The 144,179-nt window shown below is 42.8% G+C and overlaps 1 protein-coding gene across 7 annotated transcripts; it reads right to left on the reverse strand.

The window, feature by feature from the left end:
- Nucleotides 1-8,559: 8,559 nt before the first annotated feature.
- On the reverse strand, nt 8,560-74,278 carry TRMT9B (tRNA methyltransferase 9B (putative)). 7 transcript variants are annotated; one of them, XM_045997508.1, is made up of 6 exons: nt 73,456-74,094; nt 43,421-43,618; nt 30,467-30,621; nt 23,767-23,940; nt 16,930-17,990; nt 8,560-10,933 (listed from the first exon to the last, which is right to left on the reverse strand). In XM_045997508.1, the coding sequence occupies exons 3-5, from the start codon at nt 30,618-30,620 to the stop codon at nt 16,960-16,962; spliced, it is 1,359 nt and encodes a 452-aa protein (XP_045853464.1). In that variant the 5' UTR covers nt 30,621; nt 43,421-43,618; nt 73,456-74,094; the 3' UTR covers nt 8,560-10,933; nt 16,930-16,959. The 7 variants fall into 7 exon arrangements, with proteins under 7 accessions (XP_045853464.1, XP_045853465.1, XP_045853461.1 ...); XM_045997509.1 differs by lacking the exon at nt 8,560-10,933 and having other exon boundaries at nt 15,361-17,168; nt 17,259-17,990; XM_045997505.1 differs by lacking the exons at nt 8,560-10,933; nt 73,456-74,094 and adding an exon at nt 74,148-74,278 and having other exon boundaries at nt 15,361-17,990.
- Nucleotides 74,279-144,179: the final 69,901 nt, after the last annotated feature.

Raw genomic sequence — 144,179 nt, forward strand, 5'->3', positions numbered from 1 at the left:
CGTCCTGACTGCAACCTCATGAGAGACCCAGAACTACTCAGCTAAGTCACTCTCAGAACCTAGTCCTCAGAAAACGAAAATCATTGTTGCCTTAAGTTACTAAGTTTGGGGGTAATTTGTTGGCAAGAGGTAATTAACATATCAGTGGTGAAAATTACCTGGTAATAGATTCATATTTGGATTAGAAAGAAAGTCTTGAATAAATCTAAGCGAGTTTTCTTCCTACTCAGGTCATGGAAATTCCAAATGCTCTGCAATTATTCTTGCTCCTGTCCTTCCAATATATGCTCAAAAGTTCTTTTGTCTCTGTTATCTAATTTCTACCCAGACTTTTTTTGGTAGCTTTCAAAGAACTAGGAGAGAGAGAGACCCTATAAACATCGGTTGGATAGAAACAATATTACACAAAGGCAGCTGAGCTGCTTTGTATATACTGTATTTCATTATACACAGATACAGTTGAGGTCAAGTACAAATAATCTCTAAGAACATACAGAAGATACAAAAAAAAAAAAAGTCTTTAACTTTAGTTTCAAGTTAAATATTGCACCCTTGAAATTCAGCCCAGCTGTCTGGATTTGAAACTGGCTCTGTTACCCTATTCACTTCCATTGTCCTCAGCTCCTCCAGGGACAAGGACATGGAGGGCTGACTGGGAGCCCAGGAGGCCTGAGTGTGGGACTGGTTCTTTCCTGTTGGTGGAAGACCTCTCCTATCATGCTTATTCTCTCTTCCAACCCCTCCCTGGCTCTTCCTTCCCTTCGCCCTTTTCCCCTTTCTTCTTGCCTGCAGAGCAGGTTTTCCACCCATCGGTTCAATTGTTTTGATGCTCTTTATGTGAGTCTATAGTGTGTGTGTGTGTGTGTGTGTGTGTGTGTGTGTGTGCGTGCGCGTGCACACGCACCCTGGAAGGGGTCAGTGAAAAGGTAGTAAGGTGGTATCTGCCACACAAAGAAATAATTTCAGTATTCTGTGGTGAGCATGTTGCTTGTCAACTGTCTAAAAGGCCACTAGAAAACTTGATTTTAGAAAGCAGTTTAGGGACACCTGGGTGGCTTGGTCGGTTAAACCTCTGCCTTCGGCTCAGGTCATGATCCCAGGGTTCTGGGATAGAGTCCAGTATTGGGCTCCCTGCTCAGGGGGGAGCCTGCTTCTCCCTCTGCCTGCTGCTCTCCCTGCTTGTGCTTGCCCTCTCTCTCTCTGACAAATAAGAAGGAAGGAAGGAAGGGGCGCCTGGGTGGCTCAGCGGGTTAAAGCCTCTGCATTCGGCTCAGGTCATGATCCCAGGGTCCTGGGATCGAGCCCCGCATTGGGCTCTCTGCTTGGCTGGGAGCCTGCTTCCTCCTCTCTCTCTCTCTGCCTGCCTCTCTGCCTACTTGTAATCTCTATGTGTCAAAAAAATAAATCTTTAAAAAAAAAAAAAAAGAAGGAAGGGAGGGAGGGAGGGAAGAAGGAAGGGAAAGAGAAGAAAAGAGAAAACAAAAGAAAGCCAAGTTTGTTAGATCTCCTGCAAGGAGGGCAAACATCGCCCTGATTATCTCAGTCATGTCTCAGAAAAGGAAGTTCGAGCTGGTATTCATCTGGCTTCCGGGCCTTGGCTGGGTGGTTTTCCCGTGAGACTTGCAAGGTGGAATTGCTCGGGCTTGGGCAGAGTTCTGCGTTCGTAGTTTTCTCTGGATGAGGGGCACAGGCAAGTAAGGGGTTCGAGGCTACCCCTGATGCACAAGCTATGAATCTTGTAAGTAAACTGTTTAGTGGGTTCACAGCGTTTTCTTTTTGGAACATGTATTTCCCGAAGTGACTAGCTAGGTGGTTTTTGTTTGATCCTGACTTTGGGTAACACAGGTGCAGGGGGTGGTTGGTGTCAGCTCTTGGGGACTTTGAAAGTGGCAGCACGAAGGAGGGACGAGTTCGTGCCTTCCAGGGGACAGGGGAAGAGGGTGAGGCTGGGAAAGTCTGGGCCAAGAGGAGCGACTCAAGCTAGGGATCCTAGGGGCGGAAGTGGGAGTGTGGGTGCTCCGGGATGTGAGCCAGGAAAGCATCTTGAGTGTTGCTCAGACTTTAACATTTGTATAAACCAGCCAGGATCTTGCTGCAATGTGGGTTCTGCTTCTGTGGCTCTGGGTTCCCAGAAGAGGCTGACACGGCCCATCAGCCACACTTTGAGGAGTTAGGTCCTAGCCTCACAGAAGGGTGTAGAAAACCCGCAGGGCATGAAGTGGTGAGTTGCATTCAGGGAACACCAGCAGGGTGTTAGTTGGGTGGGGGGGAGAAGGTGGTGAGGGCTGAGGCAGGAGAGAGCACCCTGACAGGCCTGTGTGCTGGGAGAGAAACAGGGGGCTCTGTAAGCTGGGCTGCCCAGCCCCACTGTGCACCGGCCTGGGCCTGTGTTAGTGGCTCTGGGTGGGTCTTGTTAACTAGTGTGTTCAGAAAGCTCCAGACGTGTTTCTCCCCTGCCACCAGCCCACTTCTAGTCCCTGGGCTTGGAGGAATGGCATGGGACCGCTGATGCCAGCCAGCTGGGGCACAGAGGAACCCCCGTGGGCACAGTGTGGGGGCAGGGGTGGGGTGAGCACAGTGAAAATCTATGGAGACATTTCCCAGGTTTGCCTAAGCCCGACCCTGATCTGGCCCTGACCGTGTCCTAACACCACCTGGCAATGCCTACTCAGATATGTTATCAGGAAAATGCCTTTGTGCAAATAAGAAATTTGGAACTTGACCTGTTGATGGTACCGTTGCTTGCTTCCTAGATTTCTTCTAATTTTGTTTGTTTGTTTTCCTACCCAATAGAGAACTATATTTTTGGCTTTATAATTAGAAAGGAAGAGGACAAATGTGGTAATTTCATTACTCCCCAGTTATCTCGTTGACCTGTAAGTCCCCTACAACAGATGTCTGTACCACACATTTGTTAGTATATTGCATTTTCCCCTGTGCTGGTGGCCTTCCTTGATAGCTCTTTCCTTTCCTGACTCTTTGAAACTCAGAACTCCAGTTATATGTTACTTGATTTGCCTGGGACTGTTATCATTCACCTGATTTTACAGCTCAAGAAAGCGTACAGATCAGAAAATGGATGCTTAGGAGAGGTCGAGCCATTTGGTCAAGGCAGTCAGCCCTACCAGCAAGAGAGCACCTAGGAATGGGGAGTAACAAAGCAGGGAAGCCACTGGCTCCTGTCATCTCCTCCTGGCCCAAGCTTACCATGTTCTCTGTGGTGTCCACATGGTCACTGAGGACTTTCTTCTCAGGCAGGCAGCCATGGGCATCCACATTCAGCTGTTGAGAAACAGGTCCCTCCAAAACCTAAAATCCAACGTGGTCCGTTCTTGGTTTTTCAACTCTAAAATTCCTGTCTAGGTGCAGGGCAACATTTTTTTCTCAACCCCACGCTAGATCCCCCAGTCTGGGAAGAAAGGCGTAGGTCATTAAAGGCTGCCAAGATTCCCCCTGGGCTTACCCCCAAGCCTCGTCACCCCCAGGCTGAGCACGTGGTCTCCGTGTGGGTGAACACTGGATATTGCTGATCCAAGAACCAACTGCAAGCCATCAAATATTTTTTGAGTGTTTGCCTTATGCTGAAGACTATTGTCGGTGGGGAGAGAGAGCCGTGGACAAGATGACAAAACAAAATGCCTGTTCTCTTGGAGCTCTACATCTTGGGGATGGATGGAGCCAATAACATACACAAGTAAAATGTAATCGTTGAAGATGATAAGGGCCATGGAGAAAAATGAAACATGGAAAGGGGAATAGGGAATGTGTATGTGGGTGTGTTTGGGAAGGAATGTGGTGTGCAAATTTAGATAGGTTGATCAAAGGATAATTTTGATCACATACATCTGAACAAAGGCTGGAAGGCAGTGAGGGGAACATTGCCTATACTTCAGGGAAGAGCATTCCCAGTAGAGGGAACAGTAAGTGCAAAATACCGGAGCTGCCTGAGTTGAAATATTGGAGGAATGGGAAGGAAATAGTAAGTCTAGAACTGAAGGAATAAAGAAAGATAAGTAAGGGCCAAGGTGAGAAGGTAATTGGGCCAGTGCTATAGGTCCTGGAAGGTCACCATCAATTTTCTTCTTATGACTCCCAGGCCAGAGCAGCCATGCTCTCCACCATTCTGGGACTACTCCACCATGTGGCTCTCCCCATTTGCACAGGCCCTTTCAATGGCTCAGGCCAGGCACGTGCCACGGGAGTGGATGTGGAAGTTAGGGGTTTGGATGGGGAGGCCGACCCCTCACTGGGGGGTGGGGTGGGGCATAGGCTTCAAGAAAAGTCCGGGAGACTTCCAACTCAGTCCCCCCCATTCAAACTTGTTTTCTTCTCCTGCCTTTATCTTTACTAAATTTCACATGTCATATTTTCAATTTGTTCAAACCAGTCACATTTCAACAGTTGATAGCCTAGGGTATTCCAATGTAGCATTAATAGCTGAAGACCGACCGTGATTTCAGTCTTTTAATACTTCTAAGCATATTTAATATTTCCAAAAGATCTCCCTTCTTTTTTCCTCCGCAGGTAAATGCTATCTACTTTCAGTCAAGTACACATCTCTTTGGTTGTCTCCCAACTGCTTCCGCATCTGGAATGGTGTGTGTGTTGGAAGATGTAACAATTTGCGTCGAAAGCCTTCTGTTTGGTTGTCTCTGCAGGTGCAGATTGGTCTGAATGATTCCCTGGTTAGCAACTTGTTAGTTACCAGGTGTTTAAAAGATCCGCTATGGTCCACTCCTGGTTCTGTGGAGACTGGAGGGACCTGCCCGGCAGGTGGCTTCCTTCTCCAGGAGGGGGCGACAAAGTGCCGTGCTGACCGAGGAGGCCTTCCTCGCAGGGTCTGTCCAAGGCCTCACAGCCGCCGGGCAGCCAGGAGGAAGCTTGGGAGCCATGTTCCCCTTTCCTTCTCCAGGCTCCCTAGTCAGATTCTAGTTCATTCTGTCTTAGTTCTGCATGTAGCTTTTCATTTCTCAGTCTCCTGTCCCAGCTCCTTGCTGTGTCTCCTCTACCTTCCCCAGACTCCTCCCCATCTCAGGCCCCTTCCCCACACACACACTTGCTGGTTTCCAGAGTCATGTTTCTGAAGCACCCGTTCACAAATCTGCAAAGGCTCTGTATCGTAGCATTCCAGGTTCAAGTTTAAACCCCTCAGCATGGCAGTCGGGCTCTTAGAACTCAAACCACCACCTGCTTCTGCAGTTTTCTCTGCCTCTTATCCGCCTCACAAAAGTGCCCCTCCCACATGGAGTGTGTAGAACAGGGGTGTTTGCACGCCCCCCAGCAGTGTGATTTTGGCAAGGAACCTGACCTCTTTGGGCCCTACTTTCTACACCTATCCATGGGGCTCAGTAATGCCTTCCCCTCGGGTTGGTGTAACAAGTAAAGGGCACTGTAAGTGTAAAGTTCTTTGCATGCAGTGCCCACAAGACAAAAGTTGTTATTGGCCACCGTCTGTTTACTCTGAGTTTCCCTCCCTCTTAACCATTGTCTGAATTCCCTGACCTCTAAAGTCCTGCTTGCCTTCTACCAACCCTCCTCTCCCTCAGGCCCCCCAGGGTCTCTGTAACTTCCTTTGAGCGCCCATCAAGCCCAGAGCCAGGCACAATAACTCCTCTCAAGCACTTCCTACCTGGCCAGCACGCTGCTAGGCACTGAAGGGTCCTGTAGGGAGAGGGGCAAAGCAGCTTCGGCCCTTGTGATATACGTACTCTGGTAGACAAAGGAAATGCTAAGGAAATAAATGTGTGCGATGAATTTCAAAAGGAAGACTACACATGGCTCTGGGACCATAACTTCTATATGGCCTGGGCTAGGACAGGGGCACCTAAGGCCCACCTGAGAGATATGCATTTAAACTTAGCTAGAAGCATGATTAAATTGGGCCAAATGGAAAGTGGAAGGATATTCCAGAAGGAGAGAACTGTGCACATCTATTCTGCCCACTTTTAAGTCTATGGGACCAGGGACTGTATCTTATTCCCATAAAATCTCTAACAGTACCTAGAAAACCCCTTGCCCAGAGGAATTGTTCGAAAGTTATTTACCACAAAATACAAAGGAATGAGGAGTTTTAAAATCACCATCTTTTTTTTTTTTTAAGATTTTATTTATTTATTTGACAGAGAGAGAGAAAGATCACAAGTAGGCAGAGCAGCAGGCAGAGAGAGAGGGGGAAGCAGGCTCCCCGCTGAACAGAGAGCCCCACGCGGGGCTCGATCCCAGAACCCCAAGATCATGACCTGAGCCGAAGGCAGAGGCTTACCCTACTGAGCCACCCAGGCGCCCCCAAATCACCATCTTTAGAATGATGGAAAAATAAGCTTTTCTGTTCCCATGACTTCAGTGCCTTTCTTGGCCTGGTTCTTTTGAATTAGTTACCAGTATTCCAGTAATTAAAAAAAGACAAAAAAAAAAAAAAAAGAGATACAGATTGCCTTCTTTTGAGAGCTGACAGCAGGCAGAGTTTCCTCATGATGGCTGCGCATCATGCCCAGCAGCAAGAGAGCACCCTGTGTTCAAGTGTGCAAGCCATTTCTGCTCACACACGGAACTCCTCCCTTCTGTAGGGTCAGAACACCTTAACAATCAACTTCAAGACAAGAGCCTTCTTGTTTCGTCAAAATCTGGGGGTCCAACTATGTTTCTTTGGATGAGAAATTTTCAGTGGCCCCTGATGCAGATGACCCCAGCAGCTCAACCCCTTACCCGTGTCCGGGATGGGCACGCCGGTCCCATGTACCGCACAGGAACAAGGCCCGGGGAAGACACCCACTGTACAAAACGAAAGTGGCAGCCCTTCCTGCTTTGTGCCAAGCCTGGGCATCAGGATCTTTGCCAAGCTCCCCAAACCTGGGGCGAGTGCTCAGGCTTGTGGTACACATGTGGCTATCCCCAGTCATGTTCCTTCCCCTCCCAGGGGAAGTGGTGGGGGTCCAGCTCACTGCCCCCACTGGCTCCACTGTGAGTGGGACTGCTCCAGCCTTCCTCCCAATGCAGCATCTCCACTGATAAACCCTTGGTTGGGGGTGGGGGGGGGTGGTTCCGGCCTCTCAAAGGCATGGATGAGCTTGACTTCATGGCCTTGCTTTCCTCTGGAGCAAGAGTGCTCTGACTGCCCTAATTTTTCAGGGTTGGCTTGTGGGAAGGAGGGATTTCCCTTTGTATATCAAAATAGCATGCCCTTAATTTTACACTTAACCAAATACTGTCCCCCCTCCCTTTTTAAAGAGATTCTATTCATTCATTTGAGAGAAAGGGAGAGAGAGACAGAGCATAGGCAGGGGGAGAGGTAGAGGGAGAAGAAGCAGACTTGCAGACTTCCGCCTGAGCAGAGAGCCCAACGTGGGGCTCGATCCCAAGACCCTGAGGTCACGGTCTAAGCCAAAGGTAGATGCCCAACCATTTAAGCCACCCAGGTGCCTCAGTCCCTTTCTTTTCAAGAGAAAGAAAAAGCTAGTAACTGTTGGTTACATATTGGTCACTGGTGATTTCATTTCAACCCTTGATCGGTTAACGCTGAGAACCAGGCGCACATCATTGGTTTCATCTGTACTCAAATGCCACGCTCCCCTTCTGCGTGGTTTCGTTACCCACGGTCAGCCTCGGGCGGAAACAGGTGCTGCTGCTTGTGATCCTGACGCGGTGTCGCAAAACCCACGTCCTTAGCGTCACTTCAGTTCACCGCCGTGGCCTCTTACCAACTCCCGTCGCCGCGAGAAGGGTGAGTACACTATTCCGATAAATAGAGTTTGAGAGAGAGCGAGAGAGACCACTTTCACTTTTATTACAGTGTATTGTTACGGTTCTGTTTGTTGTTGGTGATGGCTCATCTCTGACTGTGTCTGATGTATAAACTGAGCCTCTCACGGGTATGAGTGTGTGGGGAAAAACATAGTATACGGAGGGTTCAGTACTATCCACGGTTTCAAGGCATCCCCTGACGGTCTCAGTACATATTCCTGGCAGAAAAGGAGGAACTATAGTAGAAAATATCTCATGAGTAAATGAACTCTCATTCTTTACACCTGGGAGTCTTAGAGGACCGTGAGAGAAGGGACTTAGACCTACAGCATCCAAGAGGAGAGGTTATGTTGGCAGAAGGCAAAATCAAGTTGAGACATGTCCCTCCATAGCCAGCTGGTCCCAGGAACTGAATTCCTTCAGCCAGAGCTGGACCCTTCCTCCCCAGAATGCTGAAGGCGAGGTGGGAGAGCTCCTTTTCACCCCGTTTGTAGCAGGCCCTTTAAAATGGCAAATGTGACTTTGTTTCTGGAGCTCAGGCTGACACGGAGGACAAAGACACCAGGCAGAAATGTGGCTAGGGCTGGAAAGGTCTTAGTTAACTCCCCGACCCTGCCTTTTTTTTTTTTTTTTTAATTGGAGGGACATAAGGGGAAAAAATTGTGGATGACTCCGGAAGGTGTTCTTTTTTTCTTTTTCTTTTTTTTAAAAGATTTATTTATTTGAGAGAGTCCCAAAGTGAGGCTCATTCTCACAACCCCGAGATCATGACCTGAGCAGAAATCAAGAGTAGGACACTTAACCCACTGAGCCATCCAGGCGCCCCAGGAAGGTCTTAGTTGCTGAAGATGAATATGGCGAGTAGTGCCGTAAAATACCCTGAATGGAAGGAGCTGTAGATGGTGACCAGGAACAGCAGCCTGGGGCGGTGAGTTCAGGCGGTCCTGATAACAGATCCGGGCTGGGGGCTGCAGTAAGGTGGGGATCTGGAAGGAAGAAAACTAACCCAAGGTGTGCAAACAGTGTGGCGTCTTGGGGGAGATGCAGGTCTGCTTCTTGGCTCAGGCAAATCCCTCCTTCTCGGAGTCAGTGACAAGGAAGGTCCCTGGCAGGTCAAATACCTGGCGGTCTTCCACTGTCTGGGGTGCAGCCCCGTGGGGACTATTTTCTATGTCTTGTCCCTGGGGAGTGAGTGTGCAGTAAAGAGCAGGTACACGAACTTCATGATTTCCTTCCGATCGAACCATTGAGAAGTCTGTAAAATCGGCCAGCAAATCTGTTAAGGATCTAGCTCTTCGTAGGAAGCTATGTTTAGACATTTCCAAAAAGGGCAGACGAGCACAAAGATGGAAGGAGTGATGGTTTCTAAGGACAAATAACTAGCAATATTCTGAAACGGGAGATTTCTGCCAAAGAGTACAAGGTGTGTGGGACCAAGGTTTCCTTGATTTTGGCCAAAAGATTGGCACGGAGCTGATTTTGTTTTTAGTACTTTTCATGTTTGCCTCCTGAGCAGCCACCACAAGGACCCTCAGGGAGATGTGCTAGCTGCTTCCATCACGGACACTGGGAGGTGGTCAGGCTGGTGCCGGGATGGGGCACCAGCTGCTGCCCAAACGCACTCCCGCTGAGCTGCATTTGGGCCACTGGAGCCCTGGGCACACAGCCTCCCCCTTCACACCCCTCCCCCTTCACACCCCCCTCTGCTAAGGAGCTGACAATCGGCTGATACAATGGGTCCCAAAAGGTGCTTGCGTTCCAAGAACATGAAAAATGGTGTTTCAATAGTGGTACCGTATTTCCACACACACTTTTGGATAGTCTAATACATTTTTATTCACCTTAAAAGATTTTTTTTTAGTCAATAATATTCTTTTACTAAGCCTTTAAAGACAACTTATTATTAAATGGTAAGTTTGGTTTCCTTTAGACAAAGATGATAAAATTCAGATTTGCCAGGTTCATTTGAAGTATCAGGAGAGGCGGCTGTCTGAATTGATGTAGGTTTATCTGTCCTGTCACACTCAGTGGAGATAAAAGACAAAATGTTGTTCACCCAGTAACATTTTTTAAAAAGTACGCTTACACACAATTTAAACAAACTACCCAAGATATATGATGGGCATAGGAATTACACCATTTTAAATAATTCCGATTACGAAAAGACCCTCAACATTATTGGTTAATGCAAATAAAAGATCTTCAAATTATTACAACAGTCAAGATATTTTACATCAATTTGTGCTTTTAAGACTATTGCTGCTCCCTCTGGGGAAGGTGGAAGTAACTGTATATACTGTAGAAAAAAGTTTTCGCTCTTTTGATACCAATAGACATGTCAACCTCAGACGAAGCACAACCATATTTAACAACTATTTTTTAATTTCCCTGAAACAAAAAAAATCTATTAATGAAATATATTTCTACGGTAATTGGTAATTTAATGTTTTGACAAGTACATTTAGAGGGCTACTTTTTCTTGATCACTCATGACAAATACATGATGTTTAGAAATATATATATATATATATTTACAGAATACATATTTAAGAGAACACCTAAGGGAAATGGGGCAGTTTTCACACACATATTTAAAGTTTCTCAGAAATTCCACCAGGGTCCACATTTGTGACCCTTCCCAGTTGCCAGTGCTTCCCTAATGAAGTCCCTCCACATACATTAACAGAAAATCCGATGGAAGTGGTATGATTCACTCATCACAGAAATGCCTGTCAGTCAACCAAATTCCCTGCAAAGTGAGTATAAATATTAAATATAAATATGAATATAACTTACACAGGGAGTTCAGCCCTCAGTTACACTGGCTAAGGATGCATGGTAGTGACCCACGGTCTTCTCCCTGAGGAGATAATATCCAGAGAAAAACAAATGTTCTGTGTAGAGAAAATATGTTGTTTTGTATGGATTAATTGGTAATTAATTGGGTTGAGGTAAGCTGTATGTTTCCCAGCTGTAGTTGAAGAGACAAAATATATGTACTTATTTGCCAAAGGAGGGGTCCAGTGTGGCCGTCAGTTCTCCCAGGTGGCCCAACAGATGGGTCAGATGGATGGCGCGCTAAGGCTACTCCCCTCCAGAGAGGACGTCCCTGGAGCCTCATCACCTCAGGAAGGCCTTCATGGGAGTGGGACAGAATGTGACAGGATTCTTGTTCCTACGGCTGCATCCCATCCTGTGGGACCCGTGCGGAAGCAAAAATAGGACAAATCACAGTTAGTATTTTCTCTGTGATTGGCTCTTAGGTTTCTGTGTGTTTTCCGTGCCCCGCGGAATGCTTTCTATTTGCATTACAACCCCAGTTCTTGGTTGGCGAGCGTTCTTCTGAAATATTCCTGCTCCTGTTTTGAGGACAATTAATATGGAGGTGATGCGATTAAACCAATCATCATAATTTGGGGTCGGGGCCGGGAAAAGAGGAGGGGGAGCAGTCTTGGTTGAGGTTCTAGGGAAGTGTGTGTAACGCGCTTCACTCCCATGGGTTTTCCATCTGCTGGATGGGGGTGTGGTAACACTTACCTCATTTGCCCTTTGAATTGGCGGAGCGCAGCCTGCACCACACGTTTTTCTTGGGAGAAGGATTACAGTTATGGCATTCGAAGTCCAAGTTTATATCTAGGGGATGTGATAATTGCTTGTCACTGTGCAATTTCTAATCAAAAGCGTTGTTTAACACAGCAGATTGCAGGGGCGCCTGGGTGGCTCAGTGGGTTGGGCCGCTGCCTTTGGCTCGGGTCATGATCTCAGGGTCCTGGGATCGAGTCCCGCATCGGGCTCTCTGCTCGGCGGGGAGCCTGCTTCCCTCTCTCTCTCTCTGCCTGCCTCTCTGTCTGCCTGTGATCTCTCTCTGTCAGGTAAATGAATAAAATCTTTAAAAAAAAAAAAAAACACAGCAGATTGCAGAACAGGAAAAAAAAACATTGGGTGCAGTCGCAGGAGGTGAGCCTGAAAAATGATTGCCAATTTGTGAAGAGCCTGAGTGCCACCCAAGGGGGTCTACCTTCCATTCCGTCGGATGCTTTATTTTCTTAAATATGCTCATCAGAAGGCTTGTGCTAGAGGATGCTGTGTGTCGAGGGCAAGCTCCGTTGCGTTAAGTCAAACCTACTTTAGGGTAGACCTTCCATAGGCTAATATGCATGGGGGTTCTCTATTACTGGGTGTTTTCTGTATTACTTCAAGTACAATGAGGTGGTAGGTATACAACGAAAAAGAAACTGTTCTGCCTTGGCTCCTTCGGGTCACTTAATTTTCATATTCTGCGTATACGCGACACACCTGATGTTTATGGCCTCATATCCTGTGTATCTAGGATCGAAACATAGAGCAGGGTTCCATCACCAAATAAAATGAGTAGCCCTCAATTTTCTCACCCTTAAGAAGGGAACACAATAAATCAGTATTTCAGGGTTGAAGAGTTGGGAAGAGATGTGATCACGGAGCATTTTGTGACAAAGACTATTTTTCTTATTAAAGTCAAATTGAAACAGGGTTACAAGTGAGAAAAAATAGGTGTAAAAGATGTCAAGGATTACTATCCAGTTATTGTGTAACTGTGACATCTTTGCTTAACTTTGCTGACATTTGTTTGTAGAGGGAATGATCCCACTTACCTTGAAAGGCTCGTGTCATCTGCCCGGCACTGTGACTGGGGATCATACAGTATTCCGGTTGAGAACAGAGGTGGGAGCCGCCTGCCTCCAGCCTGCCTGCTCTTGAATCTCAACCCTGCCCCTTCCCACATGGGGGATACATGCTCTGTGTGTGATATTGGGCAATTTAATTCATTTCTTCCTGTCTCAATTTCCCTAGAAGACAGTAAGTATATTTATCTCCCAGAGGGCTGTGATGAGCATTACAGCTAGAATAATTCATGTTAGATATCAAGGGAAGTTAGCTGCTCTTATTAATTCATATTTTCTACATAATAGCAGGGAAGAGCTCAGGCCTGCCCTATTTTCCCCCAGCCCTAGGCTGCAGCCCCTTGGCTAGTGGTTAGACCCTGTTTCCTCCTCCCCTCCCCAACTGAGCTCTGTTTTAAGGAGTACCTTCCCCGACCAGGTGACCAAATTCCATAACTCTTGGGTTAGCCCCTCTGTCCTCCTCCAAACCCATTTAGTTTTATAAAAAATTCAGCAGTGCTTATTTTTTGTGTGGCTATGAATATACAATTACATTTATGTTCCTGGACGATCTGGATTTGGATTGCTTTCTCTCTGGATTACCTCCAATATTTGCCCATTCAGCTGGGGGTCAGTTAAAACATTGAGGAATTCCTGACCTCTAGAATTTGGAAGAATGTAGAACGGTAAACTGGAAGCAAGAATCCTACAGCATCCTGTATCAGGCAGTGTGGTAAGAGAGGAGGACCAGAGCGATGTGATAATCTGAGAGAGTTTGTTACTAACAACTAACAAACATGGTTTGTTAGTAACATGACACACTGGTGTCACTCCGTCACCTTAGTGACAATTTAAAAAATCATAGTTTAAATAGATCATGCGCATGGCTGCCACTGTGTTGTTATTTTGATTGTGTCCTTTCCCATGTGTTAATGAAGTTTACCCCAAATCATTGGACTGTGCGTCATCCTTAAATAGGCCAGTGAGACATCAGTAAGCCAGTAAGGGCTTTTTTTTTTTTTTTTTTTTTTTTTTTTTTTGTGTGTGTGTGTGATTTATTTTTTTTTCCCTTTTTATTAATTTTTTCAGCGTAACAGTATTCATTCTTTTTGCACAACACCCAGTGCTCCATGCAAAACGTGCCCTCCCCATCACCCACCACCTGTTCCCCCAACCTCCCACCCCTGACCCTTCAAAACCCTCAGGTTGTTTTTCAGAGTCCATAGTCTCTTATGGTTCGCCTCCCCTCCCCAATGTCCATAGCCCGCTCGGCTTTTTTTTTTTAAGATTGATTTATTTGGGAAGAGATAGAGTGAGTGCATGAGTGGGGCAGAAGGAGGGGAGAGAGAGAATCCTTAAGCAGACTTCCCACTGAGTGTGGATCCCGAGGCAGAGCTCAATCTCAGGACCCTGAGATCATGACCTGAGCTGAAATCAAGAGTCAGCCCCTTAACTGACTGAGCCACCCAGGAGCCCCAGCCAGCAAAGGCTTTCAAGAAAGACCTTTCCGGTAATCTCCCAAACACTTCCTGCTTCTTCAGACAGTGGGACTCTGCAGGGATTCCAGCAAGGAACAGAGAAGGAACAGGGAAGACACTCTTTGATCCAGTACTCATAATGGAGTCTAAGTTTTCATATTACTTCAGATCAGCAAAATCTATAGCTAAGCAAGTTAAGGCAGACTGAGTAATCAAAAGTAAGCTGTGTGTGCTTAAAATCGCTTATGATTTGTATCTCCTTTTGAAGACAGTCCTCAACATCGGCAAGGTTTTTAAAAGATTAAGATATTTACATCTGCTTGGCTCTTCGATGACATACACATATATAATCTCCAGAGGTGGAAGTTGGAGTTAAGAGTGCTTTCCCTGTGAATATACCAAAGAGAGGGTATCAACCATGGAGTGTTCAATATTCAGACACAGAAAAATGGCTGGATGCAGAGAATTATTGTGCTCAACAGATGAAGAGCAAAAGGTTGCTATTTTTGGTGGCTTCTTATTTACAGCCCTTCAAAATTATGTGCCAATCTTTCTCAAGAACCATTCTAAGAATCATCTTATATAAAGTAGGATGTGTACGTAGGAGGTCGCTCACACAGGTGAGAGCACGCCTGTTTCGATGCAGCCTAATAGGTGGGGTTCCGTGTAACTGGTATTCTCCCCCCAGAAAGAGATGACTTCAAGCATATTTCTAGCAGCAAGGTTGGCATTAAACATACACGTGACAACAAACTTCAAGGGGAGGAAAAACCCACTCGGAATAAAAAGGCCTTCAAGACTTAACTGTAAGAACTTCTCCAACTCAGAGAATATTTTCTTTCTACTAAGAAAACCACTTATACTCTTGTTTAATGTCCTAATTTTAAAAATAGAACCCTATGATCCAACGATTGCCCAACTAGGTATTTACCCAAAGGCTACAAAACTACAGATTCAAAGGGGTACATTCACCCCAATATTTACAGCAACATTATCAACAATAGCCAAACTATGGAGAGCGCCCAAGTGCCCATCGACCAATAAATGGGTAACAAAGATGTGGTATTTAAAGGAGAGATATATAAATAAAATATATAAAAATACAATACACACACAATGCAATATTACTCAGCCATCAAAAAGAACAAAATCTTGCCATTTGCAATGATGTGGATGAAACTAAAGTGTATTATGCTAAGTGAAATAAGTCAGACAAAGACAAATACCATATGATCTCAGTCATGTGGGATTTAAGAAAATAAACAGATGAGCATATGGGAAGTGGGGAAAAAGGAGAGGAAAACAAAATGTAAGAGCTCTTAATGATAGAGAATAAACTGAGGGTTGATAGAGGGACGTGGGTTGGGGAGATGGGCGTGGGGGTTAAGGAGGGCCTGTGTTGTGATTAGTTCTGGGTGTTGTAACCTAGGTGATGAATCACTGCATTCTCCAGAAACGAATACTTTACTGTATGTTAACTACCTAAAATTTAAAATAAGAAATGGAAGACACTACATTAATCTTTAATTTATATTCCATTTCTGGGTCTGTTTTCATTGTCCCTCTAACGCAAACTGTGCACCAAACACCATAAATCCCATATCTCACATATTGTCCATCAGATAATCTCACCCACCCAAAAGATGATGATGGATCTCATTTGGAAGCCAAAAGAGAAATACACATCATTCATTTCCAGATAAGCATTAAAAATAATCCTTTAGGCTTCTCTGAACATAGCAGCATTATCTTAAGATAGAACACAATCATGGAAGGGAAAAAGAATGCAAAACAAATGAAATTTTATACAAAACAAGAATTGGATTTTTGTCTAGGATTACAGTGGTCCATAAATTAAAAAGACTTCCGTCCAGTGTCGATTCCTAATTATATCTGTCTCCTGACCCATGATGTAGATTTAAACAGACCCGTGGCTACTCGAAACAGATGCACTGACCGTATGACACTCAGTCTGTTCGTTTGGCTTCAAAGTGGCAGAAATTCAACCTTGAATAGGACTTAATTCTACCTAAATCCCTAACATAACTCATAAAATGCCGCTTCCAATAAGATGAATATCCAGATTTTTTTTTTTTTTTGAACAACCCAACAATAGATCCTCTATCAAGGACAGATATCTTGCCCCTTAACAGTGTATTTATAATGAGAACCAAAAGCAAATGGTGCTTCAACCAGATTCTCAGGTCCTAGAAGCCACTTCAGTTCATAAGAAAAGCATCACTCTAGATGAAAACTCCTCAGTAGGTAGTCTTGGTCTTATCTTAACCGGACATTCCTGCTTTGAATGAGGTCATGAAAATACCACCCGGGTACTTGCCGCGTGCCTAGTACCCACATCCACCACTCTCTACACAGTCCTACTGCTTTTAGAAACCTTCCATGCAACATTGAAAACCTTGTTATTTATGTATTTGGAAGCAAGTCTGCTTATCATTTAGAAAAGTCCTTGTATCACCTCTTGTCTCTGTCCACCATCTCTCACTTTTTGGAGGACTTGAAGTAAGAGCAAGGCCTCGGCAACAAATTAATATATCACGTGATTCAGTTTACATCTGCACAGTGGAACAGTTTACCTGTTATCTTGCATTTGGATCTAAAGTGTAATCTGAGAAGCAGAACTCACCCACCCCCTTCATTATAAAACTGAAAATGGAATCTTGTATGGAATTGTCAAATCACTACGTTGTACATTTCACGTTGACTCAACTTCAATAGTAATAAAAAGTCAACAACCAGAATCTGTTAAAATCAGCATCTAATACTGACAAATGATATACATGTATCCTCATAAAAATTTCACCTTGCAGGGAAAAGGAGATCCCATCTGTACTGAAGTTCATTTCCTATTGCTCCTTTAGTTCTCTTATGTTAATAATTTATGAATACCCTTTGTCAAGTGCTTTCCGTGCCAGGCTTTGTGTTCATCCAAAGACTTACTAGATGACTGATTCATCATCTCTACAAACCAAAGCATAAATGGACTAAAAATAACAAAATTGGACACATTCAGGTAACCATGTACCAAACCCAGTGAAAAGAACATGGTTCACCTTTTGGAGGAATTGTCTAAAATGAGCCAGTCAGTCACAGTTGTCCTTCTTCTTGGCAATGACACACCAGTTGCCATGATCATTCCCCGAGCTCAGAACATGCAGCTCCGCCACGTGCTCCTTCAGCAGGCCGTAGAGCTCACCTTCTCGAAACACGTGGTAGTACCGCATAAAGGCTCTAGAATCCAAAACGCCGGGCTGTTGTTCTTCAACAGGAATCGTCTCCTCCGAGTTGGAATCTGTGGAGTCAAGTGCAGAAATCCTTCTCAGGATTTTACTAGCAGAAGGGTGACCTTCCTCCACATCATCCTCATTCACACAGTTCTCACTAGTATTGGCGCCTTCCAGAAAATTCCCATCTCCATTTCTCCTAACTTCTCCTTGTTGGTCCCCACGTAGATGTTTCCTTGCGGCTGGTGCTCTCGGCCACTCCAGTTGTTTCTGAGACACCTCCACAAACACGTCTTCATCTAAACTTTGCTCTCGTGTTGAAAGTGGTTCTTGGTGACCTAAGTCTAAGCTGGAGTGTCTGGAAGGCTGGATGGATATCGTGCTATTGGCCCAACCTTCTGCATTTTTCAAGGGTCTCACTCTTTCAATTTGCTTCCTCAGAGTTGATTCATCCAAAGACCTAGAGAAAAACCAGGAGCGAAAAGATTTTCCTAATGTGTTATAGAAGCCATTTTCTTCCTCCCCTTCCTTAGAAAGATCTGCACAACACGTTCCAGCCATCAGTGGCTCGTAGTCCATGCTGTGGGACCGCTGTGCGTGACCCTGCTCTTTAAAACAAACAGAACAGCTACAGACCGAGCACGGAGGATGGCAGGGATGGCTTCTCTCCGGATGTGCACATGGCTTTCTCCCCTGCTGGCTGGGGTCTGAGAGAAGCCGCGAGCATAAGGCCCTGTTCCACGGAACGAGCACATCTTGCTTCTCAAAGTGCCTGTTCTTTTGTTCCATGGCCCACACGTAAATCATCAGCTGGCCTCCAGGAACTAAAACCCTGGCCATTTCTTTTATTGCTCTGATTCTTCTTTGTTTTGTAGAAAAATGATGTATGACTGAAAAAGAAGAAACTAGATCTCAGTGTGTATACACATAAGTAAACCAACGCATTTGGACAGTAGTATTTTCTGTATGATCATGATGCAATTTCAACATGCAGGAAAACCTCATTTCCTACGTGGCAGGACAGATGGTAGAACAGCACAGCCTTGGTTTCGGGGAGACGTGATTTTTGTCTCTGGCTCCTGTACTTTTCAGACAATCTGGGGGCAATTATTTAACTTCTATGGATTTCAGGTTTCTTTGCCTATAACAAGACATTTAAATAATATGTCTGTTCCAAATCCTACTAGTTCCAAAATCCTACGAAATTTGTTAACTAGAAGGATAATTGGTGTGAATTAATGAAATTTTCATGGGAGCGCTACATTAGGTAAGTATTCCCTAGCGAAAGAACTATGAAATAATTATTTGCTTTCATGAGCGATCAGTACTTCTAAAGCACCAAAAGATTAATACCACTAATCAATGTTAATAAAATTAATAAAGCAAATAGAAGTGGAGAAGAATGTTAAAGGTTATTGTTCTATTTAGATATTGCAAAGATAAGCCAGCCAAGCCCAAATCCAAATAAATGCTTATAATTTTAAAAAATTGATATAAATTGGTTGTATATGTATTTAACAAAAATCAACACCTATGTCATTGTTTTACTTCCAATCCTTGCAAAGTTAAAGTAATATTCAAACAGGACTGCCTTTATCCAGCTTTAAGTGTGTTATTAGGCATTTTTTTAAAAGATTTTTATAATTTGACAGACAGAGATCACAAGTAGGCAGAGAGGCAGGCAGAGAGAGAGAGGGAAGCAGACTCCCTGCTGAGCAGAGAGCCCAATGTGGGGCTCGATCCCAGGACCCTGAGATTATGACTTGAGCTGAAGGCAGCGGCTTAACCCACTGAGCCACCCAGGTGCCCCTAGGCATATTTTAATCAAATAATATGTGGAAAGCACCAGTCTGTTAGTTCCAAGAGGAGTTTGATCACGGTACCATGTCAAGAGAAACAATCAGATCATTTTCCACATGAAGGGGAATGTCTCAGGTAGGAAGTTGGTTCTAAGGGGAGTCTGGACACTACTACACAGGTATGAGTAGTGAGTGAGAGGAGAGATGGAGTTGGGAGGCCAGGACAGCTCCTAAAACCCTCAGCATAATCCAGGCGCTAGTGGTGGTTTTAAATCTCTAGTTTACCTGCCACAGAGAGAGAGCAAATATCTATCCCCTACTCCCGTCCCCACAGAGCCGTTCATAATGGATCATTTGAAAGCTTACATTTCTAGAGACAGAGTCTTGGTCACTAAACTAAAAGGAGGCACAGAGGTCAGGGGGACAAAGACTTAAGATGATGCTAATGTTCCTATCTAGGACTATTCATGGTTGTTCATATCTCCCATGACTTGCGCCTAATTCACTGGAGAACTTCTGTGGGTGTATCTTCTAAATATGGTCAGTCCTTGTGATCTGTGAAGTCAATATTTGCAAATTTTGCTACTTGCCAAAATATACTTGTCGTCCCCCAAACAGCACTCTCAGTGTTTTTGTGTCATTTGCTGACATGCCCATGGTGGCAAAAAACTCCAGCGTGTACCTTCCCAGCTGAGATCAAACCAGGTGACCCCTGCTTCCCTGTTCCGGTTTGCCTCCTGTCAACGAGTGTCTATTCGTGGTCTATTTAGTGCCACGTTTTTTGCATTTTGTGCTTTTCGTGTGTGATTTCATTGCCTAAAATGATCCCTGAGCATAGTGCATGAGAAGGCGGGGATATGTCTCAGAGAGAAAATAGAGGGGTTATAGAAGCTTTGTTTGGGCTGTTGGCATGAGCTCAAATTAAATGAGTTTTCTTTAGGGGTACCCGGGTGGCTCAGTCGGTTGAGCATCTGACTCCTGATTTCTGCTCCGGTCATGATCTCGGGGCTGTGGGATGGAGCCCTGCCTCAAGGCTCTACGCTGGCATGGAGTTTGCCTGGGATTCTCCCTCTCCCTCTGCACCCCCCACCCCCTACTCACTCTCTGAGAAAAAAAAAATACATAGAAATTAAAAAATAATAAATTTAAAAAATAAGTTGTCTTTAAACAGAGACACATGTAAAACAAGGCTGTTTATTAATCCGTGGACTAAAGTGCTGCCACCAGAGGCTCATGGGAACCTCGTCCGGTAGTTGCCCTGGGAGCCAGGGCTCCATATTCACTATGAAGTGTTCACAGAGACTTAACAGAATATAATTACTATGAATAACGAGAGTTGACAAGTTCCTTTTGGGGGCCCAAAAAGAAAAAAAGCATCTTTAAAACTGGACTACATTAATATAATAATCTCTTTAAGCAGATTCAGACAGACGTCTTCAACATTTCAGGATTCTGGGCTTCAAAAGAAGTCTTTTCAAAGGAGGAAAGACTGTGTATTTTTTAAACATTTGTTCTGTGATGATTCATTTTTTAAAAATATTTTGTTCAAAGATTTATTTATTTGCCACAGAGTGAGAGAGAGCCGCAGGCAGAGGGAGAAGCAGGCTCCCCACTAAGCAGGGAGTTTGATGCAGGACTTGATCCCACGACCCTGGGATCATGACATGAACCGAAGGTAGTTGCTTAACCAACTGAACCACCCAGGCGTCCTATGATGACTCATTTTTAATAGCATAATATCACCCAGGAAATATCTCAATATTTTAGATTGTTAGTTTTTTAAAAGATTTTATTTATTTATTTATTTATTAGAGAGAGAGAGAGAGAGAGAGAGAAAGAGAGAATACTAGCAAGGGAAAGGAAGAAGGACAAGCAGACTCCCCACTGAGCAGGGAGCCTGCTATGAGGCTAGAGCCCAGGACCCCAAGGTCATGACCTGAGCCCAGGTAAGATGCTTAACCAACTGAGCCACCCAGGCACTCCTATATTGTTTTATGTTCATATTTAACATGTAATACTAAGTAACCGTTAGGCCAAATTTTTTGGGAAATTTTACAACTGAAGATTTCTTCATTATATTAAAAACGTATTATATATGCACATATGTATATTCTATTTTAAAACATTATAAACGTAGCCAAAATGGGATGTGAAGATACATTTACGTGAATTATCTCAGGAAACGATACTGAATCTTTAACAGATTAAAAAAAAAATCCCCTTTTGTTTTAAAAATTGTAATCACCACTTAAAGGCAAAAAGAGCACAATATAGGGATCCTACAGCAATGTGTTCCTCCTGCTGAGACCCTAGGAGATAGGCAGGTTGAATTCAATTACTGGATTCTAGAACTCAATGGGAAGTTACACAAGATCGTCTTTAAAGTCCTGTTGTATATTGATATTTTATGACATATTGTTATGTAGCTTTCCAGTGTACAGGTCTCATCTCTCTGTGGAGAAGCTTTCAGAATCGAGAGGTTTAGCACAAAGCAGGGCGTTCCAATCTCAGCACTCCTGACATTTCGGGCTACATAATTTCTTGTTGTAGGAGGCCACCCACTAGGTGGCAGCATGTTGTACAAACACACACATCCAACTGAACCAGCCGAAAATGTCTCCAGACGCGGACAGGTGTCCCCCGAAGGCTGGCGGGGGCAACATCACCCCAAGCTGAGAACCACTGACATAGAGTAAATGGCTGATTGGCCCTGTTTCAATATATCACTAAATTTTCATAGACTTGTCAAGCTGTTCTAAAAGTAAGTGGAAAGAGCGTTTCTTTTTGCAATCTGCCAATAAAACACAATGAACGTATCATTATGTATGATGCTTGCCTTTCAAATTATTATTGAGACATCGAAAAACAAAAAAATATATATTTCTTCATGTGAAGATTAGCAAAAAGTGCCAACATACAGAATTCTGAACAGGGAAGTAAAGATATATGGACGTAAGAGAGACAAACTATCAAAGTTTTTCATAATATGGTTCTAAATGTGAAACCCAGCTGAAAAGGACGCGTCACATCATAGTTACAGTTCCTAAAATACATGGTGTGTTTCCACCCAAGGAAGCATTTTTCTTCAGAAGATGGCAACCAAGTGTGCTGCATTTCTCTTGCGGACAAGGTGTGAGACTTCTCTTGAGAGCCGAGAAAGGCTTAACTGCGTGCGCACGGAGCGTTTCCCGGACGCAGGAAAGCTGGCCAGTGACCGCCACCCCCCCCGCCCGCACCTGTGCCTCAGTTGCCCAGTCTGGATGCGGGGAGCCTCGAAGACTCTCAAATTAAGGCCAACAAACAAAAAGAGTGGAGAATACACTTCTCTGACCTTCCACGATTTCTCGTTCCTTAGGTGAGATAACCAACAACCCCAAAACTTTCTTTCTACTCAAGATTCAAAACATTATAATGAGGGGCGCCTGGGTGGCTCAGTGGGTTGAGCCGCTGCCTTCGGCTCAGGTCATGATCTCAGGGTCCTGGGATCGAGTCCCGCATCGGGCTCTCTGCTCAGCAGGGAGCCTGCTTCCCTCTCTCTCTCTCTCTCTCTCTCTCTCTCTGTCTGCCTCTCTATCTACTTGTGGTCTCTCTCTGTCAAATAAATAAATAAAAAATTAAAAAAAAAAACCCAACCAAACAAACAAAAAAAAACATTATAATGAGTTGCTTGGTGTAACAGGAATCCTTTCTCTTCATGTTTAGGCCCCAAGTGGACTTCACAGTTTCAACAGCAAATAAGCAGGGCTGTCCTAGAGCGGGTTTCCATGGCAACCGTCTCCTGCCTGTCCTAAGGACATTCCGGGCTGTGGCGTCCAGGCCTGCCTTCCCATGCCAAGCTGAGATACAGTCCCCATCTAAGGTCGAACAGATGGAGTCCTCATTTCCTTCAGGAGAGAGCACAGTCTTACTCTGTATTTTCCTCTGACAATGAGTTTTTAATCTGGTCACTTTTATGTAGGCTCACCTTGCTTTGACGAAGTTTGTTAGAGTCAAACAGATTCATTTTTTAAGCAGATAGGAGCAAATGATTTGCTTGGCCAAAGATTGTCCTCGTTGCAAAAAAGAAAGTGCTGCACGTTTCCCCGGCGTATTTAAATATGACTCACGTACTAGGTTTCAGGATTACCTGCGCGGAGTAAAATGAGCCTTACCTGTGTATGTTTCAGGCACGGGGTTCTGTTGTTTCTTTTCATCTGTGACCTGTGTGTTTGTATGGCACTCTTGCTGGGAAAATAGGAACATATTCCCTGGACTTCTGAACAATCTGGCATTAAGAGAGCTGAGAGGCATTATAAGAACAATGCCGTCCGGGACCCGGTGGGGCTATCTTCCCTGGTGCCCTTGCCCCAGTGAGCGGTAGGTTGCTCCACACATCCTGCCAGGTGACCTTCAGCACATCAGTTCTGTAATGTTCTGCTAATAAGGGACACACTCGTGACCTGAAGTAGGTACTATGACTTCTAAAGTTCTACTTCATGTTGGAAAAGTCTGGCTTCATTTCAGTATACCAAAGTACAAAGTACAAAAAAAATACAAAGTACAAAGTATACAAAAGTACAAAGTACAAAATTTCAATGAGTAAAATTCCCCTGATTCTTCCTGACTCATAAGTATCAGAAATGGGAAGGAGTCATCGGAGAGAACACAACACCAGTGTGAAGTTTTGACTTATTAATACGATCCCGTGTACCACCATTAAGAACCTTTGAGATTAGTTCAATAATCCAGTTGAAATTTTTTTTAAAATCAGATCACATGAATCACATAGACATTGTAACAAAGAATGCATGTTGAGTTGTGAGAAGGGCCTCCACCACGTAAGGTCATTCTCAAGGTGAAGAGGGAATGTGTGCCCAGGCTGCCTTACCTCCTATGGAGATGATGGCATCCAAGCCCTGATCCCGGAAGGGCAGATGCAGGTTGTCACATACCATGACTTCACATCCTCTACTCCGGGCGATCTCCACCAACGGCCCACAGTAGTCACAGCCCAGGGCATACACCTGGCTGTTCACTTTAAGATACTTTCCAGTCCCACAACCTGTAAGAGAAAAACCTGCGTTATGTGCCATCCTTTCTGGAAAGTGGAACACTCTGTTTTTCTTACGACAAGCGAGAGAAATAACTTCGTATTCACGAACCAAGACCTACGAGAGCATGGCATGAAGGTACTCACAACAGTCAAAGAAAGATCTTCAGAGGGCACGTACAGATTTTCATTTGTAATAGAAGAGGGAGAGGAATCAGGAAAAAGAAAATGATATTTATCAAACATTTAATGAGGTCATTACAGTAGGGTTTAATGTGCTAGCACAACCAAAGACTGTTAGCTGGCTCATAGCAGGAGAAGAGAGTTGCTAAGACCCCAGGAGTGGGGCTCAGTCCTGTACAAAAGCTACCTTCACATACATATTTTGTTATGCAAAGGTCTGTACGTGATGGCGTTTATTTTCATATTATCTCTCTAGACATTTTTAAAAAGATTTTATTTATTTGACAAATTGAGAGAGAAAGAGCACAAGCAGAGGGAGCTGCAGGCAAAGGGAGAGGGAGAAGCAGGTTCCCCACTGAGAACCCCCCCAAGTGGGGTTCGATCCCAGGACCCTGGGATCACAACCTGAGCCAAAGCAGATGCTTAACTCACCGAGCCACCCAAGGTGCTCCTCTCCCCAGACACACTTACCACTTGCTTTCTGTGTAAAACAAACTACTGCCCAACTTTTTTTCATTGGCTATAAATAAAAGAATTTATACAATAAAACATGCTTTTCAAAAATGTTGAATTTGAATGGAAAGGGAATTTCAATATCTTTTCATCCAACCTAATGTCATTTCTAGGTTTTAAACGATCTCTATTGACTCCGTATGCAACTCTTAGAACAACTTTCTTCTTAGACCATTTTTAACATTCATTTTCTGGTGGCAGAGACCCAAAGAATTCAATAATTATCTAGACCAATCCGATCTGATACTACAATGAGGAGGAAGTACTAGGAGTGAGTAATCATCTTGAAACATAGCCTTCTAGGATTTGATACCTAGTATATTTGCACAGACCTAGCAGCTAATTCATTTTCCAGAAATATTTAAAGATATCATTAGAGCTGATATTCGTGCCTACTGGAATTAGCTCTAGATTTTTCTCCCTGAAAAAAAATCTACCACTGTTCAAGGATGTTTAGTTTACTGCTTCTGAAGTACATCACAATGCTCTAATAACTCCCTCTTAATAGGCCATTCAAAATTATATGAGACACTAAAAGCATAATTAAAGTTCACCAATGCAGTTGAGAGAGTGGTGAGCCTGTGAATAAAAAATAAGATTCCCAATGTGATTATTTCAGTGTAACAATTGGGGTCTTAGAAATAGTTTAGAGCTCATAGCCACTGTCCCAAGAATGCTTATGAGAAAAAGTAACCAATATTTGAGGGGAGTTATGGGGAAAATAGGAATCGCAAAGTATTTTAAAATGGTAGCCTGAGTATTTCAAAGATGATGGTCATAGTTGAAGAAAAATAGTCTTGCAAATCCATTTGCTTTTTCAATTTAATTGGCTCAGGGGATATGTTCAGAAAAATGGAAACTTACAGAGACACAAAGGAAGAACAGGTTCCTGAGAAACTGCTGGTTATGTGGGGCGGGAGTGGGGAGGATGGGTGAAACTGACGAAGGGGGTTAAGAGTCCACGTATAATGATGAGCACTGACCAGTGTATAGAACAGCTGAATCATTACATTGTGCACCTGAAACTGATATAACACTGTCCATTAATGATGCTGGAATTAAAAAACAAAACAAAATAAGTTTGTGGACCATTCAAGCTAGAGGGAGGTGTTCCGAGGGCATCAGGCAGTAAGTACTGAACCCACTTGGGCCTTTTCCAAATCTCAGCATCTCCTGAAAGGCTTCCGGATCCCATGGCATCCTTGATTTATCCCATATTTACTGGTTTATTTTTTAAGATTTTATTTGTCAGAGAGAGCACAACCAGGGGAGAAGCAGACCCCCTGCTGAGCAGGGAGCCCGATGCAGAACTCCATCCTAGGACCCTGGGTTAGCGACCTGAGCCAAAGGCAGACGCTTAACCAACTGAGCCACCCAGGCGCATGCCAGTTCCATATTCATTTCTGATGGCATTCAGCCTTAAGGATGGTGGCGGATCTCCCAAATATGATGCCAATATTTATTTTCCAGCTGCATACACTAGGATGCCAGAGTGGGGAAGGTTTTATCCTAATGAGATGGGGAATACTGCCAAGCCTAGAGACCCCATTATCTTAAATGTGCAAGAAGCACATCAGAACATTTCTGATACTGTGGCGAGCTCCGGTACACAACACTCAGGCTGCTTTACAAAATCTCATGAAAGGACAACCTTCCGTGGTATTGAAGCGAGCTAACAGAACGTGTTTGCAGGCTTACATTCCCTCTTTTTTTCCATTCTGCACTACACTCAGAGTAGGAAACAGATACTTGCCCCAGTTGCACAAAATGTTTTGGCACATGGTACGCAAGTGTTTGCTAGAAATAACTAATCTGAATGTTTCCTCTCAAGTTTGTAGGAACAACAACATTTTTTAAATTAAGAGGCTTTTGTTCGTTTTTTTCTAAGACTATCATCTGAAAGAGGATTCTCTTTTCCCATGGGAAAGAGAATATATATATATATATATATATATATATATATATATATATATATAGAATAGATAGAATATCTATAGAATATATATATATTCTATATTAACCCACTGAGCCGCCCAGTTTATACATTTTATACATTTTATACATTTCTTAAAACCAGAGAAGAAGGGATTTCTTTTATTCTGTAGGCATCTTCTGTTCCTGGCCACAAATCAGAGGGTCTACATTTTCATTGACCCAATGAAGGAATGGCATATAGAGAATGACTTAGTAAATCAAATCTGACCACAGAGACTGGGAATAAGAACATATAGTCAAAAGGTAAAGGGAATCTTAATTATTGAAAAGTTCATTTTTATTATGTACCCAAAAAGGCAATACCGTTCAATACTATTCAATACTATTGGGATAGACACTTGTCTCTGATGTCGGGTAAAAAAGTAACCTTCTCAAAAAGAATCAGGTTCTGGTCTTTTTCCTGCTTTCTAAACTAAATAAAACTCTCAGACCCCAGAACACCCTCCATGCCCCATCTAATGTCCTTAGTGACTAGCCCATTTTAGGTAATGGCATTGCTACGACTGCACCGATCCTAGCATTTCCTGAGAGACTGGATTTCTGCTGTCTTTGAGTCATCAAATTTCTTTTGCATCAGGAACCCTTCCCCCACATCTCAGAAAATCCGCTCAACTGGGGAATGGGGGGAGGAGGTTAATAAAATTTCAGTCAACTCTTAAGTTGCACCACCTAAATAGTGAAAACAGCCTAGAAAATTACTGTGTGGGCAACTGGAACCCGATTACCTCCAGATGTTTATTACTTATGCAAAGTTTTACTAGTTAAGCATCTGACTATTGGTTTTAGCTCAGGTCATGATCTCAGGGTCCTGGGATCAAGCCCCCCATTGGGGTCCATGCTGGGCTTGGAGTCTGCTTAGAATTCTCTCTCTGTCCCTCTCCCAGCTCTCAATCTCTTTCTCCCTAGAAAATGTCTCTCTCATTCTAAAGTAAATAAGATGTTTATTTTATTTTTTTAAAAGATTTTATTTATTTATTTGACAGAGAGAGATCACAAGTAGGCAGAGAGGCAGGCAGAGAAGAGAGAGAGAGGAAGCAGGCTCACTGCTGAGCAGAGAGCCTGACGTGGGGCTCGATTCCAGGACCCTGAGATCATGACCTGAGCCAAAGGCAGAGGCTTACCCCACTGAGCCACCCAGGCGCCCAAAAGCAAATAAGATCTTTAAAAAAGAAAAAAAAAAAAAGGACAGCCCCTATCATTGTGTAATCAAAGTAGTACCATTTGTTTACTGAGTAGTTGAAAACAAAAAAAAGTAAAAGCACAAAATTCGAAAGACACAAATGGGTAAAGAAATATTTACTACATATTATTATGGAGTTGCATGGGGGCATCTAAAGAATATTATTTGCACCATAATTTGCTGTAGCACAATAGAGCAGGCAATATAGGCCGGTTAACACGGTGCTATGATCAGAGGCTACTATGCAGGTTTTAATAGGAGGCAGCTCTAGAAGTACAAACATGGATTGATCTCCACAATATATGAGAGGAAACAAAAGCTACATGTGTAACAGTTTATATTACAGACCATCATCTGCGTAATCAAAACAGGAAAATTCACCCATAGGTACACATATGTAAACGCTTCTACTTAAATGTCTCAGGATCATACAAGAAGCTAATTGCTTCTACCATGGGTTCCTTGGTGCCGTAGGACTGGGATGGCGTAGTTTCCACTGAATACCCTTTGGTACCTTTGTTACTGAACCACATAAGGTCATCACCTAGCAAAGCAATCTTCAGCAATCAGTATGCCTCCTTTTTTGAATTGTTTGTTCTGTTCTTTTCTCTTTTTTTTGGGAAATTTTGGTCCTATTCTTTCATACTGACTTTGAAGAATGCTCTGTATATTAGGAAAGTTATCTAATTTTCTATCAGATAAGTTGTAGATAATTTTAATTTTTGTTTCATTTATATATTTGCCTAGATTTTTTGCCTTGTAGAAGTTACAACTTTTCATACGGTCAAAGATATCGATACAGTTGATCTTCTTTAATCACAGGTTCCATATTTGCATGTTCACCTACACGATAAAGTATGACCACCCCCACCCCCGCCCCCGACGTCAATGCTCAAATACTTGCACGGTGGTTCACCGACAAGCCTGCTCATACAGCAGGAACGAGTCTGGAAAAATCTGAGTTGCCTGAGGTGCCTGACCGGTGTCTTGTTTCGGTTCTCATCCTATCAACAAGTACCCTCTACGTAGTCTATTTAGTGCCACAGTTTTTGCATTTTTGTGCTATTAGTGATGTCATGGTTTTGGATGGTCCCTGGGTATAGGGCTCAAGGGCTGTGAGGGGTTCCTAAGCCCAGGATGGCTATGACAAGCCTAATGGACAAGATATGTGTGCTCAGGAAACTCTGTTCAGGCATGAGTTATGTGTGTTGGCCTTGAGTTCAGTGTTAAAGATCCATACTATATAGTCATGGTGTGTCTTTAAGTAGACAGAAGCATGAAAGCATGCTAGGTGTTGATCAGTTGACAAGAATGTTGTGACCAGAGACTCACAGGAACATGAGCTTGCATTTCCTCTAGGGACAGTAATTCAGAATTCACGAAGTTAATGTTCATGGCAATTTTATCAACTTAACCTAGGGACTGTGAATAATGACAACTTGAATAATGACAATTGTCTTTTATGATTTCTGACTTTCTTTGGTGTTACAGAGAGAAGGGTTTTTGCCTCTAAGGATACTTTAAAAAATAATCTAGTCAGTCATCTAGTCCTATAACGGTTTTGTTTTCTCATACTTAAATCTTTGCTTCATTTGGATTTTTGGGGGTAAGGCATGAGAAAGCATATAATTATACTGTTGTCCCAAAGCTACTTATGGAATGGCTCCTTTTCCTCCTAACTGATTTTAAGATTCTGGCACTTTGCTGACCTTGTGGGTGGTAAGAGCTCCAAATTCACTGTTCTTCTGAAACCACAGTTAATTTTTAAAAGTTGACATGATAGAGACAGTTTTCAAAGTCTATTTCTTCATGACCTGTTCCCCTTTCCCAGATCTCACCCCACTCATACCATCTTTAGTATGCTACAAGCCACGGACACACATCTGTTTCTCTTACTAATATTTAGAGTAAGTGTTTAGAGTAAATGTCAAATCAGATGGAATTGGTAATTGATAACTGCAGATTTAGGACTCTTCTGGGCACAGTCTGCACGCGGTCGCTAGAAAGCAGTTTTGGGTGGCTGTGCCTTGAGTGGGAATCCTAGCATTTCTTACACCTTACTCTTAGATCTACTGGATTGTGGTTTACCACTCCTTGATTCAGAAAGGTACTGAGCCAAAGTCCTCCAGGCAAATCTGTGATTATGAAGCTATGATCTAATTAAAGATAGGCTCTAATAAGGAAAGACCTACGGAAGCATTAGGGGAAAGGATCTTTGAGACTAACAAGAGGTTAGGGGACCTCTTGTGTCATCCCATAATTCTGGCTTTTCTGTAGAAGGCATGAGAGCCCCTTCAAGGTGAGCCACCAAATGTTTCCAAATTTTAAATGGTCAATTTCACCTGCAGTGAATGTTTCCAAATTTTAAATGGTCAATTTCACCTGCAGTCTTTTTAGTCATGATTTATTCATTCAATGCCAGGCCAGTTTTGTGGGATGATGTGCACAGAGGCTCTTGAAAAGGTCAACATTGTGTAAATGTAGATATCAGAAAGTTTCCTACTTCCTGACTTGATGAATTTCTGCTGTAAGGTTGAATAGTCGAGGTACTGGCAGGCCAAGCACACAATTTCAGGCTTCTGGTTAGACCAGAAATGTAAAACAACATCTGAAAAGGAAAGGTACAATAGAATATATTTCCACCCGCACAGCACAAGCCTGGGTTACCTATGTCAGCAATGAGGCTGCCGGGCTTCTGCTCCTGGAGGAACTGGCGGACACGAGGCCAGGCTTTGCTCTGCAGGTCACCGAAGTAAGGTGCGGTGCTCTCGTACACATCATGCACGTGCTGCTTCTCTAGCTGGGCAGCCTCATGATCCATCCTGGGAATGGGACCAGCCCAAGAAATGCAGGTCAGACTACACACCAGAGACAGCTGACAGTGTGCATTTCCTGAAGTTGGAAACCTACAAGTGTCAAGGTTGTACTGTCCTTATACTCTCTTGTACACTGCAGAGGACAAAACCTGCACTGTAACCCCACCATAATTGTCCAAAGACTAGCAAATGCACAGTTTTTATCTGCAGATCTTCGAAAAATAATGGTTTGTAAACGAGCCAGTCACCATTAAGTTTCTGCGCAAGATCAATTCGTCATTTTGGAAGCATAGATAAAAGGCTTACCAAATGGTTCACTCTGGTTAAAATCATTCTGTCTAATGCTAAATATGTTTTAAAATTTTATAACAGGTAGCTCATCACTCCAATCCAATCACAAAGCCCTATCGATTCTACCTTTTTAAATGTTTTTGGATTGCAACTATTTCTCTATTTCCGTACTGATTCTGCTTTAGAAAAGGTGCTCATCTCCTGCCTGAATTACTTCCACAGTATGTTAACAGGGTTTTTGTTTGCTTTATTCCCCTTCAATCCCTTTCCTTCACTTACACCACAACTGGTTTTCTGAAACAGAAATTGAATTGTGCTGCTTTTCATCTTCAGAGGCATTTTCTAGCTTGTCCAATCAAGTTCAGGTGTCTTAGAAGGGCAGACAAGGCTCTTTCTGATCTGGCCTTAACTTACGTCTTGAAGCCATTTTTCACCACCCTTCCCCCCATCAGATGGCTGTTCCACTCAGTGAACCCTGGTCTCTCCCATGTGACATGTTCTCTCCCTGATCCAGGGGCCTGAACACACACTGTGCTTTAGCTGGCTAACTTCTGTTCATTCTTGACATTGCCTCTTCCAGAAAGCCTTGTTTGACCTCTCATGCAGGATTAGGCCATCAGAAAGGAGTGGGAAAATGTAAAAGCATTCTTAGAGGCCTCTGCTGTTTGGGGTTTAATCTTTTAATTATTCTCTTGAGGCCTGTCAGTGAAGAGTATCCCAGGGAAGTGGCCAGGGGTCCAGGGTGTGGCTTTTTACCAATCAATATCAAAGGTTTTTTTTTAATTAAAAAAAAATTTCAGTGTTCCAGAATTCATTATTTATGCACCACACCCAGTGCTCCATTTTTAATTTTTTTTTAAAGATTTTATTTATTTATTTGACAGAGAGAGAGATCACAAGTAGGCAGAGAGGCAGGCAGAGAGAGAGAGGAGGAAGCAGGCTCCCCGCTGAGCAGAGAGCCCGATGCGGGACTCGATCCCAGGACCCTGAGATCATGACCTGAGCCGAAAGCAGCGGCTTAATCCACTGAGCCACCCAGGTGCCCCCCATTTTTAATTTTTAAAAAATATTTTATTTATTTATTTAACAGAGAGAGATCACAAGTAGGCAGAGAGGCAGGCGGCGGGGGGCGGGGCGGGGGTCAGGGAGCAGGCTCCCCGCCGAGCAGAAGGGCTGATGTGGGGGCTCAATCCCAGGAACCTGAGATCATGACCCAAGCCTAAGGCAGAGGCTTAATCCAATGAGCCCCCAAAGTCAAAGTATTTTCAATAATTTAAGGGCCCTACTGCCCCTTGTATACTCCCGTGCATCTCATGCATACCTCGACAGATCCAAAGGGCTATCATAGTTTATTTGGTATTTTCCTCTAGGGCTGGCAGGAAGATCCTAGAGATCAAGGGCTTGTCTTATTTAAAGCCGAATCCCCTGGAGCTGGCGCACAGCAGACTGTCAATAAATGAACCAACACACATAAGCAGAATAGAATTCAATCCTGAGTACAGAAGGTGGTACTGGCTTTTCGAGAAGAGGCAGCGACCCTGGGGAGTGTGGGAAGAGAGGGACTTTCACAAGCTGGCAGATGAGAGAGCCACAGGAGAAGGGCACAGTCTCCAGACAGCCCCTGTGTCCCGCTCCCCACCCTCCATCCTCTCACCACCCCACCCTGGAAAGTAGGAAGCCCTTGAGTAAGTTGCTGTCTCATTAGGAACTACAAAGTACCTTTTGCATTTAAGAAATATCTTGTGGAGAGATGCTTTGAGACTACATAAATATCCTGTTTCTCCGAGTCTTGTCAGCTAATTTTAGCATCCTATCCCTGGGTGATTCTTGCCCAAAACAGTTAGTACTACAGTCATCACCAAATGATGATGTTCTAATTCCATCATTCTTTCTCTTGCAAGGAGGAGCTGTTCAGGATTTACTCTTAAGAAAACAAATTAGCAGTAGACTCTTCTTAATTACCATGGACCTGCCCACAGCCCCTGCAAAAAATCTGGCAAACTCCTAACAGAGTACACATCTCATCTGTGAGGTCTGACACAACTTCCACCCAAACTGGAAACAGCTTATGTTGCTCCCTCAACTGCAATTTACAAAGTAAACATACGGCTGTCTATAACTGCCTCCACAGCAGAGAGACCCAAGCACGGAGTGCCTTTCTTTTTAATCAAAATCTCCATACACTTAAGTCTCTTTAACATTTTCCCCCCGAGGAATCAAATCAGGCAAAGTAATTTTGAGGAACCCCAGAACAAATACATTTAACTTTCTTGTATCTGCACATGTTAAGTGGCAAACAACAGAAACTCGATTATCTTCACGAGGCTGCAGCTATAAGCTCAGAATTTTAGTATCTGAACAGCACCCTTTGGAGACCTTCCTCTAAGTCCTCTCCCAAATTGCTTGGCCTCTACGGTAAACAAAGAGCTATTTTAAAGCGTGTGAACAACAGAAATCCATTTTGTTTTTACTGTATTTTACAGTTAAGATTATATACTGCAGAGTAAAGACCTGACCATGAAACTGATTTGTAGACTTGGGGCTCACCCATGTGACATTTTTTAACACTGGATTTAAATTTCCTGCAATATTTTTCATGTGGATTTTATACATAGAGGAGAATTCCTTGTGAATGAGGTAATGTGATTAAGTTAGTGAGATTAGTACTAAAACACAGGGTTCAAGGGGTAGCTAGGGAGATAGGGTTTCCTTCAGCCAGGCTCCTTAACCTGTGTGCTGTAAAATTCTAGGCCCTTGTAGCTAACTGATGCCTTGCTGGTGAGTCAGAAGAGAAGGCAAAATAATTTGAAAGGTAAGGAGAAGACAGAGAAAGTGGAGCACTGAAAATTCAAAGAACTGATTTGGGTCTTACTTTAAGTGCCATGGGAAGTAGAAAGTTCTCGGTTGGTGGATGGGTTGGGGGTGGGTAACATGATTGGATTAACAATATTTACAGTTTTAAAAGACTGCCCTTGGCGTATCTAATTCTAAGGAGACCAGAGTAGCTATTATTTTTATTTGTCCAACCATGTTTACCAGTCCCCTCATTCTGATAATTTTTATCTTGTCCTCCCTGGATGGGCATGTGACCCAGACCTGGCCGATCATGGTATCGTATCCCTGGACACAATCATTGGTCCAAGGTGGGCAGGTGATACAAGGTGTGCCAATTAGAGGCCTTCCTGGAGAGATCTCCGTGTGGAGCTAAAGAACCAGTAGCTTTGGGACGCCTGGGTGGCTTGGTCACTTAAGCATCCAACTCTTGATTTCAGCTCGGGTTCTAATCTCAGGGCCAGGGCATCGAGCCCACAACATGGATACTTCTTAAGATTCTCTCTTTCCCTCCGCCTCTCCCTGCCCCACTCCTACTCCCCACTCTCACACACCCTCTCCCTCTCTCTCAAAATAAATCAATAAAAATAAAATAAAATAAAAAGAACCAGTGGCCTTGTGTCTTGCATCCCAGAGCTAGAGAGATGTGAAGGTCAGGCTGCCCGTGGCTACATTTCCCCCATGCAGAAAAGAGCTCACTTCAGGTGAAAGAGAATGAAGTCAGGCAAAGCAAACGGATGAGAGACAAACACAGAGAGGAAAGGAAACATGGCGCGCATAAAGTCCCGGTTCTACTCCCTGAGATTTTGGTTCTCACAGTCTTGGGGGCTACTCCTTATCTTGCCCACCTCAAAGTCCGTCAGTTCCCCCTTTGCACTCACACTTGTTGCGTGTCTGACCTGATCACGACAAGCGTCCTCTCTAACCTAGCCTTACTTCTTACACTGAGAGCTTTGGTTTTTGTTCTGTGTCTAGCCTGTATTCCTTGGAAAATGGGAGAGGCAAGAAAGTGATAGGAAACTTACAAAAGAGGTCAGTGGCCTGATGTGTTTCCCATGGAGAGAGGAACAAAAACAAGGATCTCAGCAATTTTTCTAGCAACAGGGTCATCATTAAGAAGTCACAAATATTTGGTTGTCTTGTTCTGGGCATGTGATTAAGAAAACACTTCTCCACCCAAATTCATTCTGGGAAAGCCTGGATGTTGGCCATTAAATATGAGCAGGAAAACAAAAAAACAAAAAATGGGGATTGGGTCTGGGCAGAAGCTTTAGGACCAGCATGTAGCTCCAGCACCATTTTCCATGTCTCTGCAAAATCATGGGAACAGTCACCTAGGTCCCCAAGCAACTGCTCTTGATGGACACATAGCATGGACGTTTTAAGCCCCCCAAAAAGGGGAATAAACAGCTCACCTAAGAAATGTTGAATAGGTAATGAAGAAGTAAAAACTATCAGTCATATTCTATTAGGAGGTACTATGTGAGTGTGTCTTTTTTTTTTCCTTCATAAATATTAACATTTTCTTTTTACTACAGATGTAACAAAACTGGGAGAAAATGGAATACAGTATTGTCTCCTGCCTTTTAAAACCTGATATTGTGAGCCACAAGCAAGTTTTGCCTGTGTTTTTGTCCAGACTTCTCAAATAAATGTAACTTCTTTCATCCCTAAATTCCACAGAACCTGAAATGTTTCATACTCTACGAAGTATTATAATGACTTAAGTAATTACTTAAGTAATTCTACTTAATCTACTTAATTCCTGACAGTTTCTGAACTCTCAGGAAACAACATTAAATATACATGTCTGGTCAGCCCATGGTATTTAGCACTAGTTTTAAATATAACAGGACTAACCATGTTCAACGAATAAATTGAAAAATGAAAATCCAGAAAAATTAACAATATTTTAAAATTATTTTTTATTGTTAACAGTTTAGGTAAAATTGATGTATAACAAACTGCACATATTTAATGTGTGCAATTCGATAAGTTTTCTACATGCACGTGGGGAACCACAAGACAATTACAATAATGAATGTAGCCATCACACAAAGTTTCCTTATGCCCGTCTGTAAGCCATCCCTCTCACCCTGAAGTCTTTCTTTCTTTTTTTTTTTTTAAAAAGATTTTATTTATTTATTTGACAGACAGAGATCACAAGTAGGCAGAGAGACACAGAGAGAGAGAGAGAAAGGGAAGCAGGCTCCCGGCCAAGAAGAGAGCCTGATGTGGGACTTGATCCCAGGACCCCGGGATCATGACCTGAGCCGAAGGCAGCGGCTTTAACCCACTAAGCCATCCAGGCGCCCCCCCCACCACCCGCAGTCTTTCTTAATGCCATGTTCCTGGACAAAGAAACAAGGAGAGATGGTGCACATTGAGACATGTCCAACACCCACAATTTCAAATGTAACTTTGAGATTTGAAGTGGGTGCAAAAAAATGGATGCTCTTCATGACCATTGTAAAACTATGCCTATCACATGCATGTATAAATAGTAAAAACATTCAGAGGACCTGAAAAGGCTTTCTGAGAAAAGATTTTCTTAGTAGCTCATCAAGGAGATGAGACACTGCACTTGACCCACAGAGAACACAGAGGACTCTGAGAGGCCTTGTTTTGTCCCCTCGAGTGGCTCCTTGTCCCCAGGGAGGGGTCACCATAGCCGCATATTCTCAGGACAGTTCCTATAGTAACCACTCCTAGAAAGGGAGTTCAGAGATGGGGAGAATAGGCTCTGAGCTCACGGCCCAGGCACCAGAAGGGATTTGTCTTTTGTTTGTGATGGGAGTTTCTTTCTACACTATTATTTTCTCTCTGATCAGTTCTCCATGTTCTGGCTCAATGGAAAACATACTCATTTGTTTTCTTATTTAATTCTGTCTCCAGATACCTCTGGTGACATTTCTGAATTACACCCTTTTGCTGTGAGGTAAAACAATAGAGCTTTTAGAGGAAAAAGAGAGCTTCTATTTGGCCTTGAGGTAAGATAAGATTTCTTGAACAGGTCCTAGAAAGAACTAACCATAAAAGGGAAAATAAATAAATTGGACTATTAAAATTAAGACATCACAGGGCACCTGGGTGGCTCAGTCAGTAAAGTGTCTGACTCTCGGTTTTGGCTCAGGTCATGATCTCAGGGTCGTGAGATCGAGCCCTGCATCAGGGCTCTGTGTTGCGTGTAGAGCCTGCTTAAGATTCTCTCTCTCCCTCTGCCCCTCCTGTCCCGCACCCTCACCCACCCCACCACTCACACTCCTCTCTCTCATTCTCTCAAATAAATACATAAATAAAATCTTTAAATTAAATTAAATTAAGACATCAGTAGGAGAGCGAAAATTCAACCCATAGGATGTAAGAAGATTGTCACAGTACATACATCTGACAAAGAATTTATATCCAGAATATAAAGAATTCTTCCACATCATTAAGCAAGAGACAAACAACCCAGTATAAAAATGGACAAAAACCCCACAGAACTGTACAGTGGGCAAATGAACAGGAAACATATGAAAAGGTGCTCATCTTCATTCATATCAGGCAACTGCAGATTAAAACCACAGTGTGTTACCACGCTCTATGCAAGAGAACAGCTAACAGGAAAAACACAGAAGATGCCAGGTGCTGGTGAGAACTCGGAGCTGCCAGAATTAGAATATGCCACTAGTAGAAGTATAAATCGTGTCAGCCTGTTTGGAAGACTGCTTGACAAGTGACAACTAAAGCCAAACATACACGCATCCTGTAGCCCCGAGATTCTACTCTTTATGTCTGTGTCTGTGTATCCAAAAGAAATGCACATGAATGTTCACCAAAAGACAGTCTCGAATTTCCAAAGCAGCACTCTTCAAAATGGCGCCGCCCTGGAAACCACGCGTTGTGTCTATCATCCATAGTCCGTCATCAGTAGAACAATCAAATAGATTGCCATGGATTCAGACGAGGAAATACTGGAGAGTAACAAGAATGAAAAAGTCTGCAACTGTATGCCATGAGATGGCTCAGTCTCCTGAATATAATGTGAAAAGAGAAAGACACAAAAGAATACAGAGTGTAGGATTCCATTTATGCAAAGTACAGAAACAGGTAAAACAATCTGTGCAATTAAAAGTCAAATCGTGGTTACCTGGGGGTGTGGTAATTGCGAAGGAGCAGGGGAAGCACCGTCCTGGGTGTGGATAATATTCTATTTCTTGATCTGGGTTCTGGTTACATAAGTGTGCTTATTTTGTGAAAATTCATCTAAGTGTACACTTATATGCACTTCCCTGTATATTTCCATGTAAGAAAATCCTTTCACTTTCAGACAATTGCCTTGTTAGGAATTTTAAAGCATTTTAAAACTCAAAGCTGAGCAGAATATCCTTTCTCAGCTGTGTTCTGCCATTGCCAGGATGAATGAATGTCATTCAGTTAGTGCCTCCTGGGGGAGACCTAGAAACTGGAGATCACTAGGGTCGAAGATGAGTTAGGATACTATGTTGAGGCAGTATTCCCATGAAATTAGATTATGTAATAATATATACAGAAACTGTTGAGAGAGTTTTTAGGTCAGACAAAATTTAAGGATTTCCTTTCCTCTTTTTTCTTGGAATAAAACTATAAAACTTTTGATGAACATAAAAAAGTCCTGAACAAATAGAGATAAACCCAATTCTTGGAATGTGGACCCAACTTGACTTCAACAACCACACACTTAAAAATTCAGATTCACAAATATGGACATGGCATAGGGAAATTTTCTGAGGATTTTGTACTAATTTAAATAAGATAATGTCTCATGGCAGGTTATCCAGTAACCAGTGAAGAATAAAGTCCATTTGCCCTCAGTAAAGGTGTCATATTAGGGCGGCAGCTCAGTGACTAATTGGTCTGCTCCAAGAAAAGAAAGTTACTCTACCAAACCTAGATTCATGTGCTTACTAGATAATTGAATAGCTTTACCTAAATATTCAACGTGAAATTAAGGATGAATTTTGTTAGTTCCAGCCTCCAAGTAGCACAGCTACAATGATATAAGAGGATTGTGGATCTCAGTAAATGGATGGGACAGAAATTATGTAAAGAATCCAGGAAAGATGCTGCCTTAGCTTTAGCTTATAACAGCATGTCAGTCCTTTTCTTACTTACCAGCATTCTCTAATTACTTTGTTGTTCTACTATTACCCATTAAGACAATTCTGGTATGTTAGTGCCTTGTTCGACATGTTTTGGACAAACTGAAATTTCCTGATTTATTACTCCTATGTTGATCAGCTGGAAGGTTTAGCCAGCTGTCGATGTGGCTATCTGCAAGGGCACTTACTGGAAAAACCTGCTGAGCTTATGGGAGAATAAAATCCTTCAGAATGATTTCACAATATTTGTAAGCCTTAGAAGCAAGGAAACAGCAATTTGGAGCCTGATAGGTGGACAGTTAATCTCCTGAACAACACAGTTGTAATAGAAGAAACAGTGTTCCTCAAAAAACAAAGAAGGAGACAAAAATATGTGCCAATACAGTTTTTCTTTTCTTTTTCTTTTTCTTAAGATTCTATTTATTTATTCGAGAGGGAGAGAGAGAGAGCAGGGGGAAGGACAGAGGGACAAGCAGACTACCTGCTGGAGCATGGAGCCTGATGTAGGACTCGATCCCAGGACCCTGCGATCATGACCCTAGCTGAAATCAAGAGTCAGATGCTTAATTGACTGATCCACCCAGGTATCCCTGTAGTTTTTCTCTTTAAGGGAGCAAAATGGAATGATAAGGAAGGGGAAAGGCACTAGGGGAAGAGAAAAGAAGGAGAAAAAAATGGACAACAAATATATTTTGAATGATTATCATGTGCTTCCTATACGTTAATGCAAAAGAAGCAAGACATGGGAAGTGGGAGAAGCAGATAAACATCTAAGAGTCCCAACTTTATAGGGATAAAATAAAGAAGAGATAAAATACATAGTTGTATGTTTTTATTAATTTATATCTATTCCAATTAGGGCTCAGAACTACATATTTAGATTCTAATATTCACCATTTGTAGAATGCATTGTCATTAATCAATCATTAACAGAAATCAGATTTGACAACTTGTAACTGAAATTTGCTTGAAGCTTTGTATTAAAAAATTAAAATTCAAAATTACACCAAAGAAGCTTCAAAACTCTTGCTCTAGAAGTCTAGAATTGTAGTGTGCTGGAGTTTAATATATTATGTTCATTTCCGGTGTAAATGGAAATTGTTAAAAGGAAACTGTCTATGAGCCCTGCTTGCATGTAGAATAACACATCCCCAAATGAATGCATGAGAAATTGGGATCGTCACCTTAGAACTCAATTAAATTGCACTTGTAAGAAGTATCTATTCAAAGACTGACCCAAACTGGGCAAGCCACTGTGTTTCTCTCTTTCTTTTTTTTTTTTTTTTTTTTTTTTTTTTTTTGCCACTGTGTTTCTTAAAGCCCTTTTGGGGCATCTGGATGGCGCTGTCGCTTGTGTCCGACTCTTGGTTTTGAGCCTCACATCGGGCCCTACGCTAAGTACAGAGTCTGTTTGAGATTCTCTTTCTGCCCCTCCTACTTGTGTGTTCTCTCTCTCTCTCAAACTTAAAAGTTCTATCATAGCTAAGGCACAGAAATCAAATCACTTCAGGTCACCCAATGGGTTTGAAGGTCTGACTGCTATGAAAGGACGGGATGGAAAGACGGAAGGAGAAAGGACACTAACGTGTGGAACCCAAAACATGAAGGCATGAAGTTACTGCTGAGGATAATTTCTGGTCAATATCTGTTTGTTTTTTGTTTGTAAACAGTAAGACTTTAGTTTGAAAGAGCAGAGGTAGTTGGGAAAAAATTATTTTGGAAATTTGAGATTCTGTGAAATAGCTGATCTTTCCCCAAGCCTGAGGCCACACACTTATGACCAGTATTTGTATTCCCAGACATTTTAGAAATTAAATTTTATTTATTTATTTATTTATTTATTTATTTGAGCGAGAATGCGTGCTCGTGGAGGGACAGAGGGAGGAGAGGGAAAGACAGAACCCCAAGCAGACTCCCCACTCAGCATGGAGCCCCACACGGGGTTTGATCCCGGGTCCCTGATGTCATGACCTGAGCTGAAATCATGAGTCAAATGCTTAACTGACTGAGCCACCCAGGCGCCTCAGAGCTTAAATACTTTTTAAAAATTTCTGCTTATCCTCTCTTCCTTTGAGGAACTGCCATCTCAGACTCCAATGATGCCGGGGCTGCTGGTCACATAGGCGAAGGGGTGGACACATAATCCCATCTAGGACAGTCATTCTCTGTCCCCTGAGAAACTGGTAAGAGGTAGTTGGAACCCAGTCCCTGATGGCACAACCCAAAGATGCTCTGGTTTCTTCTAATTGTTGCCTTTCCTGGGGTTTGGTTTGTAGTTGTTTCTTCTGTCAGCTCCGTAGTACACTCGCCAACTCCCCCGCACGCCTGAGGAGGAGTTCGTTTTGATGTTTGCTGCCAACAGACTTTATCACAGACTTGCGTGGGTCTTTGCAACCTCGGCGCTCACCTCGGGGTGCCCCAGTGGATGAGTCACGTTGTGGCCACCAGAGTTCCTGACAGGACTTGTCACAAATAGACAAAAAGACCCTTGCCGGAGCCTGGCGGCACTGGAACCAGCTGGGACGGCAGCGTCTTCTGGGAACCAGCGCTGGCCTAGAGGTCGGAGTTGCGAACTACCACCGCCATCTTTGTTGTCTCTCCGCCTTCCTTTTTGCACTGCCACAACCTGGTATCTGAGCTGCTGTTACAGGCTTCCACTCATTCTGCACCCCCCTTGCCTTCCTCCCACTCCCCACATCTTATATACCCTTAAGGCTGGGAGTTTGCACCATCCTTCCTCCATTAATCATCGCTCGCTGGAGACCCCGTACGTCCCTGTGGTAAAAGGGGATGGCAGGGACGCCACAGTATGTGTGTTACTCCTGGCTTGATGGTGGAGCTTGTTATTTTCCCTCCATGAGCTCAAGAAAAGCAATCTAGAATCTGTTTCATGCCAATCCTGGATAATTTTCCAGATAACGGATAAAAGCCATTTAATAGTGTTGAAAGCCTCTCAGGGGTCTCTATTCTCTTTGGGAAGAAGCCTGTACTCCCCGGTCTGGCATTCAGAGCCGTCTACAACCTGGTCCCAGTCTGTCTTCCCAGCCTTCTCTCCTAGAGCCACCGTGTCTCAAGATTTCAGCTTCCACCTGAAGACCCCTTCTCACCCTTCTGTCAGTGGATGTCCTACAGCTCCTCATTCGGGTCTTTGCCAAAGCCAGCAGACTGTCCTTTTTCATCTGAAATGCTCTATCACCTTCCCCTTCCAAAATCTCACTTGGCCTTTGAAGTCTAGCAGGCTTTTTCCTCCTCCATAAAGACTTCAGGCAGAGCCATAGGTATAAACCAGCCTTCCCACTCTTCCTGGGTTCTGCGTATTTATGATCTATATCACTCTTCTCACTCTTCGTACATTTCTCCTGATCCTGTCTTGAATTCTCAATTTTCTATATGTGCCTAATGAGATTAGAAGCTCCTGGAGGGCAGGAAGGGGACTAGGACCTTTCTTTGTCTTTGGATCATGCAGAACACAGAGCAGTCACTCAACATCTACCTACAGAACCAACGCATGCGTGAGCCTGTTGCTTAGTTCCTTCTGCAAGACAATGGTGATTTACTTCAGACAAACGTCCTAAAGTATGGGGTCAGTAATCATAAATGCCCCGCTGGGGACCAACAGGAAACAGGGCAAGGACCTAGCTTTTCCCCAGTTGTGTTTTCTATTTCATGATTTCCTGCCCCGGCGGAGGCTGTTTCACACATGGACCCCAGGCAGGCAGAAGTCACATTTTTGTAACTAAAAGCAAATGTAAGCATATAGATTGCTCTCCCATTACAAATGCCACAGAAGACGCAATATTAAAAAAGCAAACATAAACTCTAAATTGTAAAGACCTACTCCAATTGCAATTCTTTTTTTTCCCCCCTAATTAGTTTGCCAGACTGAGCTACATCACCTTGCTTTTCTGTTTACTACCCTAGGAGATTCTGATTTCTCTTTTTTAAGAAAGATTTTATTTATTTATTTGACAGAGAGATATCACAAGTAGGCAGAGAGGCCAGTCAGAGAGAGAGGGGGAAGCAGGCTCTCTGCTGAGCAGAGACCCCGATGCAGGGCTTGATCCCAGGACATTGAGACCATGACCCGAGCCAAAGGCAGAGGCTTAACCCACTGAGTCACCCAGGCACCCCTCCAGTTGCAATTCTAACATAACAATACAAGTTGGTCAGGACAGTTCAAAGACTTAACTACAAGATACAAGGTTTTTGGGTTTTTTTACCTTTTAATCCATGATCCTTCAAGCTTAACATCTACATATTACTTTTAAGTACAGACAATACTGCAAACTTTCATAGGATAACAGCTATCACGTTGCAATGCTCTTTACTAGAAAAGCATTTTGCATCTAAAAAATACTACATGCTTTCTTGTAATTTGACCTCACCCTATGTAACTATTTTTAAATTCTTTTTACCACCTTGTACAAAGATAAGCTCCAACTTCCTTTATATCACATTATCGTAAATTTAAAATTATCCAGATGGGGCTAATGAGGTTTGCCCAGTGTCCCAGTGCCCTCCTGTTACTTGAATTGCAGTAAGAGCTAAAAGCTACTAACCTGAGTCATCTTGTGATTACAGGAAAATTACTTCTTGCCTTTGTGAAGCATGGCAGTTTCTACCCTCAGAGAGTGACAGTTTTTGCCCACGACTTTGTCAGTGTGGAATGTAAATGAAAAGTAGTCGAGTGAAATCCAACAGCGAGGTCCTTCACGCGATGACGCACTTTGCATGAGTCTCCAAAGGGAACACAGGCCCTAGTCGGGAAAACACAAATGCCCAATGTCATTTTACATAAGACAAATATTGAACCAGCCACAGCTCAGGCTGACCTCTTGACCCATGTATAAATTACCCAGAGAAGAAGGGATTAGAAAGAACTGGGAATATGTGGAGAATGCCAGTCGTGGTAAGAGCCGTTTCTGAATTAATTCCTAAGCTTTCTATAAAATATACAGTACTTTCTCCCCAAATTACGTTGAATGATCTCATCTTGTTCCTAGAAAAATGACAAGCATTGAGGGTCAACTCTGAATCCCATGGCTTAAGGAAATGTATGTTATTTAAGACAATATTACCAAACTGCATTAAATCATTCCGGTATAATTTAACTACTCAGTATTTGTTCATAATATCAGCATCCCTTTGAGAAGTACTGCTACTTATTCTTCGTTGTTCACATTTCTTTTCTTATCACGCGGTGGGTCTGTCATGAAACTCATCAGAAGCCTCTTAGTTACTTTTGAAAATAAAGATGGGCCTTGTATGCCAAAGAGCACTTTGTAATGTAGAAGTCTTGGGGTATAAAATGAGATGTGGAGGAATGCCTGATGTGGTAGGAAAGCCAATTCTGTAATACTCAGGGACCTGATTCCTTGTCTGTAAATGAAGCAAATGGACCTTGATCTAGATCACAGTTCTCAACCATGTTCCCTAGTCTTCACTTTCCCTGTATGTACATCTCACGGCCACAGACTGCACCTCCTACTGTGGACAGTGATCTCAGGATGATGGGGTGACATGCACGTGGCTTCCCCCTGCTCTTCACCCACCCCAGTCTTGGTCCCTGTCTAAGAATCACTGATCTGGGGGTGCTTTGGAAAGCTTTATTTTGGGTCTTCAGAATATGTCTATACATTTAAACCCCAGCCATCTCTCAATCATATCAGATATATGATCTGTACCACTGAGAGCCCCAAGGGTTGACTTTTTGGGAAGAACATTTAAGAAGGGTCTTGAGAGAGCTATTTGTCATAGGATCTCATCTTTCCTCTTGCAGTTTTAGAGCCTGCCTTTATCATAAAGGAGATGATGTTTGTTTACTGAGCCCTCATGCTAGTCCCAAAAAGAAATGCTCTCTACTTAGGTCTATACTTGCATGCCCTGACCTAGGCCCTCCGTGGAGTGCCAACTTGGCTATGCGCCTTTCCTTCAGGCATTAGTGCCTACATTTATTAACCTTCTCCAATATGCCCCTGAAGATGAGTCCATAACACTAGCCAATGAAAGGAATTGTAGACAGTGCAGAAGGCATCTGTGAGCTACTTGGATGGGAGCAGAGTGGGAAAGATTTTCTGTATGCCAAAATCATGCTTTCAATACCTACACATGTAATTGACTTTCCTTATGTTTACTAAATTATGATCCAGATATCCCCCTGCTGAAAATGTGAATTTTGTCTCCTCTAAGAAGTTGCTGGGAAAAGACAAAATAGGATAGTGTCTGTCTTTTAAAAATGTTGACTTCAGATGAGTCCTTTTATCATATGGCATATATCTCTGGAATAGTTAGTAGTAAAAAACTCATTTTCTGCACAGCAAAGGAAACAATCAACAGAACTAAAAGGCAACCTATGGCATGGGAGAAGATATTTGCAAATGACATATCTGATAAAGAGTTAGTATTCAAAAATATAAAAAACTTACATAATTCAACACCAAAACCCCAAATAATCCAATTAAAAATGGGCTGAAGACAGGGACAGACGTTTCTCCAAAGAAGACATACAGATGGCCAAGAGACACATGAAAAGATGCTCAACATCACTCATCAGCAGGGAAATACAAGTCAAAACTACAGCGAGGTATCACCTCATACCTGTCAGAATGGCTAAAATAAAAAACACAGGAAACAACGGGTGTTGAGGATGATGTGGAGAAAAAGGAACCTTCTTACACTGTTGGTGGGAATGCAAACTGGTGCAGCCACTGTGGAAAACAGTAGGGAGGTTCCTCAAAAAGTGAAAAATCGAACTGCCCCATAATCCAATAATCTCATTACTGGCTACTTACCCCCCCCCAAAAAAACCCCACCAAAACGCTAATTCAAAGGGATACATATACCCCAATGTTTACAGCAACATCATTTACAATAATCAAGATATGGAAGCCACCCAAATGTTCACTGATTTATGAATGGATAAAGAAGAGGTCTCACACACATACACACGTGCGCACACGCACACACACACACACAGGAATGTTATTCAGCCATAAAAAATAATGAAATATTACCATTTGCAATGACATGGATGGAGCTAGAGAGTATAATGCCAAATGCAACAAATCAGTCAGAGAAGACTTCACTCGTATGTGGAATTAAAAAAAAAAAAACAACAAATGAGCAAGGCGGGGGAAAGAGAGACATGCCAAGAAACAGACTCTTGACTATAGAGAACAAACTGATGGTTACCCGAGGGGAGGTGGGTGGGGGATGAGTTAAATAGGTGACAGGGATGAAGGAGGGCACTTGTTGTGATGACAACCGGGTGAGGTATGGAGTTCTTGAATCACTGTATGGTATACCTGAAATTAACGTAACACTGGATGATAACAATACTGGGATTAAATTTTCAGAAAATCTCCTTTGGCAATACTGTAGGCTCATATTGCCTGGCCGGGTTCACAATGAAGACAGAGAAGGAATCCAGTTAAATATTTTAGGTATGATATTAAGCGTGTAAGGCCAAATATAAGAGATATTATGTAAGGAGAAAGGATCAGATTAGCAGGATTGGGGGACTGAGGAAGAGCATGCTGAAGAAGAAGCAGTAGTAATAATAAGGCCGACATTGTAAGAGGGACCACCATTCTAAAACAAAGTGGGAGAGACAACAAAAGGCAAACAAAATGAAACTTTGGTAATGACCAGATATATTTTTGGAATACACGTGACTATATCAAAGAAGGTTACTTAAGATTTATGCATCTGTAGGAAATAGGATAGAAGAGGGACTGGATGTTGGTAACTGACTTTGAACTGCCATGATCAGTAACAGGTTATATTCCATGTACTGGCACAGGCTGTTTGCCCATATTCCTTCTGTTCTCTGATTGCAGCGTTTTCCAGCTAGGGACAATAGAGTTTAGGATTACAATGGCTGATGTCTTCTGTGGGGATTGCAATTTACACTGTGCTCAATAAAGGTCTATCATATACATGTGTGTAGAAAGGAATAGAAGAATAAAAAAGATGGCCCTTTCGATGGTGCTAAGGTTCACCATCGGAGGAAATAATCAGAGGGAGGGTTCAGGGCTGGATATGTTATTTCCTTCATGTTTGGAAGACAACAAAGTAAGATGGATATGGAGTTCCAGAGCACAGGCTGGACTAAAGATCATTTAAAAATCATTATTCTACATCTTGGCAGTTAGGACCATGGGAATGGATTAAATCAAAAGAAATTATGCAGAGTTAAGAACAGGAATGAGGTTAGAACACCACAGATCCCAAATATTTAACATCATACATCCCCTACTAGGCAACAGTTGCTTTGGTAGCTACCAGAGGAGCAGAAATGGTGGGTCTCTCCTCTTAAGAAGCTCCAGGCTGATAGAAGGCACAGAACAATCACTGAATGAGAGCAGTAGGAAGCAAGCCCATGATTTATTGATAAAAAGTATAGTGAGCAATATTAGCTTTTATAATTTGGAGTGACACTTTGAGTATTATTCCCTCGATGTAATGAGGCAAGTGAAACAGGGTGTTCTTCTAATTAATATTCCCTATCCTACACAGAAGCCCTTAATGACATACCAGAGAGATTATAGAAGAAATGGTAAGAAAAGGAACAACTAGCTTTGCTAATTAAAATCTCACGAGCAGAACAAACTCATGGCCTCCAGACTACATCATATGTAGCCCTGGGAGAGTATGACGCTCTCTGGAATCCCAACAGGGTCCAAAGGTCACCCCAGAGTCAATGTAGGTTGAAAGAAAGCAGACAACCTGAGGGAAATCTATCTTGGGACAAAGACCAAATATTCCCAAGAATACTTTGTTTTCCTTGAAAATTTTCAAAGCTTACATGTCTAAACTGACTCCATTTAGGGGCAGGATACCATCTCCACAGTCTCAGTGAAGGAAATGAAAGTCCTCAAAGCCTGGGGAAGGGGTCAGTGTGTGGGGGGGAAGGTGGTTACGGGAGGAGGATACAAAGTGGGAACAAAGAGCTCCCAGCACAGTACTGATGATGAGATCTGTTCCCGAAGGCTGCTCCTCCACAGGCAATGAATGACTAGACCTGCTTCACTGAGCTCTATTATGGTTCATTTTGATTTTGTAGATTAGAGACTGCCAGGAAGTCAAATAAGAGATTCAAGAAAAATGAAACTATAGCACCCGGCTTCCTCCAGGCCTTGCTGCTGGTGTCAATTTGACAAAACCAGCGCTGGTCTGCGTTAAGATAAACGTAATAGAATCTCCAGAATGGCAACTTGGAAGAAGATTGTTTTGATGTTGCAGGAGGGCAACCCCAGAGGAGAAGCAGAACGTGACCCGTCTTCCTTCCTCGTAGGAAAGGAGGTTTCGGCAGGTCAGGTGATAAGAAATCCCACACTCGTCTTACTGTTAAATGACGGTTCAAGAAGGAGTTTGACATGAAGGCTATGGTGTCAATATAAAACGAGATATCATCTGACGATTCTCTAAGAATAGGATAAGGGGATAAGCATGAAGACGTATTTTGCATTCATAAGAAGGTGTTTATAATACCATTGATCCAAAACTGGTATTCATAGGGTTGTCACGAAAAAAATCAGATTATCTGAGATTCAGGAAGAGGGTCACATGCACACAAAGTACAGTAAGATCTGGACGGTCAAGCATCTTTTCCTACAGATTCGACCTGCGTCTCACCTCTTATGTGCCTCCCACTCCTTCCTCACTGCCTCAGCATGGAGTTCCTACTCTCAGGGATTTCATAGACCTCCCCCCAAAATCTCAGACGGACATCTGGAGAACCAGAGAGGCCAGCTGATTCTTTACTCAAAGCTTGGATGGACACACACACACACACACACACACACACACACACACGTACATTTTTAAAGCCAGTTTTATACTGTCACCATAATTGCATAGATGAATGGATAATTTACCCCCACGAAAGTTGAGAGGTCCACAATTTCGAACTGAAGAAGCTCTTTAATATTCAATATAATTAGCTTTGTGAAAAACTGACTAAACCTCTTTTAATTTTCTCATTCCATTAGCTTGATCACAAACCAACACTGAAATTAAGAGCTGAGTTTTGGGGACCAGGTTGATACGGTGGTTTCTAGACTCACCAGTCCCCCAGGCTTCACAGCTCTGTGCCCTAAAATTTTTCCTCAACAGCATGGTCAAGGTCACATCTCACTCCTCTTTGGACTTAAAGAGCAAGTCCGAATACCTCAGCATGTCACCTAAAGCCCTCAATGAGGTGACCCCAGCCCATCCTCCAGCATTTCCCACTATGATGTTCCACTCAAAGTAGCCAGTCAGTAAACTGCTTGTTGCCATAAGGACTTGGCACCAGAACTTAAACCAATGATAGCTTCTTTCACTGAGAAATTCTTTCTGTGATGAAGGATAAAGGAATCGGTGTAGATACTTAGCTGATTTGTGGTCCAGGACCAGCTCCTTAGCTCATGTCACTGCTGTACCTTTACGACTTGAGTTTCTCTGAATGCTTTAGACATTTGGTGTCTTCATGGTTTTTGTTCATCGGTTCCCTCTGCCTGGAACTACCTTGCTCCCCTGGGATACCTGGGAGACACAATTATCTTGGAAGGGTCTGTTTGTGCCATATTCTCTATGAAGGCTTTCCTTCACCACCTTGTGCCCCCTTGTTCCTCCCCTTGTATGACACAGATACACATTAACACCAGCACCATGGGGGCCACTGTTTGGTCTGTCCTGGCTGCTTCATGTGGTGTTAATGAAACAAATACATGGTATCTCACACAACATTGCTTTGGACCAAGAAACGTACCTTACAGTGAAAGAAGTAATAAGTGAGGTCCTATCACTGATCTTACTATGGACCTGATCACCTAGAAATCTCAGGCCTTTTTAACAGTAGAATGGCCCAAGAAAGACTCAGTTAAGGTCCACATGGGAAACAGTATCTTGTGACCTCGAGATGGGAATTGTATATATGATTCTGATCGATGTGATATGTGACACTCTTTTTTTTTCTTACAGGTCTTTTTTTGAGAAAAATGAGGTAGAAGGGAAGGAAGAATTTAGGGCAATGCCACTAATAACTATATCTAATTAATTTTTAATATGTTCTCTCTGTTGTTATGGCTCTGGGTTTGCAGGTTTAGAGGTCCTCACGCTCCAGCAATGACTATGGCCTTGGAGCCTTGTGTGGCAGGAGGCCTCTGCATTGGTGGTAGCGGGTCCTGGTCAGACTGATGACTAGACCTCAGGGTCGTGAGTTCTGGAGCTGCCCTAGAGTACATTTACTTTCCAAGTCTGGTTCTCTGACTTTCTATGATCTCCATATCCTTTCAATAAATTCCTTATCAGCCAATAGATCACCACGGTCAGTTTCGGTCGCTTGTCAGGAAGCATGGATCACACGGAACTGAAAAGACATTACTGTACTCATTTGTTTATGTTTATTTCCTCCAACTTAACTTTCAGCCCTGTATGGACAAGAACCATCCCTGCCTCATCTCTTTACCCATAATATCTCTTACTGTATCTGGCAGATTTGGTGGTGGTGGACAATTACCAAGGGAAGGAATGAGGGCTTCCAAATAGCTAGAAGCATCAGTTAAAATCTCTTGTTAGATTCACAACCTTTAAAAGGAAAGAGGCAAATAATAAGTCTTAAATTAAAATTTTTTATTTTTAGTTATAAAAGCATGTAAAATAAAATTAATCATCTCAACCACTTATAAGTGTCCAACTCAGTAGCATTATGTACATTTACATTGTTCTTCAACAGATCTCCAGAACATCTTCATCCTCCAACACTGAAACTCTATGCCCATTAAATAATAATTCCCCCTTTCCCCTTCCCCTAATCCCTATCAACTCTCCATCATTCTAAGGGTTTAACTACTTTAGATACCTCATATAAGTGGGCTCATACAGTATTTGTCTTGTGACTGGCTTATTTCACTTAGCATAATGACCTTACGTTTCATCTCTAGATTTCCTTCCTTTTTTCAGGTTGAACAATATTTCATTGTATGTACACACCACGATGTTTATCCTTTCATCTGTCGATGGCCGTTTGGGTAACTTCCACCTTTTGGGTATTGTGAACAATGCCGCTAGAACATAGGTGTGCAAAAAGCTCTTCAAGATTCTGCTCTCTGTTCTTTGGGTAAATACCAGAATTGGGGTTGCTGGATCATAGGTAGTTCTATTTTTAATTTTTTGAGGATCCTCCATACTGTTACCTAGAGTGGCTCAATCGTTTTATACTCCCGCCGCTGGTGTGCAAGGGTGCCACCTCCTCCCAATGTGCTATTTTCTGTTCTTTTTTTTTTTTTTTAATTTTATCTATCCTATTGGGGGTGAGGTGATATCTCATTGTTGTTTTTATTTACATTTCTCTAGTAATTAGTGATACTGAGCATCTTTCATATGCATGTTGGCCATTTTTATGTCATCTCTGGATAAATACCCATTCAAGGGGCACCTGGGTAGCTCAGTGGGTTAAAGCCTCTGCCTTTGGCTCAGGTCACGGTCCCAGTGTCCTGGGATTGAGCCCCACATCGGGCTCTCTGCTCAGCGGGGATCCTGCTTCCTCCTCTCTCTCTGCCTGCCTCTCTGCCTACCTGTAATCTCTGTCTGTGAAATAAATAAATAAAATCTTTAAAAAAAATACTCATTCAAGTCCCTTGCCCATTTTTATTTTTATTAAGATTTTATTTATTTATTTGACATCACAGAGATCACAAGTAGGCAGAGAGGCAGGCAGAGAGGGAGGGAAGAAGCAGGCTTCTTTTTCACTCTGTTGATTGTGTCTTTTGAGGCAGAAAAGATTGTGTCTTTTATTTTGATGTAGTCCCGGATAAGTTCCAAATTTTATCCTGGGGTCTACATATATTCAACAGTTATACGTTCAACAAAATGCTTGATATCCATATGATGTAAATTGTTTGGGGGTGTGTGGAACATTCTGATTTCCATGGGCTCACGCTAACCTATTTGCATTTGTTATTATACACTCCTTCCTCCTGGAAGAAAGACAAGGCATGAACTGTTCATACTAATCTAGAAAGCAAACCTACCAGCTATATGCTGACACCTCAGCAGCTTCCATCCTGCAACTCTCTCCCCTCTTGCCAACCATCAATTTTCCCTTTGCTATTAAATCTTTCCCATTAATATAAAAATATGCTTCAATATCTCTTAAAAAAACTTTCCCTTTGCTATTAAGTATTTCCCACTAATATAAAAATATGGTTCAATATCTTTTAATATCTCTTAAAAAAACAAAACCTTCCCAGGCATGACCACAGATCACTGTCCAGTTTAAGCCTTAATTTCCTTGCTTCCTTTTATGGAAAAATTCTTCAAAAACGCTGTGTCTACCCATGGGCTTCCCTCTGATTGCCCAATTTTCCACCATCATACCGATCATAAAACACCTCTAGCCCTAGACCACAGTGCTGGACCCAGCAAATGGAGTAGTCAGGGGAGCTACTTTCAGGGGAAAAAAAAAGAAAAAGGCTTTGCTGCTGTTGTCCCCAATTTTTTTTTCTTTAAATTCAATTAGCCAACATACAGTACACCATTAGTTTCAGATGTGGCGTTCAGTAATTCGTCCGTTGCGTGTAACCCCTTGTGCTCATCACGTCACGTGCCCGTCACCCAGTTACCCCATCTCCCCATCCCCTTCAGGAACCCTGTTTAGTCCCTAGCGTTGAGTCCCTCATGGTTTTTCTCCCCCTTTTATGCAAGAAAGAGGTAAAATGCTTTTTGTTTTCCCAATAATGCGTCGGAGGGCCAGTCCCTTTCCACCAACCCCAAGTCACGGCTTTGAGCACAGACTGCAACACTCTGCTTTGTGTCGTCCCCAGCCTTAGCAGAACTGTCATGTGGAACAAGAGGGATATGCAGGTGATGTGATGTCCCCAGAGACCTACTCAGTGGCACTCATACTTCCATTGCTCTTGTTCCCCAGCTCGCTTTGCTCACAAACACGCTGATTTCTGAAGCAAAGTTTCCCTGCCCGGTGTAAGAGCAAGCTCCACATTGGACTGCAGTCTGGAACTTTCCCAGCTTGGGCCCGCTGTCACAGTGAAGCCGGTGGCAGGAAAGGTGGAGAGCGGTGATATTTCTTTTGGACCTCCTCCCTTACTCCCTGGTCCGGCTTGCTTCAAACCTTCCAGTGCTAGAGTGCTCAGAGGGGCGGCTGACAAGGCGATGTGAGGGAGCCAGGAAAGTCCCTTTTTGACAGAAACGGGCACGAGCTGATGTCCATGATCTCTGGGCATGCTGGGAACCAAAGGCTGTTTCTCTATTTCATGGGGCATTTGGTGGCCTGCACGGACCACTTGCATGGGTTCTTATAGACCCTCATCACTGCAGACCTCTGACCTGTCGTTTCCTGACAGGAGCCCACTCTTTCCCTGGCAGCTTATGCTGGTTCTCAGCAGCTGGTCTCCCGCTCTAGGCCTCCCACATTTTCACCGGCCATCTTGTCAGCCACCTGCGCGAGACTGTGTGCAGCGGCTAGGCCAATGCCATCTATCTTGTGTGGCCCACCTCAGGCCCCAGGAAAGTACCCTGGACCCCTCCTCAGTGAGGGGCTGGTACTTCCCAAACAATATCTCCTGCTCTGCTGCTTTGACCAACCTTTCCATTTCTCGGGCGTGTGCTTGACCCCAGACTCCTGCGCCCTCAGGGCCACAGACCAAGCTTTCTGGGTGGCCCCCCTAAAGTCCTGCCGCTTGCCTTGAGGATGGGAGAAACATCTCCATCTGTTCTCCCAGGATGCCGTGTGTGTGAGTATGTCTGTGTGCGTGAGTGAGGGAGGAGGAGAGAGAGGAGGAGGGCGAACACAGAAAGGGGCACCCACAGTACGCCGAAAAATTCTCTCTAAATATATCCTCACCCGTGTCCCAGTTCTTCAACATGGGTTGGCCTGAGGATCACAAAACCAGATTTCATAGTATTCGGCCTCAAAAAGGAAGGAAATTTGGACACATGCTATAACACAGATGAACCCTGAAGACAGGCTATGTGATACAGCCAGACAGCAAAGGACAAATCAATGGCCCACTTCTCTGAGGTCCCCAGAGTAGTCGAGTCCATAGAGACAGACAGCAGAATGGTGGCTGCCAGGGGCTGGGGGAGGGGACGGAAGACGACACTGCTGTCTTTCTGCACTCCTATGCCAAAAGGGAAGGCAAGAAAGTTCCGTTTACGCATCCTGCTGGAGTTGTTTATTGCTGCGTCCCCCAACTAGTTTGTAAACACCGTGGAATCAGGTGTTTGGGGTTCCCTGATGTATACACAGCACTTTGAACACCACCGGGCATACAACAGGTGCTCAGTCATCTTCACTGGATAAATGAATAGGAAATATTTCATGCAAACATGAAACACAAAATAATTTTGGTCATGAAAATAGGCCTCTAATATGCAAACATTATAACCACATGCCAATATTCGGAGGAAAATAAGTAGTTGATCTCTACAAAACTCTCTGAAAATCTTAACAATATCCTTTTCCTGCTCTTATTCCTCCCCATTGTCTTCGTTTAGTAATTTTGTAAGTTGGGGTCTCTCCCAATTTTTTTCTTGTACGGTTGGGCATGTTATCCATGAGACAGTCATTCTGTATGATATGTGATTTAGAATAAGAAACAAATGTTTGGTCTTTGACCACTGTTCCTGGCACATAGCTCCTAAAACCCTTGAACTTTAAAGAGCCCTAGGGACATCTTTTGTTATAATATATAGGGGTTTTTTTCCTAGCTATTCTTGACGTAGCTCCAGAGCATAAAAGTGAAATGGGTATCCTTTGTTACTAATAAATAACAAGCCTCTTTCACCCACACCTGAGTTCATTATGTTAATGAGGTGACCTTTGGAAAACCCCTAAGGATGGGCTGGTTGCCAGGGAGTAGAGGGCTGGACTTGTAGGCCCATCCCCCAGACCTCCAAGGAAGTGAGAGGAAATGGGGGTTAAGTTCAAAGGTCAGTGGCCAATGATGGAATCAGTCATGCCTCCGTAAAAACCCGAAGGACAAGGTTTAGAGAGCTGCCTTGTGCGGGACAAGAATGCGCTCATGCCAGGAGGGTGGTGCACCTCAGATTCTAAGGGGACAGAAGCTTGGAGCCTTAGCGAGGTCTGGGCCTTGCAGGCAGCTCATCCATCTGGCTGTTCCTAAGTTCCATCTTTTAAAAACAAGCTGGGAATCTAGTAGGTAAAGGGTCTCCCTGAGTTCTGTGAGCGACTCTAGCAAATGAACCAAAGGCCAGAAGGGGGGGTGGTGTGGGGACACCTGAGGCGCACAGGACACAAGCTGGACCAGTAACTGGGGTCTGCAATAAGGGAGAGGGGGCGGTCTTGTGGGACTAAAGCCTTAATCTGTGGGATCTGAGCCCATCTCCAGGTAGACGGTGATGGAACGGAGTTAGATTGCGGGGCACCCGGCTGCTGTCCCAGAATCACGTGACGTGCGGGCCTCGCCACACATCTGGGGGGGAAGCGAGGTGTAGGCGGCCTCCCGGGAGGGTGTCTCTCCTCTCCGTTCACTCAGTCGCTAAAACGTATAACCTGAAAGCTGAAGCCTGGATGCATGCATCCTCACACACAGAACTCCAAGAGCAGAACTCAGCACTTGGGTGTGCTGAAGAGTCTCGGGGAGGAGGCCCCGGCCCAGCTCTGCCGCCAGTGCGCGCCCTCGGGCAAGTCGTTTAGCTTCTGCAGGTCTGCGGTACTTCCTCTTACCTAAGAGTGCCCGTCCCTTTTCAGGACTCTGACTGTCACAGAGAAATGGGCTTTAACATCCCCAAATTGCAGCGTAACCGTCAAGCACTGACAGCCTGTGAAACGTGGACTTCCCCTCCTGTCAGTCCCCACACACGTTACCCCGCACGGTGGGAGCCTGGACGAGGGCGCAGAGACGGGCAGTAGGGCCGTCTCAGAAGCAGTTCTGGTGCCAGGTCCTAGTTCCTGTTCCAGATGGGGTCATCGTTTTCTGCGGCACATACTTTCTCGGTCAGGGCCGCCAGCTCTTGGAATTCAATGACAGGTAAAGGTTTCAGAAGGCACCAGGCGGGAGGCGAACCCTGGAGCTCACGGTTCACGGGGAAGGAGCCCTGCAGCCAAGACAGAGCCTCGAGAGCTTTCTGGGACCATGGGGCAATGCTAAGTGCCGCCACCTGCCATCGACATGCTCTCTTGACTGTCGTGTGTGAGTGAGAATACGGTACAACCGGAAAACCAATCACATGCTACTTTCGAAGTAAAAAGTGAGGACAGATTACGAACAGGGTCACATAAAAAATACATCTAAGAGCCCAAAGTTCAAGGACAGTGAAAGAACAAACTAGTCTCCTTACTAATAATAGGTGTCCCCAAAAGTTAACAATTAAGTTTGTTTTTTGGTGTTTTTATACAATTTTCTTACCTGGAATTTCTTTCAAGTAGTACTGGAAATATCACCAGGTCAAAATTAAAGGGAGGAGATTCTTGGTATCAATAAAGGAGCCTGGGATCTCAAATAATTCTCTCTGTATAGACAGAGAGCCCAGATGGAAATCCAGCTATAATCCCCAGGGGAGGGACTTTGGTTTTCCATAAGCAGGAGCACACGTCCCTGCTGACTCTCAGGGACACTGGTCAGGCGAGGCCAGCACAGGTAATAAAGGGCTTGGCGCATGTCTCTCATGCCTCCGCTCTTCTAGTAACTCACAGGTATTGTTAATTTTTTTTTTTTTTAATTTGACAGAGAGAGAGAGAGAGAGATCACAAGTAGGCAGAGAGGCAGGCAGAGAGAGGGGGAAGCAGACTCCCTGCTGCGCAGAGAGCCGGATGTGGGGCTCCATCCCAGGATGCTGAGATCATGACCTGAGCCTAAGGCAGAGGCTTAACCCAGTGAGCCACCCAGACACCCCAACTAACAGGCATTGTTAAATCAGAAACTGCACTTCTGCTGTCTCCTATGAGCCTGGTGTCCCCTGTGGGCTGCCCATCCTCACCATTCTGAGGACTAGTCCTTCTTGGAAGGTGCAGCTAAAATCGAGTCAACAAGCAGCCCTCCGTTCATACCTCAAGATGTCACTGTCTAAGATTCCTCTCAATCTGATGGCATTCTATAAAAATTCAGACCTCAGAGTAGAGGACACGAAGAGATTTTGGTAGTTAATTAGAAATTACAGTAGCTCTCTAGAACAAACAAATCAGAAATTGATAATGGATTAATATCAGTTTATGAAAAGAAAATTCCATAGAGCAAGCTGGTGGCTTTCTAGATTAAAGGAACAGAAATCAGGAAAATCTGCCCATTTCGGTCCCTTTCCCAACCTCACCTTCATCAAACAGGCAGTATCCCAAGACAGTCACACAGCTCTGCAGACCTTTATAGTTTAGTGTGTATATGTCTTTTGTGATTTCAGGAGCATCTCATTTAAAATAGAAATTCATCTTTATCACTGTCTTTTTTGAAAGCTGTATTACAAGATCCTCCTACCTGAACAATGACGTGTCACAATGCTTCAAACAAATTCAAAACTCGTTCATTGCTTCGTCCCAGTTACTACTTCCATATTAACAACCGCTATTCGGAGTTAAGATGATATTCTGAAAACATATTTAATACTCTGTTGGCATTCTAAGTGGATTGGTGATTGTAATTCTCCTAGGAGAGTGACAGTTTCCATACTTAATTAACAAGAAAAGTTGAAAACTCAGGAGGTTTTGCCTTCCCTGGAAATTACTGATATTTAAGGGCAGCTTTCATTAGAAAGGAATAAGCTTAGGTATCGTGCATTAGCAAAGAGAAGTTTAAAATAATTTACATGGATCAAATGCCAAGAGGAGAAGTTCATTTTAATGTCAGTTCTTCCATAAGAAAACCCCCTGGGGTCAGCAAGCCATCATTATCCTTGTCCCCATAATCTCACTGTGGTCTGAAGAGCTTCAGTCTGTGTGCAAGCAGTAGGGGAGAGCAGGAGTCGAGAACGTGACCTTGAAACCCCAAGATCCTGAGGTCAAGACCTAACTCTGCCACTGCCTCATCCCATTATGGATTACATTTGTTCCTGAGACTCTGCGTAGTTTTTTACATATGCGTTTACCCAACATACTAGTATATAACTGATCAAAGATTTCAGGGCACTGCACGTATCTTTAGATGATCATTTCAGAGAGAAAACAAATACAGGAAATGATTTACCCAGAACCCTAGAATGAACCAGTGTTTGAACATGGAACCCACAGAACATTCCTGCTTCTCAATCCAATTTTTCAGGTGATGTAAAAATGGTTATTTTCATGCTATCTAGAATTTTATGACTTGTACTTCCCGTACCTCTGGAGTATCGACCATTGGGTGTCTGTACTGATGAGGAATGTTAGGTGATCCTAAAATATCTTTATATTCTTGTAACATAAAATCCAAAGGAACACTGTAAAATGAAAACACGGTAAGGAACATATTGTGACCTCTATTTCCCGCTCCTGTCATCTAGGGAAATGGAGGTTTTAGCCCTCGGCCATGGACCTCCTCATTGTGCCCAGCTTCTGAACAAACAGGCTCAGCTCATCTTGGAGGGACCGACTCCCCTGACGGAAGGGTCACCCCGAGCTTCTGCACCATCTTGCTTCTCCTCTGGGACAGTGCCGGATGGGATTAGCACGTGCCATCCCTCTCCTGTAGGAGTCTGGAAAGGCCTATGCCAAATAAATACGTGAACTCCAAATCAGGTCAATTTAAATGAAAACCTATATCACCTAATTTAACATTACAAATACCTTAGGTTGATCAAAGTATTATATTTATTTTAATGACTTTTATGGAAATCTAACATAATATACATGCTTTTGATGTCTTTCTGAATAGCCTATAAATGGCCTATTTTTAAATTGGCAACGTGAGAGTTAAGTCTGACAAAGTATAAGAGAAGAGGGATGCTCTCCGGGACTTAATAGAGTGTCTGCCTCTACACCGAGTGGCACAAGGTTTGGAGTACTTCTTCACCGTTTCCGTCCTCCCCGGCTGTCCGCACTTCTCACTCTTTTTTTCAGCCTAACAGAAATCAGGCAACTAAATCTCTTGAAATCCTACCTAAAACGGGAAGAAAAGACTTCTGGGTCATCAGAAGGGTCAGCTTTGGATAAACCCATTTGGTGACATCTGTGCTGACTGCTCTCATCCCTTCTGGGCTCTGAGTCCGAGCTGGATGCTGGAAAAGGCCGGCAGCCGCTGTGACCTCCTGCCAAGTCCCTGGCTCCTGGCCTTCTGATTGGCAGCCTCTGCTTTGTAACCTGAGCTCCCTGACACCATCTCTGTGTTCCCTTCAGTGCTAGTTCTGTCTCCTTTATCCCGAGGTCCTAATAGCTTGGATCTCCTAATCCCTTCCAGGGTCTGTAGCAACGCTTACCTGCTTAATACCGATGGCAACTGACGCACTGCCAGGGTGAGAGTGTTCGCATCACACGGAGGCCTTCCATTCTCAGTAAGTGCCACAGTTATGAAAGCTGCAGAGACGTAGGAAATGCGCCAGCTAAGAGAATGGTCTAATTTGCAGGCAGCTTGCATTGTATTTTGTAAGAATATGTTTGACATTTTAAGCTTTGCTGTGGCAGTAAATTGTACTTCTTCTAGCAGCAGGAATTATTAAGTCTGTGCCCAGAATAAACCAGACTGTTTCAGAAAGTTTAATTTTTTTTTCTGTTTCTAGACCCCGTTTTATAAATGTGTTTCTCTTCAGAGATAAGCCTGTAAGGATGCACAGCCTATTATTTCAAATTTCCAGTGATAAATACCATTCTTGAACCTTCACTGGGTTGTATCATAATCTCCTTAAAAAAATAAATATAAGGGGCGCCTGGGTGGCTCAGTGGGTTAAAGCCTCTGCCTTTGGCTCAGGTCATGATCTCAGGGTCCTGGGATAGAGCCCTGCATCGGGCTCTCTGCACCTCAGGGAGCCTGCTTCCTCCTCTCTCTCTGCCTGCCTCTCTGCCTGCTTGTGCTCTCTGTCTCTCAAATAAATAAATAAAATCTTTAAAAAAAATAAATATAAGAGGTCTGATTCCAAGTTAAAAACTAAAAATAAATAAGACCAAAGATTTAACCTGAAGCTCCATGGCTGAGGGAGATATTTCTTGGTGACGGCCATCTAGTCCCTAATGGAATCTAGGTTGCCGTCTTCATGTTTGTGTCTCCCCAAAATTCATATGTTGAAGCTCTAACTCACAATGCAGCTGTCTTTGTAGCCGGGGCTTCTGAGGAGGTAACCAAGGTCAAATGAAGTCATAAGGGTGGGGTCCTTAGAATGTTCTTGGAAGACAAGACCCCCAGAGAGGCACCTGGCGTGCTCAGTAGAGCATGTATCTCTTAACCTTAGGATCGTGAGTTTAATGAGATATAAAACCCACGCTGGCTGTGGAGCCTACTGAAAAGAATGAATGCAAGCAAGGACACGGGGCGGGGGGGGGGGGGGGGGGTGCTCTCTGTCCATGTGCACACAAACGAAAGGTCATGAGAGGACCCAGCAAGAAGGTGGCCATCTGTTGGCCATCTGCAAGCCAGGGAGACAGCTCTTCCCAGAAACCAGATTGGCTGGCACCTTCCTCTGGGACTTCCGGCCTCCAGAACTGTGAGAAAATAAATATCCACTGTTTAAGGCACTGAGTCTGTGCTCTTCTGTCCGGGTGGCCCATCCTAAGACACCATCTATTTTTGTAACACGCATAATTATTGTGCCAAGAAAGTGGATAAGACGCCCTCAACTGTAAGCCGCGCCCCAGTTTCCGTGTCATTAAAAGATGAAATGTTAAAAAAGCGAAGTTGAAATAGGGTATTTTAGAAAAAGGTTTTCAAGAACACAAATCAGGAGGATGACAATAACGACTTAAGTTTTTTAACACAGCTTTTTCCTCAGAAAGGCCAATAGTCTGCTTCAGTCAGCCGATCTCTCTTTTATGGCCTCCTCAACGGTTAGAAAATGAGATGCTGCAGAGCTCATGCGTGAGAAAACGAGAGCCAAAAATGGACAAAAAGATATAAAACCAAAGCTTAAGGTTGTATCATTTGCATTGAGATCCTAATTCAGTTTCCCCAGAAAGCCTGAGAAGTTGACAAAACAGTGCCTTATCCGGCTAACTCTGCTCCTCCTTCTCTAAGAAAATGCAAATTCCTTCAGTTTCCCTCCTTGCCACCCCCAGGTCTCCCACATCCCTTCCCCTCCCTGACTGTCAGATGCCTCTCAAAGGAGGCATCTCTCTGTTAATCTCATCTTTCCTGGCCCCTGGCCAACCCTTTCTCTCCACCTGCAGCCTCTCCCCCAATGACCTCCTCTCTCCTGATACAGGAGTAGAAAACCACACACCAGGACAGCCATTCTCAGTGCCCCCCCCCCCAACTGCCCACAATCTTTAGATTCCCCCTTTTCCTCCTTCCTAAGAGGCGTCCACAAGCCTTACTTACTTCCTTGTCCTTCATCCCTCTCTCAGCTCCCTGCAGCCTGTCTGCTCTAGAACACCCCTCCACCCCCACAGTCCTCCGGTTTTCCTGCTGTGGGCTTCCAACACTGGGTTTTATAGCAACACCACGGTTTTGAGGAAAACTCTGGTGAAACTGCACAGGCTGGTCATTCTACTGGCACTCTGGGGACTGACAGGGACCACAGTGTACTCTTTCTGAAGCCATTGGTCATCCGGCAAGCAGGAAGCCCCGCCCAGCTAATGTCAAGTGAAGGACCCCCCGGATACTGAGCAAGGCAGACAGGCGGTGGGCGCAGGGCCTGAGGGCCAGAGGGAACAGCATGGTGCTGCGGTGGGGCCAGTGGCAGCTGTGTGCGGAAAGAGTTCTGTGTCACAGCAGGTGCAAACTGATGCCACTGGTGTCGCTTATAAACACCTGAGAGCCAACTGGTAAAGAACAGGAAACTGTATAACCTTCTCAAGGACTATGGACAGGAATCCGCACGTACCGATCCTATCAGCCCAGAGACCCAGCAAACCCACTGTGGTCTAGTTTAAATGGATCCAGGAAAATGGGAGTGACTTGGTCGCGGCTTTGACTGAAGCAGCTGTTGCACAGAGGATCCAATAACCTGTAGAAATGCTTTAGTGATTATTGTCTACCGGCAATAAACATTTCCATGTCAAAAGAGCATTGTTTTTCCTCCACTGTTTTACTGACCAATTATTCTCTGATGTCCTGTTTCCCTGCATGAATCCTAACACCCAGAGCACCGGGACTCCTTCAAAACACCAAACTGTGTGGTTTCAAGTTTACCAGCTGACCGTGAGTCAACAGGGCACACCCTGCCCACAGCACAGAGAGCCAGCGTTCGGCTCATCTGCTTTCAGCTGCACACGCGGTGGGGTTTCTAGTAGTTTCCGCTTTTTGAAGATTCACGATCATTGTAAGGTGGTATGCTACACACAAAACCATCACTTTTATGCCAGAATATATCATCTCAATGAGAATTAAAAGCTTCTGGATGCACATACTGCTCATATATTTCAAAAGGCTCAAATTTTCACAAGTAGGGCAGATTATCAGACAAAAGATCACAAATTACTTTGGAGAAAAATAAATCACAAAAACCTAAAAAATACCCAGCTCGATATGCTGCTTGCAGGTTTCTACATATATGGACACATCTGGGTGTGCGTGTGTATCTGTATAGCTTTTTCAAGGTGTATGGGCTAGCCCACTCTGCCAGAGCTCTGTAGGAATGACCCCATTCCTTGCTAGAAAAACAGGAAGAGCTAGGTCTGCATTTCCCTTCACTTGCCACAAGGGCTCAAGAGCTTCCCGCGGGGCGCCGGGTGGCTCAGTGGGTTAAAGCCTCTGCCTTTCCCTCAGGTCATGATCCTAGGGTCCTGGGATCGAGCCCCGCATCGGGCTCTCTGCTTGGCAGGGAGCCTGCTTCCTCCTCTTTCTCTCTCTCTGCCTGCCTCTCTCCCTACTTGTGACCTCTGTCAAATAAATAAAATCTTAAAAAAAAAAAAAAAGAAAGAGCTTCCTGCAGAGGAGGGCCAGCACGGAGAATCTCAGCGGGGTCTGCAGCGTGGGGGGGAATTGATGGCAGTCCGTGGGCGGGACCTGGGGAATGGCTGGGTCTCTTCAGGACCCCCGTCTTCTCTGGTTTCAGATGTGTCAGTGGATTCCGGGGGCCCAGACCCAAGTCTTAAACTGATATGGGAAGGAAGCAGTTTGCTCAGAGGCCAGCTGGTAAGAGTTTGGTTGAACAGTCTGGGACAGTGTAGCCAGTAGATGTTTCAGCTGGGAATCGATGACAGAACCGCTCTCGTTTGTTCCCTTCATTGACTCGAAGCCAAGCTCACCCTGCCCTCGACATGCCACTACCCGGACCCCCGCAGGTAACATTTGCTACATCTTCTGCACTAGCACCAAGTGAAGTGTGTCTTTATTTTTTAAGACATGTATTATGCAGTTTTTAACTAACATTTTGCATTGCTGTGGAACATTGGCTAAAACTGATGAACTAATATTGATAAATGATTTTGAACAAAAGTCCATAGTTATATTAGGGTTCACTCTTCGTATTGAACTGTTCCATGGGTTTTGTCAAATACAAGATGTCTCGTCTCCGTAATGACAGTATCGTCCGGAATAGTTTCACTGCCCTGAAAGTCCCCTATCCTCCATTATTGATCTTCTATTCCCCCCCACTAAAAACCCCTGGCAATCACTGGCCTCTTTACTATCTCGATCCTGATTCATATACTACTCTTTCCAGAATGTCCTATATTCAGAATTGCAGAATTACAGAAAATACAGCATTTAGTCTTTTCAGACTGGTTTCTTTTTCTGAGCAATATTTATTTAAGGTTCCTTCATGTCTTTTCATGGCTTCATAGGTATTTTCATCGTTGAATATCATTTTATTGCATGACTATACCACAGATTGTCTATTCATCAACTGAAGGACACGTTGGTTATTTGCAATTTGGGGGTGTTTAGATCATAAACATTTGTGTGCAGGTTTTCATGTGGACTTGCCTGGTAGTATTTCAGCCCCCACTGATACAGGCATGATCTAGTGAGAACAGACTCCTGGGAACTGTTCATTCTGGAAAGCTGTAAGATGTTTACTTTGGGTCCATTTTTCTCAAAGCTCCTTAATACCTGTTGGGCTCTCGGCTACCGTTTCTGATTGGCAGATTAACCTCTGCAGATGTATTTTCTGAAGCTTGGCTCTTACCGATGACCAAAGGTTTATCAAGTTCCCCCAAGGCTGCAGTTACCGATGAACTAGTTTCTTTATTGACTGCAGAGAAGGCTGACATCTGCCAAAGAGACTTCGGGAGGGACATGTGGCAATTCTTTGTTTGTTCCAGACACGTCAACATTACTTTCCAGGTCTATAAATCCCTGGTGGAAATGAAAATGCTTAAAATTTAAGATGGAGAGTTATATTTTGATGCTGCCATTTCCATGAAGGGATTATCTAAGTCGAGATCAGAGGGACCAATGTTCTTGACATTGACTTTCTCCTATCTACTTCTACGGCCAAAAAAAGAACATTTTTCTCAGGATCTGGAAGGCCACATTCCCCTGTAGCCTGTCTCCTTTCATCTCAGCTTTTAAATCAACAGATGGCAGTTGGTTCTGTGGCCTGTTTCCAGGAAGTTCATGGTCCCCTGTGTTACAAAGATGTTCTAGGTCACATGGAGCCTCCTGTTGTCAGTCTCATGCTGTTCATTTTCTGGTTCCTTATGCTGCTGAAGGCCATTCACTTGACTCAGATTCTGACATTATTCTGACATTCTAAATGCCAGCCCTTTTCACTTAGAAACATCCGTGATCAATGCATCATGTTAGCAGAAGACAGAAATACTAGCTTCCTTTCTTGTGTGCAGATGGAATTTGAACCCCTGGGTGTCTTTTTCAGCAGGTCATCTATAACAATGGATTTTTCTGATGAATTCTGTAGAGGCATCGCTGGACTCTGGTCTGACAGAGTACCAGACTGAAAAAGTACGACCAGAAAGATCCTGCATAGAATGTTCTTTTTCCCTCCATTTTTAATTTCTCCACTTAAAAACTCATATGGTGGGTATATGCCCAAATCAATAGCAAGAAAGGGCTCACAGAGATATTTGCACACACGTGTTCATAGCAGTATTATTCACAGGAGCCAAAGGTGGAAGCTACTCAGTGTCCACCTATGAATGAGTAGATAAACAAAATGTGGAAATACATACAGTAGAAGAGTTTTCATCATTAAAAAGAATGGAAACTCTGATTTAAACTACAGCATGGATAAAACCTGAGGACATTATGCTAAGTGAAATAAGCCAGTCACAAAAGGACAGAGAGTTTATTACTCCACAGATGTAACATACCTAGGGTAGGCAAATTCAGAGACGGGAAGTAGAATGGTGGTTGCCAGGAGCGAAGGGGAGAGGTGAACAGGGACTTTCTGTTTAATAGGTACAGTCTCGGCAAGGCAAGATGATAAAAATTCTGGAGATGAATGATGGTAGTTGCACAACAGCATGCATATACTTAATGCTACTGAATTGTACACTTCAAATGGTTTAAATCTTTTATGTTATGTATATACTTACCACAATTTTTAAGAAATCAATATTGCAGTTAATGCAATAATGTTATACAACCAGCATCTTAATCTTGGGTGACCATAAATCCTGGTTTGCTGGCCTCGGTCCCCATTTCTGCTTCTTTTCCCAGGGCAATCATTAATAGTACTCCTTTTACTCTTAAAAGTGTCCCAGATTGAACAACACGTCATCTGGTCACTCTAGATCTGTTTCATAATTGCATAAATCATTGCATTGACCTTTTCATTTGCAGATGTCTTAATATTCAGAATGCGCCTGCATTTTCTCAAGTACTCTAATTATAAATTCAATGTCCTATAGAATGTTACCGGTTCTGATGTGTTTTTTTTTTTAAACTTAGAATGACACCCATTTATTAGCTCACAGTTCTGTAGGTCCAGAGTTTGGAGCAATACGGCTGAGTTTCCTTCTCAGGATGTGACAAAGCTGAAACCAAGATAGTGGCCAGGCTGAGCTGTCATAAGAGGCTCTGGGGGAAAATCTACGTCCAGGCCCATTTTTGGAATTGAATTCAATTTCTTGCAGTCATAGGATGGAAGTCCCTGATAGGATTGAGGTGCCCCTTTCCATACTACCAACCTTAATATATTTTTATTTTTTAAAAGATTTATTTATTTGACAGACAGAGATCACAGGTAGGCAGAGAGGCAGGCAGAGAGAGAGGAAGGGAAGCAGGATCCCTGCTGAGTAGGACCCTGGGATCATGACCTGAGCCCAAGGCAGAGGATTTAACCTACTGAGCCACCCAGGTGCCCCCCTTAACATATTTTAAAGATAAAAGACTACTTTCTGAATGTTGACTAAAGAACCAAAAGCAGTCCTCTTTTCTTATAAACTCATTTATTTCTTTAAACACTAAAACCCTCTAACTTGTGACAAGCTCACTTCGGTTTTTGTAGGTTAAGAGGAGCAGATAAAAGACCCCATCTGAGACAGCTGACATTTTTTTCCCTCTCTTGGCTGCCTTTTTATTGTCTTACTGTTGTCAAAAATATCAGTAAATATTCTTTGAAATCAGAAATATGTCTAGGTTTCAATTAACTCTGTCTTTCACCTTACCATGAGAAAGGTTTTCTTTGAGAAAACCACTATTCTCCATACTGACAATAAGAGTACCAGTTTAGGGGCGCCTGGGTGGCTCAGTGGATTAAGCCGCTGCCTTCGGCTCAGGTCATGATCTCAGGGTCCTGGGATCGAGTCCCGCATCGGGCTCTCTGCTCAGCGGAGAGCCTGCTTCCCTTCCTCTCTCTCTGCCTGCCTCTCTTGTGATTTCTCTCTGTCAAATAAATAAATAAAATCTTAAAAAAAAAAAAAGAGTACCAGTTTACCTACTATAACCCTTTATAGCTGGCTCTCTCTGAGTATCAGTCTCTCAAAGGCAGAGCCATCTATCTTTAGAACCCAGCACCAGTCCTGGTACAAAAGAGATTCTTAACATCCACATCTTGAGTCAGTGACTAAACAATCATTTAATGATGTTCAAATACTAGTCCTAGTCTTGCTTGATGGTCCTCAAATTTTGCTTTAAAAAACCCCCAAACCATGCTCTCTCTATTCACCTCCCACTTCAGTTTAGCCTATCAATGATCTAACCAGAGAGTGAGTTCAGATTTGGATGTTCTTTGACTTTATAATACACTTGGAAAATCAAAACATTTTGATTTTCAATCCTTAAAAGGAGGTGTGACCTACAACGTAATCTGCAACTAAGCTCCATACAGCTGAGGATGAGAAGCCATGCCCCCATAACCCAGTGGGAGGGAAATCTGGGTTTTTCTCTTGACTGTTTACTCAAATACGAATGAAAAAGAAAAACTGTGGGGAGGGGGAATCAGAGACCCTAATGTGTTACTGTAACATAGATTAATGCTACTTACTTTCCTTTACAATTAATCTAGTACTAGTGTAATATTAGATTCAAACAGTTCCCTCCTGAGAACACATGGTAAGTGGGGCTTAGGAGCGGGCTCAGGACGGAAGACAGTGGATTTGTCTTGAAGCTGTATTTACAGAGCAAAAGCACTATGTTTAGTTTTAGTGGCTTGGAGTGTAGTGGCTAAACTCAGGGAGTCACCACTTGACTTGGAAGAACACTTTCATATTATACCATGGTTTCCCCCAGGCAGCATTTGTAAATCTGCTCTTGAATGCTTTCATCATCTACCAGAGAAGATTTCTGAATGGAGTGTTGCCTTGTGAGACATAAAAATCAATTAAAAATAGATACATGTCATGACTGACAAACTCACTGGGTTACTCCATTTGTTTTGGCTACTCTGCTCTCGTTTTCGAGCTCAAAATATCAGAGGCAAATACAAAATGACTTCATTCAATAATCAAGATTCATTCCGAAATGCGCAAATGGAATTTCTGACTGCCGATAAATGATAATTTATTACTTAATTATGGAGATTCAGCCATATTTACTTTAATGCAAGAACAAAACCTGACATGCCCCAGCGTATGAAATAAGTGATTAGAGTCAATACTCTTATTTTAATCTTCAATTAATGGGTCATTTCTATCTTTGTTATCCTTAAAAAAAAAAAAGAAAGAAAGGAAAAAGCACCATTCAAGTTATAGGTTTAAGAAAGATTTCGGTAGAAACAGAGATACATAGATAATTCATCTAATGAAAGAGCCAGCCTGCCAGGACCTATTCTCTTACCAGACACTGTATTCTTCCTTTATATTGCCATTTATTAAATGTAGACTATCTGGGACTTTGGTGGGGAGAACTTTTTTAGAAATCAATTCTCCTGGTATTTGGCTTTGATTACTACACCCAAACAAAGGAAAATTATTTCACATTCAAACAGAACCACATGCAGAGGCAGGAGCTTGGTAATTTTTAGTTATCTATTTGCTTGATGCTTTTTCCAGCAATTTCGACTGTAATGACTATAATATCCATCTGTTTGAAATGGAAATTGGTTAGCAACTAGATCCTTTTTGGATTCTTACAATATATCATCCACCTGCTTTGAATGAAATATGCTAGCTAAGGCTCTGATGAAATATGTTTTAGATATATGTAAGATGTGATGGGGTGTCATTCCGCATTCTTTCCTGCCTCCTTCAAGGGTGCGTTCCTTGATCTGGGAGGCTGGGAAGGTAGAAACTACATTTCCCAGAGTTCCTTGCAGTTGGGGTTCTGGGCACAGATCAGGTTCCGCAGGGGAGAGAAGCTGGGTGAGAAGGGAGGGATAGAGTATATAAAAAAGATATGTCTGCTAGTTTGTTTTGTTGTTGGTGGCTGTGTTCAGTTCCCTGCTTCCTGGGTGGAGTGGCACTTTGTAGCAGCTTCTCTGATCGTTGTGTTCTTTAAGGTCAGCAGCTCCAGAGGTGGCCCTGATTCTCAGCCTCCACAAGGCAGCAGTGATGGCAGCAGATCCCCTGCCCCCAGCCCCGGGAGGGACCCAGTTCAGCTGTGTTGTCTGGGTGTCACCCTAAGAGCCCAGCCTGGATCCTCTTCTCCCCTTTCCCTGGCAACCTTTTCTTCCAGCCTTCTTGTGAGCACCTAATTCCCATATGAAACCCCCATTCTGCTTCCAGTAGCTCAGATAGTTTCCATTATCTGCAGCCTCCCGGATCCAGGGAAGAAGGGAGAGATGAGGGCACTCAGTGCACGAGGCAGCAGGTCTGCCGCCTGAGGAGAACGGCAGGAAGGAAGAGTTGGTGTCCATCTGAGACCTGTGGTTACCCATAAAGAACAGGAGGGTCAAGGGCTACATGATCCAGAACTACCCAGCTGAGGCCAACATTGTAGGGCCTGAGTTAAAGCCAGAGCATAATTATAAAGGCTGAGAAATCATCATGGGAGCCCGTAAAGAGAGAGAGGGAAAAAAAAAAACATAAAGGAAAAATGGCAAAGAGGGGAGAGAAGAAGGAAAAAGAAAGGAAAAGGGAACAGGAAATAAGAGTGAATAAAACCAGGCATATGGTGGAGAGACTCAGACACCAGATTCTTCACACGGTTTGCCTGGATGGTGCTGGAAAGCAATCCCCCAAGGAGACACGCTGCTCCCCACCACTGCCCGCAGGCCAACATCACAGCTTCTCAGAGTGGGGCTCAGGCTTCTCCTATCCAGACTCAGGAGGCCTTTCCACTGGCAAAATGCAAGCAAATCAGTCCTGAGAGCTCTCAAATAGATTTATAAATTCACCCAGGACCAATATATGTATTTTGTGTACGTCCAGCTCTCCTGTATACAAATACAGGACAAATCAATTTGTATCTATGTATATAGGATGGCTGGAAATATGTAAAGCATGTATATGAAACAAATCTATTAGATTTTGAAAAAGGAAATTAATCCCTATGGTTTTAAAGTCAGCCTTAGTAATGCAAAGAGCTGACAAACTAGTCAATTAGGTTTAGGTTCTGATCAGCTTAAAAAAATGATTGTAAATACCATTTTTATAATTCAAGAGAGTAGTCTCAAAGTCTAAGGTAAGATGTTTACACAGAACAATTTTGAGTTCTATTGAGGCTGTAATGCTTGATAGAAAAGAAAAAGTCTCAACAGCAGAGGCCTATGTTCCAGTTTCACTGACAACACTGCCCCTTCTTCAAAGATCCCTGTGCTCTCCTCGGCCCGCCCCTATAGTACCTGAGCGTGCAGGGTCCCCCTACAGTACCTGATGTGCAGAGTCCCCCTACAGTACCTGATGTACAGAGTCCCCCTACAGTACCTGATGTGCAGAGTCTCCCTACAGTACCTGATGTGCAGAGTCCCCCTATAGTACCTGATGTGCAGAGTCCCCCTATAGTACTTGATGTGCAGAGTCTCCCTACAGTACCTGATGTGCAGAGTCTCCCTACAGTACCTGAGCATGCAGAATCCCCCTATAGTACCTGAGTGCACAGAGTCCCCCTACAGTGTACCTACTGTGGGGGATCTCTGCTGGGGCTCTTCCTTACACATTAAAGGCTTTTCCTTCCCCCAAGAACGGATCTCCCTTAACAACCCCAACATCACTGCCTGAAGCAAGCATTCCTGACATCCCTCCCATACTAGGTCGAATTCCCTGTTTCTGCCCTTGACATTTTTCCTGCCTTGCACTGAGCACAAGTATAATTACAGGTTTACCTATGTATTAGCTGCACACCTGTGTTCCATGGGCAGTTAGGACTGTGTTTCTTGCTATTGCTTTCTGAAGGCTGAGTGTGGTGCCTTACGTTCCCTGGCAATGCTGAACAACTGAAAAGCTGATGGAATGTTATTGCTGCCCCATCCCCAAAGTCCAATGCCCCAAAATGCATAACTGCCCCTGGGGGATCTCGGAATTATCATCATTTGAGGAGGGTCATAACTACTAACGGCGTAAACAGAAACACGTTTAAATTCTATTTTAGAATTTCACTTGGTTATCTCATTCTCCCCCTAATATCTCATCATTATTTCCAAAAACTACCACCCGTAACTTCTTTAATCCCAGAGAAGCCAAAGGCCTAAGGTGGAGGATATGCACGTTGGACAGGGTGAGCTTCTAGCTCCCAAGGGACACTAATCCTGGGAGTCTAGCCTATACTATAGTGTATACTAGGAGAGCATGCTAAGTGTATCAGGACAGGAGAATGACCCATTTACCTGAATATTCAGTGCTCCGGGCAATTACACAGCAACCCCTCCACGGCCCCCAGGAGATGACATTGAACTCAACACTTTCTCCTTGTAAGACGGCTCACAGTGTGCTGACTACATGCTCGGCATTCCTTACAAATCATTCCATTGGCTTCTCACAGCCACGTGGGGAAGGCTCATGATGGCCATTTCACAGATGAGGAAATGGTTCAGCGATGGGATTCACTCCAGGTGATCCAGTGTGGACTCTAAATTCCTTCTCTTGAGGGGTTAGAAGTTTGCCTGGATGGGAAGTAAGTACCCAAAGTGAACGATGTCAACTCCTTTCGGATACCTCTCAGCTAGGGGCTCGATGCTATAGTGTGCTCTTACGGCATCAAGAGACGAAACTCACAACAGCTGAAGGACATTCAGTTGGCCACTTAGCACCACTCTGCTTCCAGACCTTCCAGAGCCCAAACTATACCAGAATCGGGCTCCATTTTTATTCCCTCAGTCTGTTCTTATTTCTTTTTAAGATTGATTGATTGATCTAGAGAGACTGCGAGTCAGGGAGGGGCAGAGGAAGAAATCTTCAAGCAGACTCCCTGCTGAGTGTGGAGTCCTTCCTGGGGCTCGATCTCATAACCCTGAGATCATGACCTGAACGGAAACTAAGAGTCGGCAGCTTAACGAATGAGCCATCCGGGCGCCCCGGGTCTGTTCTTAAATAAAACCCCAGCATCTTAATACTTTCATGACAGTCTTAGAGCGCTTTCTCATTTACCTGTAAGTGGAAAGGTCAGATTGCCCAGACCGGGGCTGACAGCCTCATCTCAACAATGCCTCAGACCAAGAGCTAAATCACAATGACAGTTTGACTCAATTCCTATTTAAAATACACATCAGAGCATCACCATACAGTAAACACAAAGACTTAGCTGCACGTTTTTCTCAGCATTAAGGTCCTGTATATTGCCAAGCGGGTCTGGTGCTTTGCACCTTCTTCGAAGCAGTGATAGAGTCTTCATCAAAATGTGTTTCGGATTTTGGATACTAGTTCTCTAAAGGTGCCTAAGAATTATTTACAATGACATAGCCTAGAAATATTCACGTATCCACCTGCCGGAAATACCATAAGCATAAATACCTTCTTTAGAGTCCTCTTAATCCCCGGTAAGATTTGGCTTTAGAAAACCCACATAAACAGAGACCTAAGATTTACTGGGGAAGCACCTCTGCCTCTCCCACTTGGAAACAGAATTAACCATGCATAGTATTATCAATTTCACATCCTGCTGGTAAGTAAAATTTTATTAAAACCTTGAACTGCCTTGGTGATTTGGATATATTAAAACACACACACACACACACACACACACACACACACACACACGGACAAATTATTTCCAGAGAACATCATTACAGCAATCGAACCTTTCTAGAGACAGGCTTTCTTCTGAATTAAAAGAAGAGCCTATAGAGAGCTCCCTTCTCAAGTCTGACCAAATGCATTAAGAAAGCGGTTTCCTTAGTGAGGAGATGCTTTCCAGCTTGTCGGGGGTCTCCTTTAGAAGAAGGTACGTGCCATCAGTGGCCATCAGGGAGTCACCTTCATTCCTCTCAAATGAGCCTCCCCTTTGAGCTCCTCCAAAGATCCTTCACCAGCACTGGAGTCCTTTACACTGCATTTTCCGTCAGGCATCAAGGACAGAAAAACCTACAGTCGTCCCTTCTCTAAACTTCAGGCCAGATTAACCATTCATGAGCCAGTCATGTCAAGGATTCCATACGCTAATCGGTCCCATGACGGATCCTACATGTAACCACTGAAAGGAGTTAAATGTCAGTCGTTGCCTGTAATACTGCTAAAAACCTAAACCTCAACACGGTATATTTTCTAGCTCTCTGCCCACATGAAATGTGCAATACACATTTAAATTCATGCATACCAACGGATGTAAAGCGCTGCGGGTAGATGTTTACAGCCTTACCCTCTTTCTACATAAAGCGTTTGTATGCTTACGATATTCACCACGAAGAACCCAGGTAATACCATGAGATACACCTACGGCAAATATTATGCAAATCCTACCATCTCGTTTTGAAATTCCTTCTTAAACTGTATTTTTGTTGTCGGCTTTGACTATTTCCGCAAGTTCTTTCAGATCACCTAAAACATATTCTGATAAACTTTCTGGTTTTAAGTTATCTTAGTTCACCTCCTCCTGCTAGTTAAAAAGCAGTTTGCAAGTGGTAGCTTCTAAAGGGAGAGAGACGCGTGTATCCATGAAAACACGAATTCATTTTCACCTTTAAGACACAAAACATGTCCCCTGCAGCTCTTGAGCTCTGATTTAGCCGGTGTTCACGTTTGAAGCACACCCCGCAAACCTCTACGGCAGGGCAGGCTCGCCCGTTTCGGTCACGTCTAAGTTTTCAAGGTAAACAGGTCACTCTCGGCGCCCGGAACGGCGGGGGAAGAGCACGAACTCACCTAGGCGGTCAGACCCCGGGCGCGGGGACCCGAGCGCGCGAAGCGACCCGTCGCGCCCCCTCCTCCGGGTGTGCTGGGGGAGGGCGGGCGCAGGGCCGGCAGAACTAGGGTGGGAGCGAGGCTCGCCGCCGCTCCCCTCTGCAGACCATTGTCCGCGCCACGGTCGCCGGCGCTCTCTGCACGGTATGGGGGCGGGAGGCTCTAGGGAACCGACTAGTTGCAAGGCTCTCCCGGAGCCGGGGAGAGAGAGCCGCTTTTGCATCAGAGCCGGGGGCCGTACCTGGTGTAAATTCCACCCCTTGACCTATTTCAGAGTGTGAGAGCGAAAGCAACCGGGAAAAACAGACGGAGCGCGCGCGGGGGAGCGGGGCGCCGGGACGCGCGTGGCCGTGTGGAAGCGCGCGCCCGCCGTGCCGGTGCTTCCGAAGTTACCGCGAGGGCCCCGGAGGCCTCCCGGGCCGAGGCTCGGCACGCAGAGCTCGGGGCTGGCCCCTCCGCCCGCTCCTCCCGCCGCGGCCCGGGGCCAGGCTTCGGCCGCCCTCCTACGCGCGCGCCGTGCGCGGGAAACGCCGTTCCCGGGGCTCGGGGGCCTCGGCGCGGGGGCCGCGACAGCGGTTGGGTGACCGCCCGCGGCCCCGGGCGCGCGGTTCCCCGCCCCCATCGCCATCCCCGCCTCCCCGCCCCGCCCTCACCTCTCCGGAGGCGGCGCTCGGGCTCCGGCTGTCCGGGGACCGGGGCCCGCGGCGCCTCCAGGCCGGGAAGGCTGACGACTTCGGAGAGGCGGCGGGCGCGGAGCGGAGCCCGGGGAGTGTCGCCTCCCTGCCCGGTGCCCTGGGAACGCCCCGCCCGAACGTGCCCGGGAAGTGAGGCTCTGCGGCTCCCGCCCGGCCTGGGGATGGGGGTGACCTTCTTGCCTTCCTCCCAGGCTCTTCTCGTCTGTCTTTCCCGGCGTGGCCCGTCCTCCGTGGGAGTGAAAGCCGCCGAGCGAGTGCACCTGGCCGGCCGGGAGCACGGCAACGCCGTACCTGGGGTGACAACGACGTGACGCTTCAGCGCGTCTTTTCTCCTTTGATTCTTGCAACCACCTACTCCCACCGAGATGAGCCCATCGGTTTGTGGGATAATGGAAAATCAAAGGCATTAAGTCCAAGGTGCCAGTGCTAGAGTCTCTAGATTTTTTTCCCTGAAACAGGGTGCTTAACCTGTTAAGAGCTTGCAAAACTAGTCCCCATCAAAACAGCATCTATCAGAAGGAGGGACGGGATTTAGGTTAGAAATTTGTGCTGAAATCGGACACATTGTCTCCCCCATCCCCACGCACACCCCCTTGCTTCTGTGACAATAGGGTTTAACTACTTTCTGCCAGGTCCTTAGGGTCATAATCGTCAACCCCTATTGTAGACAACTCACTAATCATCAGAGGCATGAGTACTTAAAAAAAAATGCACGTTCCCAAGATTGAAAAATCAACATATTTAGTAATTGCTCTGTTGCCCTTGGTGTATGAATTTGATGTTTCTGATTCCAAGCAGGAGGAAGGGAACTTCATGTTGAGCTGTTTTCCAGGCGTGTTTCTTTGTGCGGAACCTGACTATAGGGCTCGCGTCGACACTGGTGTATTTGAGATGCTACTACGAGGATCGGTGGAGATCAGCATATATAGTTTGTGATTCTGAAATAATCTGCTAGTGCAACGGTGTATTGGGGTAGGGAAGGGAACCTTTGCTTGGGTATCTTTATCGCCATGCTCAGGATAAATTGACTTTTCCTTTTTCTGTGGAACTCTGCCTTTTGCATTTAAAAGGGGAAACAAAAAATCATGAGCCTGATTTTACATGTTTTTCTTGAGCTGGCTGTCAGCCCACTAAAGTGCCACTTCTCATTTTTATTTCTATTCAATGGAGCTACAAATGCAATATGTCCTTGGGTGCAAGATCTATACTGGATACTGGAATGTTCCTTGCCATCTTCTAACAGTGTGGCAGGGAACAAGGCATACCTCAATTAGTATAGTGACCTGCACATAATACATGCCCAATAAATATTCATCAGATGAATGGGGTCTCAAGAGACTGTGATAACTACAAAAGTGGCCTGCTTTAAATTCTTCAGGAAAGCATGAGGGAAATGGGTTATAGATGATGTAGTCAGGGAAGGCATCCTGGAGGTGGTGACAGGTGCAGGATCTTGATATGGAGAATCAGCTAAGGAATGGAAGGAAGAAAGTCTGTTTACTATGCTTTTGAGATGTGGCAGAGGCAGAGGTTCTTAACAGTTTGTAGGTATTAGGTTCATATAAAAATCTGAGAGAAGCTTTGGAACTCTCCTATATAAAAAGCAAATGTAAAAAGATTTGCATACATTTTCTGGGATTTCAGACACTGGCTAAAGCAGATCTGTGGAATCCCTAAAGGGCTGTGAACTTGAGGTACCATTTCCTTGTTTGCAGGCAGGAAGAAAAATAAAGAGATTATTCTCTCTGAGGCCATCATAAGAGGCATTTTCATGGCCACCAACAGCATTTGGGTATTGACTGGAAACAGAAAAGAAAAGTGTGCTATAAAGGAAATTTGTACACTAGAGAAGTATAGCTAGGAGCTTGAAGCTAGGACATAGTATTTGTGGTTTTTTTGTACCTGAAAATTTCACTTTCATCTCAGCAAAAAAGATAAACGAAAATATGACTGTGAAACACTGGCTGTTGTCGATGGCAGGTGGGCATACAGAGGGGGAGGACGGCCCAGGTATGGGATTATCGTCTCCTTATTTGTGATGTTGGGTATTTATCATGAAAAAAAATTTAATTAATTTTTACTCTCCAGTAGACATAACCAATTCTATGACATTTCTTGATTTGGCTTGTTAAAATAGAATTTTATATTAACAAAAATTTTTGAAGAAATAATAGCAGTATGACAGTGACGCCATACACAAGATTCCAGTAGTCCCGCTTTACCCACATTTTCAGCTCTCGTGGTCTCAGTTACCTGGCCATCAACTGCCATCCAGAAGCAGATGTCCTCCTCCTGATGCACCAGAACATCAGCGGTCACCTGATGCTGCTTCCGGGCGCTGGGGTCATTCCCTCCACTTCCTCTCCGATCCCCGCCATTTTGTCATCTCACCTCATCGTAAGAAGGATGAGTGAAGACCAATCAAATATCTTGAGACAGACACCCTTTCACATAACATCTATTACAGTATATCATTATAATTATTCCATTTTCTTATTAGTTGTTGTCAGTCTCTTACTGTGCCCGAGTCATAAATTAAACTTTACCAGAGACATGTGTATGTAAGAAAAACATAGTGTACTTAGGGTTCTGTACTAGTCCCGGTTTCAGGCATTCACTGGGGGTCTTGGAAGGTTCAGAAGGGGGATGACTGTAGTATTAATAAGTAGAGTCTATCTAGAAGCAATAGGTCTTCTCTTACAGTTGATTATGAAGGGTGTTGGTGATGGTCTTAACGGAAGTTAGACCACTGTGGAACATTTAGCAAGTATTCTGTTTCTTTTTAAATTTATACATAACTTCATTTTATATTGCTTAGTTAAATAAATTCCTTCATTATTATATATATTTATATATCACATTTTACATTCCATGTATTATATATAAAATAAATATGTGAATATATTATATATAATGAATGCAAATACATAAAATATGTAATGTGAATGTAATGTGAATATGTAAATATGTATGGTATTGTCTGTTATATGTTATTATGTACTATGCTATGTTATTATATGTGGTTATTACATAGCTTAATTACATGGCTTAATTACATAGCTTAATCAACTCAGTTGCTTTACGAATTAACTCAGGGTCTGGCTTGTGCCTCTCGAGGAACAGATGGCAGGCCAAGGGTCTCTGAGGATCTGTCCTGTGCCCTTTGGAGAAGGGCAGTGACAGGGCTCCTCACACATGGGTAACATACTTACCATCACATGACAAACCCAGCAAAGGACTCATGTCCATTTAAAGGATTTGTCTAGTCTGTCCTGTGGCCTGTGAGATGATGGCTGGGAGCATGCTGCCAGATAGACACCTGCTAAAGAGGATGAGGCCTGATGAGATCTTTTCCTGAGTGTCTTAGACGCAAGGCCTGGAGTTGAGCCCAGGCAGTGGGGGCTCCAGAACCTGTGTTCTTAACCGCTCTGTTCACCGCCCCTAGAGAGGCAAAGACAGAGTTAAACTGAGCCAAACATATGACCGAGTTACACTGCAGTAAGGAGTGCCTTGACAGCTGAGGAATCCACCTTACCCTACCTGGGCCTGCGTTTCCTTGTAGACCTTCCAGAACCTTCTGGTTGCTTGTGGCTATGGAGAGCACAGAGCACAGCACTGCTTGTTCTTCCCTATTTTCTCGTGTCACTTCAGAATAAGTAACTGATATCCATGTAGAGAACCTGTTCCTTTTCTTTATAACCTGAGTGAGCACAACTGTACGACAGCATCCTGGCTGTCCGTGGCACCGCCGTGACAGGGAGGAGAGCTCTAACAATCCTGTTCGTGGCTCTGTTTTTTTAGTGGTCTTCTTTTCCTATAAAAACAGAAGAGTTCTTCTTAGAGATGTTATTTGAAAACAGATTTCTGCAAATCAAATTGCATTTGTTAACTGAAAAAAAATTTTTTTTAAAGATTTTATTTATTTATTTGACAGAGAGAGATCACAAGAAGGCAGAGAGGCAGGCAGAGAGAGAGAGAGAGAGAGAGAGAGAGAAAGAGAGGGAAGCAGGCTCCCCGCTGAGCAGAGAGCCCGATGCGGGACTCGATCCCAGGACCCTGAGATCATGACCTGAGCTGAAGGCAGCGGCTTAACCCACTGAGCCACCCAGGCGCCCTGAAAAAAATTTTTTAAAGATTTTATTTATGGGGCGCCTGGGTGGCTCAGTGGGTTAAAGCCTCTGCCTTTGGCTCAGGTCATGATCTCAGGGTCCTGGGATCGAGCCCCGCATCGGGCTCTCTGCTCCACAGGGAGCCTGCTTCCTCCTCTCTCTCTGCCTGCCTCTCTGCCTGCTTGTGATTTCTGTCTGTCAAATAAATAAAATATTTATAAAAAAAAGATTTTATTTATTTATTTGACAGAGAGAGATCACAAGTAGGCAGAGAGGCAGGCAGAGAGACAGAGAGAGAGAAGCTCTCTCCACTGAGCAGAGAGCCCAATGCGGAACTCGATCCCACGACCCCGAGATCATGACCTGAGCCGAAGGCAGTGGTTTAACCCACTGAGCCACCCGGGTGCCCCTGAAAATTTTTCTGTTCCAGTAAATCTTTTTCCACAAAAAATAACATTTGTTTTCTCTGCACCATTCGGAAAATTATATCCAGAATTTACCATTATTATTTTCACCATTGATTTAATGGACATGTGGGAGGCGGATCTAATAGATCGATAAATCCTAAAACCATATTATTTCATGTCCCTTCTGCTTGAGGTCCAATAGCGGCTCTGCATTGCTTTCTAAATACCACATGTAACAGAGAACAGAACCCCTCACAGCCTCGCCCCAACCTACCTCTCTAGAGAATTCTCCAGCTTATACAACCCTCAATTCCACATCTCTAGTTTCTTAAGTTATGGCATTTATGTAAAAATGCATGTCAGCTATTTTCTTAGTGCTTGTGACTATTCATTTGGTTCTCATTGCCTGTCACAGTTCTTAGCATTTAGTTAGAGCTTACTGCATTTATTTGAATTAATTAATTTGCACATATCGCGATAAGCCTCAAACTATACTGCATGATATTTATGTAACTGTTTTAGTCATTTCAGCTCTGGGTACCTGCTATGAAAATCTCTTCTCTGAGTGCTTCTCTGTTATTACTATAATGGAGACTTATAAAAAAATTGTGTTCTTCCCTTCATTTCTCCTCCTTTCAAAGTCATTCTGTATTTTTGAGTGATTTTAACAAGCTTAGTATGATAATATCTTGGTGCATCAGAAAATGGGAGCTCTCAACAGGTAGAACTGTAAACAGAGATGAGGTGGACTGCGTGCAGATCACAGGAAGAAATTGAGCCGAGCTCCCAGAATGATCACCAGAGGAGACTGGACATAAGACAGTCTGACACCAGGGATAGAAAAGGCTTCGTGACCTCATTGGTTTCAAAGGATTCCCCATAATAAACCAGTCAGACTGGCTGGGGACTAAGAGACTCACCGCCATTGATAGTATAAATCAGCACATCCTAGGGATGGAAGCGATAACCAGAAGTTGTCCTTGGCACTTGGGACGAGGATGGTTGGGGTTCAGTACTCCTTCCACCTCGGTCCTGAACCATTCACTTCCCCAGCCACTCTGGGGCCAACAGAACCGGGGGCTGCTGCCTTTATCCAAAGAACTGGTATTCTCTGACCCGAGGAGAATAGGGCCCCAGGCCTCCTTGGGGTAAACAGTGAATTTCCCAACATGGAGGATAGGACATTGTCTGATCTGATAGGTTTTATGGGCCTTCTGTCTTCTGTCTGGCCTTCCGTCTTTCTGAACTATGTAAAAAACAGCCCTGCTGAAAATTGCAGTGCTTCTCAAGCACCTGTCCTTGGTTTTCTGCTTTTCTCTCTCTGTAGTCTTTCCCGGGACAACTTCATCTACCTTTATAACTGCCGGCAGAATTTCTGTGTGGATGAATGAAAGATCTGCCTCCGAGCGCGTCTTCTTATAAGCCTCCAGATCCACATTACTGGCATTCTGCTTGACATCTCTCTGGGGGGACCTCAGTACATTTGCATCTGAGATCCAAGGCCCTTTTGACCTAAGCCAGCGACTCTGCTTTCTTGCCAGAACTCCTTGCGTGCCTGGCTTCTCCCTGTCCTTCTTATCCCGTTGGCAGCCGCCATCTGCCAATGTTGTCTTTGTAATACTTTCACTTATCCACTTCTCTGTCTTCTTGTTGTTTCTACCCTAGATGGTGATGTCTCATTACTTCTCACCAGGATGAGTATAGTGATTGTTGAATCTGGGCTCCTGACTTTCAAGGCCATCTCTTCCTCAAAACCTTTTAGCTTATATCTGGAATTAATCTCTGTCCTGAGCATTCAGCAGTCTTTATGATGCTTATCATAACTTTTATAAAAAGTACTTATTCATTCATTAATATATTCAACAAGTATTCATTGAATGTCTATTATGTGCCAGGTACTATGCTAGGAAAACAACAGTGAGCAAAATGGTTAAAATACACCCCCATAGAACTTATGGTCTTGTGGGATGATGGCCAGTAATCAAATAGTTAATCAGACTGTTAAAAAATTAATCAAATAGTTACAGACATCATAAAGAAAATGTGTAGTTCCCAGGGCACCCGGGTGACTCATTTGGTGAAGCGTCTGCCTTCAGCTCAGGTCATAGTCCCAGGGTCCCAGGATCAAGCCCCATGTTGGGCTCCCTGCTTAGCGGGGAACCTGCTTCTGCCTCTCCCTCTGCCTGCTGCTCCCCCTATGTGTGTTCTCCCTCTCTCCCTCTCTGCCAAACAATAAGTAAAAAATCTTTTTAAAAAATGTGTAGTTACAGCTGAATCAAGTCCCTGGAAGGAAGGTTGCAGAATGTCATCAAAGCTCTTGTGTTCTGTCTCTCCCTAAAGGGAATGCAGGAGTTAGAGTCATCCTGTGCCCTCAGAGTCTAGCCCGGAGCCATGACACTCCAGGTGTTTAATGAGCTTTTGTCGAAGGAACAGCTCCGTCTCTTTCCGATGTATGAGTGTGTGACGCTTTCTGTATCACACAGCGATGGATTAAAATACCAGCAGGTGCTTCCTCGGATGTTGGTCTCAACACGCCGCCGCTTAACCTATTTGTTTTTGTTTCCGTTACCATAGATCCAAGGGTCATCCATCTCCAAATGCACCCTGTTTCTCTGCTGGCAGGACATGTACATCCTGGTGCTTCTACCGGTGTTGTCAAGAACTTTCTTCACTGTGCTTGCTCTCATCCATACTATGCTGCTCCTACCGGCACGAGCCCACCATCGTTCTTCCTTCTAGTTTATACTGTTTGCCGAGGATGTAAAACGACCTTGTGCCTTTTGCGTGGGGGGCACCTGTCGTCTTCCACTATCCTTTGTGTCATTTTCCTCCTTCCTCCCCAGCTCTGGAGTGATTCGGGTATTCCTTCGGCGTTCTTCTTCCAATTTCTGCTTTGTTGCTCTTTCATAAGCTTCTGTTTGTGATCTTGTAATTTTGGGAGTCAGCTTTTAGCTGGAACAGTGAGTGACACATGTCTCCTGGTCTGTTTCTCTCTCCCTCTCCTTCTCTCTCTCACTGTGCTATTGCATAATTCTTTTCCAAGAAGCATGCTCAGACACAGAATCCCAGGTATGATTTTTGCGGGGGGGGGGGGGTGTTGTTTGTTTTTGGCTTAGAGTCGAGAGGGAATGGGAAAGATGACCTTTTTCATCATGGTAGGGAAAGAAAGACTATAAAAAATAAATTTCAACAACAGGGAACGTGTTCTATAAAAAAAAAAAAAAGAATATCTAACATGTAGAGAAAATACAGAGCCATGATTTTGAAGACAATTTAGTGACCTGGAAATAGAATATAATGTTGAATAAAAAAGCCTTTTGATCACTATTTTGTATACATTGCATATTTATATATATATATGTATGGGGAAAATACAGGATATGTGTACCAAAATGTTAATAGTGATTTCCTCTGGGTGATGGAATTTTCATTTTTGTACTCTTCTGTACATTTTTTAAGATTGTATTTATTTGAGAGAGAACAATCCTAAGCAAGGGAAGGCAGGGGCCGAGTGGAAGGGAGAAGCAGGCTCCTCACTGAGCAAGATGCCCAAAACAGGACTTGATCCCAGGACCCTAGGATTACCACCTGAGCCCAAGGCAGACACTTAACCAAATGAGCCATGTCCTTCTTTTATACATTTTTAAAAAAGATTTTATTTATTTATTTGACAGACAAAGATCACAAGTAGGCAGAGAGGCAGGCAGAGGGGAAGGGGGAAGCAGGCCCCCTGCTGAGCAGAGAGCCCGATGTGGGGCTCGATCCCAGGACCCTGAGATCATGACCCGAGCCGAAGGCATAGGCCTAAACCACTGAGCCACCCAGGCGCCCCCTTTTATACATTTTTTTAAAGAGAAAGGGATTATATGTAGTGCGGGAGCAAAAATTATTCCTATTTGTAGCCACAACTCTGTCCTTATGGATTTCATTGATATCGTATCCCTGCTGTTTCCAGTCAAGTGTGTGAGAAGCAATATCAACATGTGGAAAGCTGTCTTGTTCCTTTTCTTTAATATTACTTTACATTCTCGAGTGCAGTAGTGCAAGTAAGTCTGCGTGTTTTAAATACAGAATTCACAATACTACAGCATTCCCAAAATGTGTATACCACAGCATACCAAAAAGCTACTCGTGGTGACGTCAAAGACACAGCCTCTGTGCCCCATCTTGTACTGTAGCTCAGTTCCTTGTCGTGTTAACATTGTGTTTGTCAGGTAAAGTAAAATGTCGCCTCCCTGGCTGAGTAGCTTGGTTGCATCTACCTATTAGTAATGGTAGTCTTGAGTTCATATGAAAGTCATTTCTAGGAAAAATGGAGTAGATTCTCTGTGTGTATGTGTGCCTGTCTGTGCCCTCTGTGTGTGTGTGTGTGTGTGTTCCTGGGGATTTGATAGTCTGGGGAAAATGAGAGGTGACTTTTGATGTGATTGTTTTTATTTTTCTTTGATGATATTTTTGGAACCTCTGGGGGCACAGCGTTTTTAAAAAATTAGAATAAATTTACATTTAAGATTAGGTACTGATCTATGTTACCAGAAGTTAACTTACTGTAAAATAGTTTCAAAAACTATACAATAAGAAAACTTTATTAGAAAACTATTTGCAGTTGTCAAGGTACAATTATTATCTTCTGAGAACAAGCAAGACAATAAATACCATGCTACCACCATCCTAGTAAAAAACCAGAGTTCTCTAACCCTGATCTGAACGAAGAGCTCTGGATCTTAGATTACTTACCTGAAAAGTAAGAGTTAAGTTACGGGATCACTGAGGGTCCCACACCATTCTTCAAACAAACAAACAAACAAACAGCATCTTAAAAAGGTTTATTTATTAATTTGAGAGAGAGAGAAAGCGCGTGAGAGCAGGGGATGGGTAGAAGGAGAAAACCCCAAGCAGATTGAGCACAGAGCCCAGCGCCAGGCTCCATCTCACCAGTCTTGAGATCAGGACCTGAGCTAAGTCCAAGAGTTGGATGCTCAGTGGCCTGAACCATCCAGGCACCCCAAAATGGAAAGCGTTTTTCTTTGGATCTAGTAAGTTTTAAGTTAAGAAGGGATTTGCTGCCTTCTTTATCTTATTCATTTACAGTCAAGTCCATTCAAAGAACAATGGAGAAGTAGACTGAGTAGGAGAAATTTGAGCAGGAGGTTCCTGTTTTCCAAGCTGGATTTCAGAGTCTCGGAAGTGGAGTTAATAATTGGTAGTAGTCTCTATTTAACTTGTGAGAAGAATTTCTGAAGAACTTGAAGTGTGGATGAGGAAAGAGACAAATTCTGAGAGGCTCCGGAGGGTCAACTTGGGCCAGCCAAAGTGAATTATAGGGAAGAACATTTAGACTCAATAAGAGGAAGGTATTTCTGAACTTTGAACTGCCTGAAAGCAGGGCTCCTTCAAGAGTTACACTTCTTGGGGTGCCTGGGTGGCCCGGTTGGCAGTCAGCGTCTGCCTTTGGCTCAGGTCAACATCTCAGGGTCTCTGGTCCTGGGATCGAGTCCCGCATCAGGGTCGTTGCTCAGCGGGGAGTCTGCTTCTCCCTCTCCCTCTGCCACCTCCCCTGCTTGTGCTCTGTCTCTGTCTCTCTCTGACAAATAAATAAATAAAATCTTTAAAAAGAATAAAAGAGTTACACTTCTTTGTCACGGGACAGGCAGACAAGGAGGCCCGCTCACTTACTGCTCGTGTTTGCAGAGGAAATCCGCACATCAGAGAAGATGCCGTGCAGAGGAACCTCAGGGTCCTTTCCAGAGCTGGGATTCTCTGCTGTGCTGTTGACAAAGGGTGTTGAGCCGTGGCAGAACACAACGTCTGTTCAGGTGTTCGGACAAAGAACGAGGCTGGTATTTTCACACCCCAGCCTTCACGAGTCTAGTTTCTCCTTCCTCCCCCAGATGATTTCATCTTCTGTATTATGGGAATGATATTGGTTATGTCTGGAAACAGCAGTCAAGTCAAGATATAAAAGAACATGGGAAGGGGTCCCAAAGATTGGTTTCAGCCCATTATTAAGAACTTGGCTGAGGGTGCCTGGGTGGCTCAGTCATTAAGCCTCTGCCTTCTGCTGAGGTGATGATCCCAGGGTACTGGGATCGAGCTGGGCTCCCTACTCAGTAGGGAGCGTGCTTCTCCCTTTCCCTCTGCTGCTCCCCCTGCTTGTACTCTCTCTCCTTCGGTCAAATAAATAAATAATAATCTTTAAAAAAAGAAAAAAAAAAAGAGCTAGGCTAAGACCAGAGCAAGGAATATGCTTTAGCGACCACAAAGCCCCTGTGCCCGGGTAGTCAGGGGAAATTGCGTCGTCCTTGGTTTGGCCTAAGACGGTGCCCATGTTGCTGACCTGGAATTTGTACTTCCTTTTTCTCATTTAACGTGAAAAAAGAGAAGGAAATAAAAAAGGCAAATAAAGATAATCAGTAAGAAGGTGATTAAGGAGCGCCTGGGTGGCTCAGTGGGCTAAAGCCTCTGCCTTCAGCTCAGGTCATGATCCCAGGGTCCTGGGATTGAGCCCCACATCAGGCTCTCTGCTCAGCAGGGAGCCTGCTTCCTCCCCTCTCTCTGCCTGCCTACTTGTGATCTCAGTCTGTCAAATAAATAAATAAAAGTCTTTAAAAAAATAAAAAATAAATTAAAAAAAGAAAGTGATTAAAAGCATTAAAAAATCCAACCGAGCAAGCCAAACAATCCCAAAAAGCCCAATTAGGATATTTGGGTTTGGGGGATTTTCTGTTGTGTTGTGTTGTGTTGTGTTGTGTTGTGTTGTGTTGTCTAAAAGCAAAATTAAATAGCTATCACCCAACAAGAATAATGAGCCAGGGGAAAATGTCTTTCTAAGGAAAATGTCTAAGACAGTTGTAGGTGAAATGGCCCGGAGGTTAAGTCACTGCCAAGGGCCAGAGAGGTAGGAAAGCCCTCTGCCCGTGCATTTTCCATACTGCAGGACAGAATGTGCCGGTCATTTCCAACAGTGGCTCTTTCATCCCTGAGGCAAAAGCTTTTCCACACTAACTATTCTGGCTACAAACACACAAATGTAATGTAATATTGGTAGCCTTCCCCCATGAGCTCAGTTCTTTCTGATCAGAAATCAGATTAGCAGAATTAGAAGAGGACAATGTAAGAGCAATGTCAAGCACAATTTTCTGTGTCCAAACTGAATGCGTGTTATCAGAATCTTCTTCACACGAAAGTTAACTTGCCGGAAGAAATGTTCATCCGAAAGAGAAAGCCATCTTGCATGGAAATAAAAATGAACTTTTTTTTTCAAAAAATTCTATTTATACCTAATATGCTGAATGGTAAATATTCAATTTATACCTAAATTCATAAATTATAGTATATGCATAAATTTGGTGTATTAAAGCCCCAGTTTTGAAGAAAATCTGAAATGGCTTGGAGTTCTTTCTAGAGCTCTATATCTCCAAAGGTCATGTTCAACTGTTAGAGTTTACATTAGAAATTATTTGGAATTATTCCAATATTCCAATATTCTAATATTGATTAAGGCTCCAGGTGCATATTAGAGAAACAAGGGGAAAACAAGGACTTGAAATCATATTTTAGTTCTTTACCATGGAGCTATAAAAATCTGAAAGCAAACAAAACAAAATTATTTGCTTCTTAGGGGATTAATTTTTAATGTTGCTGGCCAATTATACTAACATAACAGTAAAGCAAAGAGTGTCCTCAGGGAAGTCTTCCTGTCTTTATGAGAAAATAACATAAAAGAATCCCATCGTGTTAATAAAGCAATTATGTGTGCATACCAAGTTTAAAAGATGTAAGGGCTTTTTGAGATAATGGAGAGCATGTGAAAGAAACAAATGTTTTAAAAAAAATCTGAAAATTTAGAATTGTTTGAAAAACAAAACAAAATCCATAACTGTACCAGTTAAAGACATCGTTTCTTTTTAAGACTGTATATTTATTTAACAGAGAGAGAGTGAGCACAAGCACGGGGAGCAGCTGGCAGAGGGAAAGGGAGAATCAGGTTCCCTGCTAAGCAGGAAACCCACTGTGGGGCTTAATCCCAGGAGCCTGGGATCATGACCTCAGTAGAAGGCAGAGGCTTAACCCACTGAGCCACCCAGGTGTCCTTAAAGACAGCATTATCGGGCGCCTGGGTGGCTCAGTGGGTTAAGCCGCTGCCTTTGGCTCAGGTCATGATCTCAGGGTCCTGAGATCGAGTCCCGCATCGGGCTCTCTGCTCAGCAGGGAGCCTGCTTCCCCCTCTCTCTCTCTGCCTGCCTCTCTATCTACTTGTGATCTCTCTCTGTCAAATAAATAAATAAAATCTTAAAAAAAAAAAGACAGCATTATTAACATTTTGGTGCATTTCATTCTTGTCTGTCTCTGTCCATCTGATATTTTTAAAATCAAAAATAGGATGATATTATATCTATTTTTTTTGCTTTAAATTGTATCTTTGTGCAACATCTTCATTCTGTTAAGTCATCTCCCAAAACATTGATTTTAACATGGTCATCATATCTCATTTTTTAAATATGCATCATGGGCCAGGTGGTGGACACATTGTAATGATGCTTTAACTCCTGTAAGCCACAGGAGAGCCCAAGGCAGCGTGATTATCATGAGGCTGTGCCTTGAAACAATTTGGTTCTAACTCTAACTCCAGTGCTCTCAAAGATGATGATAGACCATCCCTATGTGAGAAATGGAAATGATCCAAATACATGTCAAAAACCATTTTTTAGCTTGTCAAGCGATCAAGTAACTTCCTGCAGAGGTCTATGGGCTAAATCACAGAGACTTCATCTCTGGGTTGTGGGATCAGCCCCTGTGGGCCTCCACATGGAGGGTGGGGCCTGCTTGGGATTCTCTCTCTCTCTCCCTCTGCCCCTCGCCATTCCTGCTCAGTGCTCACTAGCGCACACACACACACACACTCTCTCTCTCTCTCTCTCGTAAAACAAACAAATCACCAGACAGCTTTGCAAACTGCACCCTTCCTCAGAGAACAAATACTTCTCTCTGGTCAACATCTTCCATTTTCTTTTTCACAGCTCTGAGTTTTAAACGGGCAATACATTGGTCTCTGTGTTCGGGGAGTACGATAAGCCTCCCCCATTATTATATATGGAAACCCAGTGAACACAGTCTCTGGTTTTTTATAGTAATGGGACCTGATTCATGAACTGAAATCCTATGAAGCGTTGCTGTGTACTTTGGCACTCACTGTACCTTACGTCGTGTTAGTCTCCTTATAAGTCAGTCCTGATCCCAGCCTCAACTGTCAACCCCTTGAGTGATTATATTATTTCTTGCACTTCCGAATCTAGCACTCTATCTTGCAGAAGAGTTATTCAACATTTGCTTGCAATGTGCACGATGGTGATTCTGTTGAGTTGTAGCGGTTCTTTAATCCTAAATACTTAAATGCTAACCAGTGGTCCCCTTATGTGAATTAGCCTTTGTAGACAATCTTGAGTCTAGCAGAGATAATGCTTAGTGATCAACAAACCAGCTTCATTTATCTGCTTGGCACATGGGGGTGGGGCTGCACAGCCCAGCCTCCTTATCTATTAAGCAGCACCATGTTCCTGTGACTTAATTCTGGCCAAAAGGATGTGGACAGAAGTGATGTATGCCTTTGCAGTGTTGGTCCTTACTCCCTACAGCCTCTCTGTGACATGACTTCTCTCTCTGTCTCTCTCTCTCTCTCACACACACACACACACACATACACACACACACACACACACACACACACACACACATATAAACACACACAGAATCTGTATGGAAAACAGAACTCCTAGAATCATAGGTTCATGGATCTCCATGTGAATACCAAACTCGACTGTGAGGTTTGGGGGCTGTTTGTATGGCATCAAATATCCTATCGTGTTCACTGTACTGAGGTTCAGTGAAGCGCCATGCCAGAATGTGCTCTCCTACCGAGTTTCTCTTCCCTTTGCTCCTACTCTTTCTTCCACCTGATGTTCCCTCCATCCATGTCCTTGCATATTAAAAGCCTGCACATGACTCAGCACAAATGTCCCTTGTTTGAAGCTGTGTTTCCTATCAGAGGCAGAATCGTTTTGCTAAACTGTCACAGAGCTTTGTTACATTATCCATGTTCCTGGGCGAGTGTCGGTCGCCATTGTATCCCTAGTGCTTGGCGGGATGGTTGGCCTTTAGTAGCACCCAATAAGACAAATGTCAACAATATAAATTGTTGACAAAACAATACAAAACAGTACAAATGTCAATAATACAAATGTCAACAAATGGATGGATGGATGGAAGGAAGGGAGGATGGATGAGTGGGTTTCATTTCTTCCACAGGTTTGATAGATTCTTTGTGTGAGGATCACGGCTCATTTATCTTTACACTTCCAGTGACAGGCATAGAACTTGGCACATGGGAGGCACTTAATAAATGTTTGGGGAATGGCCAATGTACCATCGACAATGATAGAAGTACTATTTTTTTTTTTCTTAGACGAGGTGTTCAGTGGAGTTTTAGAATTCTTCAAATATTTAATAACTTTCACAGATGGGAAATTCATCACTAAATTATTTCAAGCCTTCCATGAGTCTTGGTTACCCTACACTCAAAGCACTTTTGAGCAGGAGGAAGTTCAGCTCTCATAAGCTATTTCTGTCTGATTGATGTATTTACAGAAGAGATAGTAATGATTCGACTGCGCTAAATCAATACCACCGCACGATTTCAGGAAAGACAAGGTTTTTAGAGTCTTCTATCCTATATTCCTTTTCCTGAGTGGTTTCTGTAATTGATCACAGATTCATGCTTGTATTAATGCAGGTGGAAAAATGGGGATATAATTATTGGGGAGAAGTTAGGAAGGCGGCAGTAGGTAATGCTGGTTTGCTAGTGAAGGCTCCATAATTAGTCCTATAAATAGAAAAGAAGATACGAGGTATTTTCCAATTATAAAAATCAAGAGATATGTATCTTGTGAGTAAGGTGGTGAAAATTACATGAAATTAATTATGGAAAATAGAACCATTAACCAAAGTATAAACACAATCCGATTTCAGAGAACAGGACTGACCCTTGAAAATGCCCACCATGGCAATGGCTGTGTTGAACAGCCCCAAATTATGCCCTGAAATGTGGAAATATGTTTCTATTGCCAAATATTACAAGGACACCAAAATAAGCTTTTCCATTTTAATGGCACAACTAATATCCAAGTATGACTTCGGTAAAAATTTACAATAAGGAAGATATACAGAAAAAAAAAAAAAAAGGCCCTTTTCACAAACTCCTTCTCACCTCAGACACTTTTCTTCCCAGAAGTAACCTTTGGTAAGTGTGTTGTTGTCTCTCTGGACTCCGTTTGTCTGTGCAGACATGACGGCTGCGATGGGGAACGGTTCTTCCCCAAATGCTCTGTGTCTGCATGTATCGTTCTGCAGCTCGTTTTATCTAGTCCACAACCCGTCTCTGGAAAACTCTGCAATTCGTACACATAGCTTTGCCTCGTTCTTTTTAACGGCTGCTGTGGCCTCCGTTGTGTCTATTTGCAACATTTTATTTAAGAATCTCTCTACTGGAGGCACCTGGGTGGCTCAGTGGGTTAAGCCTCTGCCTTCCGCTCAGGTCATGATCTCCGGGTCCTGGGATTGAGCCCTGTATCAGGCTCTCTGCTCAGTGGGGAGCCTGCTTCCTCTTCTCTCTCTCTCTGCCTGCCTCTCTGCCTACTTGTGATCTCTGTCTGTCAAATAAATAAATAAAATCTTAAAAAAAAAGAATCTCTCTATTGATAGAGATTTACATTATCTCTGACTTTATCATGATGAACTGCCGTAATGAAAAAATCATTGCATTTGTCTGTGCACATGTATGAGGATCCCTGCAGACTGGAAAGTGAAAAGTGGACTATCTGTATGAATATCAAGATATTAAGAGTATATTTAAAATTTTGGTGAATGGTCCTCGATGCCCTTCCACAAAAACCCCACCTATGAATTGTCCCAATTACAGTGAATGAGAGTACTCCCTTGTCAATTCTGGAAATTAAAAATCTTTATAACTTTTTTTTTGGCCAATTTTCTAAATTAAAAAAAAAAACCTCATTGTTGCTTTCATTTGCATTCCTCTAATTGTTAAGGAGGTTGAATAACTGTTGCCATATAATAGTTATTTTGTGAGTTACTTACTCATTTCACTTTCTCTGATTTTACTGGGTTGGGTTTTGTTTTTTCTTATTGATTTGAAAGAGACTTTATAAATTCTAGATAACCCTTTGTTTGCTATAAATGTTGCAAATATTTTCTCCCAGTTACAAGTCTTTTAAATTTTGTTTCTGTATCTTTGGTCATTTAAAAGCTTTAAATTTTTAGGTAGTTAAATCTAGCAATCTTGGGGCTCCTGGGTGGCTCAGTTGTTAAGCATTTGCCTTCGGCTCGGTCATGATCTAAAGGTCCTGGGATTGAGCTCCACGTTGGGCTCCCTGCCAGGCAGGAAGCCTGCTTCTCCCTCTCCCACTCCCCCTGCTTGTATTCCTTCTCTCATTGTCTCTCTCTCTCTCTAATAAATAAATAAAATCTTTTTTAAAAATGAAAAAAAAAAAACAACCCACAAAGCTATCAATCTTTTGAGCAATGGCTTCTGGGATTTATATTTTGCTTATAAAATCTTTGCCTATATTTTCTTATAAAGCCTTTGTGTTATTGTTGTTGCTGTTATGGTGCATGATATGAATTGTGGTCAACACAGTGGAAGGAATGCCTCACTGAATGGCCACACCACCCTCCTTCTAAACTCCTGTATAATCAGAATTGGGAAATGTGAGTCTAGTTCTACCAATAGCAGGTAGTTAGAAAAGACTTGTATTTTGAATTGAGTTGTTTAGAGGGAGAGAGAGAAGTGCATAGGCATTCCTCTGCAGCCTTGGATCCAGGTGGCGGCAGCAACTTCTGGAAGCAGCAGGAATGTGCCTACTTCTAATAGATGGATTTCCTGCTTTGGCAGCTTGCTGCGAGGGCAAAGGGGCGTGGTTCTGAGCAACAGCTATACTCATAGCTTCCTGATTTTGTAGCCTCTTCTTGTAGTTCACGCATCAGTTCCCTTGGCTGTTTAGTTCTGTGGTATGGCTTTGGGAGGCATTCCTGGAAATGCAGCCTGGAACCTTTTCTTCATGTACTCACTGCAACATTTTGTGAAATCTACATCCTCCTTATTAAATTCCTTTAAAAATTTATTTATTTATTTTAGAGAGAAAGAGAGAGTCCCCTTACATAAAATCCTTAAAAAAAAAAAAAAAAAAAAAGGAGAGGGGCGTCTGGGTGGCTCAAGCCTCTGCCTTCTGCTCAGGTCGTGATCCTAGGATCCTGGGATCGAGCCCCATGTTGGGCTTCTTGCTCAGCGGGGAGCCTGCTTCTCCCTCTCCTTCTGCCTGGTGCTCCCACTACTTGTGCTATCTTTCTGTCAAATTAATCTCTAAAAAAATAAAAAGAAGAAAGAAGAACTATGTTTTCCAAAATAACAACAACAAAAAATACTGAGAGGAGTGGTATTATTTTATATTTTTTAAAATATTTATTTATTTATCTTTAGAGAGAGAGAGGGAGCTGGGGGGAGGTACAGAGAGAGAGGAAGAGAGAGAATCCTGAGCACACTTCCTGGTGAGCCCTGAGCCCAATGCCGGGCTTGATCTCATGACCCTGAGATCATGATCTGAGGCAAAATCAAGAGTCAGACACTTAAGTGACTGAGCCGCCCAAGGGCTCCAATATTTTACATTTTTGAAAATCTCTTTATGTCTGGCTTCATAAAAAAGAGTAGGATCCTTATATCTGCTTCTGCATCCAATCCGCTGTGATAAGGCTGTTTTGATTGAAATGTGTGAAAAAAAAATTGGCCTCACACAGATGTGTAGTTGGGAAAGGAAAGTGTTTTAATAACATGTTCAGATAAGTGTGAATATTTTTCTTTGCTACTGCACCACAACTTGATATATAGTAGTTTTATGAGGTTAGTAAAAATGTGGAATCTGAAATGTTATCAATGAAATTTTTGTAGTCTAATTCATGAAAATCCATTGATCTGTCTTGCACTTTAACTAGAGTTTTACCCATACTTTATGCAACACAGTGCATAGGTCATCTGGCATTACAGAGTTATGTTAACCTTCCAAATATTGACACATTTCTTAAACAAAATTTAAAAATTCTACTCCTTAATATCACCACTGAGATCATCAGAAAAATTCTCAAGTATTAGAAAGCTGATAAGGTAATGTATGCGAATACATGTTCTCCAAAATTTTAATTTTCACTTAAAAGCTTAAATTTGATGATGAACAATAAACACTGTCAGTTGTTTTCTTTGAAGCAATTGGTCTACTTCTTTCCATTTTCAAGAAAGTGTTTGCCAAATACCCAAGTCTAAGTAACTGTAGCGTTCTCTATAATTGGTTCTTTCAAGTAAAAATACTGCTCCATGGGGCACCTGGGTGGCTCAGTTGGTTAAGCGTCTGCCTTCGGCTCAGGTCATAATCTCAGGATCCTGGGATTGAGTCCCACATGGGGCTCGCTGCTCAGTGGGGAGCCTGCTTCTCCCTCTCCCCATGCTCCTTCCCCCTGCTCATTTTCTCTTACTCTCAAATAAGTAAATAAAATCTTTTTTAAAAAAATAGTGCTTCAGGGACACATGGGTGGCTCAGTGGGTTAAGCTGCTGCCTTCAGCGCAGGTCATGATCCTGGGGTTCTGGGATTGAGTCCCGCATCCGGCTTCTTGCTCGGCGGGAAGCCTGACTCTCTCTCTGCCTCTGCCTGCCTCTCTGCCTGCTTGTGTGCTTTCTCTCTCTCTTTCTGACAAATAAATAAATAAGTAAAATCTTTTTAAAAAATAGTGCTCCATAAACAAAGTAGATGAATTATTTTTAAAAAATCAAACTTTGCATTAATCGAGCTTTTCCCAGTTCAGAATCAAAGATAAGGAATTGTAGATCTGCACTACACATACTTCATTACTGATACCTACATGTCATAGCACACATTTCACGGATTATCTTGAAGGACTGAATAATCAGTTTATTCGACTGTATACACGGAGCACCTGCCACGTACCAGGTCCTGTCGTTCTTTCCCAAGTATAAAAGAAAACAAAGCTGTGAAGCTTAGATTTTAATGAGGTGAGGCAGATTATAAGCATGTCAGCTTATATGAGGAAAACTAAAGCACGATATAGACATAAAAAATGACAGAGGTGCGATCGAGGGGATAGGGTGAGGTAGGAGAGGCGTGGATGGAGGGTGAGGGACAGCGCGATTTCACTGGGGTGCTCAGGGGAGGCTGCCTTGGTCTTCAGCTAGAGATATATGTGAAGTGTGGGCACAGGCAAGGTAAGTTTCTGCGGGCTGCTCTGGGCACAAAGGACGGCAGGTGGTCTGGAAGCAGGTATGTTCTAGCGTGTTTGAGGACCTGTGAGGCCAGAATGGCTACAGCAGACAGAGCAAGGAAGAGCATGGAAGAAGAGCCTGCTGCCCGATCAAGTCTGGGAAGGACTTGGAAGGACTTGAAATCCTATTCAAGCACAATGGCGCCCCGCTTGTGATGGTACTGAGATGAGCGGTGCATGAATAAGGTTTGTGTTTAATAGAATTGCTCTGGCTTTTGAGTGGTGAAATAAGGGAGTATAATAGGACTTGGGGCTTGGTATCCATCCCTCCCTCTTTCGAGAGAACCTCCCCATTCTGCAGAGACGAGAAGGCTAAAAACCACATCCCCCCGTGATAGAGGTTCTGCCAGTCCGATGCATTTGCATGAGATTTAGTAAGGGAAGGACCATGAGCCATTTGGTGTTTCTATTTTCTGCTGGAAAGTATCATTGCCAGGACACGCGGCTTCTCCTGATCACGCTGGCTTTTTGTTTGCGGCAAAGCAGTGTAGTGCTGGACGTGTGTGCTTGGCAGCTGATGTGATTACGGAAGTGCTAATAGCTCCCTTGGTGGCCTGGTTCCGCAGTGGATCATCCAAGTTTTGACTGGGGGCTCACACTGGCATTGGTTTCTTCAGTCTTCCTACTGATTTTGCAAGCCACTGTAATGCCTTCTTGTAAATTTCTTTCTGCTGGGCTCACAAGATTAGATTCTAGTCTCCGCCTCAATAGAGGGAACCAAGGTGGAGATCGGAAACCTAATTAAGAGGCTGTTTATTCTTGCAAAACAGATGATGGTGAGATGCTACGGGGAAGGGTGGTGAGAAGTGGTTAATTCAGAATATATTTTATTCTGGGATTTTGATGACTTAGGTGCTCAGTGAAAGAGACTGAGGTTGGTCAAGGATGATTACAAGGCTTTTGAACATGGACAACTGAATTAACTGTGGTACCATTTTCTTTCTTTCTTTTTATTTTTTTAAGATTTTATTTATTTATTTGACAGAGAGACAGATCACAAGTAGGCAGAGAGGCAGGCAGAGAGAGAGGAAGGGAAGCAGACTCCCCGCTGAGCAGAGAGCCCAATGTGGGGCTCGATCCCAGGACCATGAGATCATGACCTGAGCCGAAGGCAGTGGCTTAATCCACTGAGCCACCCAGGAGCCCTGTGGTACCATTTTCTAAGATGGCAAACTTTGAGGGTAGACCAGGTGTGAAGGGAAAAAAATCTGGAATTTAATGATGAGCATGGATATATGGTATAGACAGGTGAACACAAGAGATCAAAGTCTATGGGAAAGGCTAAAACTAGAATATATAAATGCAGGCATTATCAGTTCACAAATACTATGATGGACGAGATTGCCTGTAGAGGGTGTGTGGAGAGAAGAGAAGAGCAGGGGAGGGGAGGGGAGGGGACTATGTAGAAAAATGGAACACTAGACATTAGAAAGAGGAAGGTGATTGAACAAAGATACAGAGAAAACCAGCAGTGAGGTAGGCAGCGGCCATGCTCTCCAGCCAAAGACACCAGGGACATGACCGTAGCGGAACAAAGTTGAGTTTATTACCCATCGCAGCAAGAGAAACGACCCCCTTGGGGAACCACGGACATCTCAATAGGAATGTTAGAATGACTGTCTTAAAAGATTTGGGCTTGTGTCTGGTGACTTTGGGGAGTGAAACAAGGCTTTTTGGCTTTGATTTGCTGCTGTCAGGAAGAGTGGAGAATTCTATTATTGGATTTCTGAACAAATCTCTGGAGAAGAAGGGAAGGGCAGAGCCAGGGTAAGGCTGTCACTGATACAGAGGCAGGGGTCCCTTGGAGCAGCCAGGAGAGGGGATGTTTGGGGTTTTGTAGGTTTGGACAGTGTTCACATGGAGGGGCTCTCTTAAGGCCGCATTATGAAACAGTTCTCTTTCTTTGTTTTGATGTCTAGTAGTCACAGAGTGACCTTGTCTGAGGTTGATGTTCTATGAAACGGTTCATGTTCAAGGGGGGAACATCAGGGCCCAATCTATGAATGCAGGGCCAGGTCCTAAACTGCAATAAGGCCTGACTGGCCACATCAGGCCAGCTCCCAGCTGCCAGGGGTGACTTTCCTCTTTCTCAGAGGAGAACCAGGAGAGTATGTTGTCGTCAAAGCCAAGAGATCAAGATGATTCAAGAAGGGAAGAGCGACCGATTCTTTAAAACACAATCAAGAGGTCTGGTTAGATGCGACGGAGACGTTCCTGTCTGGCTTGGCAATATTGACTTTTTGGAGACCTTGACAAGAATTTGGAAAGTTAACTGGATTAAAACTTAAAGAAAAATCTGAGTGCTAGTTTCAGCTATTTAAAACTAGCTATTTGACCTTGGATTAAGTCAATCACTTTTCTGAATCTCAGCTTTCTGTTTGTGGGATGAAGAGGTTGACCTTGATGGTGCGTAAATCGCTAGGGAGGACAGTGTGGCATAGTCTTTACTGTAGAACAGTGGTTCTTAAGCTTGAGCTTGAATCAGAATCACCTGGAGGGCTTGTTTTTGTTTTTAATTTTATTTTATTTTAGAGAGAGAAACAGAGAATGCATGCTAGTGAGGGGAGGGGCAGAGGGAGAAGAAGACAAGAGAATCTCAAGCCAACTCCCAGCTGAGCACAGAGCCCATTGCGGGGCTCGATCTCACAACCCTGAGATCATGACCTGAGCCAAAATCAGGAATCAGACACTTAACTGACTGGGCCACTCAGGTACCCCTGAAGGGCTTGTTAAAGTACAGCTTGCTGGGTCCCACCCCTGGAGTTTTGACTCAGCAGGCCTGAGGTGGGGGACTGGGAGTTTGCATTTCTAGCAAGTTCCTGCATGAGGCTGCTGCTGCTACGGCAGGCCCGGGGGCCATGCTAGTGACCCACTGGTTTGACAAAAGAGAAATGGACTCCACTTCCTACGTCTGATATCTTGAGGAGGTCACCAAAGCTCTTGGAGTCTCAATTGCCCCAACTCTGTGAATTTTAAAAGCTGCTGCTCCCTACCCCTTGACCTCGGCAGCCTCTGTTCCCACTCCACACCCCCTTTGAAGCAAGACTCCACATTTCTCTACAAAGCAAATTCAAGGTCAATTCTATTAATTTTTTTTTTTTTTAAAGAAGGGAATAGAGATGGAGGAAATGGTTTACAATGTGATCATTTAACAAGTGAGTTACCATTTTAAAATCCTACAAATACTCTTTTTCCATCCTGATACCTCTCCTCAGCTACCAGCCCCTTGGTTTCCTCCCTTCATCCTTGGCTGGGCTCCCAAGCAACTTTTTCTTTCCCTTTTCCTCCACTCTTCTTATGCTTCCTCTCTTTCTCTGTTTCTCCTAAGCAGAGCTCTCTGCCTGGGCATCTTCCCTATAAACTGTAGTACTTCGGCCGCATCTCAAGTTCAGCCTACGTCGGGCTCTCAGGTGAACAGAATTTACACTGAATAACACTCAAGGGATTTAAAAGGATGCAAACATTTAGTTTGAGTCCTCCAACAAGGTAGTAAGACCATCTACCTTTGTGGGTGTTTGGAGAAGTAAATAGATATGAAATGTCACGTGCCTAGCCTGGTGCCCGACATACAGCCTAAAAATCTGTTTTTACTCCTCCCTACTCCCAGATCACAATTTTTGTGATCGATGATTTTAGCTTTTTCTGTTACAAGGACAGTCTTTTTTTTTTTTTTTAAGATTTTATTTATTAATTTGACAGAGAGAGAGAGATCACAAGTAAGCAGAGAGACAGGCGGGGGGGGGGGGGGAAGCAGGCTCCCCGCTGAGCAGAGAGCCCGATGCAGGGCTTGATTCCAGGACCCTGAGATCATGACCCGAGCTGAAGGCAGTGGCTTAACCCACTGAGCCACCCAGGTGCCCCCCCAAGAACAGTCTTAGAAAATATCTAATTCACAGTTGGGTAGCATTTCCCAAAGAAGCAGTCTTACTCGCCCTCTTGCCCTGGTGTTCTTTGACCTCTTGACATGGTTGACAAGGACTCACAAATGGGTTCTGATTGCCTACACTGGTTGCCTTGGAAGCCAAGCATTAGGCAATGGGCTGATGGATCAAAGTATAGTAAAGATGATCCAAAGCTCTTTTGATATATTTTCATTTCCATCTCACTGTCCTTATCAGTCCGTTCCTACCCAGTAGCTAAGAGATTGAAAAGCTTAAACTTAATGTTCTAGCTTAAATTCAATGTTCCAAGAGCCTTCCAACCTGACAGCCAGTAAAATATTTAAGTCTATTAGTCTTTCGGTTCCAGGAATTTCACAGAGATGCTTCTGTCAGATGATTTCCAGCAAGGACATATTAAAATGCCTTCGTCTCATTGGTCCGTGAAGACCTTGACTTGGATACAGTTTGTTGGAAGGATTCAGCTGTCAGGTCAGGTACTTCTTTTTTTTTTTTTTTTTTTTTTTAAAGATTTATTTATTTGACAGATAGAGATCACAAGTAGGCAGAGAGGCAGGCAGAGAGAGAGAGAGGAGGAAGCAGGCTCCCCGCTAAGCAGAGAGCCCGACGCGGGGCTCGATCCCAGGACCCTGGGATCATGACCCGAGCCGAAGGCAGAGGCTTTAACCCGCTGAGCCACCCAGGCGCCCCAGGTCAGGTACTTCTTGAAAGCCCTCATCAGCCAGCAGTTCGTTGATGACGTTTGAAGTGTGCACTTGCCAACAGAGAGAGGAACTAACTATTGATTCAAGATATTGACAGTACCCGGTACCTGGAACCCAGACACCGAAATGGATTTTTAACTTAACCTCGCTCCTCAATCTTGTCTTCAGCCCCCAGGTCTGGGGATATATTCTTTTAACAATCTGATGCTGAGATAATTTTTTAAAAGCTGCACCTACCTATGAGGGTTCTGACCTGGAATTTTTGGCTTGCCAAGTCACATCCAACCACCATTCTGCATTATCTCTGCCACCTTCCAGTATCCCAAACACCGTTCCCTTCCTTGTCCTTCAGATCCGTCCCCATCTTCCCTTTGGAGACGAAGACCTCCTGCCTTTTTCATTTTTCTAGCCTCTGGAATATACAGCATAGGGCCTTGCACAGGGTAGAAAGAACTCAACAAATATTTAAGCAAAAAGGAGAAATCAAATACTGATGAAATCCAAAATTTGGAGCCCCCTGAAGGTGTTTACAACTTTGCAATAAGATTCTTGCATTTACATCTTAACATCTCAGGACGCGAGCCGAAGATTTTATATAAGAATCTAAAACCATCCACGCCCTGTGATCATCCATCTTGTTGCAGAAAACATGGCATCCTTAGAGACTCTTAATCTATCGAAATGTGGCCCTGCATTCAGAGTTACCTATTCTAGCTCTAGCTCTTAAATATCACCTTTTCAAATTTAACACATTCCTCTCTTGAGTCCAGGGTCCACACATTTGGGACCAAGGGACATCATCTGTTGGCCTTTTCTTAAGTGAGGAAACTCAGTCCAGCCAACATGCTCGTTGGGCCGTCAGCCCAACTCCACATGTATAGTAAGCCCACAAGGATACATCTGTGTGTGAGCCATAGAATCAGGATCCTTAAGGGATATAAAACTTCTAGGATATTACCCTGAAATCCCCTTTCATTCAAGGGCTGGATTAGTGAGGCATAATTTTAGCTGCATAAATCAGTAGTTATGAGGGCTAAGAAATCCTCTTAGCTAAGCTGTTTCTTTATTTCCCTCTTTTCTTCCTCCCTCCCTTCTTCCTTCCTCCCTCCTTTCCTCCTCCCTCCCTCCCTTCCTCCCTTCCTTCCTAAATCTGTAAAAAGGAACAAATAAGACTGTATTACTATGCTGTGCCAGGAGCTGTATACATTCAGCAGGGTCATACCTCTCTTGTTATTTTGATGCAGTTTTTTCATTAGCAAATGACATAATATTCTGGATTGATTCCTCTGCCCAAGATTTCTATTAAGTTAATAGACAAGATTAAATCAAGGTAACTGAAAAGATTTGTAATCCCTTTAATGCAATCATTCATTTCTAAATCTAATTACAGTGACAAGCCTAGGGCTTGAGTCATCTCCCTTCTCTGATGGGGGAGTTTTGTACTCGGCAGGACACACATCTGAAATACCAGTGGTGTTTTCAGGCTTTGACTTCTATAAAACGGACTCCATGAAAGCAGCTCTGATGCCTACAGGTGTACATAAGCAGTAACTGTTATGGAGAGGATGGAGGGCACTTGGGGGAGCCTTGCCATCCCTTTCCCCATACTCTTTGTAAATGGATAGACAGATACACATTGGTAAAGAGAGACCGAGCTGATACACGATATATATCACGTATGTCACTATGCTGGAAAATTGAGGCAGGGACGGGTTGTGGAAGGCAGTGTAAACCCGTTCTATTTCTCATCTTTCATATGCATACCAAATTTTTCATCTAGGAAATCAGCCAACTATGAAATTGTGTGAAATTATGAAGTTCACCACCAGAAGCACTGTCAAATAGAAGCTGACGAAAGGGGGGAATTCAGGAGAATGCGACTAGGTGGGGAGAATCTCACTTTCCATTTTAAAAGCTTCTAAATAATTTTAGAAGGTCACTCATCAATAACAGCTTAAATAAATTGCTGTACATCTCTACCAGGAAATATTACTTGGCCATTGGAAAGGGCGAGGTAAGGAAGGATGACCTCTGTTCTGTAGGGGAGATTCCAGGAGGGAGACCCAATGACCAGAATAGTTCCAGTATATGTAGATAATATGATCTGATTTATGTAGGGGGCAAGGAATCATATACATGGGATGCCTGGGTGGCTCAACCAGTTAAGTGTCTGCCTTCGGCTCAGGTCATGATCCCAGTGTCCTGGACTAGAGTCCTGAATCTGGCTCCTTGCTCAGCGGGGAGCCTGCTTCTCCCCCTGCCTGCCCCTCCCCCTACTTGTGCGCTCTCTCTCTCTCTCTCTCTCTGACAAATAAATAAAATGTTTAAAAATTTAAAAAAAAATTAAAAAATTAAAAAATGCTAAAAAAATTTTAAAAACCCACTGCTAAAATTAAAAAAATAATAATATACCTATGCAGAGGAACCTTTCTTCTGGTCTGCCAGGATGCTCACAGTTTGCCTTTTCTCCAAGTGAAATTAATATTTCTGCCCCTTCCGCATTTGAAAGTGTCCCAGTTCCGACAGTCAGTTCTGTGCTGCCTTCCCCTGCCTGTGTCCGCCGAGTGTAGAAAGCCAAGTGTGAGGGTCCACTCCAAACCGTGCATTGGAGAAGGCACAGAGGAGAACTTTTCTTCTTTACTGACTCTGTTTCCAAATCAGATTTTACAGTGAGCGTGTATTATTTTGTTTGGGTTTGGTTTTGAAATTTTTTCAGAGAAGGATTAACAAATAGTTCAGAAATACAGTCTCCTCATAAAAACTCAAATAATGCATATGAAACAAACTTGATCATCTCTCCCAGCCCAGCTTCTCCTTCTGAGGAAGAAGCTATCACCTCATAAACAAATGCTGTTTTTTTAGGTAAATGGGAACCATTTGCACAGAGACTTAGGTTTAGACCTTACAGAAAACCATGTCTGCACATGTCTTCTTTTGCTTTTTAAATGTTACATAGCATCAGTAGCGCTGTGAGCTTAATTTTGTCCCCCTAAAACCGATGCGTGGCAGTCCTAATCCCCAGTAGCTCAGAATATCACTGTATTTGGAGATAGAGCCTTTAAAAAGGTAACTGAGTTAAAATGAGGTCATTAGGGTGAGTGTCCACAGAAGCAGACCTACACAGCAGTGAGACACATGAGGAGACAGCCATCTGCAAGCCAGGGAAGGAGACTTGAGAAGTTCCCCCCAGCTGACATCTTGAGCTCAGACTTCCTGCCCCTAGAATTGTGAGAAAAGTGTGGCTGAAGTCATGCAAGACAGGGTTTGAGGTACATAGTTACGGCAGCCTGAGCAAACTAATACAGAGTAACAAAGTACTGTAATTTATCTAACTGTTGCCCTGTTAGCCATTTAAGGTTTTTGGTTTTTTGTTTTTGTTTTTACTTTTTTTTTTTTTTTGGCTCCTACAAATAATGTCACAGTGAGACTTTTTGTGCATTGTTCTTTGTGCACAGCTGTAAGACTTTCTCTTTGTGCACATGTGTGAGATTTTCTCTTTGATACATATAACGGAGGAAAGTTGCAGAGTTAAAAGAATATTTGTCTTCTAACGTTTTTTAAATCCTGCTAAGCGGCCCACAGAAAATGTCTATAATAATAGTACACCCACCAATACTCTAAGAGAGAATTTATTTCTTCACATTCTCTACCGTGTATGATATTACTCATTTTTAAAAGTTGCCAAATTTGGAAGCAAAAGAAATTCAAATTTGGTCTATATTTTATTATATAAAATTTCCCTAAATGTTTGATGATTTTTTTAAAAAAACATAGTGAGTTTTGTATTTTTTAAAAAGACCACAGCCTGTCCATAAGGGTTGTCAGGGAGGGTTGGGATGGGCCGCAGGATCCTGAATGCCAGTCGTACGACTTCTGGACACGAGGACAGGTGATTCTGCCGTGTGCTCCTTGGCATGCATGGGAGACAGAAGTGGCTGACTGGCCGGAAGGCTCTTTTGCTGTTCCCCAACCATTACCTTGATATTTGCCCCAACGCTGCCTCCAGCTCCCCGATTAACCACCTCAAAGTGCGTTTCAATCCACCTTCCCCTGCAGTGCTCTCTCACTTGTATTTCAGGCTGTGATCTTTCGGTCCAACATCCCATCTTCTTTTAGGGGTTTTTCATAATTTCTGTTCAATTGAGAGCATACCAACTTGTTTTCTGGACATATTAAAAAAATACACACAAACATAGACACACACACACACACACACACACACACACACACACGTACTTCAATCTGCTGTCTTTCCTTTATCTGCCTGTAGGGGGCAACCCCATTAAGAGTGTGTTTGAGGTGGACAGAAGATAGATCCTGATTTCAATAATTTCAGGGATTGAAAAGCCAGTGGCCTCCAGAAAGGGCCCCTGGCTGTGCACAGCTCAGTGGGTTTGAATAGGATAAGAGGTGTGTTTTTTGGTACAATATGGCCCTTGAATATAAGCCAACTGCTTCATTGGAGGCTTAACTGAAGAAAGAGTGTTCCAATGACGGAGGGATAGCGATGCCTGGCTTACAAAATAACCGTGGGCTGGTCTTCAGTATGGTATCTTCCTGTAGAACGTTCAGTGGTAATTTTGACTATAGGATATTTTACTTACATGTTAACTTTAGAACCCACTGCTAACAAGGAAGGTGTAACTGTTGTCTTAACGTGATCACTTATGACTTTTAAAAATAATAAAGTTATTGTGGAAGAACATCTAGTTGAGATTGACTGGATGCAAATATTGACTTGAGGGGTAAGATGCGTGAAGGAATGAGATAGTAAGTGATTTGGGAGCATGAGAAACAGTGGGATGGGGAACACTGACCACACTCAGGGGAACGGGAGGTGACGTTTCTACCCAGAGCCTCCCAGGAGCCCATAGAACATGAGCTTGGGTAACCCAGGGCTCAGGTATTGACTAATTAGGACTTTAGGATATTATAATCTTTGAAACTATATTTATTGAGAAATATAGTCTAGGTTCCAACAACAATCTTTATTTAGTCAGAGTATTGGCTAATTATTTGTGTTTTTGTTTCCAGATTCCTGCCAACAATTTAATATTGATTTTTGCCATCTGTTACTTAGTGTGTCTCTCAGATTTGTTTCAACTAAATAATTGCTAAAAGTTAACTTATCCACATCTCAGATTAAAATACAAAACAGTTTAGAACAAAGATGAGCAGGAAGGCATCTCACCCCCTGGAGTTCATAATCCTTACAATTTTGGAGATAAAAGCATTTTTCAGAATATCTAATGCAACACTCATATTGACCTGATAAGTGGGTTCAAGGGCATGCAATTCGTTTTTCATTTACTTAAGATGTGTGTGTGTGTGTGTGTGTGTGTGTGTGTGTGTGTGTGTGTGTGTTGTTTAATCTATTATGTGAACTCCCTGTTAGTGGAAGAGCCCAGAGTCTTCCCTGACTCCAAGATCAGTGTTTTTTTTCACTGATTGCTTTGATAATGAATCATGAATCATCCCCGTTTGAGTACAGATACCTGTGTGGGTCTTAGAGCCCCTGCATTCCTTTCATTTACCTGCAAAGATATCATGGATTCTTCTGTAACATATTTTGTTGGTATTAACATAAAGTTGACTATAGCAGTCTCCTAATAAGGAAATGATTTTATGGGTTTAACTTGGCATTCATTGTTTGTGTTTTAGTGAACTTATTTGCTCACTCCAACCACAGTCCTGTTCCATTCTCCTTTGGGTCACGTAGTTTAGGGACTCTTATCCATTGTGATGACTCCCTAATGTATATCATCCATCCCTCCCTTTCTGCAAGGTTTCAAACTTTTTCTTCCCATTTATACCTTAGAATTCAAGCAACGTACTGAAAACCACTTTATATTCTGCATTTCTACTATGTTTGATTCAGCACAATTAACTTAATCTTTGGGGCTGAAAGCCTGAAAGTTTTCAGTTTCCTTCTTTTCCTATTTGTTTATCAAGAGATATTGATTTTATCTCTGAACTCTTTTAGTTAAGGTGCTCATTTGGCCTTTTTTAAAAAAACATTTTATTTATTTATTTGACAGACAGAGATCACAAGTAGGCAGAGAGACAGGCAGAGAGAGAGGGAAGCAGGCTCCCCACTGAGCAGAGAGCCCGATGTGGGGCTCGATCCCAGGACTCTGAGATCATGACCTGAGCTAAAGGCAGAGGCTTTAACCCACTGAGCCACCTAGGCACCCCGTGCCTTGTTTTGATAACCACAAGAGCCTCTTAACTTATTTCCATATGTTCATACCTGCGATGTTTAGTGTGGTTTTTCCACACACTCAATCTCCAATTTCCAGAGTGCTCTTTCTACAACACTCAGTCCAGTTTTTACCAGACTGGGTGGCTGTGGGAACATTATTTTGTAGTACTCTAAAAGATTTTTGATGAAAAAAGTTGCTTGTTGTCATAGGCAGAATTCTAAACCAGATCCTCAGGATTCCTGGCCCAGGGTTATTCAATCAAATACTAATCGCCTTACTGCAGTGAAGAGGTTTTGCGGATACAATTAAACTCAAGTATCAGTTGACCTTAAGATAGGAGGATTGTCCTGGTGGGCCTGACCCAAGCACATGAACCCCTGGTCAGAGAAGAGAGGAGAGAGATGTATTTTGGCTGGCCTAAAAGAAAGCAAGCGTCCATTCTGTGAAATGTCTGGGGGGGCGGGGTGCCATGTGAAAGGACTGTGAAAGGGACTTCTGGGAGCTCAGAGCAACTCCTGCTTAATAACCAGCAAGGAAATGGAGATGTCAGTTTTTCTTTTCCTTTTTTTTTTTTTTAATAAAATCTTTTTTATTTTTTTAAAGATTTTATTTATTTGACAGAGAAAGAGAGATCACAAGTAGGCAGAGAGAGAGGCAGAGAAAGGGGGAAGCAGGCTCCCCGCTGAGCATAGAGCCCAATGCGGGACTTGATCCCAGGACCCCAGGATCATGAGCTGAGCCGAAGGCGGACGCTTAACTGACTGAGCCACCAAGATGTCCCAATGTTCAAATATCTTAATTTGACTTGGGGAGACTGGTAGCCTGCTACCCCAGCCTGTATTTCCGGCATTGTCCCATCATTTCCCCACATCCAACTTGGCTCATTCTTATAGACCAAGTCATATTAGTTCAGATTTCTTGGACTCTGCATGTGTCTCATTTTTTGCAATACATTCCAGTATCTGTCCTGTGATGAGTCCCCATACCACAGGCAGCCACGCTTGCCGTGTTCTTTAAGCTCTCATTGTACTTTGTTTATAGAGCCCTTAGGTCCACGTCATATTACAGTTCCCCTCCTCCTATGGGATTTTGAACCACTTGAGGAAAGGGACTATTTTTATTCGTCATATTTTATGACAGAAGCGAACCTCAGGCTTAATTTTCTGAGTTTTCTGGTTGTATTACTGTTTTCTTTATAAGCATTGGGGCAACATTAGTTTGTCTCTAATCTTCTACATTTTTTTCCTTTGGATGAAAGGTTCAATTTTTTTTAATTATGACCAGTCAGGGGAGGCTGGGGAAGTAGAGAAATGGAAAGGGGCATATTGAAGCAATCATAAGGAATAAAAATGAGGGAGGGGGCAATGTGTAAAGCAGAACTTCTGAACCTGAAAATCTAGCTACTTCTGTAAATCTCCTACTTGAGTAATGTTCTCTTTTTCATACACCAACACTGTAGCCCATTTTCCTTTGGTTTCACCCTTTGCAGGGGACTCATAACTTTTACCTCATTTGAAACCGAACCCGCCCTCGCTGCTCTACACGTAGCCACCAACTATGATCATTTCACGTATTCTATTTTTTTATGGAGTGCATTTTTTAAAGATTTTATTTATTTGAGAGAGAGAGTGGGTGAGCGACTGAGAGAGCATGAGTGGGAAGAGGGGCAGAGAGAGGGAGAGAGAGAAGCGACTCCCTCCTGAGCAGGGAGCCCAACACAGGGCTCCATCCCAGGACTCCAGGATCATGACCTGAGCTGAAGGTAGATGCTTAACTAACGGAGCCACTCAGCTGCCCTGATCCTTTCACATAGTCTAAGTAAGAATTACTGGAGTCCAGTGAACAGTATCAAACAAACTGAAAAGACACATTGTTAAAATTGTCCTTGTCCTGCTCTGTTTTTCTACTTTGTGGACTGATTTTAAATATGTCGATCTAATGTAGAAAGTGATGGTGCTTCATATGTAGCTCCCCTCTGTTCGACTGCACCCATTGCTGCTGCTTCTGGCTAATCTTTGGGATTAACAAATATCCCTCTACATGTCTACAGCGTCTCTTGCGGTTGGGCCAATTAGAATCTGGGGGAAAGTGAAGCAAATCACTTGAAGGCCTGGCCCATGAAAGATCCCACACACCCCTTTCACCTGTTCTTGCCCTACTATGGTGACCTTGAAGGCCCCGTACACCAGATGGCACCGTCTCAAAGTGAGGAGGGTCAACTGGTTTACCTCACTTTGGGGGCACTCGAGATTCGGGGTTTAGTTGTTCATGTGGCAGAGCCAAGCCATTGTCTAGCTGAGTCTGTTAAACATTTAAAACTTGAAAATCCATAAAAATTCACTGGCTGCAAACATGTAACTGAAAATAAAAGATGAATTTGGAAGAAGTCATTCAAGAAACTCTGCAATTTTTTTCGAGCGGAGCTTTGTTGTTGTTAAAATGTAAATGCTGAACAAATGCTATAGACGCACAAGATTATAATTAAAGAATCGGAAGGAAACACAGTTCCCACGCGCAGATATAATTTTATCCAAGAACTAGGTTGTACCCCTTCCAGTATTCTTTCAGAGCTCTTAATTATAGAGATTACTAGCTCAAGGAACAGGAGGTTAAACATCTGCTTCCTAAAATGAAGCCAAAAGCTTGAGACAAATAGGCTGAATCATACTGAAATTAAAGAATGAGAGGCTAAAATTAAATATCTCTACCAGCGGCTTATACTTCTATTGAAATAGTCCTGTATCAAGGACTCAATGGAAGGGGTGAGGTTAATTAGTGAGGGCATCGAGACACAGGTCTTCTCATGTAGCCGTCATTTTAGTTGAGAAGTGAGACCCAGAGAGGTGAACTGTGCTAATGAGGTTAGAACATCCCTAGCTGGTGCCTTTCACCATTCCCAGCAGAATACCCGTTAGTGGGATTGGGGTGGGAGTGGGGGAGTTGGGGGGTTGCTGTGCCATCTCTGGAACAGAGAAGAGACTGGATAGATGCAAATCCACAAGCCTCATGGTGGTGTCCATTGTTTAGTCATTTGTCATAAAAACCCAAGACTCTCAGATTCATTGTTCAGGTAGAAAGGAATCCCCACCTTCCATTTCAATTGTATATTTGATGTATCTAGTAGGGTTTCATTTTAAAGCTTATTTTATTTAAATATTCGATTTTTTAAGTGACAGAAATTATACGTGGTTGTATAACAGATCTGTTCTGTGTTTTTTGGTGTGTGATGATCAGTCAGGTATGGTCACAAGGGGGACACGGGATAGGCTCAGGGAAATAGAGTTTCTTTCTTTTTCTTTTAAGATTTTATCTATTTGACAGAGATCACAAGTAGGCAGAGAGGCAGGCAGAGAGAGAGAGAGGAAGGGAAGCAGGCTCCCCGCTCCCCGCTGAGCGGAGAGCCCGATGCGGGGCTCGATCCCAGGACCCTGAGATCATGACCTGAGCCGAAGGCAGAGGCTTTAACCCACTGAGCCACCCAGGCACCCTGGGAAATAGAGTTTCTTATTCTCACAGGAATTCTCCTGCTGCACAGGAAGCGCAGCACCCCCAGCAGGGCCACATAGGGATGTCTCCTGGGAGTTAGGAACCAGAAAACAGGAGCAAAGGGGAAACCAAAACCAGAGCCTGTATTGGGCATTCCTTAGGAATGGTAAGGCAGGGAGGGGGAAACATGTTAGGACTGACTAGTCTGAAGACTTTCTGAGGGCTGTAAACTTATAGGGATGGTCCCTAGATGCCTGGCCTGGGGTAATGAAGGCAGAGGGATCTTGCCTCCTGGTGTACAGGGACCAGAGAGGAGGTGTGTCTCTGAATTCCTTAGTTTGCTCACCAAAGGTTCATTTCCTGCTGAGCCTTTTACCATCTCCAGGGATTGGCTAGCCCAGGGAAGGCTATCTTTCTTCAGCCAGAAAGACATTTTAAGATGTCAAAGCATAGTATCTAGAAAATGTTTAGATATAAATAATAGAAAGTCAAACAATATAGAAGCTTAAAAATGGAACATTAGCAATCTCACCCATACCCTCCCCCAAGTCCCTTACACCTTATCTGAAGTAAAGTTGGCTCTTTGGTGTGTATTCTTCCACATTTTTCTTTCTGCGAACATAGGAAAGCAAACATATTGACACAAATAGAGGAGATATATTTTTTTTCTTCTGTTGGCATTAATTTATATCCAGGAGATAGAAATATATTATTTAATATTAGTTTTAGCTCTCCTAGATTACTATTTCCAACAAGCTTTCCTACTATCTTTCTTGTATGTCATCCCACAATCAATCTCTCCCCCATGTAAAATCCAGTGGGACATTTTATTTATTTTATTATTTTTTTTATTTTCAGCGTAACAGTACTCATTGTTTTTGCACCACACCCAGTGCTCCATGCAATACGTGCCCTCTCTATTACCCACCACCTGGTTCCCCAACCTCCCACCCCGCGCCCCTTCAAAACACTCAGGTTGTTTTTCAGAGTCCATAGTCTCTCATGGTTCATTGGAGGAGATATTTTTAATAAACATGGAATTGCACCCTATACATCTCTCCGCTACTTATGCTCTCAGTTAACTGTGTTCGTTGTACATTAATAATTGCAGGTGTAACTCGTTATTTTTAATAGATGGTTAATACGTTAATACATTATAGGATGGACACTCAAATTTATTCAAGTTCTTTCTTTCTTTATAGACATGTAGATCATTTTCAGTATTTTTTAAGTAACTACACGTATGCTTTAAAAAATAACCATGGGGTGCCGGGGTGGCTCAGTGGGTTAAAGCCTCTGCCTTCTGCTCAGGTCTTGATCCCAGGGTCCTGGGATCGAGCCCTGCATAGGGCTCTCTGCTCAGCAGGGAGCCTGCTTCCCTGCCTCTCTGCCTACCTCTGATCTCTGTCTGTCAAATAAATAAATAAAATCTTAAAAAAAAAAAAAAAAAGTAACTGTTGTCCGTAGATCCTCATGTTTCACTTTTATTTCCCAGTGGGATCGTTAGGTCAGTGAGTGCATTGTAAGTGCTAATAGAAATAAATAGACAGTGATGGATTTCTTTTTCAAAATGTTTTAGCAATAGAAACTGATATCACTAGTGTGTGAAGGTGCTAGTTTTACCACATCCTGATCAGCACTGCGTATTATAAATGTTTTAATTTTTATAAGTCTGATAGGTGATAATGGCTTAATTTTTTTCATTATCTCATCTTTATTTTTAAAATTATAATTCCAATGTAGTTATTATACACTGTCATATTCATTTCAGGTATACAATATAGTGATTCAACAGCTCCATACATCATCCATTACTGGTCACACAAATGCCCTCCTTATATCCCCATCACCTATTTTGCCCAACCCTCACCCACCTCCCCTCTGGTAACCGTCAGTTTGTTCTCTGCAGTTAAGAGTCTGTTTCTTGGGGGTGCCTGGGTGGCTCAGTGGGTTAAAGCCTCTGCCTTCGCCTCAGGTCATGATCCCAGGGTCCTGGGATTGAGCCCCGCATCAGGGTCTCTGCTCAGCAGGGAGCCTGCTTCCCTTCCTCTCTCTCTGCCTGCCTCTCTGTCTACTTGTGATCTCTGTCTGTCAAATAAATAAATAAAAATCTTAAAAAAAAAAAGAGTCTGTTTCTTGGTTTGCCATTCTTTCTCTTTTTTTTCTCCTTTGCTTGTTTTGTTTCTTAAATTCCACATATGAGAGAAATCATATGGTATTTGTCTTTGACAGACTTATTTCACTTAACATTATACTCTCTAGCTCCATCCATGTCATTGGAAATGGCACTGTTTTGTTCTTTTTTATGGCTGAATAAGGATATTATTATATATCCTGAATAAGGGGAGTCATATGTAACATATGATATATATATTATTATGTATATCCCAAATAAGGGTTACATATCACATATCATATATGTAAGATATGTATATATCACCTCTTCTTTATTCATTTATCCATTGATGGCACTTGGGCTGCTTCTGTAATTTGGCTATCATAAATAATGCTGCTATAAACATTGGGGTGCATGTGTCCCTTTGAATTAGTGTTTGTATTTTGGGGGTAAATACCCAGTAGTGCAATTGCTGGGTCATAGGTTAGTTCTATTTTTTTTTCTTTTTTCTTTTTGAGGACCCACCATTACTGTTTTTTAGAGTGGCTGTACCAGTTTGCATTCCCACTAACAGAATAAGAAAGTTCCTTTTTCTCCACACCCTGCCCAACACCTATGGTTTCTTGTGTTGTTGGTTTTTTCCATTCCGACAGGTGAGAGATGATATCTCACTGTGGTTTTGATTTGCATTTCCCTGACAATGAGTTGGATGTTGAGCATCTTTTCATGCGTCTGCTGACCACCTGTATGACTTCTTTGGAGAAGTGTCTGTTCATGTCTTCAGCCCATTTTTAATTGGACTGTTTTTTTTCTGGAGTTTTGAGTTGTATAAGTTCCTTATATATTTTGGATACTAACTCTTTATTGGATATGTCATTTGCAAATATCTTCTCCCATTCCACAGGTTGCCTTTTAGTTCTGTTGATTATTTCCTTTTCTGTGCAGGAGGTTTTTACTTTGAGGTAGTCCCAGTAGTTCATTTTGCTTTTGGTTCCCTTGCCTGGGGAGACATATCTAGAAAAATGTTGCATGACCAATGTCACAGACATTACTGCCTGTGCTCTATGTTAGGATTTTTATGGTTTCAGGTCTTTCATCCATTTTGAGTTTATTTTTGTGTATGGTGCAAAGGGTGGTCCAGTTTCATTCTTTTGTATGTTGCTGTCCAGTTTTCCCAGCACCATTTGTTGAAGAGACTGTCTTTTCCCATTAGGTATTCTTTTCTGTTTTGTTGAAGATCAGTTGATCATATAGTTGTGGGCTTATTTCTGGATTCTCCATTCTGTCCTATTGATCTACTTCTCTACTTTTGTGCCAGAAGCATACTGTGTTCACTGTGATCACTACAGCTTTGTAATAGAACCTGAAGTCCGGAATTGTGATACCTCTGGCTTTGTTTTCTTTTTCAAAATTTCTTTGGCTATTCATGGTCTTTCGTGGCTTCACATAAATATTAAGATTGTTTGTTCCAGTTGTGTGAAAAATACTATTGGTGTTTTGATAGGAATTGTATTAAACATGTAGATCGCTTTTGGTATTATAGATATTTTAACAATATTTGTTCTTCCAATCCATGAGCAAGGAATATCTTCCCATTTCTTTGTGTCATTTCAGTTTCTATCTTGAGTGGTTTATAGTTTGCAGAGTACAGGTCTTTCACCATTTTGGTTAGGTTGCTCCTAGGTATCTTATTCTTTGGGGCACAATTGTAAATGGGATTGTTTTCTTAATTTTTCGATCTGCTGATTCATTATTACTGTATAGAGATGCAACAGATTTCTACACATTGATTTTGTATCCTGCGACTTTACTGAATTCATTTATCAGTTCTAGCAGTTTTTTGGTGGAGTCTAGGGTTTTTTATGTATATTATTGTGTTACTGGCAAATAGTGAAAATTTTACTTCTTTACCAATTTGGATACCTTGTATTTCTTTTCGTTGTCTGATTGCTGAGGCTAGGACTTCCGGTACTGTGTGGAATAGCAGTGGTGAAAGTGGACATCCCAGTCATGTTCCTGACCTTATGGGAAAAGCTCTCAGTTTTCTCCCATGAGGATGATGTTCACTGTGGGCTTTTCGTGTTTGGCTATTATTATGCTGAAGTATGTTCCTCTAGAGCTACTTTGTTGAGGGCTTTCATCATGAATAGATATTGTACTTTGTCAAATGCTTTTTCTGCATCTATTGAAATGATCAGATGGCTTTTAGGTTTCATTATTTTTCCAGTTTGTTTATTTATTTATTTATTTTTGACTACCGATAACACTGAGCATCATAGACAAAAAGCTTCATTGTTGAATTATATAAGAATCCTAAAAACCATATTTTTCTCTTGGTCTCTTCTGAAGGTTTTTTTCCCCCTGAGGAAGCTGGCTGAGTTACTACACACCACCTGTAAGTGTAGATCCCTGCTCTTTTTCTCACATGGCTGCATTATACATTTTCTGTCTCTCCCAAATAAGATGAAATAGAACTCTGGCCACTTCCAAATTCCTTTAATTCAGTCTGCACAGAGCAGATTGTTAAAATTCTATTTGTTATTATCTCATCTTTGGGGATAATGAAAAGAAAATAGCTGTCAGCCACTTCCTTCTGAATGTTGTGATTTATTTTCTTTGAAGAATTAATATTACATTGAATACACTTAGCCTTTGGATCTACTTTGGTTTAAGGTGTGCTGTCCCTGAGACCTAATGTTTGGTATTGTTAAACCTTGTCTTGCTAAACAACATGAATCAAAGAACAGTAATAATAAAGCCCTGGCTTCTCTGGGTGAGCCTTAGGTAAATAAACCCCAGGAGGGCTAAACCCTGGTTTTTGATAGAATGGCCTTGCGGTGGGGGGTGGGGGATGAATACTGGTGAGGTCGCAGTGGCCTTAGCTTAATAGCTAGGAGCAGCACCCCCGATCAGTATAAGGGGATGAGGTTGAAGTGGTTGTATTAGAGTTCTCCAGAGAAACAAAATCAATAGGATCAGTCAATTGGTGGATCTACCATATCTCTATCCAGATATTACTTTTAAGGAATTAGGTCAAGTGAGTGGGGAGACGACAGGTCTCACACTTGAATGGCAAGCCAGCAGGCTAGACACATGTCAGAATAGATTTGTAGTCTTGAGTCAAAGGCTGGAAACTCTGGCAGAATTTGTATGTTGCAGTCTGGAAGCAGAATTCCTTCTTCTCCAGGAAACCTCAGTCTTGGGTCTTAAGGCCTTCAATGGTTTAGATGTGGCCCACCCACATTACAGAGAGTAATTTGTTTTACTTAAAGTTAATTGATTATAAATATTAACCACATCTAAAAATACCATTACAGTAACATCCGGACTAGTGTTTGATCAAACAGCTGAGCACCATATTTTGACAAGTTGACACACAGAATTAACCGTCACAGTGGTGTATATTTTATTTGCTTCTCATGAATTTAAATGATACAACCGCTATTTGTTTCTTTATGGAGGAAGCAATTTAAAGTGGAGCCTGGCTATAGTCAAGCTATAGTCTGAGAGAGATTTCTAATGCCCCATTTATTTCTAGCATTATCTAGCTCCATGAAAAAAAACAAATGCAGTGACCATGAGCATATCCTGCTTTAGGGAAAGGGTAGGAAAATAAGTAGAGAATGCATGGTTTTCCTATTCTCCAATGTACTTTGTTTTCATCCTTTGTTCATTTACCTCAATAAATTGACCTCTTTTCCTTTTAAAAATAACTCATATTAAGAACATTGGGGAGGGTATGTGCTATGGTGAGTGCTGTGAATTGTTGAAGACTGATGAATCCCACACCTGTACCCTTGAAGCAAATAATACATTATATGTTAATAAAAAAATAAGTAAAAAAAAAAAAGAATGCTTGAATGAAATGAAATCAATCTTTTCTTTGGCGCAGTTTTTCCAGTTAATGGGATAAGACATTTTGGAACATACAGATACATTTTACAGAAAATTTGCACCTGAGTTGTTGGCCTTAGCATCTATTGATCAAATTTTTGGAGAATTTTAAAATCTCCACTTCTACTTCACTTGCATAATTAAAAAAATAATTTATCAAGGTGAAATCACATGAGAAAAAATTAATCATTTTAAAGTGGACAATTCATTGGCATTTAGAAGACTCACAGTGTCAGGTAAGAATCATTTTCTGTCTGGTTCCAAAACATTTTGGTCATTCCAAAGTAAAACCCTAACCCGTGAAGCCGTCTTTCCATCTAGCCTCTGTCTGGCACCACTCCTCTGTGTTCTGTGGCAAGGCATTGATTTATTATGCATACTTCTTGTACATGGAATCATGGCACATATGACACTTTGTGTCTGGCTTCTTTCACCTTGTATAATGTTTGGAGGTTCATTCACATTGTACCTCAGGACTTCATTCCTATCCACAGCCAAATAATAGCCCATTCAGTGTACATACCACAATTTGTTTATCTCTTTGTCGATGGCCATTTGGGTTGTTTCCGCCTTCTGGTTATTCTACGTAGTGCTGTTGTGAACACATGAGTACATGTTCTTGTTTGAATAGTTGTTTTCAACTCTTTGGGGGTTGAACATAGAATCACCATATGACCCTGTGTTACAGTGATTCTGTATTTCAATCCATATGGTGATCTGTGTTTAACTCCTTGAGAAATTGTCAGACTGTTTCCCACGGTGGCTGCACCATGTTACATGTCCATCGGCAACATACAAAAGTTCCAGTTCCTCCACATGTTCGCTAACACTTATCTTTTGTTTTGTGTTTAAATTTTAGTGTATTGCAGACCTCCTAGTGGGTGTGAAGTCGTACTGTATTGCAGTTTTGATTTGTATATCCTTAATGACTGATGATGTTGTCTATCTTTTCATGGGCATTTGTACGGTCGTAATGTTTTAATTTAATCCTGTATCTCAGGCACATAGCAGACTTTCTCATCTAATGGTACATAGCATGTTAACAGATATGCCAAACTGTTGATATCGTTAATCTGTACCAGGGGAGACTTCGGTGGCCGGAGTTCATGAGGTCATTTATCTCAGTTTGCGAGTAGATTCCTCCATTTTCTCTACTGGGTCATGTAATTTTTTCATTTTTTATGTGCGCCAGTCAATGAACAATTGTGGGAATACTGGTTTAAGGAGGTGTAGAAAGCCATAACTGTCTTGTTCTATCTTGGTTAATGGAATAACAAACTGACTCAGAGATGTTTTATAGAATTGGAGTTTAATTTTTTTCAGAACTCATAGCACAAGACTTTCTATAATGGCTCACTGAGAATAGCCATCCTCAGACTATGTTCCTAAAAAGGGCACTGTGTTCATGTAACTAGAATAGGAAAGTCTAGTGACATATTATGGCAATCGTGATAAATCTTCTGGCTTTGGAATGTCAATCTTCAAAATGGCATACAATATAGGAATACTTTATAGACTAAAATGCAAAGCAGTATATATTTATTTTACATCATGACCTAATTTTGGATAAAAATCCCAATTCTAGGCAATGTGAGGATATCTATCTAAGGTTAACATTAGGCATGGTTAATGCCAGTATTTTGATAGCTTAACATCAGATATTTCATATAACTGGTGCAGAAGTAATAGTGCCATAGCCAAGGGACTGCCTTCCAGGTGAAATGTGCTGTTCCCACTCGATCTGGATCTTCAGGCTGCACCTCCCCTCTGTTCTCAGTATCTCCCCGTTCTCGGTGCCTGAATGCAAGTTAGACTTTAGGTTTTGGCTAAGAGGTATGTACCAATTTTTCCATCAATCTTGGAAGGATAATCACTACAAAATATTAACCCCCAGACCTCAATTGCATAAGGGGAGCCTGTTTCTCGCTCACATGCAGTCCAAGAGGGGATTCCCAGGGGGAATTACAGTTCAGATTTGGGTGGGAATTAGGGTTTGCTTCAAAAGGAAGTGAGAGAGATTTGGAATCCTACTCACTTTGTCGGATTTCTGAAAAAAAAAAAAGGCTGCTTGTACCTTAAATGCATGATGTCTTTCTCGTGAGTTGTATTTTATCCAAATGCCTCCCGCTCTTAGACATTGACGGGTCTTGTAGAAATAACTTCTAAATATGTTTTCGCTGTACCAGCTTCATCCCATTCTTTGAAAGCATCAGGATGGGACTGTTCAGAAATAACGGGAGGAATCGCTGATTGTGAAGTAAGTAATGAACTCAGCCCAGGAACATGAACTCGTCCTCACCAATTTGAAGCAAGACAGAGGCTACACATGTCAGAGGTTATCAAAGCTTAGTTGCTTAGAAGTCAGAACCTTCCCAAAATCTCAGCCCCCTCTATTGACTCGCTCTGTGTCTTAGTTGTATTTCTTAGCCTCTAGCTTTTAATCTATCAGTATCCTACCTGCAGAGCAAAGCAGGGAGGATCATAACTTTCAGGACTCTACTCAGGTATTTAAGAAAGAAGGGTAGACACTGCTCTTCTTTTTTTTTTTTTTTTTAAAGATTTTATTTATATATTTGACAGAGAGAGATCACAAGTAGGCAGAGAGATAGGCAGAGAGAGAGAGGAGGAAGCAGTCTCCCTGCTGAGCAGAGAGCCCGATGCGGGGCTCTATCCCAGGACACTGGGATCACGACCTGAGCCAAAGGCAGAGGCTTAACCCACTGAGCCACCCAGGTGTCCAGGGTAGACAGTGCTCTTAAGAAACCAATGATTGGGTTCAAGGTGTCCTTTTTGCAACTGTGGTATCATTCACACCAGGCTTTCTTAGCAGACCAAGTTAAGATATAAGTGTGTGTCTGTGCATTCCAACAGATTCAGGTCTGTGCGTGTGTGTGTAGGTGTGTGCATACAGACCTATCTTGCACATGATTTAGGTGTTTTCACTTGCTTGCAACTAAAATTTGTTTTAGCTAAATTTCCATTTTGACTTTGGAGGACTCTTTTTTGGCATGACCCTGCAAACAGCTCTGCAGCTAGCAAGAGTCCAATGAGCAAGGAATTAGGAGGGACCATCAAATAAGTATATTTTGTCATTTGTTATAAATGGGTGGCCTTGATTAGCCCACCATGAGTGGTGTAGGGTTGTCCTTTGCTCTTAGGTAAATCACTGGAAGGATGTGGTTAATGAGAAGAAGAGTTACAAGTCACAGTCACAAGTGGAACCTGTGGTACGCTTTGTATCCCTGAAGCATAAATTACTACAGACATGAAAATAGAGAATGCTTAAATGTCCAGGATGCTTAAACCTCAGACATTGTCCTTTTTGAAAAAAACAAGTTGAGATTTCTGTTTGGAGGGGGAAGTGTCCATCGTTTCTGGAAGGAACATGAACCTGCTAATGGGCAGACGGCCCGAGGGATCATTCCTGACTAGACTACTGTCATACCTTTGCTAAATTCTGAATAGAAAACTAGCCACTGCAAGGCAAAATGTTATTTTAAGATATTATTTATTGAAGTAACATTGGCAAAATGTTATTTTAAGATATTATTTATTGAAGTAACATTGATTATTACCTTAAGGTAAAATGAGGGGTACTTCATACTGTCAGAAGTAATTTCTCAAACCCATGCTATTGATGGACTGATATTCATCAATAAGTAAGCATCTCACAGATATTAGTTTATTTTTATAATATCTTAAATCAATCTGATAGATTTTTGCTTTATAATGAGCAGGGCATTGTGCATATCATGAGCAGTAAAATTAATCATTAACCTAGGGGTCATGAAAAATTAATTTGGAATGAGCTGGCAGCCATCATGTGGCCATTAGTATTTCATTACAGACAAACTTGCTGATATTTCTGTCGTGCTATTATGATATGATAGACCATATATGTGCCTCCAGTTCTTGGCACAGAGCTCCTAAAATCCCTGTCATTTCTTAAGTGATAAGAGCATTAAGAACATCCTTTGGGGGCGCCTGGGTGGCTCAGTGGGTTAAAGCCTCTGCCTTTCGCTCAGGTCATGATCCCAGGGTCCTGGGATCGAGCCCCGCATCGGGCTCTCTGCTTGGCAGGGAGCCTGCTTCCTCCTCTCTCTCTCTCTCTCTCTCTCTCTGCCTGCCTCTCTGCCTACTTGTGATCTCTGTCTGTCAAATGTATAAATAAAATCTTAAAAAAAAAAAAAAAAGAACATCCTTTGTTCTACTATTTGGTTTTTGATCCTGGATCCTGACACAGAGCTCCTAAATGCCTTGGGATTTCCTGTGTAATAGCACTATCTTTAGTCTAATGAGCTGACCCTTGGTAGGTTCCTGGGTATGGGGGTGGTCACCAGAAAGACCAAACCACAATTAGAAGCTTGAAATTTTCAGTCCCATCCCCATTCTCCAGAAAGGGGAGAGAGAGGGCCTGGGAAGGGAGTTATTGATCATTCGTGCCTATGTGATGAAGACTTTCATAAAAATCCCATAGTGTGGCATCTGGAGAGTGGCTGGAGTGGTGAACACGTGGGGTGCTGGGAGAGCGGTACACCTGGAGAGGGCATGGAAGTTGGCTCTTTCTGGGTTTCAGCCACTACCCTGCAGGTTTTGGACTTACCAGCTTCCACAATGAGCCAATTCCTTAACATAAATCTCTTTTCCTCTGTGTGTGGGGTGTATATGTGTATGTGTGTGTGGGGGGGTGTTTATGTGTGTGTGTGTGTGTGTGTGTGTGTGTATGATGTGTGTATTGTGGTGTGTGTGTGTCTATGTGTATAATCCCACTGATACTGCTTTTCTAGAGAACTATTACAGAGAAGAAATATGGGTACTCAGGGTGCATCTTTATATACTTTATTCAAAGATTAAGGATAAGAGACACGATCTGATTTGCATTTTAAAAAGGTCATCTGGGGCACCTGGGTAGCTCAGTGGGTTAAGCTGCTGCCTTTGGCTCGGGTCATGATCTCAGGGTCCTGGGATCGAGTCCCACATCGGGCTTTCGCTCAGCAGGGAGCCTGCTTCCCTTCCTCTCTCTCTGCCTGCCTCTCTTGTGATTTCTCTCTGCCAAATAAATAAATAAAATCTTAAAAAAAAAAAAAAGGTCATCTGGCTTCAGTGGACAAGTCAGATTCAAGGTGTATTTAGGCAATGGACTGGATGTGTAGGATAAAGGAGGTTCAGAGGTCACCGGCTTCTGCAACTGGATGGATAACATTGCCATCGCAGATACATGAAGGCCAGAGGAGAAAGCTCTGGGGCATTGGAGATTATGAATTCAGTTTAGGACATGTTAATTTTGAGATGCCTTTGAGGATGTTGAGAAGATAGCTGGACGCAAATCTTTGTATGCTGCTCTGCACTTGAAGCCAATGACGAAAATATGTCCAAAGTTCGTAGAAGGTCTTCAAATACAAGTGAGAGATTCAAAATAAAATCTATAAGAAAGGTCATATCAGTGGTGCCCAAACTTTCAGATATCACAGACCAGTAAACTTAAGACAGATAAACAAACAATTGGGAAATTGGTATAAATTTGCCAACGTTTGTCAACTAAAGACATTTCTTAAAAATGCTACACACTAACATAATGGCAAAGAAGAACAGTTCCCTTTCTCTCCCTCCCCCACCAAAATCAAGGAAATATATATTTCTATATTAGGTAACTCTCTTGAAAAGGAATACATTTTGCTTAATGAAAGCAATATCCTTATTTTTATTATTTTTCTGTAAATCTGTGAAAACTTCATCTCACACCAATACTAAGGGAAAATGTTCAACAAGCAGAGGGATACAGGACTTGAGATATTTTGGCTTCGTCAGAAAAGAAAAAGGAAAGCGAATGTATTAGGTTCTTCAGAGAAGCTACGTGCGGTGTCTGCAGGCCCATCCCCCCATGTCTTCCTGTCCTTGTCCCCTTCTTGCCATTTGGCTCTGCAGCAAAGCTCATCGTGCCCTTAGAGTGACTTTAGCTCAGGACACAAATTTCCTTCCTCAGGTCTCTGAAGGCCAGCTGTTGCTGTGGGAAAGCTCGAGCTGCTATTCCTACATAATGGAGATCTAGAAACGTTAGTGCGAAGGAGAAACCCCCATGGCCATGTGACCAAACTTGCTGGATTTTGTTCACCTTCTCCGGAAACTCTTCATACATTCTGGAGTATGGAAACTAAAACAAAAAAGTCAGCTCATTTGATGAACAAACATTTTCAGGGCCCCTCCTATGGGCTTGTTGGAGTGTTAGGCCAGAAATACAGAGATACAAGACATGGGTCCCCTTCCTTTAAGAAGCTCGAAGGACAGAGGCACGTAAGTGCTGTCCAGGGCCAGACCCGTAGGCTTGTTGATCAGAGCACCGAATTGCCTTATCTGGTGGTTGGTGAAGCCTGGAGTTCCAGGCTAATGATTAAAAGGCAAGTTCACAGACTTCCCACCAAGCCCATGACCGGTGATTTCCTACCCAAGACTCCTATTGGGGCACTTCTTTGAGGACTGGGGGAGGCTGTGGGGAGGTGAGGCCGCTCAGCTCATTCTCTATACCTCTCTCTGTTACACAGCCTCATTACTTGTTTGAAGGAAAACAAAAGTAAAAGCAGCTGAAATACTAATTGTCACCCTTCCCGTCTGATCTTGGACCCGTTGTGTATTGCCTGGTGCAGTTCATTAGCAGTCAGTCAAGTTGGCAAGAAAAAGGTGCACTTTAGCAAGAATGAAAAGAATGGGGTAAAGGTCGGCCATCCCAGCCTCCAGGGAGGTCTGCTTTAGCCCACAGCATTCTGGCCCAGAGCACCTGGCACTGTGGCAGGAGACTGAGGTAGAAGACCCAGGGTCACAACCCCGTCCCCCTGTGGCCAGCCCCAAATAGAAGCAAAATCCAGATCATTTGGAAAAGGTTTGGATGAAGGAGGACATGGTTGAGGTTGCCAAGTTGGGAAGAGAGGCGTCTCCTTCCATGCTGTTGGTGGCAGGGACCCTAGATCCTTCCTGAGCATTGTTCCAGCTGCTGATCGTCACAGCCTCTCTCTTAAGCCCCAGGGGTACCCCCTCATCCATCCCACGGGAGAGGAGTCCCCTCCAAGGACTAGCATCCATCCAGACTTGCAGTCGCAGCTAACGCAGAACCATGCATGGGCGCGGTAACCAGGGCCGGGCTATTTGGTTTGTGGGGAGCCTCGGTTACAGGGGAGATACTGTCATGATCGTCTCGTGGAGCTGGTCAGTTATGCCCAGAGCCCTGGCTTTGGAAAGAGGCCTGAGCCCCTTTGTTAAGGCAACAGGGGCAAAGGGTGGTCATAATGGTGTCTTCTAAGCTGTTGTCAAATTCAAGAATGGAAGAGGTCCAAGGTTAGGGAGTGTATGCCCCGGAGTAATGGCAGGGATGGGAAGCCCTTGTGCAAAAGGAGCCTGACGTAAGGAGTGCGGGACCTGCAGTCGTGCCCTGGTAGTGAGTGCGCAGTGATAGTGTGAGCTGGGGTGCCTCACCCGTGGGTCCCCGCAAAAGGCCCTGAATTGAGGCAGTAGCAGTAACATGCTTTGTCTGGTACAGAATAGCGTCTGGCGTGCTGACAAGGCTCTTCCCCCAGCAGAGAGGAGAGACTGAGCCCAGGGCTCTGAGCTCTCTAGCCCAGAGGCTTTTTTACCCCAGGGGGACCATTGTCTGTGTCCTTGAGATGCTCTTTGCTGATAATGAGCCAGGCACCAGGAAGCAGCATTGCTACTCAATTGTACCTTTATTCTGAATCCCTTTTGCACCTTTGCGGGCCCTCAAGCCTGGATTGGGGTTTTGAGGTCTGGCAGAGTACAGCAGGGAAGCAGATATATAAAGCAGAAAACATTTCGGTCTGCTAAAAGGTGGGTTTAGAGTCTCACATCTGCTTTCACGGACGCACGTGTCCGTGACGTCTAACCCAGTCTGAGATGAATGATCGGAGGCTTTCGAATGCCAGGCTGAATTGTGTGGAGCAAAGGGAAGTTAGGATGGGGTGGATAGGAAGGATAAAAGCATGCCAGGCTGAAAGACAGCATGAGCCAGGCCATGGAGTTCGGGGACCAGTGGCAGAGTTTCTCAGTCTTTATTTTCCAAGTTGGTGAATGCATCCCAAGACTCAGCAGTTTCTAGAGAGAATGGTCTATTAATGCATTCAGTCATTCAACAGACATTTATTGAATGCCCACAGAGTACAAGGCAAAATGCATTAAAAGATTAATAAGACTTGTTCTCTGTCCTCGAAGAACTCAGTTTAGCAAATATTATTTATCAAGAGACAGGTGCGATGATAGAGGTTAGAACAAAATGTTACAAGAACATGAAGAATGGAGTGATAACTTGTGATTAAGCAGGTCAGGAAAGCTTCATAGGGGAAGGGGTTTTGCAATTATGAAATAGGAAGGGAAAGGGCCATTTGGATTGCCAAGATGTTTAAATACATCCAGACTTATTTTAGTTTGCCCTATTTGCAAAAATGCTTCAACTGCTGAGATGCCTATAAATTAGATGTTAATTAATGAAGTGAAAATGACGCAGGGAACAGATCCAGATTTATTTTGGATGGAAACTGAGCTCCTTGCGAAAGTCAGGTTATGCAAATAAACTGCCTTTATAATTGTGAGAGAATTGGGAATGTTATTTAAATATGTTAAATATATTCTAACAGATAGCGAATATTTATAATGCCAACTCATTTTCTCCTCAAGGTAATATATAACATCATGCATTTCTAGTTTTTTTTAAGTAATTTTCTCCTCAATATTAATGTTTCTCTTCTGCACATAAATATAGTATATTTGCTATAGCACATTTTCTTAAATGGGAGGGATTCTACTTTGCTTTTACTTTTTGTCCTTTCTTTAAGAAAGATGTTTCTAGGGGCGCCTGGGTGGCTCAGTGGGTTAAAGCCTCTGCCTTTGGCTCAGGTCATGATCCCAGGGTCCTGAGATCTCGTCTGGCATCGGGCTCTCTGCTTGGCAGGGAGCCTGCTTCCCTTCCTCTCTCTCTCTGCCTGCCTCTCTGCCTACTTGTGATCTCTGTCTGTCAAATAAATAAATAAAATCTTAAAAAAAAAATAAATGTTTCTATTGAGTTACAAACATGCAAACAGGCATACATCTTAAGTGTATAGATTAATTAATTTTTACATCTGCAAATGTTCATGTAACAATCATTCTGATTAAAACGGAAGACAATTCTAGAATCTTTGAAGACACCTTCATGTCCTCTCCCTGTTGATGCCTAACCCTGCAGAGGTGACTACTGTTCTGGTTATATCCTTGTAGATTAGTTTTGCCTGTTGATCAAATTTATTTAAGTGCAACCCTACAGAACACACTCACTTGGGTCTGGCTGCTTTAGCTCAACATTAGTTTGTACCACTAAATATATATTCAAAATCCAACAACTGAAAGTCATAGCAACAGACCACCAGAGACTACCTGTTCTCAGCCTTTTAAACTGTAGCCCTTTGGAAACTGTATCCCAATGTACTCCCTGTGGTTTTAATTTTCACTTCTCTGGTGACTAACTCTGTTGAAAACCTTTTCATATGCTTATTGGCCACTTGACATCCTCTTGTGAAATGTCTATTTAAACACATTGCTGTTTTTTAAAAGTTGGGTTGTCCTCTTGTTGATTGTGGGAATTCTGTTCTAATCATGGGTCCTCTCACTGACAAATGTGTTGTGAATATCTTCTCCCAGACTTCAGCATGCCTTTTCACTCTTTTCATGGTGTCTTGTTTTTTGTTGAAAAGAAGTTCTTCACTTTAATGAATTTCAGATTGATCGATTTTCTCTCTTGTGGTTAGTGCATTCCATGTTCTCTTAAAGAAGTGTTTGCCTCCTCAAGGGAAAAATGATAATGAATGGAAAAACTGTTTTAACATTTCTCAGAGAACCCTCAAACTTCCATGAATACCAATTTAGATTCCCACTTTGAGATTCATACTCTAAGGCATTGCTATAGAACATCCTGTGGATAGATAGAGAGTCCCCAAAATCAACACAGAAACACCAACACGAGATGATTCCATTTTTAAACCAAATGGGCAAGGAGTTTTGACTTCAGAGGAGAAGTTACTAGAGAAATATTGGAGAGAAAGCAGTTAGTATAGAAATATTACAAATTAAATAAATAATTACATATTAAATATTACATATATAATATATATGTTATACAAAAATAAATATTTTTGCTTCCCTGGGTTTCAATAATATGAAAAGTTTGGAGGAAAAAGAAGTGTGAGATGAGAAAATCAATTCACTTGGAAACATTGGAGCAAAACCCTGGTCCTTCCTCTGCTTCTCTGCCCAGTTTGGAATATCAGTCTTTCCCCTTCACTTACTTTTTATCACCACTTCAACACACACATACACACACACAGAATATTCTAGTCCCAAGGCAAGAACACGACTGCGCTATTTATGGCTTCTGAAACTTGCTCTAACTTGACAGTTAACAGATGGTCTATAAGGACTGAACTATTGTTGGATTTGTCTACAATGGTTAATTACACACTGATTTCTTAAAATATAAAATACCTGGAGACTCCCATTCTCGCCAAAGGAATACAGTCATATTTTCATATTTAGCAAGTCGTGTTATACAATTTTATAAACAGATATCAAGTAATTAAACATATTAAGACACAGTTGCCATTTGTCATATTGAAAAATATTTTCTAGTTACCAAGTCTTTGTAAGGCTTATAAACATCAGGGTCTTGGGTAGTAGCATGCCTTTATTAAGTAATACCTCCAAATTTCTCTCTCCAGCAATGTTCCAACTAGAAACAAAAAAAGAGACATACTAAGTTTATATGCCATACTGGAGTCAGAGCAAATCACTGAAATATCTGAAATTGTATTTAAAAACTTAACAGAAAGGCCCTCCCTCGATGTCCAGACTAAGACAATTCATAATGCTAAGACTGTTTCCTTTTTCATTTTTTAAAAAATTTTATTTATTTATTTGTCAGAGAGAGAGAGAACAGCAGACAGAAGGAGAAGCAGGCTCCCCTCGGGTCAGGGAGCCCAATGTGGAGGTTTATCCCAGGTCCCTGGGATCATGACTTGAGCCAAAGGCAGATGCTTACCTGACTGAGCCGCTCAGGTGTCCTTTTTTTTTCTTTTCTTTTCTTTTCCATTTTTTCCCCTTTCTTTTATCTTTTCTTTTCTTCTTAAGATTTATTTATTTATTTTAGAGAGAGAGCACATGAGCAGAGGGAGGGGCAGCAGGAGAGAAAGAATCCTCAAGCAGACTCCCTGCTAAGTGCAGAGCCCAACAGGGGCTCAGATCCCAGGACCCCCAGGTCATGACCTGAGTTGAAATCAGTTTGGCCGCTCAACCAACTGAGCCACCCAGGCGCCCCTGACACTCTGTTTTCTTGAGTTTGATCTTCTCCAAATGTGTCATGATTATTTTGGAGGCAAAAAAACCACAAAAAACAAAAAACTCCGTGCAAGACTATTAAGTTTAAGATATTGAAAATGGAAACACATTCTTCTTTGTTCATTTGTTTTTGTTTTTGTTTTTTTAAGATTTTATTTATTTATTTGACAGACAGAGATCACAAGTAGGCAGAGAGGCAGGCAGGGGAAGGGAAGCACAGGCTCCCTCCTGAGCAGAGAGCCTGATGCAGGGTTTGATCCCGGGACCCTGAGATCATGACCTGAGCTGAAGGCAGAGGCTTAACCCACTGAGCCACCCAGGCAGTCCATATTCATTCAGTTTTTTAAATTCCTCATTTATGAAAATTTTTGTTCTCGTAAACAATAAACACAACAAAAGGGTACATGGCTTTGGTAGAAGGGGGTGTGGTGGGCCTCACATGAGAAAAGTCAGTTCCACTTTGAAGGGCTTTAGGGCGTATGAAGGGCTTTAGGAAATCTTCATAAAGCCATAAAATAGCCTGAAAGATGAGTAGGCTTTTCTCTTCCCCTCCTTGTCTGCTCTGATTCTATTTTTTTTTTTTTTTCCATTTGTACTCTTCACAGTTGATCCGCTTTCCAAAAATGTTTTTGTGGATGTCTTAACACTGGTGCAGCCAGTGGACGTGGAAGATATTATCTGGAAGATTCCTTTGGTCTCAGTCCTGCAGAATTCATATCTGCCCCTGGGCTCAATGTCAACAGATCACTCACCAATAACAAAGTACTTAAGAGACTGCTTAGGATAGATGCTTGCAAGATCTCAGATTAGAGCGATAACCTTGTATTTGTAGGAGAGCTCTGGAAGGCTCACTTGGGTGAGAATTCAGTCATCTCTGGCTTAGCTTTGAAAGCCTAATGAAGGTTGGGTTTATAGTTCTTCATTCTGAGTTTGACTGTTCCTTCATGTTCTTAAGTACATCTCATTCTGTTCTTTGTGGAGCCAGGACTGCAGTTCAAACAGCAAGAACCCCAACAATGCCATTTTTGAGCACTTAGATAACCTCAGTAGTTTTAGGTCAACAATTAGGGTGGACATCCCATGGAGTTCACGTTACTTGCTCTTGCTCAGGTCCTAATTCACACAGATACTCTGTTTTCTGGGGGTATTAGTTCTCCATTATGGTTTTTTTTCCTGTTAGACTTTTTCTAAAACTTTACAGCTAACTGTTAAACAATATACACAGCAGAGTGATTCTGATAACTAATTTATGTCTCTTTGTGAAAGATAAATGAAGAAATATGGAGGGAGAAATCTGAGCTAAAAAAAAATTATTATGTATTATTCATCCAACAACAACAACAACAACAAAAACCCCTCTTCATTATTTCTGGCATAATGTGCTAGACTTATTAATCTTGCCAAGTTATTTTTATTTTTAATTCCCAAAGGGTTATGCTGAGTTTTTTTCACATTGTGCCAGCCACGTTTCCTACTTCAAGATTATTTCTCAGTAGTTTTAAGTTTGCAAGACATTTTTATTAAGTGGGAAAGAATTTAGGGTTTTTTAAAGTTTAATCAGCGGGAAGCAAGGATTTAAGGGCAAAAGGGAAGAGAATGTGCATGTGTTATCTTGACAGATGCAAAGATAAAGTACTGGAGGAAAAGAGGCATTTTCAAGAAAATTACAGTTATGATAGGATTTCTCCCACGGGTATTTAAAAAGCATGGATCTTCTTATGATATAGTATTGCCTAGATCTGGGGTAGTAAGCTATTAGAAACCAGTGGTACTTAAGGTCTCTGATCACTTCCCGTGTGAAAGCATACAGACTAATGTAGAAGCTTTATGGTCTCACGTCCATTACTTTGCTCAAAATGTGTCTTTGTTCAAAACATGTCTATATTTCTATTGCCCTAGTTTTTGGTGTTCTCCGTTAAGAGCTTCGAATCAAAATCCCAATATTATGACTGTTACCAGAAAATACCTCGATACATCAATAGATAATTTTAGTCAAGATTCAGGTATCCAGGGTGCCTGGGTGGCTCAGTCAGTTAAGTGTCTGCCTTCGGCTCTGGTCGTGATCCCAGGATATCGGGCTCCCAGCTCAGTGGGGAGTCTGTCTCTCTCCCCACCTCGTGCTCTCTCTCTCAAATAAATAAATAAAGTCTTTTTTTTTTTTTTAAGATTTTATTTATTTATTTGACAGACAGAGACCACAAGTAGGCAGAGAGGCAGGCGGGGTGGGGAACAGGCTCCCCACTGAGCAGAGAGCCTGATGCAGGGCTTGATCCCAGGACCCTGAGATCATGACCTGAGCTGAAGGCCGAGGCTTAACCCAATGAACCACCCAGGTGCCCCAATAAATAAAGTCTTAAAAAAAAATTCAGGTACCCAGTGTGGTTAGAAGGGTAAGGCCCACCCTTAACTCATTTTGGTGTCCTACACCTGACATTTGCTGTAATTCACAAGGCCTCTAAGGACATTATAGAACTCATGAGGAAAGACATCTTTACCGGTACATAAGTGAAGTCAAAAGCCATCCATTCAATTAAAAGTTCAAAGAGTTCCCTTCTCTTAAAAATCCTTTGTACAGAGTTGATTTTTTCTTTGTCAGAGCTGATGTTCTCGCCTATGGTCAACATTTTCCTGAAAGTTTTGGAGGTTGTTCATTGTTCAGTGTCCACTGTTAGCTTGGATTCCACAGTTGTCAGTTCTTCTGAGTTCCATGTTACTCTTTCATGATACTGATTTTCCCGAAATGTCAGGAGATTTTTAGTTGTTTTTCCGCATTCATATCTGTTTCAAGGTGAATGAGGTAGGAGCATGTCGATTTGTCCCTGGGTGAATGGTAGTTGGTACTGACCGGTACACGTGGGATTCGTCAAATGTTCTACTTTTAACATTTGGCAATATTTGTTCTAATATGTTCATTGTTCTTTATGACCAGTTTGCCATCTGTCTCGTTGGATGGCATTCTCAATAAGAGGAAAATATTACACTTGAAGATGAAGCTGGCTTTCATGATACGATTTTGGGTGAATGTGGCAAAGACAGAGAGAACAAATTAATGAAGTCTAGTGGATGGCACAGAGCAGGACTCCCCCTTCTAAATAAAAATACTATCAACCTCTTTTTCCACTATTTCTTTCTAGAAAGGCATTTATTTCCCTGCCTAATCCTTTTCTAGTGACCACTATGTGTTCTTTCAAAAAAATTTACATGCCTCATTATGAAGAGATCCTAGAATAATACCTTTAGAATAAATGTCTTTGCTGGTTTAAATTGCTATTTTGTATGAACAAATGGTATGTTTCATTTTAATATGTGAGGTAATACTGAAGATCCTGGTTTTTTGTTAGGTCTATTTCCTACCACATCTGAATTATGTAGTATATTATCTGGGGCACCGAGCATCCAGAGGCCACCCAGATCGGTTATATTTTCTTTGGTAAAAGAGTGTTCCAAATAGTCTTTTAAAAATTGAATTTGGGCAACTATCTAGCGATTTTTTTCCTTGTCTCTGTCAGTCAGACAACGGTTGACACTTCAGAGGGGAATATATACAATCTTATTTAATACAGAGTCCCCAAAAGGGACTTCCACAAGGATCCAAATGATACAGAACTTTCAAAACCAAAATGGAAAGACTGAATTTTATTCCAAGTGTGAAAGGGATTTTTTTTTTTTAAATTATAGACCTATAGGTAAGAAAGTGATGTGATCTCATTCAGGCCTCCTTTTTTGTAATTTTGTTTTCTGGTTTTGGACTTTTATATTCTTTTTTATAATGAAAGCCCCCATGTCGTATGTTTTAAACCTGCAAAATCCTGGATCTGCCTGGTGATGTGGTATATGAAGGGCCTAGCATGGTGCCTGGCATACATGGGGTCCCAATAAATGGCAGAGCTCCCTCTTCATCTGTCTCTTGCTCTTGAAAGTCATAGCGCACTCTATCCTTTTATGTTGCCCAATTTCTAGCACAGTGACTGTCACCGTATATAAATATTTGTCAAATGACTAATAGCAGGGCAGGAGGGAAGTGGAGAGGAAAGGAGAACCAACTCATTGGTGTTTTCCTTCTCATACCACTAGAAGTACCAAATAACATTTTGCTTACTTTAGAACTTTAGTAAATGCAAGCAAAATTCTATTAATGGGCAGCAGAACCTCCCCAATAGGAATGACTTTGGTTTTTAATGGGCAGAATGAGAAGCAGTAGACATGACTTTTATTGAGCAATATGTTATTTCTGATTTTGTCAAAGTACTGGAAAGAAACAACATTAATAAATGCAGATGATTTTATTGATTATGAGACTAATAGGCAGCCAACTTTTTGAGAAAACCTTCCTGTCTCTTCAAAGAAATTACTTGGAAGAAATACAAAAATTTCCATTTTTTTAAAACTCTAGATAACATATATTATATCCAAAAATAAATAAATTTCAGACATTTTGCAAACATCAATCAATATTCCTGGATCCTAAGTAAAAAAGTTTAAAAATTAACCTCTCCTCACAGTGCATTCACCCAAAAAATGCTGTGACCTCCATCTGGACAGAAAAACACATTGGGTTTTAAATTTTTTTTTAGAAAGTTTCCTCTGACCTTGACTTCTAGGATGCTCACTCTTCCCTACCTTTGTGACTGTTATTTCTTAATCTCTTTTATAGACTTCTATATTTCTTTTTTCCCCCTTACATGCTGACATTTGCTAAAGGCTTATGTCCAAGGATTCTTTCCTGCTTTTTATGGTCTCCCTGTAAAAATTTCCCCACCTCTCTAGCTTCCTCTGCCCCTAATGTCTCTAGGTCCCTACCTTGAGCCTCCAGCCCATTCTTGATCTCTTGAGCTTTTCAGTCAAGAGCTTCTGGGAGTTTAAGATGGAGACTGCAGAGGTTCATGAATCACAGTTAAGTCTTCTGGTCTAAGATCTTTGGAGAAGAAGTGTTGTGTTCTAGTCATAGGCCCCTGATGAAGTTAATGGTAGAGAAATGAAAATCTGCAAAGTGCAAAGGTGTGCAACAAATTGTCTGCTGGTGAAATGATATGAAGGTGGATAATGCTAATTAGTTTCTGTAATTGACTATGATAAAATTAAAACAAGTTATTTCTGTTTTTGTTGATTATCAATTGATGACTCCCCATTAATCTGAATTAGTCATTTTTATTTCCAATCTTTCCCTTCAAAATGAATTTTTATTTTTTTTTACTTCTTTTGAAAATGTTGCACCTAGAAGTCCTGTGAAAAATAAGCTGAGGACATGGTGTTCCATCATAAAAATGATGTACAAACTTCAATTTAAAAGATAACTCTTTTGTTCCAAAGCTTTAATACAACAATACTCAAAAAGGATCTTATCTAGCATTTTCATTAGATTATTAGTTGAGTTGGGTTTCATCCATTTTAACTGTGGATTCTGGTATCCTCAGATATGTTTAGGTGTTAACAATCTTGATGACGTATCAATAGCAAATTTCAGGTGGATTTATAATAAGTCATAAAGGACCATATCCACATCTCTCTATAAGGTTCATCATTAACACATCCTCACATATTTTCCAGATCCTTCCATGATGAATACCCCCATTCCCCACAAGGCTAGGGAAAAACTCACAGTTCACTTATCTTCACCAAGAGATAAAATTTTCAGGTATAATCAGCCACCCATGGTTGCTATGCTCTCTGTCTCCCTACAAGTCTTTGCAGTATAATAGAAGTTTGGTCCAAGCAGTACATCACAATGCTTCAGAGAGTAAGTTCTACAATGATCATCTGGGTCCAAACTCAACTCCCACTTACTCACTGAGGGACATCCAACAAGTTATTTAATGTATCTGAGCCATTGTTTCCTCACTTTAAAAGTGAGAACGAACATATGCTGTTGTGAGAATTCAATTAAACAGTATGGCTGAAGTTTCAAGTTCAAAGCCCGAGACATGTAAGTGTGAAATAAGAGGTGGCTGTTACGATTATTGCTAGTATTTTGTATGCAGGGACCAGTGGTCATTATCGCTGGTAACTGCAGCAACAGCTGTACCAAGTACCACCCTCTCTCCAGCTTGCAGTCTGGGAGGTGAACCTCATCATCAATCATTCCATCCATCATTCCAATCATCATTGGAAGTCTGACGCACTTCCACGTTAGCCAAGGTCTGCGTGAACCACAGGTTCATTCATTCCACAGATATTAATACTGAGGGCGGATGATGTTCCAGGTTTTCGCAGAGGCACTGAGGATTCAGGAGTCAGCAAGCAGAGGGTTCTGAGACTTGGCTGAGGACTTTTGCTTTCAACCGTGATGGAGGTAACTAATGCCAAACGAGTGCTAGTACAGCAAATAACTAGAAATCTAGTCAAGATCCATGAGTAACTGTTTTCAGATACTAGACAACAGGCAGGGCCGAACTATGACAGAAAGGAGAGACAAGAGAAACAAAGTGACCACAGTGACTGCCCAGCTCTCTGCCTGGAAGGGAAGAGTGTCCAGGTGGAACATGGCAGCTTTGTTGAGCCAAAGAGACAAAGCCAGGGCTCAAGGGAATTGAGGCAGTGGGAACTGGCAGGCAGAGTCCTGGAGAAGGATGTACATAGAGAAAGAGGTCCAGGAATTAGCTCGTGGATCCCCTGGAGTCTTTAGCTGAATGACAAAGCTGTCCATGCATATGGTGAGACTCTACAAAGGCAGCCACTAAACATCATGGAAGGAACAAGTAGGGAGTTAGAAACTGAACAAATCCCGGAACTTATGCAGGGCCGAAAGACATTTGATTTCCAACCACCCGCAGTGGAGACATCTCACTGAGCTTCTGAGCATTCAAGAGAGACCTCCTAAAAGCCACATCTTAGGAGAAGAGCTACACTGGTCCTGACTGAAGACTATTCTAGACCCGTCTAACAAAACTTAAATGTAAGCCTCGGAAAAATCACGCGGGTCCACATAAGGCACAGTGAAGAACTCTGCTGTAATTCATTCATGAAAGAATCAAGGTGAGTTTCCAAAACTGTTTTATATTGGCAAAAAAAAAAAAAAAAATACCATCTCCAAATCCAGTTGGTTTTGCCGATGGATTTGCTGTATAGAATTCTCTGAGATCCGTCCCTCCTTAATAGAACTCTTTCCAGAAGAGTAACACAGCTGAGAAACCTGTTCAGCCCTTTCTAACCAAAAATATGTATGTGGATCCGCCAGATTATCTCTGGGCACATCTGACTCACAAACCCCTAAGAGGTATTAAAGCGAGACTTGGGATCTGAGGGCCTGATGGGTCTCCTGTAATAGCAACTGAGGTTTATCTTCAGGGCACAATCATTTTATGTAGTTACAGTAAACTGTGCTGCATAGATTGTATCATGTGAAAAAGATAATTGGGAAGGATAAACAACTGAAAAAAACAAAACAAAACAGAAAAGACAAGCATGTGCCATTATATTACAGAACAAAGTTCAAACAGGAATCAAATGGAACCTGGAATCAGATGTTGAAGAACAGTTTTGAGTGAAGACCGAAAGGGAGCAGTGCAGGAATGATTCGTTGTTCTCAGCATCCGCACACTGCTCTCCAAGGCTCTACTGTCCTTTCCCTTCTCTGCTGTGTCATTAAATAAGAGGAGGGTGCCCACGTGAAGAGAGGTCTCCGAAACACTTTACAACACGGGCCATTAACCAAAGTCAAATTAGCTCTTGGGAATGGCTGCAAGCCACGTACGAAAACCTTCCAGCTTAATGAGACCTGGAAAGGGCTGTTCTTCTCCCTTCCAGACATCAGTCACTGAGCAGAGGGTAAAACAAGAGAACGGGCGAGGATGTGCAGGCTCATTTCCTAAAGCCCTCCTGGAAAAACCAGCATGCTCACCAGATTGAAGACTCCCATCCGGAAAAGATTGCCAATAGTTGTTTTTTTTTTTTAAAAAAAAAATCATGTCTACAAATGGAATATGTATTTAAGAATAGGAATAGGAAATTAGATTAAAAAAAAGAACACTTGAAGATAAACTAATCTTCTAGATGACATTTTTAGGAGACAAAATATGAACAGCAGTGGAAAGAAAGTAATTTTTTTCATGATCAGATTCAATAAAAATATATAAAAAGTTTTAAAATTTCACCAGTGGCTTAGTAGTCTTTTTTATTCTGGAGTCTTATAATGAAATCATTTAAAATGACATGTTTGGCTTTTCCTACTAAATGCTTCTTTAAGAAATTTCTTCCTCAAAACTAAAGATCTGAAGGAATTTGCAAGGCGGCTATTAACAATTATTGAAAAGTCATGAATTTTTAAAAAGTCTTTGATCACAAGAGACACGAAGAGCCAGAAGGACTGATTTAGAGAGACTGCTTTTCAGACAGAAGGGAAAATTCAGTGGAGAGGCAAGAAGGAGCGCCCAGGCCACCTGCCTGTGTGACAATGCTCTCCTTTTCTTTTTTTTTTTTTAAATATTTTATTTATTTATTTTACAGAGAGAGAATGAGAGAGAGAGATCACAAGTAGGCAGAGAGGCAGGCAGAGAGAGAGGGAGAAGCAGACGCCTCACTGAGCAAAGAGCCCGATGCGGGGCTCGATCCGAGGACCCTGAGATCATGACCTGAGCCAGAGGCAGAGGCTTAACCCACTGAGCCACCCAGGCGCCCCTGTGGTGATGCTCTTGTCACCCTCGTGGTCTATGAAACTGGTCCTGTTTGGACCTGCATGACAAGATATTCTCTTGATTTTCTTCTTGCCTCCCCACAAACCATCTGTCAGTCTCCGCCATTGGTCCCATATGAAAACTCTTTCCTTCCTGGGAAACCCATATTCTTCTCTTTGGTCCATGCTCTAAACTCTAATTTAAAAAAAATCAAATCCCATGAATATTTTTATGTTCTGCATTTTCCTCTGTAACAACGGCATCTGTGAGATTTTAAACTTTCTTTATAGCGTGTGTAGAAATATTTTTAATGAGTAAAAGTGGTGGAATTATAGTTGTGACAAGTGCTTGGAATATTTTCATCCCAGCGGACACTTCATCCAAGATGGCCAAAATGATTGCTCTTTTGCATTTCCCTTTAGGTAGAACTCCACTACTTAGGTTCTAACTGAGGGGTATGTAAAAGTGATTCGCAGGTGTGACAGACCTCGCCGGGCAACTCTTCTTAAGGGGAACTGACAACTCGGCAAATTGAGGGTTTGTGTTAAGAGCATAATAACCCCTAGGCTGTTCTTTTAGGGTCCGTAAGTTACTCAGAGTTTCAGAAAAGGAATAAGGAATCAAATATTTTATTAGTTCAGAAAGGCTCACCCACAAAATATGTATTTATCACTTCAATTTGTTCTCTGACTGCCACACAGTTTAGCATGATTAAAAAAAATTTTTTTTTCTGATCAAAATGACCTCAGTCAGAGCTAGCTTCCAGTCAGCACGCCAACAGCTCAAACACTGAAAGGGTCACAGCTCTCTTCAAAGTTTCTCTCCCTCAAGACCGGGGACATAATTGAAGGGGCTCAATACAAAACAAAAATGTGGAAGCATTTGTAAAAAAAAATTAAGAATTCCCAGACGGTGGGAGCTGGTCATTAAACCCAGCCATGGCCCTTCCAGTCAGATACTCAGAATGCACCGCAGCCATGATGGCAGCCAGGCTCCTCCTGTCTCCTTGTTCTGTCCTTCCGTCATGGAGACTGATGTTTCCTCTCTCCTGCTCCTGTACAACAGGGTGAAAGTAGTTAGAAACTTCCCCAAGAGGTGGAGTCTTCCTGACCCTAGTCATCTTACCTTCTAAGTTAAACAAGAGAAAAAGCCTCACTCTCCTTGGCAGAGTTGATGAAAGAAAACTCCAGTTCTGAGTACTGGCTATCAAAATTACGAGCCTAAGAAAGTCAGAAAACATTTTAATGAAAGTAACCCTGTCTATGGGCAGCTGGGTGGATCAGTCAGTTAAGCATCTGCCTTCAGCAGATCATGATCCCAGGGTCCTGGGATGGAGCCTGGTATGGGGGCTCCCTGCTCAGTGGGGAGCCTGCGCCTCCTTGTCTGTCTGCCTACATCTCCCCCTGCTTGTGCTCTCTCTCTCTCTCTGTCAAATAAATAAATAAAATCTTTAAAAAAAGATTAGCCCTGTCCTGATTGAAGGATGAGAACAAATGGCCTTTTGAGTTTATTCCAGCTTTTCTATTTCTAGAACTCTGTGAACATGTGTGAGTATACTATACGCTTATACTAACTCTGGGCTCCAATTGTTTTAGTAATAGGAGAAACATGTCTACTGCTTGTAGCAAGCCATTGTCTTTTTCCTTCTGGTATATTAAAATAAACACACACACACACACACACACATAAAATGAATGAGAGGCACTTTAAATTTTTTTTAAAGATTTTATTAATTTATTTGAGTGAGAGAGAGAGAACACAAGCTGAGAGAGGCAGAGGGAGAGGGAGAAGCAGGGTCCCCGCTGAGCAGAGAGACCGATGTGGACGTCGATCCCTGGACCCTGGGATCATGACCCGAAATGAGAAGCACTTACAAAAAACAAAAACAAAAACCAACAACAACTATATGAGAACCAGTCTTGTCCTAATACTGTGCTAGGGGCACAAGAAAAGCAGTCACAGTTGAGGGATTCTTTCTCTGATGGAGGAGAACTCCCTATCGCCCTAAATGTGCCCGACAGATTGCCCAGGGTTCCTAGATAAAAGGACTCCATACTCCGGTAAGACTAGGAAATGCTGCACTAGAGCCTGGCATGAACGTTTCCTAGATGCCCTGCAGTTTACAAAGGAAACAAAGGCGCAGAGAAAATCTATCACCCATTTACGTCCTCTTTGAATAACCCAGTTTTGCCCAGACACATTTATCTAATCACTTTGTGTAACTAACTATAAAAATCCTGGCATTGAGAACCGGTGCGGGGCAAACACACTTTGGGAAATGCTGATTTAGTGACTCGATGGAGATCCCAGGATCTTAGGAAGGAAATTCACAAGTCGAGTACCTTCTGGGTTCCAGGGGCTGTTTTATGCACCTGACGTGCCTTAACTCAATGAACAGAACAAGCAGCCCCTAGAGGTGGTTATCACGATCCCGATTTTATATATGAGATGAATACACGTTAAGTAATTCCCATGGAGACGTGACTTCCAGGGGTGTGGGATTGTGAGCCCGTGTCTGATTCTGGAGCACGTTGCCCCTTCCTCCAGAGCACTCAAAATTTACTAACCGTGAAAAGAAAACAACGTAAGGTATTTATAACACCCTATGAATGCATGTTCTCAGTTCCGAAAAGGTCAAGCCTTGCATAAGACAAATGGAATTTTCTTAAGAGATTTTTCACAAATGCAACAATGCCAGTGCTTTTTCACATGGCCTGCCATCTGGTATGTGGCCGAAGCGATCAATCTTTCTTTTCACAACAAAGTGAGGCTGAGCAGTTGTACCAAAGAACTAAGATGCCGGAGACCCAGAGCTTATGGGCTGGTCCCACTACTGTTAAACAGATTTGGAGAATGTTAGAAACCCTACTGGGTTCATTCTGGAGATAAATGTGTTAGGAGCTTAGCCTTTAAAAGAGATGTATAAACTTTTATGAACCAGGTACCAGAGACAAAACAGACTTTCAGATTTCCATTAACTTCTGCTCCCATCCCGATTTATTCTCGATTCTTAAAACGGAAACAAATTTGCTGTGGAGTTTTTCTGTTTTTTGTTTGTTTGGATTTGTTGTTGTTGTTTTTTCAACCCATCTGAATAATTTAGTGTTTCATACTAGGTACCTCCTCCAGATTTTCAGGAAACACTTAATCTTTAATTGGTGAATCACTGCATATATTAATATTACAGCAAGTGTCCCATAAATAAAGCCAATGCAGAGGGAGGTTGATAGACTCCACACTTGGGGGGGCAGACGCAAAGGAAGAGAAACACATGGTCAGAGGGGGTAAACCAAAGAGCCTGCTTGGACCAGAGCTCACGGTGAGGGAAGACCCCTGCGGAGAAAAGCCCCTTCATGTCAGCGCTTGAGGGAGAAGCAGGGAGTAATTAAAGACACCTGGCGGGGCGGGGGGGGGCTGTCAGGCAGTCCACGTGCAAACACTGACCAATGGCTGGTAACTAGTGGACCCGAGCTTATGAGAGTCACCACTTCTCCTAGCCGCGGTGGGGGCTGTTCACCAGAGCAGAGAGCAGCCTCCCTTCCCTGATGTGGGTGTTAGGGTAAAAGTAGCCATCACCCAGGCAGGACTATCCCCCAAAGAACATAAGACCATGAGGCCCAACAGCAGAGGCAGCAAGCAGCAACGGGTCGAGATGAGTGGGACAAGAGCCAGAGAAGTTCCTTCTGGAACACACGGGAGAAGCAGCCCTGGAGATTCTCAGATAGGTGAGAGGATTCTTGAGGGTGGCTGATTTCTTGGCAAGCGGTCAATGTGGGATTCTACCAGAGATGTAAGGCGCTCTTGGAGTGACAGGCTCAAGAGGTCCATCAGAAAAGTGAAACCCTGTTTAATGATCTGGTTTGGGTTGTATTGGTTAGACTGGCTATTGCTCCAGTCTCTCCAGACCCCACTCCTAGAGCAAAAGCCTCTGCACCTGACCATCGGTGTGGGCACATGACCCTCGCTTGGCCAGTCCCAGGGTGTCATGCCCGCATGTCACTGTGACTGGTATAGGTGTGAGCACATAACTGAGACCGAGTGGATTAGAATTTACCTTGGAACATGTTCGAGTCTGCGTTCAAATAAATAGTAACGAGAAGTTTGTGATATACTTGGGGAAATTGAAATGCTGACTGGATATTTAATGATATTAGGGAATCACAATGAATGTTTTCTGTGTAATGATAGTATGGTCCTCATCTTTTAGAGGTACCTATAGAAACTTCTACGGATGGAAAGATTTGAAATGTGATATGGGGATCAAAACGATCCGAATAATTCAAGGAGATGAGGGTAGATGAAACAAAATGGCCCATGTTGAAGCAGGATGATTGGTACATTGGGGGTTGTTGCACTATTTTCTCTACTTCTGTGAACGTTCATATTTTTTTCAATTATGAAATGAAAGAAATAACTGAGATTTGATCCACTGAAGCTGAAGGAGGGAAATGCTGTTTCCTCTTAGATGGCTATGCTCAGAACGGCCAGGCAGCTATGTTCTCCACCCCCAGACAGAGCCCATCTGTAGTTAAGTGCTGAGACCATCTCACAGGGGCAAATAGAGCAGATGGGGTGGGGGGGGGAGCTGACTCCTATGTGGTTTCCCAGGATTTTATTTATTCACATGGAAAGCTGATCACCAGTGAAGCTGATCACGTATGATCCCTTGACTTCGAATGTACATGCGTTATGTCAAGAAATGTGGGTATCTGAGTGCAGAATATAACACAGAGGCTTGATAAACAATCATGTAAACTTTTGTCCCCAAATAATTATCCGAACACCACTTATTGGATCACTCACAATTTTCCCACCAGTTTGACATGCCACTTTAATCGAATCCCCAATACTTAGGTCTGTACAATCCATTATGTTCTTCTGAGCTGTTTTCACATATTTGTCGCCACTGTGTACTATTAGGCTCTACGGAATGCTGCAAAATCTGAAAATTCAAGGCCCTTGTGGAAAAGTTATTCTCATTTCTCAGTATTTGGATCTTGTCACGTTTTTAAAAATTCCACTGAGATGTAGACTGTAGTGGCCTTATAGTTATGTATTGTATTGTGGGGTGGGTGGGGGTGGGGTTTGAGGTGGGTAGGTGAGATTTAAAGGACCTGGAATACTTTAATACGCTTTCTGAAAATTGGACAGTTAATGTATTCTAAGAGGCCTAAATATGATCATTTAAAGTACATAGTATTTCCGATTTTCTTTCTGGAAATAGTCACGACTGTGTTAAATTCTGAGTTCTTTATTTGATGTTTTTATTAGATTTTTTGTACAAGGTTCTCCTTTATTTCCAGTAGCACGGATAATGCATATGTTTTTAAACCACTATGACATCATTTGAAAGCCTATCTCCATTTATTTCAAATGTATATTTGAATTTCTGACAAATTTTATCAAAGCCAAGCCCTATCTTTTTCCTTTGCCTCACTGCTGTAGTCCAGAAAAGGGGAGCATATGTTTGGGAATTAGGCTCCCCCTGCTGGTAGGCTTAGCACCTTACAATGCATCTTCGTCTTTACAAATCCAATTGTGTTTTACAGCATCTTGCACTTACATACTAAGTTCTCTGCTAGGTGTTCTGCACCAATAAGATTTATTGACATAAAACTTAGAAGACCATAAGATTAATCCTAAAATGTACAAATCAGGAACTGAGGAAGAGGAGAGATCACTATAGTTTGAGGACAGTTATGTACTGTATATGCTTAACAACTCATTCTCCGACAAGCACTGATTTGTAGCATTTGCTCATTTTTGTGGAGTAAATGCTTCCACCATGGTTCATCCTGCTGATGCTCATTTCATCGGTGACTAATGTGACGTCATTGAATGTGGAGCTAGGTAGAGACACTCAGAGTTGTCTCCCTCAAGCCACTGCCGCTTGGATGATGTGGGAAGACTTGCTCTGGGTTTTACGTTCTGCATAGAATATGTGAGAGGCAACAGCACATGGTAAAAAACCACAGTCAGGTGCTTTAAAGTTAGATTAATTTGAATTCAAATCCTGCGCCGCCGCTTTCTGGCTCTCAGCGATGTGTTCTTTGAGTTAAGTGTTCTCGATTCTGGAATGATTTGATGATACCCGCCTTGCAAAATTATTATTAAAGTTAAATAGGATGATGTATATAAATCACTCCAACAGGACATGTATCTTTATTTTTTTATTTTTTAAAAGATTTTACTTATTTATTTGACAGAGATCACAAGTAGGCAAAGAGGAAGGGAAGCAGGCTCCCCACGGAGCAGAGAGCCCAATGCGGCGCTCGATCCCAGGACCCTGAGATCATGACCTGAGCCGAAGGCAGAGGCTTTAACCCACTGAGCCACCCAGGCACCCGAAGACATGTATTTTTAGTATTTGGCAAGTTTACTCTCCACAAAGACTCAGAGGAGGAAGGAGCATCTGGGCAAAAGTACAAGATAACCAAATACAAAGATGCTCACTGTGTGTGGAATTGGGGCTCTCACCCCCGATAAGCATTCACATTCTGTGATGGCAGAGAGTTTGTGGTCTAGGAAGAGCTGGCTGCTTAGCTGGCTGGGAGACAGTCATTCTGATTATAACTAAGGATACACACTAGAGGAATATGGAGCAGGAATAGCAGATAAATGATACTGTAGTTTGGGTTTGATTTTCTGCATAAAAGGCAAGAGAAAGCAATTAATTCTCAAATCATGGAGAACATGTTGTCTCAGGATGTCTGGTCCTGGCCCCATAGCGGAAGGAACAAGACATACTTGCCTCCTTGTCTTCTGCTGCGGTGCTGGATTTCTTTCCAGACTTTACTTTCAGTAAGGGAGGAAGCACACGTAACGTGAGAACTTTCACTTGAGTCCAACTTAAACCTAACAAAGACCCAAGGCCTCGTTCATTTCCTGTCTCTGTTTCGATATTAAAGGGATTCCCCGGGGTGCTGAGGACAGGCAACCCATCAGCACCCCATAAGCCCATTCCATCTGAGGACTCTAGAGAATGGGCCCAAGGAACTGAGAAAGGCTCCCAGAACTCAGGTATTCCTTCTTTTCTGTAAATTTCATTTCTCCACAACATTGAACTCACAGGATGTCAAAACTTTTTTTTTTTTTTTTTTTTGTCTCCCTCTGATCCTGTGTTTTGGGAGCTGGGAATGGATTTCCAACATCTTTTTCCCTAGGAAGAGTTCTAGCTGGAAAAGCTAATAGAATACTAAGACATTTTTATTTTAAAGATTTTATTTATTTATTTGACAGAGAGAGATCACAAGTAGGCAGAGAGTCAGGCAGAGAGAGAGGAGGAAGCAGGCTCCCTGCTGAGCAGAGAGCCCAATGTGGGGCTCCATCCCAGGACCCTGAGATCATGACCTGAGCTGAAGGCAGAGGCTTAACGCACTGAGCCACCCAATCACCCCCTAAGACATTTTTTTTAAGCTTTGTCTTTTTAATAAAAAATGAACTGTGACAAGCAGTTTTCTGAATCCCCAAAGGAAGGGGGAGAGGAGAGAGGTCAAGGCTCAGGAAAGATAAAGGCATGAACAAGTTTCCAAATTTACCCCTGCTGTTCTAGCTAGCACAGAGGGGATCCTCCTGCCTCAGCTGAGGCTGGAAGGAAGGTTGCTAGGCATCAGCAAATGCTTCCCGGGAGTCAGAAATGCAGGATGGACAAGGGACACAGGAGGGACAGCTCTCTGTAGAACCCTAGAGACTCCTGGGAGAGTGGAGAGTTGCTGTGCAAGGGGCTGCTATTTTCAGAGCAGAGTTATCTTATGATTGTTTAACTGTTTGGTGTCCATTGCCATGGGGTCATCAAAGATATTTTCTTTTTAAGATTTTATTTATTTATTTCACAGAGATATCACAAGTAGGCAGAGAGGCAGGCAGAGAGAGGGGGAAGCAGGCCCCCTGCTGACCAGAGAGCCCGATGCGCGGCTTGATCCGAGGACCCTGAGATCATGACCTGAGCCGAAGGCAGAGGCTTAACCCACTGAGCCACCCAGGCGCCCCATCGAAGATATTTTAAGCACATCCCTCACCCCTAGTAATAAGACACTTTTCAACTATTCCACTAAAAAACATCGAAATTTACTTACCCTGTTTACCTAGTCATCTCCCAATGGGAATGCCCGCAAGACCACAATATTCTGAGAATTAGTTCTAGACAAGGTATTTTTTAAAATTTATTTTTCAGTCAAACGCAGATCATTTTGGAGGGCCCTGAAGCATAGAACACTATGAAGAGATTCCAAAAACTCTAATATTTTCTTCAAATCCCCGTTGTCACTCTCAGGATACTTTCTCCTCCTTGGGGATTATGAAATATGGCTCTGCGGGGAGGGCTGGGGAGGGCCGTCTGCTACCTTTGGAGCTGCCTTTCAAATATCTTTTTTTTAAATTATTTATTTATTTATTTGACAGAGAGAGAGATCACAAGTAGGCAGAGAGGCAGGCAGAGAGAGAGGAGGAAGCAGGCTCCCCGCGGAGCAGAGAGCCCGGTGCGGGGCTCGATCCCAGGACCCTGAGATCATGACCTGAGCCCAAGGCAGTGGCTTAATCCACTGAGCCACCCAGGCCCCCCTGGAGCTGCCTTTCAAAAGTCTCCCCTGGGAAGTTAGACCTTAGAAGACTGCGCACCAGCTTCCGTGTAGATCTCAGCTCTGAGAAGCCCTTAGGCCCTGCCAAATGCTCACACGTTCCTTGATTTCAAAGCTGACAGAGGAGAGGGAAGCCTACTTAGCCCACCAATGTTAGCTCTTTGTAATTGGGCTTCTGACGGAGTAGAAAGTAGGTTTTTATTTTTTTAAAAGAAGACTTCTTCATTAAAAAAAAAAATGTGTTCTTTAAGAACTTTTGGGGGGTTTCAGAAAATGTAGGGGGAAGCCTCTTTAAGAAAAAAAAATCAGTTTTATTTGTATGTTCTTCTGATTGTTTGTTTTAATTGGAAACTGAGCTTGGTAGATTATTTTTAAAAAGCATTTAGCAAAATTTTGCCTTAGGGCTTTGGGCTGCTATTTTGTGGCTTACTTTATTTGAAAACTCTGCTTATTTGTTTAGAAACTGAGGCTAGGGAACTTTAAACAAAATCCAAACAAAAGGTCCTCCTTTCCTCTTTCCCCCCCTTCCCTACTTTAGGTCCAAAAACGTGGTAGAAGATTTCTGTAAAAAAAACCATTTTTGTGTGTGTGTATATACACACACACACACACACACACATACATACATACACACACGTACATACATACACACACACTTTTGGGCTTTGTTTATTTTTAATTGGAAACTGGGCCTGGGGATTAAAACGAAATTATTTTTAACGCTGTGTCTAAATTTTACAACAGAGTCTTTTCCTGATATTTTTGTTCCTTTATCAGAGAATTTTAGTTTTCTTAGCCTTTGTCTGTTACTTTGTTACTTTGTTTTCTGTTGGAAACTGTGGCACGGCCTGGGAGATTAAAACATCATCACATATTGGAAAACGTTTAAAAACCACTTAAAATTGTACAGCTGGGCTTCCAGTTACCTATTTCTACTATTTTTGTTTTACTTTAAGGCAGAAGCTTCTAATTGCACGTTGACTGTTGATACCAGATGATATTTTAGAGTTAGTCATGCTTAAATTCATTTATTTATTTTTTTTAAAGATTTTTTATTTTATTTATTTGACAGAGAGAGATCACAAGTAGACAGAGAGGCAGGCAGAGAGAGAGAGAGAGAGGGAAGCAGGCTCCCTGCTGAGCAGAGAACCCGATGCGGGACTCGATCCCAGGACCCTGAGATCATGACCTGAGCCGAAGGCAGCGGCTTAACCCACTGAGCCACCCAG

The sequence above is a fragment of the Meles meles genome, chromosome 2 (assembly GCF_922984935.1).
Source record: "Meles meles chromosome 2, mMelMel3.1 paternal haplotype, whole genome shotgun sequence".
NCBI classification, from domain to species: Eukaryota; Metazoa; Chordata; class Mammalia; order Carnivora; family Mustelidae; genus Meles; species Meles meles.

What these genes read in the sequence shown, in the direction of transcription:
- TRMT9B (XM_045997508.1), bottom strand. Translation starts at nt 30,620, where the DNA reads ATGGATCATGAGGCTGCCCAGCTAGAGAAGCAGCACGTGCATGATGTG. An exon ending in CAGCCTCATTGCTGACATAG is followed by an intron (nt 23,941 to 30,466) that starts GTAACCCAGGCT and finishes TTTCTCTTACAG; the next exon opens with GTTGTGGGACTGGAAAGTAT. An exon ending in TGCCATCATCTCCATAGGAG is followed by an intron (nt 17,991 to 23,766) that starts GTAAGGCAGCCT and finishes CTTCTTTTTCAG; the next exon opens with TCATACATCATTTTTCTACA.